Raw genomic sequence first — 144,179 nt, 5'->3', positions numbered from 1 at the left:
AAGCAGAGGAGCAATCTCCATCCAAGTCACCTGGGTGCTTGTTATAATGCAGATTCCTGGGCTCCAGTCCAGACCTAATGAATCAAATGGGGCCTAGGAGTCAGTTTTAACTGCCGCTCCTGGGTGATTTTCATGCACAGTAAATTTGGGATCAGTTTTCTCAATATAGTCATTTTGTGGTCTGGTGCTTTAAATGCATTCTGATATTCAGCTGAGATTTGCTGGAGTGTGTGTGGGGGGGGGATGTGCTGTGGGGTCTGACTGAATAATACATATGGTTAATGTAAGCTTAAAATATGGGCTTTCACCTTATTCACTTCATTGGCCACAGATGGCTAGCTTAAAACTGTCTCTTTCAGGGAGTTCCTCAATTTTTCCTCTTTCCAGTTCATAGACCTCTTCCTTCAGGCTGTGGGTGTATGAATCAGTTTTTCTTAATTGTCTGAATTATTGCCACTCCAACCCTATGCTGACTGCTTTCTGCTTATCCCTTCATCCACAATGAGACAGGGAAGTGACCCTCTCTGGGCCTTACGAGGAAGTTAGGACATCTGGCTCCAGATTTGTAGCCAGCTGAATCTGAGTGTGGCTCTCATGCTTACTAGTTTTGTGACCTTGTGCTAGTAAATTTTGAGCCTTGGTTTCCTCCTGTATGAAACGAAAAGGAAAAAACATCTTTAAGAAGATAAACATGAGACTACTCTGTTTAAGAGCCTGGCACAATATCTGCTTAAGAAATTCTAGCTCCCATTTTTCATGTTTTCTTTGGCTTCAGAGCAAAATCTCTGTCCTGGCAGTCATCCTTATTAACAAGACAAAGAGTCCACCTGCCATCTTGGGTGGGGGGGATTTATTTAGTCCACTGAGCTCAGGCAGCCATTTCCTCAGCATTCCCTCCATCACCCCTGGTGCCCCAGAGAAGGCTCTCATTAGCTTCTCCTCCATTTCTTCAAAAGGCCTCTCAGTCTTTCATCAGTTCTCCTTCCTCCTTTCCAGTGCTGGCACCAGCAACATGTCTGACTTGATCCGGATGTCTTTTGCCTCTAGAAAAAGTGTTCGTGTTCTGCCAGCCACCATGTGGATTCAGAGATGCTTTAACACCAACATCTCTCACAACTAGGGAAACATCTCACACCTTACATTCCATTTTCACTCCTGCTTGAGGCCATAGGCACTTTCCAGGGCAGCTATTTTGTTTTATTTTTTTCTCCATAGGAGTCTTCCTGATAGCATTCCCCATCTCCCCATCGTCTCTATGCTGTTTCTCACCCCACTGCAATGATTCACAAGGGTTTTCATCCGAGACAGTGACCCACATCCTCCATTTCTCTGATTAGAAGAAATTAGCGTCTCAAGGCTATGATTTTGGTTCTATTCTTGTCTCTCAGGTGTGAACATTCGTATCAGTTTCACAGCATCCTCCATCTAGATTGCTCATACTACTCTTGGAAATACCTGGAAGAAGTCAGTGGAAGAACATGGTACATTTTCTGGAATACTGATTTTATTGAAAGATTCAGGAAATAGGGGAATATATGAGAAAGAAGTAACACAATGTAATAAGAAAATAAATTACATTTTAATTTAAGTAGACCCAATTATATGTTGATTTAGATATCATTCAAGGTCCAAGCAGAAAGTAAATGGCATGGCCAAATGGTGAAGATGAGCAGAGTCTAATAAAGGACTTTTTGCAGATGAATGGGTGGAATGAAGGGAAACCAACAAGGGGCAGTGACTCACCAGAGGAGCGGGGTCCATTCCCACCCCTGGACCTGAGGGAGCCGAGGATAATATGCAGCTGTAAGAAAGAACTGCCAACTGGAGCTGTGACATTTGGCTGCAAAAATGCACTGAAAGTGTCGCCCAGCAGGCAGAGAACCAAGTAAATAAGTAACCTGACCTCTCTATCCCTCTGCACTCTGACGTGTCGTTACCCATTGGCCAAATCCAACCATAAGCCAGAGGGCAAGAGCAGCCTATTAGTGCCATCCATAGAGGCTGGGGGCCCAGAGCAAGGAGGAGGAGGGTAGCATGTGAATCTCGAGGAAGAAACAGACTATAGAGCCCAAGGCAGAAAGCAAAAGTTATGCCACTTTTGAAGCTTAAAGAATGAAACTTGAAATAAAATTTGAGCTTGAGAAAAGCCCACTGTGGCTCATCACTGTGTTCAGAAAGAAAAATCTATGGTCTGCTGCTAACTGGAGACCTAACAGAGAACTTACCATAAAATGTTTTCCAGGGCTGAAACAAAATGAATGTAGTAGCAAGAGCTTCATACTGATCACAGACCTGTCAGAGACTTTTGGGCCTTTCAGTGCCTCAAAGTTACATGCAAAGTGCCCACTTACCTGCCCCACCATGTTCCCTATGTCCGTCATCATCTGGGAAGCTATGACAAGAGGAGACAGCTCCCAGAGGTTCTGTAGAATCTATTCTAGAGAGTTGTTCCATCACTCCAAAAAGGAGTTCTGTGTCAGATTCATTGGTGAAAACTTAACTGTTATATTTCTGGTTTGAAGATTCATAAATCAGATCAGAATTCTAAAAGTTCATGGTCAAAATACTGTTTTAGGTTTTGGAGCCAGATCACCTGGGCTTCAACCTAATCTCTAATTCACCGGCTGTGTGGCCTTAATATCTTGAAGCTTGGTTTCTCCACACACACAGCAGAGACACGGATTGTACTTACCTCATAGAAGCATGGTGAAAAAAGAGAAAACTTTTCCAGTGTATCGATATAATAAGCACTCAAACATGGCAGCTGGTAGCAGTAGTAGTAATGTTAGTATTTTCATGATTATCACTGCCTATTCAACTTAACCCTAAACCTGAGCAAATCAACCTCGCACTGCAGTAAGTATTAAGATCATCTGGTATTAGTATACTGTGCTGAGACATGATACTTAGGAAATCCCAACCTGGATTTTCTCTCCCATGGAAACCAGCGGGTTTCCAGGGCAGACCGTCCTCAACCTTTATCACCTGAGAATCTTGTTAAAAGGCAGATTCTGATTCATTCAGTTGGAGGTGGAGCCCAGACTTCTGCATTTTTCACAAATTCCCAGGTGGTGCTTATGCTGTTGGTCCCAGGACCCTGCTTTAAGTAGCAGAACCTGAGATCTGGGGCACCTGGGTAGTTCAGTTGGTTGAGCGTCTGACTCTTGGTTGCAGTTCAGGTCATGACTTCATGGCTTTGTTGGTTTGAGCCCCACATCAGGCTCTCTGCAGGGAGTGCTGTGCCTGCTTGGGATTCTCTCTCTCCCTGCCTCACTCTGCCCCTGCCCCACTCATGCTATCTCTGTTCTCTCAAAATAGATAAACTTAAAAAAACAAAGTCTGATCTGCTTGCTCCACTTGAGATGAGAGAAATGGAGATTTTTTTCACTACTCTTTTTTCTACAAAATTGAACCCCTAGCCCTGCGTATTGGTGTCGGAGGACAGTGTTTGACGTGTGAATTAAATCCAAGACAGGAAGCTGCTTGAGCAATTTCATAAAGGAATGGGATTCCAGGAGGTAGGAGAGAGAGGCTCACAAAAAGGAGAGAAAGAGATGCCCCAAAGACAAACTTGTATGTATCCAAAGTATTCCTTTGTCTAGATCAGCTTTCAACTGAAGAAAAGAACCCCACAAACCCCCAACATTCAACACACAGAATCCAAACACCACTCTTCCCTATGTGCACTTTTATCACAGTATTTTTTTAATTTTTTAACATTTATTCATTTTTTGAGAGACAGAGAGAGAGAGAGTGTGAACAGGGGAAGGGCAGAGAGAGAGGGAGTCACAGAATCTGAATCAGGCTCCAGGCTCTGAGCTGTCAGCATAGAGTCCTACACGGGGCTTGAACTCACAAACCGTGAGATCATGACCTGAGCTGAAGTTGGATGCTTAACTGACTGAACTACCCAGGCGCCCCTATCACAGTATTTTTTAAACAGTATCCATCTTGCAAAAGTTTAAAAAGCAGTAAAAACCATACATGCTCAGCATTATGCTGAAAATCACACTCAAGATGTAATGGATGGTTTCTCAGAAAAGATCACTCTTCAAAAGATAGAGACTATTAACATTTTCCCTACTTCACATCATGATGGCCTTTTCCGCAAACAAATGGAAAGAGTTGGTCTCCATGTGCATGTGGGCAGGAATATTAACCCAGAGGGCTGTAATTGCAGAGTTTTTAATAAGAGTTAGAAAAAGGAAGCTGATGGCAGGGTCACTTTTGTCTGCTCAAACCGAAAAACAAAAGAAAGTTAATTATTTCAGAACCAAGCACCCAGGCTTTGCTCTTTGAACACGTGCTTTGCTCTTTTAAACCTGGAATCAGTACCACCCCCAAAGTGTGCTCCAGTAGCAACCTTAGCTAGCCCATGCCTCTGATCTATGTGCATGATGTCTGTTCCTTCAGAACTTACTAAGGCTTTTATCCTGTCATTTCTGAAAAACGGCAGAATGCCTTTCACACATGCCATCTGCCAGACAACCTACCTGGGGAGGCTGTGACACACGGTGACAAGGAGTAGTCTCTAGGATTGCATAGAGCAGATTCTGGGGGCTCCCTCCCTAGTTATATGACTCTGGGTGGGTTACTCTACCTCAGTGAGGCTTCATTCCCTCACTATAAAGTGACAATAACAATACAGCCCCATCTTGCTGTTTCTCTAAGTATGACAAGTTTGCTGGTGAAACAGTATTCACTGCCTTAGGAACAAAGCCACTCATGCATCAAGTCAAAAATATATTGACTGAAATGTCACTGTAATGAGGTGATATAGGAGAAAGAAGATCCTCTCAGTAGAAGCTTCCCAGTGATATTTATAAGGATTTTTATTAGCTTTTACATACAGTTCCTGACCACTGCTCCACAATGCAATTTATGTTAAACACGTTTTTGTCTAATCTAAGCGGTAGTTGTTTTCAATGATAAGAACTATGCCCTTATGGCTTTTGTAATCTCTACCCATCATATCTAAGTAGATTAGTTACTTAACAAGTGCTTTTAACCTCCAAACTTGAGTCAAAAGAAGAGGAGGGAAGAATAGAAGGCACAAAAATACAAAGTGACTACTCTAATTCTCTCCCAAATTACCTCATTTTTATTTATTCTCACATTTTGGTGGAAAAGACATTATCCACACACTCACACACACACAAAAAGATATTAATCTTCTTCCTTCCTTCCTTTCCTTCATTCACTCTTTCATTCCTTCTTCCCTCCCTCCCTTTCTTTCTTCCTCTCTTTCCTTCCTTCCTTTCTTCCTCCCTCTCTCCCTTTCTTTTATCTTCTTTTTTCATCAAAAAGAATTCTGAGACTAAGAGAAGCAAATGATTGTACTGGTCCTAAAGCCAGTAAAACTTAGAGCAGGTACATGCAAGTATGTAAAACTGCAAAGCCCATTCTCTATCTCCTCATAGTGCATATTGAGTAAAGACCCAATTATGTAATTTATGTGAAAGATACAATGGTACTTAGGAGGAAGTCATTTCTGCTCCATCTATAAGTGTTCTAAACTACCAGGTTCTTGGTGATCAGCTTCCTCTAGTAGGAAGTATCTGGCTTCCCTGGATGATCTTCTAGCCATTATGCAGAGAAGATGGAGTCACCACGCATACACACACACACACACACACACACACACACACACATTCTGCATAACAACCAAAGAGTCTAGAATTGTAATCAGAATGGCAGAGTTAAACAGAGAAATCTTTTGAAAGGAAGTGAATTTTGTCCAGAGAATGTGCTAATTGTTCCTGGAGTGTGACTGACCAATAACTGCACTTGACTTGGAAAGACCAGAGGGGATCACCCTTCAACCCTTACAAGAGTCTTAACATGTATCTTCTTGACAGAATGACACAGCCAATCAACTTTCCACTCTGTCCCATGGAATGTGATTGTATAGCCTACAATGAAAGTAAGGAAACCAGTCTTTAATTATGTACTCTATGTAAGATGAGATATGTCACTTACATGGTTTTTCAGTTAATCCTCACAACCATGCTATTAAAATAAGTCCTAGTATTTCCATTTCCCACGTAAGACATGGAGTCAGAGATATGGTGATGTGTTCAAAGCTTAACAATTCACACAGCAAATATTCAAATCCAAGTTCTTTGAACTAACAGCCCTTATTTTTTTTCACTGTATCACTGAATCAAATATGAGATACAGTCTTTCACATAGAAGTGAGCTACTTTTGGGGCGCCTGGGTGGCGCAGTTGGTTAAGCGTCTGACTTCAGCCAGGTCACGATCTCGCAGTCCGTGAGTTCGAGCCCCGCGTCAGGCTCTGGGCTGATGGTTCGGAGCCTGGAGCCTGTTTCCGATTCTGTGTCTCCCTCTCTCTCTGCCCCTCCCCCGTTCATGCTCTGTCTCTCTCTGTCCCAAAAATAAAAAAAAAAAATTAAAAAAAAAAAGTTGAAAAAAAAGAAGTGAGCTACTTTTGATTTGCCATTTTAAGCCATGTGCCCCCTGGTTTCAGAACAGGTGACCTCGAGCCATATACCCCCACACACCTAATCCTCCCTTTAGGTAACCAAAAATTCACTAACCTTGAAGAAGTTTGGAGAATAATCTGAGTATTGGGAGAAGTTTACTCGAGACTAGAGTTTCCCAAAAGTGAATTGTTCATGAACCATCTTCATAATTTTTTACCATATCCTCTTTCCAGCTATATAATTATTTGTATATTTTTGTTGCTTTAGATTAATTTATTTTAATTAAGATTAATAAATTTCAAAGAAAATTTTATATTACCACCACAAATGGAATATCCACATCAATTAATTAATTTCATAGTAATTAAAATCTGAGTACTCTTTAATATCATCATGTGTGCCATCAAGACAATGCTTACCACACTTTAGAAAATACTGCTTTTGACAGATCTGACCTATGTCAGGAATAAATCACAATCTTAACTAACTCATTTGTGTCTCACTTTAGTGGAGTTATCCAGCTGTCATATTTCAGTATTGTAGAATGTGCCATTTTTAAATTCAATCCTGGCTTCCTTGATCATGATGAAGAGCTGTCTTCTTTTCCCTTTGTCTGTCTATCTGTCTGTCTGTCTGTCTGTCTCTCTCTCTCTCTCTCTCTCTGACTCTCTCATAATGGCTTTATTGAGGTATTCCCATACCATAAAGTTGACCCATTTGAGGAAAATAATTTAATCGTATATGTTGCTTTGCAACCCTCTCAGAAGCTTCCAAGGTATAATCTGAAACTAGTCCCCAAAAACAGAAGGCAGGAAGAAACTAAAGAAAGAGGTAGGCCACTCCCAGATTAATAGGTAGCAGTTGTAATAATCAAAGGGAACCTGCATATGAAACTTGTCTTGGGCTGTTGCAAGACGAATGGATCCCTGCATCAGCCCTCCAAATCTTAAAAGTTTATAAAGAGGCCCTAACTAGGCTCAGTCACATATACCATGTAAGTGTTTCCAACATGACATCACCATCCCAAGGATTTGTCTTTGAAGCAGCCTCTGGGAATGGGAAAGGCAAGCAGAACCCACATTCCAAGGAGAGGGGAGTAGGTAAGGTGCCTCCAAGTGCCCAGGTCTGGCTCATGGGTTAATCAGCAGTCATGTCTTTTTGATGACATTTTCCAACAGTATACTCACATAGTTGTGCAGTCACTACCACAATCAATTTTAGAACACTTTCATCACTGCAAAAGGAAACCACGTGTCCTTTATTAGTCACCCTGTTCTCCCACTACCCCCAGCCCCAGGCAACCACTAATCCAATTTCTGACTCTATGGATTTGCCTATTTTAGATATTCCATATAAATGGAATCATGCAATATGTGACCTTTAACATCTGGTTTCTTATACTTAATGTTTTCAAAACTAACCCATGTTGTAGAATATATCACTATTTCATTACTTCTTATTGCTGAATAATATTCCGTTGCATGGAAATACCATAATTTGTGTATCCACCCATCAGCTGGTGGACGTTTGGGTTGTTTTCACTTTTTGTCTATCATGAATGGGGTCAGCATTTATGTACAAATTTTTTTTGATAGATCCATTATTTAATTAGGTTCTTTTTAACAAATTTAGAACACCAATTTGTGAAGGTAAACGCCATTCATGAGAGCAGACATAGAGCAGAGGTAGCCCTGAAGCTGAGGAACAGCTTTGATTTTTGGCAGAATTTGCGAGTCCACAGCTTTCTGATCAACCTTGCACTGCTCTGTAATCTCGTACTTCTCTTTCTCCATGTTGAAGATCTCACCTTCCTTGTGTCTGGGTTTATGCAGCTTCTTCTTCTTAAAGTAAGCATCAGTGAGGTGTTTGGGGATTTTCACACTGCTGATATCAATTTTGGTGGAGGTGATGACAAATTTCTGGTGTGCTCTACGCAGAGGAACTCGAGTAAGGGGCAGAGGTCCAGTCACAAGTAGCAAGCCACTGCTCAGTTGCTTCAGGAAAACCACCCTCTTGCCTCTGTGGCGCTCAGTGAGGATGACCAACATGGTCCCAGCAGTGATGCTAGCTCGCAGTTTCCTCACAAGCTGACTGAAAGGTTTTTTGCCATGGCTCAACAGCTTCTGTGGCACATCTTCAGTAGAATAATACCTAGGCATTTTGTGAAGTTTAACCACTCAGGTGCCACCATTCTTGTCACCACCAACTGGTTTTGTGACAGTAGCAAGAACCTTCTCCTTCTTTTTCTTTTCAATCCTGGATTTAGCTGCTGAATACTTCCTCTTTTACGTAGCCTTTCTCCAGTACATAGCCGATCTGGAGTATCTGCCAATTCCTCTGACTAGGACAGGGTTTTGGCTGCAGTGGGGCTTCCCCTTATTTGATGTTTTAGCTTTAAGGTTATCCTTCTTAACCTTGCCACCAGCATCAGCCTTCTTGGCTTCAGGTTTCTTCTCCTTAGTATCCAGCTTCTCAGCTTTTTCGCCCTCCATCTTGCAAGATGGGAAAGCTATGCACAAGTTTTTATGCGGATGTTTGTTTGTTTTGTTTTGTTTTGTTTTGTTTTTGCCTTATATGCCTAGGAATGGAATTGCTGAGATGATAAAGGGTCTTAGCAGTGTTTGGGGTTATGGTTTAAATTACCTGTTTGACCTGAATTAAATCACTCAAACATAATGATATCCTTCCTTAATTCACTCATTATAAAACTAGACAACCAAATGCTGCTGTATTTACCAGAGGGGTCTTCCAAGACAGAAATGATAAGTGGACAGAAACTGAAGAATCTGGATTCTGCCACCGACTAGCTAAATGTCCGTGAGCAAATCACTTTACCTACTACCCTCCATTGTCCTTATTTGGAAAATGAAGAAATTAGACTTGCTTTTGTCTGACATTCTTACTCACTTTAATACTCTAATTTTATTAATATATGTGAAAGCATTTTGACAAGTTAAGGGCAGATATATATAGATATATAGATATATAGATATAGATATAGATATAGATATAGATATAGACCCATCTATCACATACCTCCTTGCTGAGAAACCATGTCTCATGGTGAAATAACATCAGCACTCAATCTTAGGAAAATAATGCCCAAATTGGGCCATTTCCTCAAAGTAAAACATATTCTCATGCAATTCTCAGGTGCTTATGTCCCCTCTCAAAGGATGAGAACATATATTTCTTTTTCTTTACATAATTCTATTTTCTTAAGCAAAGAAAATACTATAAGGGGAACCCAGGTGTTCTCCCTATGCAATATATTTTCAGCACATCCCTGGTAACCATAAATTGCTTTGGAAAGGAACACTGAATTATGTCCTCTCAGGTAGCCGGAGTCACAGTGAAGTTATTCCACAGAGAACTGTGTTGGAAGCTTGGGAAAAATGAGCACATAAAGTTTAAAAAACAAGTAACTCTGAGATAAGAAAAAAGGATATACTTTTAGCAAAACATAGCCAGATGATTGGGTTTGGGAATCTTCAGGTAGTGTAGTTTCTTATATATTCCCAGTTCACACAGGAAATACACTAAGATTCATATTTATCTATATATCTCTATATATATTCATGTAGCTCTACTCCTCAATTTAAAACAACAATTTATTATTGTTTCTCATGGTTCTGTGTGTTGACTGGACTCAGTTGGGTGGTCCCCACTGTTGTCTTCCATGAGGAGATACCTGGGGTTGGAGTCATCAGAATGTCAGACATCCAAGATGGCTTGAGAACTGGCCACCTTGTCTCTGCTTTAATACTTTAATTCAGGATACTTTATTTCAGATTCATTTGGCATTTATAAACTTATAAATTTTTGTATGTCAATACTTTTACATGATTGATCTTCAGGACAGGACTGTTAAATGGATTAAGGATGAGAAAACAGAGATTCAAATATGATAATGTGCCCCAAAAACCATGGCTATGAGTATTAAAAAAAAAAAATCCCAGGAAGTATCCTATTCCTCATCTACTGTTCTTTTCATTACAACATATTACTTCTTAAATTCTTGGAGACTATTCTTCTTAAATTCTTGGAGCCAAAAACCATGGCTATGAGTATTAAAAAAAAAAAAATCCCAGGAAGTGTCCTATTCCTCATCTACTGTTCTTTTCATTACAACATATTACTTCTTAAATTCTTGGAGACTATGGTCCATTACTGAAAACTTTGATAAAAATGCTTTCCCTTTTTGTACCAGAACTTGCTTCCCAATAATGTGAAACAACTGACCTTTATACAGCTCTTTATGATCTAGATTAAAATTAGATTAAATCTGTCTTCTACTTGAGAGTTCAAATACTTGAAAACTCAGTTACCTTCTAAGATACCATCTTTTCCCATTCTCAATCATCTGCATGTTTTTTTCCTCTCAATGGCCTTATAAATATTGGTCAATGTTTTTAAAGTATTTATTTTGTCCTGAAATCAAACATTAGGTTTTTCTATCAAAGGTATAGTATTATTATGTTACAGCAACAAATGTGTTCGTTCCCCATGACCCAGTACCTCCCTTCAAGGTGCTAATGGGGGCCAGATATAACCCTGCATGCATAGATAATTTTTTCTTTGGTACCACAGAGAAGAATCCTGAAATTATGAATCTGGAAGCTCCTATAGGAACTATCACTAAGCTACCACTCTCCCTCCAGAAAGACTGAGATAAATCTTTGCTCCCTACTGGTTTACAGTCTTTTTAATTATAAACAGATGGCCCCAGGGATTTTATCCCCTTTTAAAATATAAAAACAATACTCCCGGAGATAAATCTCTATCTATGGAAGTCTCTATTCAATCACTCTGTAACATCCAATGTTTGTTCTTTTATTTAGTGTTCTTTGCTTAGAAAGCCATAATTATGTAAAAATATTTTAAGTTCCATATTAGTGTGTCAAGAATTCAGTCTTCAGTACACTGATCATTTCATACTACAAAATCTGCCTACTGTTTTTCCTACACCAGATACTACATAGATGCTATTGAATTTTCAGTCTCTCCTTCAGCACAAAAGTATCCCTTTAGCTTCAGCTTTTCAATCTAAATTTGCAGTTGACATCTCCATGAAGATGTCTTTTGGGCACCTGAAACCCAATATGCTCTATAATAAACCATCTACCTTCCCTTCCTAAACCACTCATCCTCAACTTTAGATACTTATATATTGGAAATATAGAGTCAAGGAAGTAAAGAGACTGATAATCACCTTTGTCTTCTCCAATTTATGGTTATGTCCTTGTTTTTAACAAACGTCTACTGAATACCTACTGTGTGCAAGGCACTAAGAATCTAGCAGTAAACAAAGCAATCAAATTCCCTGCTCACAGGGAGCTTATATTCAAGTAGAGAGAGACAATAGGCAGAGAAACAAGTGATAAACTAGTATTACAGGTGGAAATAAGTGCTTTGAAGAAAAGTAAAGTGATCCAAGTATTTCTATTAACTACATCACCAGAAAGGGTTGTATTGGAAAACATCATCTTTGACTTCTAACACAGGCTTCGATGCCTGAAATTGAACAGCTGACTTGTACAGGAAAAAGACCATTTCAGCCTAACAGCATTCCTTAAAAATATGGTTCTTGCTCCAAATGTAAACAAGACCAAAATGCCTATGTTTTGAGGCAGCCAGAGATTGACGCTGCCCTCTTCCATCCCCTTCTACTGTACATCTCAAGAGGAGGGTGGTCCCCTGCATGCTTGAGTGTCAAGGTGACATAGGAAGCTGAAGGCACAGGGAAAGACAGTGAAAACAGGGCAGTTTGGGACTTACAGTTTTTCATTCAGTTCCTTTGGAGAAATAAGAATTACCACCTGCCTCATAACATGCAGAAAGAAATCCACCACATGCATGTCAGAGAAGCTGTCTTCTCATTTAAGCTAGATTTGACCACAGGTTTCCACTACATAAGAATTTGGCTGGGGCTATGCATAGTGTGACCCCTTTCCATGCTCACTCATCCTAATATGTAACAGAGAACTTATGGAACTCTCTGAGAATCAAGTGAAAACCATGAAAACAGTGAGATAGATAATAAACATGATAGAGAGACAAAGGAGAGAGATGAAGCCTATGGATGACTGGCAGTACTAGAGGGAAATCTGAGTAAATGGGACAGAAGCAATAATCCGTGGTAAAATGGAAACAGAAATTCTAGAAATGAAGAATGAGCTAAAACCACATTCAGTATCAGGTAAAATTCATGAAAGACACCAACATCGAAATTTACTCTTAAAATAGTTAGATTTCAAGCATGAAGAAAAAAGTGAACATATTTAGCTCCTTACACACATAGACCCTGAATATTAAAATTCTTCACCTGCGTTTTGATCCTAAGTATGTGCTGTTCATGTAGAGCCCCAGGAAGACCATTTCATCTTGAAGTGATCCAGGCAGGGGTATATATGCAGGATATTTGGAAATGGGAAAGCAGGAGACAGTTGACACAGTGTATTAATACAGCGTAAGAGGTAGGTTTAAGGGAGAAATTGCCTCCAGAGGAACATGGCATGAACCAAAGGTGGAAGGCTGAGAATCCTCAGTAATGGGTCTCTCCCCCGCCTCTTTTCCACACAACCAACAATCTCTCTGAAATAGAAAGAAAAGGGAAAACAAGATGGCTGGAGAAATAAAGGAGTGTACTAAGAAAATATTTGTAAAAAAACAAAGTGCAATTTTAACAGGAAAGTGTAGAGCTTTTTTCTAAATTTCTCTTCCTTTGTTGTTGACAGTTCTTTAGAAATTATAGAACTGCCACTGTTTTCCATTTCTCTACCATTGCTTTTCACAAACTAAATCCTAAACAGATCCCTCTAGATGATATGGCAGAAATGGATATTATCTGTAATACTACTTCTAGAATAATGAAATGTAATAATGATCACAATGAAGTCTTACCAAGATTTGGAAATAGAATTAGTGTCTCACATGGACAACAGTCTCACACTTTGTCATATTTCCTCAGCAAAAATAACATTTTTGTCCATGTACTTGCTTTTGTAGCCTTTTTCAAATCCTTCATGCTTGGATCTATTTTCTGGATTGATATTTTTTTTTTGTCCTAGAATATGAACGTCGATAGTTTCTGACATCTCCCTTAAAACACTGTTGCATCTTAGAGTCTAATCTCCTTTGCTGCCTCCTGAATTTGATTCTGCCCTGTGAGAACTGCACATGAGATAAGGGGAAGCTTTGGTCGAAAGTTCTCTCCATCCGTAACCCAAATACGTAATTTCCATAAACAGTATCAGTCTATGCACTTAATTGACATTAAGCAGAAGGAAAATTAACTTCATAATTTAAAAAAAAATTAGAACTGTTGAAAATATGTGGTCAAGACCTGAACTTTATTATAAAACTTATTCTTTTCTTCAAGAGCAATGTACCATGAGCTTTCTGCAACTGAGCCATCTGGGCTAGGGAAATTGGTAGAAGAGAATTTTTCCAGAGATGTACTCACCCATATGAAGTTGTGTCTTAACTGCAATGCAAGGAGAGAACAGCATGCAGATATAGCATTGCAAAAGCAATTTCTTTCAGAGAGATCAAAATGTTTCTGAGAGGCTACTATAACTTCCCAAGAATACAATTGCTTAGTCTTCAATGCAGAAGAACACACATACACAAAGCACAGAATAGAGGAAATGGGGAATGCAAAATAAACAAACATGTTAAGTAAGGATTAACAGGAAAGGCAGAGTTTCCAGAACAAAATCATAAGGAATATTTCCCCTTCCATTTTCTACTAGATCTGATTTCTCAAAGATTTCAGATGTGTCCTCTCGTTTGGAGAATTCGACTTTCTTATTTAGAATCAGTTTTATTATAGTGAACTTGTTAGAAGTCTGGAGTCAACAATCTCTGCTGTTTATCCACACTGTAGACGAAGTGGGAAACCTGTGCCTCCACCCCCTAACCCCCTCCCAAACACAATAATGAGATGCCCCAGCCCTCTCTTTGCTCAGGTAGAGTCAGAAGAGACCAGTGGAGAGACAAGACTTTCATAGTCACCGACAGTAATGAGACTACCACCAGTGCACTGTTGATAAAACCACACAGGGTGTTGGAACTCCCAGCCTGCCAACCAGTAATAAGACTCATGTGTCAATGAAGACTAAGGAACCTGGGTTCCTATAGCCACCTGATAATAATGAGGCAACACCCTTCCTTCTACTGAAATGGTGTCATAGATCTTCAGCTAAAAAGGTTTAAAAAGATCTAGAGTTATAATACAAAAAGTTACAGGTTTAGGGAAAAAAAAAAGTTTCATCATACTGAGAACCAGGAGGATTTCCAACAAAATGAAGAGACAATAGGTGCCAATATCAAGATGGCAGGGTTGTTAGGATTATAAGTGTGCTCACCACCAGGTAGCATGTTATAATGTAAGAAGTCTCAGACATACCAATTTATAAACACTGTTGTGGGAGGTCATTGAGAGCACAGACCACCAGCTGACCCTTAAGTGGGCCCAGGCAATCAGAGGCTCCTCACTCCCTCCCCTGTCCTTGGAAAGTACATTCTGCTTGGTTTCTCACTCTCAGAAGCTGCCCCAAGGACACAGTCTTGAGATGGTGATGTGGTATTAAGACCGTCTGGGGGTGACTAGACACAATGTAGGCCTCTATATAAAGCTTTAAGATTTGGCCTGTGAGTGCACAGATCTACTTGTCTTGGGGCTAAAACAATCCTCATAATTCCCTTGATTTTTAAACCTGCCACCTACCTATCTGGAGCAGGCTGCCTCTTTCTTTGTCTCTCCCTGCCTTCTGCATAGAAGAGCCAGTTTCAGATTATATCCAGCAAACTGCCAGGCGGTTTCCAAACCAAGAAACACATACAAACAAGCAAGTACAGAAGGAATCATATGACGTCCTCATTCCCTATTCTTGTAGACAATGCCAAGCACCTTGCATAAAAGTTTCATTCCAAGGTAAATGTGACAATACTTTGACAGCAGGGCCAGCTAACCTTGCAGTCAGAGCAGATGCAAGAATCTAATGTTAAGTCGGGGGAACAAGACCCAGTGAGTCCTAGATTCATCTCGGAGTGCCACCCAAAAAGCTACCGGGCTCCCCAAATTCCATCAAGAGCAGAGGTACCCATACAATATTTCTAACAAACCACATGTTTGGTAATTACTCATTTCACCAATGCAAAAATTATTTCTAACATCTCATATGCTAATTAACAAATTGCCTAGTGCAGTGATACTCAAATTAAATGCTTACAGAATCCACTGGGAGTTGTGTTAAAATGCAGACTGATCCATTATATCAGGGTTGAGGGCCTGAGATTCTACATTCTAACAAGTGTATAGGTAATGCCTGTTACTGGTCTCTGAACTACACTGATTAGGAGGAGGCTAGTGCAGATTTGGATGGTGATACTGAAGTGACAGTTTGCGCCTCCTTTAAAATGGTCACGAACCACCATTAGAATGTGGATTTGAGTAAGATATATCAAGTGTTAAACAATTACTTTGGTGCCAAGTTGATTCTCTCACCCAAGTATGTATTACACAACTTACACTGATGTACTTTAAAGTACAGACAATCTAATAGCCCATTCAAATACAAAGGGCACAAACAAAATGCCTATTTGAGAGAGAGACAGAGAGAAAGACAGAGACAGAATAGAGTAATGCCACTACTCAGTATAAACTTTTGTGTAAGCAGTGTCCTTCTGGCTCCACTTTCTCATGGCAACCTGAGAATTTCTAATACAGAGCACAGTAATTATTCATGTGTCTCCTAGCTCAGTTCCCTCAAACATGTCACATATAAGCATTAGCTGTATTTTTCCCCAATGGGGAAAGATAGGCCCACTGGATGACATTTTATAATGAGTTTTATTTATTAATAGGTTTGCACCTAAAAGCAATGTTCCTACTCACTGCAATTGGAACCATGTATGAATTGATGTTGTTAGCATCCATCAACATTAAATACAATAGGCTCCCTTGATATCACTATGTATTGTTTATACCACTGCCATCTAATCAAATTAGATGAGTTCTTATCCCAGCCAACTGAAAATTAATATGTACCCTTGTACAGTATAATCTCATAAAATATTATTGCTTTGGTTAGTAACAAAACATATTAAGATATATTTTATGCCATTAGGTGTATAAAGATATATCCACACGTATTGGTTGATAGTTATGTTGTGCAGTGATATTATCCTGAATCCAGCTCAAAGTCTCTATTGTACTAATGGCCTCATTAGTAATTTCCAATGTAATTCAAGGCTTTGGCTCTGATTCCAAATAATTAGAAGTTTGCATTTGGAATTTTTGGTTACTTCATTCTGGTCGCTGCTTTAACCAGGTCACTTATGATTGAGACAAGTACTTAGATTAAATTCTAAATTAAAGAAAAAATTAAACTCATGTTAGGAAAACTCATATTTGCCAAGCACTTATACTAAAAACTGTGATATAAAGATTAATAAGACAAGGACATGAACTCTTAAGAATACATAATAATTTGTTAAGAATCAACAAATAATAGTTGATCATTGTAATGGGATGACATATGTGTTGTTATGAGGTAGTACCAAGTGATGTGTAAAGAATAATGAAAGGTAAGGTATAAACAGCTGTCTGCATAAATCAGGAAAAACTTCAGAGATAGTTCTATTTGCTGAGCTTTGACAGAAGAGCAAGGGGAACATAGAAAGTTGAGGGGAAGAGGAACATTCTTACAGAAGGAAAACCCATAAAGAAAGGTCCAAATTACAAATGGCACTGTGTATTCAAAAGTTGTCAAGATTTGCTGAGTGACAGGAACTGAAGCTGGAAAGTCAAACGCTGCCATAACAAAAGGAGCCTAGTGCTCCATGTTAAGGCATCTGGACTTCATTCAGAAGGCAGCATTTATCCAAAGAAAGTTTTCAAGAAAGAAGGTGATAGGAAATGTGATTTTCTTTGAGGAAGGGAAGTCTGTGGTAATATGGAGACTTACTTAGAGGGAAGAATAGATGAAGATAAGGAGATCAAGGGCAAGGCAAATGCGATGGCTTGAGCAAGACATATGAGGCCAAATCTGTTCAGTGACAATGGACACAGATTCTAGATTCCAGACAATAGTCTTGACAGGTGTGTGAGCTCTTAGATATGGGGCTGAGGGACAGCCACCCTTGAACCTGTTTAAGATACCACCCCTTGAATTTATACAATATAAGACAGAATTCTGAATGTGCCCTAATGTTTGACTTAAAGTCTAATATTTCAACCTCATCCTTTCTTTAATTCTCCTCTCTGAATAAATTGGGTTCCTAGAAGATATTGGGTTGGCAAGAAAATTAACTTGACAGATGAATCATACTAAAAGAGTGACTATTACAGTTCACTTTGTGTAACTGTCATATAAGATACTTGAATTGTCCTCAGACTCAATTTGAGCATGTGCCTCTGTATCCTGAAAGAAAAGTTCAGAAGAAGAAATGCAGCTATTGTTAACCCTAAAGTTGTGTTTGGCTGCATGTAATAATACAACTGTGAATAAACCAAAGGATTATGTAAATACACACACACACACACACACACACACACACACACACACACACAAAACAGTGCTGCAGTGTTACACAATTCCAGAGAATCTCATATATATTGCAGCCTTTAGAATTGTGGTCCATTGTGCCCCACATGCAGAGGCTACACTGTAGGTAGAGTCCCCCAGGGAGGTCATGCATTGTATTGGTGCTGAGAGAACCTGGTAGTCAGGGCTGATGGGTTGTCAGGGCTGATATCGCTGCTTGAGTTCCATTTTCCTGCTCTGCCATCTCTTGCATGACCTTGCCTCATGATTGCAAGGTGACTGCTGCAACTCCAGAGATTGTGTCCATATTCTGGGCAAAAGGGAAATAGAGAGTCTTCTCTAAAGTCTCTGAGACAACCAGATCAGGAACATTTGCTTGTATCTCGTGACTAGAACTGAGTTGTATTGCATTGTTAGTAAAGAACAAGGGAGTAAGGATATTAGATAGGCGGCAGAAGACAGTGTCCGTTATACCCAGTAATCTGAGTTCAGACACTGTCTGAAGAAACTAAGGATGAGGAGGGGCTGAAGAACATGGTCCCCACTCACAATTTCCCTGATTTATAATTTATTATTGTACATATTTTACATATTTATTTTATTGTCTCTCTTTCCTACTTGAAAACAAGTTTGATGTAGGCAGGAATTTTTCTCTTTGGTTATATCCTGCATTTCCCAATTATTGGAAACTGTAAGTAAATGAATATTCATTCCATCCAAGGAATCAATGGAGCTGAGCCCTCCCTTACAACATGGTGGAAAGGGCACAAGGGAAGAACTTAATACGTGCTACTGAGATATCCCTGCTTACTTTCTTGTGAAACTCTTTGCAACTTTAAAAAGAAACTTTCAAAAACCTGACCAATAAATTAGTTGCACGGTCTCACAGTTATCATTAAAGAGCTCTATAGTTAAAAAAAAATCAGAAGGTAGAACTAAAAATAATATAACTTTTCCTATGACCAAGGGAGCTTGGATCAATTCCTTAAGGCAGAAGGGCTCCAGCAAAAGCTGCAGGGCTAGAAATTGCCACTAGGCAGAGCAGCTGAGAGATCCTACTTTTCCAAAGATGCCATTAGAAAAAACAGATGCCCTCCAGCAAGAAAGACATCTTAATTTGGAGATTTCTGGGGTTCTCTGCCATCCCAAGTGATTACTTTCACAGGAGGAGAACTTTGGCTCTGATTCTCTACTTGCATGAATGAGGAGACTCTAGGAATTGATATCCATTATGTACTTTACTGAAAAGAGACAATGTCACTTTTCCCCTGGCAAAAGTAGTCTGTGGGTCAGTGAGGCCAGGGAGGGGAGCCCTCAGGGTAGGAAAAAGTTAGAAATACAGGATGAGAATTCCTTGAATCGAAAGATGCAAAATAGAAACTTGACAGTCTCATAGCACAGAAAGTCCAGACTGGGAATTGTAGGAAAAGTAAACAACCAGTGTGTTAAAGTGTTTACATACAGAGTCTGAGATCTGGCATCCTAAAGACCTACCAGGTGAGAATGTTGGAAATCAAAATCTTCAGTAATTTGAAGGAATGATCTATTAATTACGTCTCATAATGAGAGAGTAAGTGCCTTGATTTTGGTCTGAGACTTGCCTTGAATTAAACTAACCAACTGCAGAGACATGGGTTACAAGGGTAAAACAATAAAAATCAAAATACTTACCTTCTGGGGCGCCAGGGTGGCTCAGTTGGTTAAGCCTCTGTCTTAAGCTCAGGTCATAATCTCGCGGTTCATGAGTTTGAGACCCGCATTGGGCTCTGTGCTGACAGTTCAGAGCCTGTGCTGACAGTTCAGAGCCTGGAGCCTGCCTCAGATTCTGTGTCTCCCTCTCTCTCTGCCCCTTCCCTGCTTGCTCTCTCTCTCTTTCTCAGTCTTGAAAATAAATAAACATTAAAAATTTTTTAAAAATGCCTACGTGCTTATCATAGATGACTCAACTGAAAATGTTATACAGTTACTCTGGGATTTCACCCCATGTTGATATTTTAGGAATTAAGAAGAATGTAGGGGCACCCGGGTGGCTCAGTTGGTTTCAGCTCAGGTCAAGATCTCACAGTTCCCGGGTTCGAGCTCCACATCAGGCTTGCTGCTGTCAGTGCAGAGCCTGCTTTGGATCCTCTGTCCTCCTCTCTCTGCCCATGCCCAGCTTGCACTCTCTCTCTCTAAAAAAATAAATAAACATTAAAAGAAACAGAATGTATGGGAATAAACTCTATGCTTGTTAATTCCACTTAAAATGTGTAATTTTGTTGATCTAATATTTATCAGATAATATTTTATCAAATCAAGATCTGCCCCTAAAATGCACTTAACTTTTTTTTCAATAAGATGCATGTTTTCTGCTTCTAGGTTCTCAAAAGTTGAAAATGAAAAGCAAAATTTTGTGAATACAAAAATAAAGACATCAACATTGTAGATATAAAAATGTGTTTATAATGTAGCTATAAAATTAAAGAGATGGCATTTTGCCATCTGAAGAATCCTAGGCTCAGAGAAAACCACATTCAAATCCCTGAGATACCATTTCCTCACTGTGTGACCTTGTGATGCACTATGTATTCCTGAAATCCAGTTTCCCAATATTTGAAATGAAGGTCTGAATATCTTTTTCCAAGTATTAAGTGATTTAGTGGGAACACGAGGCAAATATGCTTAGCACACTGCCAGGCAAACAGCCGTTTCTTGATAATTGTTTGTCAAATATGAAACCAAGTAAGTATAAAAAAAAGTTGAGGCAAGAGAGTAAAACACAGCCTTCCTGACCAGCTTTTTCTATTTTAGAATAAGAAACCTATGTAGGAGATTTGATGGGCTATGAAAAACCTCCCACCTGGAATTATTTCCCCTCCTGGTTTCCAAGTAGAAGCTAAGAAATCTCTCCAGGGTGCAATTACTGGTGAATAAGCCTCAATCCCAATATAGCAAAAGTACAGAATGACCTCTTTCTAGGGATTCATTTTTAAAAAAGAGATTTGGTGGTAGATAAGGGGTTTGCTTTTTGATATTTGACCTCTCCTATTATCCTCAGCTCAATTTATTATGCAGCCATCATAGGCCCCACGATGCTTATCTTTGGGACCTGTGACAGCCTTGGATAAATTCCAGTATAAATCATGCAAAATGGCTTCTCTGAGTTGCTGTGGATTTAGACCCCCTAAAGAGTTACATGTCCATCTTATTGATCCATGTGAAAATATTTTAAACAATCACACATGAAAATGATTCTTCCAAATTCCTCATTGGCTAAGTTGAATATTCACACAGTGAGTGCAAAGAGCAAAAGGTAAGCCTCATACGTATTGGGAACAAGTTTTTTTTCCAGTAAACTCAGTCAAGGAGGAAACATTTCTGGGTTCACTGAGGAGTGGCCCACTACTAACCAGGTCTAGCACTCTAGATATGACAACCTTGCTTCATTGGCCTCTACTACCGTCTCTTACCCATGCCACATCCTGATGAATTCAACCCAGAGAATCTTGATTCCAGCCCTTGAGCGAAAGATTCTGCCATGTCACTGCCAAGTTTTGCTTATGCCCCTACCTCTAAAGTGATTGACATCTGCTCATAAGATAAGGCATCAGTTGTGAAAATCAGGATAAACACAATGCTGGCCATTACCTGATTCATACTAGACAAATGTAGAGATAAAAATTAATACAACCACACTTCAGCAACCCCTGAAGAAGAAAAAGGAGATCTATTAGGATTGGTGAAGGTAAATTAAATAACACTTTGAGTTTTAGGTAGGCACATCAGCCTCTTTTATGAAGTTTCATTGGTAGGAACCAATGGAGGCCGTACGTTGTATATTATTTAACACTTTGACTTTCATCTGAATAAAAGGAGTGATAGTTGGGCAAGCAGCAGACTCCAAGAATATCGATTGACGTGTGACAAAATGACATGAAAGAAGCAGCATTTGGTATTCCAATTTGCAGTCATGAATAGGGCAGTGGATTGGATGCCTAGGTCATTCAACCTCAGACTGAATCCAGGCATGCTTTGGGAACAACTCTATGACTTTGGAACTGCCATCCATTATCACATGGCTATGCCAGAAGGACACATGTTCTGAAATTGTGGTCAAGGAAGGAAAGATAGGTTTAAGTCATCCAGTTCTGTCTCATTCTCTCACTCTCCTGGGACCAAGGGAAGGGAAATACTAGAAAGAAGAACTTTAAAGGAAGTGGCAGTCCCCATGTATCCATCACAGCAGGTCCTACTCTTCTGTTTGAAGGGAGGAGGTAAAATAATTTGCCCAAACGAGGTCCAACCTATCTGCTAGTCTCCTAAGACCACCAATTAAACAAAATAATCTCCATACTTTTTTTTAATTTAAGTTTATTTATTTATTTTGACAGAGAAAGAGAGAGTGCGGATGGGGCAGAGAGAGGGAGAGAGAGAATCCCAGGCAGGCTCCACACTGTCAGTGCAGAGCCCGGTGCAGGGCTCAAACTCAAAAACCACGAGATCGTGACCTGAGCCAAAGTCAGATGCTTAACTGACTGAGCCATCCACATACCCCTCTCCATACCTTTTTTAAGGTTATTGACATTTCCTTTAAAAGGTTCTCACAGAAAAAAGCTAGATTCCCAAAGTCCCCCAGAAATATTCAAGGGATGTTGTCCCTACAGATGTTGACCTAATTCAACTCCAAGGATCCTACAAAAACTGGACCTGGGTTGGGATGACTTACATGTGGTGCATTTCCATGATTCCCCTTCCTGTACCCACAACCAGCATTGCTACTCAGTATGTCATACCTGCTCTCCAAGCCCTTCTCAAAAGAGTACTTCATTTTCTCCCTTTCCTCAGATCCCAGAACAAAATAAAGATCTAAGCGAGCAATTAACTCAGCATATCATTGTCTGAGCTGTGGCTCTCCAGGCTACTTTGGGAGTTCCCCTGACTCTTTTTAAGAACTGTGGTGATAAGGGGTGCCTGGGTGGCTCAGTCGGCTCAGCATCCGACTCTTGATTTCGGCCCAGGTCATGATCTCACGGTGCCTGAGTTCCAGCCCCGATAGTTCCTGAGATCTGCACTGACAGCAGGGAGCCTGCTTGGGATTCTCTCTCTACCCCTGCCCTGCTTGCGCACGCGTGCTCTCTCTCTCTTGCTCTCTTTATCTCTCTCTCAAAAATAAATAAATAAATGAACATGTTTTTTAAAGTCAAACTTACTTAAAAAAAAAAAAAAGAAAGAAAACTGTGGCAATAAGAATTAATGTAATTTCTAAATGGAGCCTCACAAATTTTCCAAAAGTGTTCTACATACTAATCAGTATCAATTTCATATGTACCAAGCAGAGTTTGATCACAGTGGATCACAGAGCCATCTCAGTCAGGCTATCCCTTCTGTTGAGGGTCACAGAAGAGGGAGTAGCGGAGGTGGAGGTCCTGCACTTCATGTTTGTTGGGTAAGATGTGCTGAGAAACCAGGTGGAGGGAAAAGATACTTACCAACAGGGAAGGGCCAGGGAACTCTCTCTCACGAGCTCCGACAACTCACTCTTCCTCACTTCTCATATCCAACTCAGTAGGACTTTTGTCCCTGTTTCTCAGATGGCTCTCAAGCTCACCTCCCCCATCTTACCCATGGCCTAATGACCCTCTACGAGGCTGTTTTAACTCTTGTTCAGTTGCTCCTAGCTGCAATTTATATCAGAGTCTACTGCTCAGTCAATCCTCCTGAAGCTTGCTCAAGACCCCTAACATACACCGCCTTTCAATCTTTATGCAAACTCTTTAACCAGGCATATGAGATCTTCTAAATTCTGGCCTTACCCTCTCATCTCTATGTTCTGCTCCTGTTCGAGTTCTTGTGCAGAGTTATGTGCTACTGCCCTTGTACACACTGTGCCCTTGAGATTCTCCCTGTGTTAGTCCCTTTCCTGGAACTGCTGCCTTCTTTCTTCCCTTCTAATGCCCAAATAGAATGCTTGGATCCAGAGCAAATTCTGCCTCAACAGTAAAGCATTCCCTGATCGTGTGTCCTGGGACCTGCTCACTCTCCCCACTGTGCTCTCTTAGTAAATAGACTGCATTTCCATCTAGTTGCAATCACAGTGTCCTTTATTTTATTGTTCACTAGATTGGAAGCTCAGAGAATGTAAAATTGTTATCTGGTATAACTTAGGGTCTGTCATTGCAGGCATAAGAGCCTGGCACAGATTACAAATACAATAAATATTGAATGATTCCACCTGCTGCTCTGGCTTGCACATTTTACCACCTGGGTGTTTATTTACAGAGGCCTTATGTTGTGATGGTTAAGAGTTCAGCCTTTGGGAGCCAAACTATCTGGATTTGAATCTTGGCTCTGACCCCTAATATCCGTATTATCTTGGGCAAATTACTGCATGGGGATAATAATATGGACCTCACATGGTCAACACAAGAATCAAATGAGTTGATATGAGTAAAGCATTTAGAACAGTGCCTGGTATACAGAAAACATCCAATAAAGGTTAGCAAGTTCATTTAGCTAAACTCTCCCTCATGCCTGTGATCACTGAAGAAAAAGAACAGGGTGGTAAGTAGCACTGAGCTTTTGTTCAGAATGAGCCAGGGAGAGAAAGGGTCTGGAGCAGAAAAAGCCTGGCAGATTCTGCAGTCCAGGAAGAGAGTGGGTCCAGGATGAGGAAGTTCACTGAGACAGGAGCAGGCAGGTCCAGAGTCCCAGATGGGCAGAAAGGTCAGAGTCTGTGACAGCAGCACCGTGAACAGCATATAAAATGCCTGGTCCCAGGGCAGATGTGGCTTGCTGTCTGCTCCACGTTCGCTTTCCCTTTCAGGAATAGGCAGTCCCGGATACCCAAGCAATAACAGAAGAAACCAAAGGCCTCATGTGGGCCCAGCACCATGGAGGGAAAAACAGATCTATCTCATCTCATGCTGACATAACCAGAGTATATGTAGCTGACGCATCCCCTGGGCTAATACCCTTTATATCTCAATTTTCTACATCATGCCGTGCCTTTTTTTTTTTTTACAACCTTCACAGTTATAGGTCACCAGTCTAGGCAACGTAGGAGCTGTGAGGAATGCAGTGCAAAGTGGCAACTCTTGAACTCTTCCTTCAGTACCTAACTCATTTTCTCCTCATAAAACATTCAAAGCATTTAAAATTATTACTTTATTCCTGAGTCATAATGTTGTTGACGCTTATAAAAATCATTTCAGTGTTAATTCCCCTGGCTCAACTCTCTCAAATTCTGCCTTAGAAGTTGTATATAATTTAACCAGAAACAAGCTTTTTTTTTTTTATGCTCAAAACCAACTGGAGTAATCAGAACATAGATGAAGAGGGGAAAATAACTGCTAAATGAATACAGAGTTTCAGTTGGAGTTGGGAGTTAGAAATTAGGTCAGTCAACTAGTCAGCCTGGTTTACTGACTTCTTTGTTATAAAATGACCACTTGACCTTGCTCTTTGCCTCCCCCCCCCCCCCAGGCATTCGCACCAACCCCCCACAGGCTGACAGGTACCAGTTGCAGCCAAACAGAACTGTCAGGCTTTTTTTCTTTTTTAATTCTTTCTTTGTGGCCAGCACATAGACTCCAGTGTTGATAATCAGTTCTGGTGGGGGAGATGGCTAAGAGGAGTGGAGTGCTTGGAACATCCCCCAAATATGCGTTCCACATTTGCACCTCATGAGTGGAAAGCTGGCCTTGAGAGATACTGCCTGAGCAATGGAAGAAATAGAACATGCCAGAATGATTCTAAATCCAGCTCCCGCATTCCAATTTATTTCTGTGGGCAGACATTAGCATTCATAGTTGAAAGTGAGATGTAACTAGACAAAAGAGACAAATAGGAGTGTGTGCAGAGCATAGTCACAGAATGTGACTCTGTAGAAGGATCAAGCACTCTGCGTTAGTACAAATGTTGCCATTTTTTAAGTGGAAAAAATATAATCTGCTGCCCAAAAAAACTGCTGGGCAAGGGGGGCAACGGGACTCTCCCATTTGACATTGAAACTGTGACTGCAGGAACCATCAGTAAATAATAAAGGCAGAAACTTCAAAGAACTATTAGTTTGAATAACAGAGAAGTGAATGTTGATTGGTTACTTGATTAATTGTGGGGTTTTCTTTGGATGTTTGTTTTTCTATCTTGGATGGAAAGTGTTCGCATTTTAGATTTTTGGATGACTGGCTCTGGTTTGAGGGGTTTCAACACAGCTGTTCTGAGCCTAGTTTAGTTGCAATTGGTAAAAAAAGGTTGGATCATCTCTCAGGCAATTGGAAATAGAAAATGTTTACTGGATTCACTTTAGAATATTTTAGCAATAAAATACTTGAACACTGTGGGCAAAACCATAATGCAGTCAATTTTATTTTTAGCATAATGTTAATTACAATATCACATTATAATAAAAATCAAATTGCCATAAAAGTACGAGTACAGAAAGGTCTATACCCTTCCATTGTACTTCTTCTTAAAGTTGCGTATTAGAACTGAAAAACTTAATATAACATTATTTGATTAAATCTCCATCTAAGTCTAGATAAAACAGAATAAAACAATAGGAATATACCTAAAGAAATCAGAGTTCTGTAATATACCTTCACCTTGTACTCTCCAGATGAGTATTTGCATATACTCCCCATATCCAGATATTTTGTAAGGAATCTTGACTTGTATCTCATGTTCAATAATCTTAAATCCCAAAACCATTACAACTTTTGCATTCTTAGATTCTTTGACCAAATGTCAAAGCATTTTCCGTCACTGTTTCTTGTAATTTGATTCAAGATAGTCTAAAGGACTTTTATAGGATAAAACTATTTATAGAAATACTATGCACAGCAGTGTTAGCCATTTCACATGTATGTAATATGCACCTGTGCATATCCAGCGTCAGTGACACACGTGTACAATTTGCAGGATATCAGTTGCAGCCCATTTTAACGTCACTTTGACAAAGTATTTTAGCTGTCCAAACAAGGGTAAATATTTGATATATTTTTTGAAAATTTAAATTTCTGTAAAGTATTTGAAGGATGTATTTTATAAATATAATGGTCTTCACTTGCTGTATAAGCCTACATTTTTCTTTGCAATGTGATTTTATTTTTCATTTTAGTAAGTACAAAAATGTTTCTAAAGGCAAGTTTGATTTTCTGTAAGATAATTTATTTGGGAATTCAGATTCTCTGTTAAATAATCATGACCTTTCCCCTTGCCTTTTATTTTCCCCAGTATGTTCCAGAATTTTATTTTTATTTATTTTTTATTTTTTTAATTTTAATTTTATTTTTTTAATTTACATCCAAATTAGTTAGCATATAATGTAACAATGATTTCAGGAATACATTCCTTAATGCCCCTTACCCATTTAGCCCATCCCCTCTCCCACAACCCCACCAGTAACCCTCTGTTTGTTCTCCATATTTAAGAGTCTCTTGTTTTGTGCCCCTCCCTATTTTTATACTATTTTTGCTTCCCTTTCCTTGTGTTCATCTGTTCTGTGTCTTAAAGTCCTCATATGAGTGAAGTCATATGATATTTGTCTTTCTCTGAGTAATTTCGCTTAGCATAATAGCCTCTAGTTCCATCCACGTAGTTGCAAATGGCGAAATTTCATTCTTTTTGATTGCCGAGTAATACTCCCATTGTATATATGTACCACATCTTCTTTATCCATTCATCCATCGATGGACATTTGGGCTCTTTCCATACTTTGGCAATTGTTGATAGTCTGCTATAAACATTGGGATGCATATGCCCCTTCAAAACAGTATACCTGTATCCCTTGGATAAATACCTAGTAGTGCAATTGCTGGGTAGTAGGGTAGTTCTATTTTTAATTTTTTGAGGAACCTCCATACAGTTTTCCAGAGTGGCTGCACCAGTTTGCATCCCCACCAGCAGTGCAAAAGAGATCCTCTTTCTCTGCATCCTCACCAACATCTGTTGTTGCCTAAGTTGTTAATGTTAGTCATCCTGACAGGCGTGAGGTAGTATCTTATTGTGGTTTTGATTTGTATTTCCCTGATGATGAGTGATGTTGACCATTTTTTCATGTGTCGGTTTGCCATCTGAATGTCTTCTTTGGGGAAGTGTCTATTCATGTCTTTTGCCCATTTCTTCACTGGATTATTTGTTTTTCTGGGTGTTGAGTTTGATAAGCTCTTTATAGATTTTGGATACTAACCCTTAATCTGATATGTCATTTACAAATATCTTCTCCCATTCCATTGGTTGCCTTTTACTTTTGCTGATTGTTTCCTTCGTTGTGCAGAAGCTTTCTATTTTGATGAGGTCCCAATAGTACAGTTTGTTTCCCTTGACTCTGGAGACATGTTGAGTAAGAAGTTGCTGAGGCCAAGATCAAAGAGGTTTTTGCCTGCTTTCTCCTCAAGGATTTTGATGGCTTCCTTTCTCACATTTAGGTCTTTCATCCATTGTGAGTTTACTTTTGTGTATGGTGTAAGACAGCTGTCCAGGTTCATTTTTCTGCATGTTGCTGTCCAGTTTTCTCAGCACCATTTGCTGAAGAGGCTGTCTTTATTCCATTCGATATTCTTTCCTGCTTTGTCAAAGATTATTTGACCATACAACTGTGGGTCCATTTCTGGGTTCTCTATTCTGTTTCATTGATTTGAATGTCTGTTTTTGTGCCAGTACCATACTGTCTTGATGATTATAGCTTTGTAATACAGCTTGAAGTCTGGGATTGTGATACCTCCTGCTTTGGTTTTCTTTTTCAAGATTGCTTTGGCTATTTGGGGTCTTTTCTGGTTCCATACAAATTTTAGGATTATTTGTTCTAACTCTGTGAAGAATGCTGGTGTTATTTTGATAGGGATTGCATTGAATATGTAGATAGCTTTGGGTAGTATTGACATTTTAACAATATTTGTTCTTCTTATCCAGGAGCATGGAATCTTTTTCCATTTTTTTTGTGTCTTCTTCAATTTCTTTCATCAGCTTTCTATAGTTTTCAGTGTATAGACTTTTGCCCTCTTTGGTTAGATTTATTCCTAGGTATTTTATGGTTTTTGGTGCAGTTGTAAATGGGATCGATTCCTTGATTTCTCTTTCTGTTGCTTCATTGTTGGTGTATAGGAATGCAACTGATTTCTGTGCATTGATTTTATATCCTGAAACTTTGCTGAATTCATGAATCAGTTCTAGCAGTTCTTTGGTGGAATCTTTTGGGTTTTACATATAGAGTATCATGTCATCTGTGAAGAGTGAAAGTTTGACTTCCTCCTGACCAATTTGGATGCCTTTTATTTCTTTGTGTTGTCTGATTGCAGAGGCTAAGACTTCAATACTATGTTGAATAACAGTGGTGAGAGTGGACATCCCTGTCTTCTTCCTGACCTTAGGGGGAAAGCTCTCAGTTTTTCCCCATTGAGGATGATATTAGCATTGGGTCTTTCATATATGGCTTTTATGATCTTGAGGTATGATCCTTATATCCCACTTTCTTGAGGGTTTTTATCAAGAAAGGATGTTGTATTTTGTCAAATGCTTCCTCTGCATCTATTGAGAGGATCATATGGTTCTTGTCCTTTCTTTTATTAATGTGATGGAATCACATTGATTGTTTCGCAGATATTGAACCAGCCCTGCATGCCAGGTATAAATTCCACTTGGTCGTGGTGAATAATTTTTTTAATGTATTGTTGGATCTGGTTGGCTAATATCTTGTTGAGGATTTTGCATCCATGTTCAACAAGGAAATTGGTCTATAGTTTTCCTTTTTAGTGGGGTCTCTGTCTGGTTTTGGAATCAAGGTAATTCTGGCTTCATAGAGTTTGGAAGTTTTCCTTCCATTTCTATTTTTTGGAACAGCTTCAAGGGAATAGGTGTTAACTCTTCCTTAAATGTTTGGTAGAATTCCCCTGGAAAGCCATCTGGCTCTGGACTCTTGTTTTTTGGCAGATTTTTGATTACTAATTTTATTTCTTTACTGGTTTTGGGTCTGTTCAAATTTTCTATTTCTTTCTGTTTCAGTTTTGGTAGTGTATATGTTTCTAGGAATTTGTCCATTTCTTCCAGATTGCCCATTTTATTGACATATAATTGTTCATAATATTGTCTTATTATTGTTTTTATTTCTGCTGTGTTGGTTGTGATCTCTCCTCTTTTTTTCTTGATTTTATTTATTTGGGTCCTTTCCTTTTTCTTTTTAATCAAACTGTCTAGTGGTTTATCAATTTTGTTAATTATTTCAAAGAACCAGCTTCTGGTTTCATTGATCTGTTCTACTGGTTTGTTTTGTTTTGTTGTTGTTTTTTTTGTTTTTGGTTTCGATAGCATTAATTTCTGTTCTAATCTTTATTCTTTCCTGTCTTCTGTTGGTTTGGGGTTTATTTGCTATTCTTTTTCCAGTTATTTAAGGTGTAAGGTTAGGTTGTGTATCTGAGACCTTCCTTCCTTCTTTAGGAAGGCCTGGATTGCTGTATAACTTTCCTCTTATGACACCTTTGCTGCATCACAAAGGTTTTTGGGTTGTGGTATTATCATTTTTATTGGCTTCTGTGTACTTTTTAATTTCCTCTTTTTTTAAAAAAAAAATTTTTTTTCAACGTTTTTTATTTTTGGGACAGAGAGAGACAGAGCATGAACGGGGGAGGGGCAGAGAGAGAGAGGGAGACACAGAATCAGAAGCAGGCTCCAGGCTCTGAGCCATCGGCCCAGAGCCTGACACGGGGCTCGAACTCACGGACCGCGAGATCGTGACCTGGCTGAAGTCGGACGCTTAACCGACTGCGCCACCCAGGCGCCCCTTTAATTTCCTCTTTAACATGTAGGTTAGCCCATTCATTCTTTGGTACGATATTCTTTAGCTCCAAGTATTTGTTACCATTCCAATTTTTTTTCTTTTGGTTGATTTCGAGTTCCATAGTGTTGTGGTCTGAAAATATACATGATATGATCTCAATCTTTTTGTACTTGTTGAGGGCTGATTTGTGTCCCAGTATGTGGTCTATTCTGGAGAACATTCCATGTGCACTGGAGAAGAATGTATATTCTGCTGCTTTAGGATGAAATGTTCTGAATATATCTGTTAAGTACATCTGGTCATTCAAATGTCATTTGAAGCACTGTTTCTTGTTAATTTTCTGATTAGATGATCTGTCCATTGTTGTAAGTGGGGTGTTGAAGTCCTCTACTATTATGGTATTATTATCAATGAATTTCTTTATGTTTGTGATTAATTGATTTATATATTTGAGTGTTCCACGTTTGGACCATAAATTTTTACAATTGTTAGGCCCTCTTGGTGGATAGACCCCTTAATTATGATATAATGCCTTTCTTCATCTCTTGATACAGTCTTTATCTTAAAACCTAGATTATCTGATATAAGTATGGCTACTCTGGGTTTCTTTTGTTGACCACTAGCATGATAGATGGTTCTCCATCCCCTTACTTTGAATCTGAAGGTGTCTAGTTCTAAAGTGGGTCTCTTGTAAACAGCATGTAGATGGGACTTGTTTTCTTATCCATTCTGTTACCCTATGTCTTTTGATTGGAGCATTTAGTCTATTGACGTTTAGAGTGAGTACTGAAAGACACGAATTTATTGCCATTATGTTGCTTGTAGAGTTGAAGTTTCTGGTGGTGTTCTCTGGTTCTTTCTAGTCTTTGTTTCTTTCGGTATGTATGTATGTATGTATGTATTTATTTATTTTCATCTTTTCTCCCCTCAGAGAATCCCTCTTAAGATTTCTTGCAGGGCTGGTTTAGTGGTCACAAACTACTTTAATTTTTGTTTTTCTGGCAAACTTTTAATCTCTCCTTCTATTTTGAATGACAGCCTTGCTGGATAAAGAATTCTTGGCTGCGCATTTTTCTGATTCAGCACATAGAATATATTCTGCCACTCCTTTCTTGCCTGCCAAGTTTCTGTGGATAGATCTGCTGCAAACTTGATCTGTCTTCCCTTATAGGTTAAAGACTTTTTTTTCCTTGTTGCTTTCATGATTCTTTCCTTGCCTGAGTTATTTTGTGAATTTGACTATGATATACCTTGTTGATGGTCAGTTTTTGTTGAATCTACTGGGAGTGCTCTGTGCTTCCTGGATTTAGATGTCTGTGTCTTTCCCCAGGTTAGAAAAGTTTTCCACTATGATTTGCTCACATAACCCTTCTACCCCTTTTTCTCTCTCTTCATCTTCTGGGACCCCTATGATTCTGATCTTGTTCCTTTTTAATGAGTCACTGATTTCTCCTATTCTTAAATCGTGCTCTTTTGCCTTAGTCTCCCTCTTTTTTTCTGTTTCATTATTCTCAAGAAGTTTGTCCTCTATATCACTGATTCTCCGCTCTGCCTCATCCATCCCTTGCCACTGTGGCATCCATTCGAGATTTCAGCTCAGTTATATAGAATTTTTTATTTCATCCTAACTTTTACTTCTTTTATCTCTGCAGAAAGGGATCCTAATCTATTCTTGACCCCAGCTAGTATTCTTATTATTGTGATTCTAAATTCTGGTTCAGACATCTTGCTTGTATCTGTGTTGGCTAAGTCCCTGGCTTAGGGACTTCCTGATGTTTCTTTTGGGGTGAATTCCTTCATTTCGTAATTTTGAAGCGAGATAAGCAATTAATGAGGTAAAAAAATTTAAAATTAAAAAATATTAAAATTAAAAATTAAAAGCAAAACACACACACAGACACAAATCAAATTATGATAGATCCTAGGTGTGTTTTGGTCTGGCTATTGAAAGGGGCTTGATACATTAGAGAAAAGGGGGGAAAGAAAAAAAAAGGAAATCCTTTGAAAATTTGAAAAAAATGAGTACACTGAAGTAGAATAAAATGAAATTGATGGAAGTAAAATAGAATTTGAAAAAATTTACACAAAAGTAAAAAATATAGTAGAACAAAATTAAATAAAATATTTTTAATAAAAATTGAAAATAAAAATAATTTTTTTCTTTCTGTATTCAAGAAAAAGAAAAGAAACTAAAAAGAGAAAAAAGAAAAGTTAATAGATGGACCGGTGAACAGACTGAAATATGATTGAAATTACTTCATTTTCCCCTAGAAGTCAAACTGTGAAGCACTTTATAGGCCATAAACTAAGGAGGCAGAGGCTGGTGTTCCTGAAGAGCAAGGTTAGCCCAGTTGGGCAGGGTTTAGTGTAATGACTTTGTTTTCCACTAGATGGCGCTGATTACCCTTATTGGGGTGGATTGTGCCGCTTGTAGGTGTGTATGCACATGCGCGGGAGCAGTGAAAATGGCGTCACCCAGCTACCCAGTCTCCAGTATCGAAACTCTGCTCTTCCCAATCAGCAAACACCATCATTTGCCTTTGGCTTCCCTACACTCCCCACCTTTACACTGTCTGTGACCAAGCCCCAAGCAGCACCTCCCTCCTAAGTTTTATCTCAAATGTGGCTGTTTTCCCGGCTCCTTTCTTCTGAGGAACTGCGGCTTTGACCCGTTCTGCCCCTCTGTGGGAAGGTATCACTGAGCAGTGGCCGGGTGCTGGCCGCACCCTGGAACATTCGCTGGACCATGCTGCTGCCGTTGCGCAGAGACTGCGGCCAGATGCCAGCCCATCCCAGAAAAAGTTCGTGAGATAGCGTAGCAGCAGCGTTTCAGAGATTATGGAAAAATCACAACACACATCTGGTACCAGGCTCCACCCCCCAGAGACTTTGTTCCAGCACCAGCGAATATGGTTGTTCTCCCAGGTCCACTAGTGCCTTTGCCTTTTGGGAGACACACACAGCCTCTACCACGTGTCCTTCCAGCAGGGGAACCGCCTCTCCTGTGTGGCCTGAAGACCAGCGGACTTCACTCTGCTCCTAGGAATTCACCCTTCTCACCAGAGCACCACCAGGTATTGAGCTGTGGCATTTCACACTCTGCATTCCCCCTGTTTATAGAGTCTTAATGGAATTTAAACCTTCTCCTTTCTCCCTTTTTAGTTCAGTCCCTGTGGCTGTTTCCACTTTTCCACTTTCTCTCCAGCTGCTTTTCAGGGTGGAGGGGGTGCTTTTCCCATATTTCCCACCCCCATCTCAGTCCTCTCTCTGCATGTAAAAACAGCTCCCTGCCATCTTCTCCCCGCCACAGCTTCTCCCTGCCACTTGGATAGAGTATTATTGGCTACAGGTTCTTTCCTTTCAGCATTTTGAATATACCATTCCACTCCCTTCTGGCCCGCAAAGTTCTGGTGAAATACCCAGTAATAGCCTTATGGGATTTACCTTGTCTGCAACTGTATTCTTTTCTGTTGTTGCTCTTAAAATTCTCTGTTCATAACTACATCTTGCCATTTTAATGATTGTGTGTCTTTGTATGGACCTTCTTGGGTTGATTTTGTTGGGGGTCTCTGTACCTTCTTGATCTGGATTTCTGTTTCCTTCCCCAGATTCAAGAAGTGTTCAGCTATATTTCTTCAAATAAATTTTCTTCCCCCTTCTCCCTGCCACAGCTTCTCTCTCCCCCAGTTCACCTCTCCACACAGTGTACCTGCTGAGTTCTGTGGTTCAGGTTGTGCAGATTGTTGTATTAATCCTCAAATCCGTTTTCTAGGTGTGCAGGATGGTTTAGTGTTGATCTGGTTGTATTTCATGGATGTGAGACACACAAAAACTTCCATGCTGTTCTCCTATCTTGGCTCCTCCCCCCCTTGCCTTTTTTATATATTAAGTAAGTAGTTATTGTTAAGATGTGCTAGGTGTACCTCTGGCATCTACCCAATTGTTGACATCTACTGTTTTTCTCCATACTGCACTCCCAACCTTCTATCAGACACAGGCTGCTTTCAAGTTATGATAGCCTCACCTACCCATGCTAAAGAGTGTTACCAGCTACATTTGTGGTAGAGTATTAGAGTTATTGTTCTATGTACTAGCAGCCTGAGAGAGACAGGAAAATTTGTTACCTAATGCTGAAGAATAGTGCTGAGCACTTTGAGAAATATAAAAATGGCATGAGTCAAGAACTGTCCCAGCCCTCGTTCTGGTTTAAAAGCTAGTGCTAATGTACTTGATAGTACGACTAATTCATGATAATGTATTTAAAGGCAACTTATATGCTCTCAGCTATAAATGCATCAAGGATTTGAAATAAAGGTGGTCTAATGATGACTGTTCTGATCAAGGAAGTTTGCTTTGAATGAGTTGAGTGACCCTTAAGGATTGGTATGATTTGGCTAAGCAGTGGGGACATAGATGATCGCATGGTGGCAGGCACAGTAGAAGAGGTATACAAACAAATAAATGAACACAACATATTTTTTTGAAGACCTTAGAGTGGGTGCCACAAGGTTAAAAGGCCAGGCAGCTCTCTGGAATTTTTGTTGATTTGTTTTAATTTTTGTTTTCAAAGCAGGGTTATGATATAATGAAATAGATACTTCCATAATATTATTCTGGACCAATGTGTGAACACCTGCCCAATGAATACAGTGCTGTTTACTGAGAAAGACTTAAAGATCATTCAGTTCCAGATTGCAAACAAGTGTCTCATGAGCAGAATATAGCCCACAGACATTTTGTGTGGCCCAAATAGTGATGAACAAAATTGAACCAATATTTAAAAATTGAAAATTTTTTAATGAAAATGTAGATTTCTGGATTCACCTAAGAAATCAGATGAGTCAGAGTTCCTCACATTTTCTATTTCTTCTTGATTCAGTTTTGGGAGGTTAAATGCTTCTAGGAATTTATCCATTTCTTCTAGGTTGTACAATTTGTTGGCACATAATTTTTCATAATATATTCTTATAATCTTCTGTATATCTGTTGTGTTGATTGATATTTCTCTGTCATTTGTGATTTTGTTTGAGTCCTGTCTCTCTTTTTTTAAATGAGTCTGGCTAAAGTTTTATCAATTTTTTGGATCTTTTCTAAGAACCAACTCCTGGTACCATTGATCTGTTCTATTTTTTCAGTTTCTATTTTGTTTATTTCTGCTGTGGTCTTTATTATTTCCTTCCTTCTACTGGTTTTGGGTTTTGTTTTTATTTTTTTTTCCAGCTCCTTTAGGTATAAGATTAGAGTATTTGAGATTTTTCTTGCTTCCTGAAGTAGGCCTATATAGGTAAAAACTAACTTCTTAGAATACCTTGTGCTGCATCACAAAGATTTGGTATCATTGTGTTTTCATTTTCATTTATCTCCATGCATTTATTCATTTCCTCTTTGATTTCTTAGTTGATCCATTTATTACTTAGTAGCATGTTATTTAACTTCTAGAGCTGTCCCAGCCCTCGTTCTGGTTTAAAAGCTAGTGCTAATGTACTTGATAGTACGACTAATTCATGATAATGTATTTAAAGGCAACTTATATGCTCTCAGCTATAAATGCATCAAGGATTTGAAATAAAGGTGGTCTAATGATGACTGTTCTGATCAAGGAAGTTTGCTTTGAATGAGTTGAGTGACCCTTAAGGATTGGTATGATTTGGCTAAGCAGTGGGGACATAGAGACATAGCACAAGAGTACTTGTGCTCTTTCCAGATTTTTTCTTGTGGTTGACTTCTAGTTTCATAGTGTTGTGGTCAGAAAAGATGCATGGAGTCACTTTGATCTTTTGGAATTTGTTGAGATGTGTTTTGTGATCTAATATGTGGTCTATTCTGGAGAAGGTTCCATGTGCACTTGAAAAGAAAATTGTATTCCACTGTTTTAGGAGGAAAATTCTGAATATATTTCTTAGGTCCATCTGGTCCAGTATGTCATTAGAAGCCACTGTTTCCTTATTGATTTTCTGTTTAAGTGATCTATCCATTAATGTAAGTGGGGGTGGGGAGGGGGTTAAAGTCCCCTACTATTATTGTATTACTATCAATTGCTTCCTTTATATTTGTTATTAGCTACTTTATGTATTGGCCGCTACCATGGTTAGTGCATAAGTATTTGCAATTGTTGTATCTGCTTGTTGGATTGTTCCCTTTATGGTTATATAGTGTCCATCTTTGTCTCTTGTTACAATCTTTGTTTTAAAGTCTATTTTGTCTAATATAAGTGTTGCTACCTTGGATTTCTTTTCATTTCCATTTGCCTGATAAATTTTTTCCCTTCACTTCCCTTCACTTTCAACTTGATGTGTCTTTAAGTCTAAAATGAGTCTCTTGTAGGCAGCATATAGATGGATCTTTCTTTTTTATCCATTTCATCACCCTATGTATTTTGATTGGAGCATTTAGCCCATTTACATTCCAACTTATTATTCATAAGTTTATACTTATTGCCATTTTGTTACTTGTTTTTACCGTTGTTTTGGTAGTTCTTCTGTTCCTTTTTCTTCTCTTGCTGTCTTCTCTCACTTTGCTGGCTTTCTATAGTGATATCCCTGTATTCCTTTCTCTTTATTCTTTGCATATCTATTAATGGTTTTTAATTTGTGGTTATCAGTAAGCGTATATATAACACGCATATAGTAGTCTATATTAAGTTGACGGTCGCTTAGGTTTAAACCCATTCTAAAAGCACTAAATATTCACTCCTTTTCCCCCATGTTTTAGGTATATGGTATCATAATTTACATCCTTTTATTTTGTAAATCCCATGACTGATTTTTATATACATACTTAGTTTTAATGCTTTTGTGTTTCCTATTTTTCTTTTCTCTGCCTATCTTCTTTCCTTTCCACTCAAAGAATCCCCTTTAATATTTCTTGTAAGGATCGTTTGGTGGATTTGAATTCCTTTAACTTTTGTTTGTCTGGGAAACTCTTTGTGTCTCCTTCTATTCTGAATGATAGCCTTCTTGGATAGAGTATTATTGGCTGCAGGTTCTTTCCTTTCAGCATTTTGAATATACCATTCCACTCCTTTCTGGCCTGCAAAGTTCTGGTGAAAAACCCAGTAATAGCCTTATGGGATTTTCCTTGTCTGCAACTGTATTCTTTTCTGTTGTTGCTCTTAAAATTCTCTGTTCATAACTACATCTTGCCATTTTAATGATTGTGTGTCTTTGTATGGACCTTCTTGGGTTGATTTTGTTGGGGGTCTCTGTACCTTCTTGATCTGGATTTCTGTTTCCTTCCCCAGATTCAAGAAGTGTTCAGCTATATTTCTTCAAATAAATTTTCTTCCCCCTTCTCTCTGTCTTCTCCTTCTGGGATCCCCATAATGTGCATGTTACTGTGCTTGATGGTATCACTGATTTCCCTGAAACTATTTTCATTTGTTAATATTCATTTTTCTCTCTCCTGTTAAGCTTGATTGCTTTTTATGACACTGTCCTGTAGGTTGCTGATCTGTTCTTCTGCTTCCTCTTGGTCTACTCTTTATTCCATCTAGTGTATTTTTAAATTCAGTTATTGCGTTCTTTATCTCTGATTGGTTCTTTTTTTTTTAAGTTTCTTATCTGTTTGTCGGTGCGCTCATTGAAGTCCTCCACTCTTTTCTCAAGTCCATTGAGTATCTCTATAAACATTACTTTAAATTCTTTATCAGGCATGTTACTTATCTCCAGTTCTTTCAGCTCTCTTGCTGCGATTTTGTCCTGTTGTTTCATTTAGTACATATTGCGTCTGTCTCCTCATTTTGTCCAACTCTCTGTGTCTGTTTCTGTGTTTTAGGAAAGTCAGCTATATCTCCTGGTCTTGAAAGTAGTGACTTTATAAAGATGAAGTTCTGTAGTACCCTGCAGTGTACTATCTTCCGTTCACCAGAACCTGGCACTAGAGGGGTATCTCCTATGTGTGTTTGCTTGTCCCCTACTATTGTGGCTGAGCCACTTTTGCCTTCAGTCCAGTTGTCTGCAATGATCCTCTTTGCCTACTTGGGGTAAGGTTTGGTCCCTGTGTTGTTAGTGGGCTGGTATGGGGTCACCTTGGATTTGAGAAGAGTCAGACCATCCTTTTTCCAGAGCTGCAATAGCACTGAACTGCAGGGCACTCTCCCTGTATTGTCTCCTGAGAATCTTTCTTTGGTGGGCAGAGCCTGCAGCCAGTCTCAATGTCTGCCTCGAGCCCACCACTGGAGCTGACTGAGACTGGTTTGAGTGTGTTTATATTCCTCTCCCCATTGGGCATGAGGCACTTTGGTCTGGTGCCGGCCCCTCAGGGCTGCTTGGACACTGCCAGGCTTGTGGCACATCTTTGGATGGACTCCTGCCAAAAGCATGTTGGAGGGCATGTCCACAGGAGAAAGCAGGGGTCAGGCATGTGAGGCAGCAAAATCTGTACTAGTCTCCTGCAGGAGGTGACCTGTAGCTGCCTGAGAAAACTCCTGCTGAGGCCATCAGGGTTGGAGGAGGTGGATCTGCAGAAGCATGAAAGGGCTGGGGCACTGTTAGCAAGCAAGGGGGAGAGTATTCAAATGCTGTGCTGGTTCCCACAGGTGTCAGTTTAGATGGGGGTAGGGAGAGGCAAATGGTGCCTGCCAGCTCCTTTGCTCTTGTCAAGTCTCCCAAAGATCCCTTCCCCTCCAGTACATGCTCTGAGATTATTAAATAAATATCCTTCACGTATACCCCAAGTGTCTCAAATTGCTGATTCTGTGCTGTATCTCAGCAAAGCTTTTTGTTGTGCTATCTCTTTAAGCATGAAGGCTCAGTGTCCCATCATCCTCCAGCTCTCCCAGAGCCCAGACCTCTGGTTTTTAAAGTTCTAGGTATTCAGCCTCACTGATAGTAAAAACTCACAAAGGACGACCCCTCTGGGTTTTAAAGCCAAATGTTAGATATTTGTCTTCCCATTGTGGGTTCTCTGTACCTGGGGTGCCTGGTGTGGAGCTCTGCTTCTCTTTCCTCTCTTGTTCCCAAGGTTCCCTCCCTCCTGTGGATGGCCTGTGGGTCTATTTGGCTCCTGACAGAGAACTGCCCTTCCTACCCTCTTCAATGTGGCCTCCTCTCTACATTTAACAGTGGAGATTCTGTTCTGACAGTCTTTGGGTCATTTTCTGGGTTATTTGGACTGATGTGGGTGTTACCTAGTTGTATCCATGGGACTAGGTAAGCCCAGGAACCTCCTACTCCACCACCTTCCCTGGAAGTTGTACCTGCCAGCTTCAGGCATTCAAAACTCCTAATATGTGGGCATGGACAATAATATCCAGGGACATGGTAGAGAGGGAATTTAGGGGACTGGGTAACAAAAGAATTGCAGAAGTAACCAAGGGAATAATAGTTGAAATAAGATGCCAGTGGTTGGTGCCTGTGTGATTGCAGATACTGACATGTTTGCCTCAACCCTGCAAGGTTCGTCTAGCTGTCCTAAGAATTAAATTCACATGAGACAGATTAACAGGAGAAAGGAACAAAATTTAATTATATGTTCACAGAGGACCAATAATGAAATTGAAACCCAAAGCAATGACAGTAGGCAGTTTTTACTTTTTAGACAAAAAGACAATAAATCTGTGAGGAATTGACAGGACAATGAAAACCTATGTTTAGGAGTTTTAATTAATAAAGAATTCTAAACAGGATTTGGGTTGGGGGTAGTAAATTAGTAAAAATCAGCAAGGGTTCTTTATACAGCCTTCTCTTCTCTGAGTTCCTTATCTCTGGTGATAAGAATGTGTCTTACCTCCTGGTACAGGGAGGGTATCTTTTACTTGGGGGATTCACTTCCTGCTTTCTGGAGACAAAGGGAGGTCAGGGTGTTCTTTCTGCACTGGCTGTTTTTTTAAGTAACTTTTAATTTAAAATAATCAATATGCCAAAGTGGTACATTTTGGGGCCGCCTGCCCTTATCCGCTACACATCCTGAAACTGACCGGAGCCTTGTTTACAATTCTTATCTCACAGGTAAAAGTTTATAACAGTAAAGTTAGCCATTGACAAGGGCCCTTTCCTTTCAGTGAAGTGTGTTAATTACCTCTTCTGCACCTGTTGATGAGGAATGGATCCTTGCCTTGGGGCTGTGGAAATGGACAAACCCACAACAGACACTGGGCAGATGAGATTGACAGCAATTTATCTATCACGTATACTTACAGCCTGGGAGGGAAGGACACCGCACTCCATGCAACCACCAGGCAGTTGCAATGAGGCACGGAATGAACAGTCAGTGGTAGTGGGAGCCAGGCTTTGCAGTATGTTTCACTAGGAAGTCTTATTCCCAGGAGCAGAGTGAGGAGGTGAACTTGTGATTAGGGCATTTGAAGTACTCCTGTCTTGTCCTAGATGCCAAGGAACACACAATATTTGGACTTAATGTTAAGCTTTCTTTCACAAAGAAACCAAAATTTTAAACAGGAAAATAAAAAGTAAAAAATAAATTAAGAAATAAAAATATAAAATACATAAAAATATAAAAATTAAAAATTAAAAAGCTTATAGTGAGCTAAGAATAATGCCTGGAAAGGAGAGATTATGGCAGCTACAAACCAGCCTTTTGCAAAGCTTAGTGGAGAAAGAAGGAAAAAGGAGGGTGTAGCAGTAAGAGAAACCTGGGAGGAGAACAGAGCCTTCCCCCCAGTTTGTTACAGCAACAACAATAGCATGTTCTTTCTTCTTTTGCTTATTGTGTCAGGAAGTGTATGACATGCTTTGTGTGAACTATTCTATTTATCCACAAAATTGTGAGGTGGGCAATACTGTTGAAAGGAAACAGATACTCAAAGAGGAGTTGCAATATGTATTGGGAGAAATGCACTCAGGGACAGATATTTACAGTCAGTGATTTGAGTGGGGAAAGCCACGTGCAGAGAGTGGACAGAGGAAGGTGAACTGCAATTAGTGTCAACAAAGACCTCAGCTGATCCCATAGGAAACCCTGAGAGCCAATCACAGAGGGGAACTTAAAGCCACCAGCCGCTAATGGTCTCATCACCTTGGGGAACCGGTGCTGCAATTCTGAAGGGAGGGATCTGAATGTTGCTTGCAGACTTCCACTTTGAAAGATTAAATGATTTATCCAGGGTCACAGAGTTATTACTTTTGGTGGTATGTTCAAGTTCAGGTCTGATTCTGAATCCATGTCCTTTACCTTAATACTCTGCAAGTAACCATCCGGTGATATTGTGATTTATAATAAAAAAAAATAGATAGATTTGGTCTTCATCCATGCTTCCTAGGTCACAGCTCCTGAAACCCTTGGAATTTCCTAAGAGATAAAGAGCAATGGGAGAATCTTTTGTTATAATGTTTGCTCACTTGTCCTCAGTTCTTGAAATCCCTTCAGAGCCATAAAGGTGAGATGGGTGTCTTATTATTCATAACAAGTCCCTTAACTCCACAACTGAGTTTATATTAATGAGATGACTTTTGGAAAGTACCTAAGCATGGGGTCTGGTTGCCAGGAGAGCGATAATGAATAAGAGGCTGGAACTTTCAGTCCCAGCCCATGATTTCTGGGGAAGTAAGAGGGGCTGGAAGTTGAATCAGTCACCAATAACCTGTGATTTAATCAACCATGCTTATGTAATGAAGCCACTATTTAAAAAAAAAAAAAAAAAAAAATCGAGAGTTTAGAGAGCTTCCAGACTGGTGAACTAGAACACTTTCATGTGCCATTGTGCCAGGCCCCAAACTCCACGAGGACAGAAGCCCTTTTGTTCTGGACCTCGCTTACATATCTCTTCACCTGGCTGTTGATTCATATATTTTAATATCCTTTGTAATAAACCAGTAATCTAGCGAGTAAATGGGTTTCCTGGATTCCATGAGAATTAATCAAACCCAAGGAAGAAGTCATGGGAACCACCAATCAGTAATTGGCAGGTCAGAAGCACAGGTGACAACCTGTACTTTCCATTGGTATCTGAAGTGGAGAACAGTGTTTGTGGGACTGAGCCCTTAACTTGTGGGATCTGATGCTATCTCCAGGTAGATAGTGTCAGAATTGAATTGAATTGAATTGAATTGAATTGAATTGAATTGAAGAACACCCAGCTGCTGTCCAAGAATTACTTGGTGGTGGGGAAATCTCTCACTCTCACATTGGAATTATAGTCAGAACCCATATTTCCTCTAATGCAGCAATGGGACAAGAATATTCTGGAAGTGCAATTGCTAAGTGAATCTATGTTAGAAGGCCAAAGCACTGGCCCCATGGAAATACATTCTGGGCAGCAGACACTTAGAATCACTTGGAATCATGTGATGTCTATGGCTATTCTCTCTTCTGTTTTCTGCTTATTTTATTGTTGGTCACTCCCTCTGATTAGATACTCTGTATTCAAAAAATTTTCCCCAATCTCTATTTGAATGCTTATTTTGACCATCTGCTTCCTAAAATGGTTCCTTGATTGTGCTTTTTTGCTTTGAACCACTGTAAACAAATACTTATATATATACACATACATGCCACACACATACATATATAGATGCAAAATTACTTTTAATGTCATTTGCCTTGGCACTTTGCAAAACTTCCAGTGTGACCACATGCATATCCTTGAGTCATAAGTGTTCATTGGAACAAAAATGACAGAAAACAAGACCACAGAAAAGTAAACATAGAGATGATGTCATTCAAAATGAAGAAAGAAAATTCAGTATGTGCCCTGAGATCTTTAGGCAACAAATGGAGCCAGTAGGCCATAAAAGTGTGATGGGGTCAGTGCACTGATCATGTTCAATTTATCATTCACAGTGATAAGAAAAAATTAAGTGTGCCAGTCAGTAATGTCATGGATATGTAGGCAAGTGTGTCAGTCTGCCTGCTTGTCTGAGATCAATAGTGTTATAATTAACATTCTGTGAATCACCTCTCAGTAAAATAGCGTGCAGGAAACAAAAACCCACTGCATTTGAATAATACACCTACATTTGGCACATAGGTTTGTCCAGTCTGCTCTAAAGCAGAAGCAATTCAACTCTGCTGCTCCTTGTCCTAATTTAGTGTCAACCTAGAAGAGGCAGAAATAAAATACTATCACACCCCTAGCTGGGTAAAAATAAGAAAGTTTTTTTCATCTTGAAAGTTCAAATGCCAACTTGAAAAGCATGAAAACAGTCTCACCAACTAGAGTTTCAGGAAACTTGAACTTCTTGGAACAAAACAATCTCCGGTGGCTAATTATCTTAGTGTGTCGTACTTACAGACAACTTCACCTTTGCTGCTTCACCGACAGCCCACTTTTGCAGATTATGTAACAAAAGGACTGAAAAGTCAGCTGGATTTTCAAGATCAGGAAAACAGATCAAGGGGTTAGAGCCACAACTGCCTTATTTCTAGGAATTGAGCTTCTACTTCTGGGCTGGATCTGTTCTGGATACTCTGGTTTACATTCACAGGCTATTATAATTCTGCCTTTGTATACAACATCTTTTAGCACACTGTCACAATCATTTTTTGTTTGCTCGTTTATCAGCTTTCTCTGTAAATTTACTATAGTAGCAGCTTAATTTACATTAGTCTCTTAATTCTAGTTATTGAGTTCATTCATCCCTAGTGTTAAGTGTGCTGATAAAGTCCATCTTCTAAAACTGCAGAACTGGGGTGCCTGGGTGGCTCAGTCGGTTAAGCGGCCGACTTCGGCTCAGGTCATGATTTCATGGTCCATGAGTTTGAGCCCCGAGTCGGGCTCTGTGCTGACAGCTCAGAGCCTGGAGCCTGTTTCAGATTCTGTGTCTCCCTCTCTCTGACCCTCCCCCATTCATGCTCTGTCTCTCTCCATCTCAAAAATAAATAAACGTTAAAAAAATTTTTTTAAACTGCAGAACTGAAGGCCAGATGCTGGTCCTTGATGAATTGTCCAAGGTAAATGCACCTTGGAAAGTCTCTTGTTGCCTAATCACCTGGCATAGCACATGAAATTGTCTAAAGCTACTAGTCTCTAAGACATTAAATCGCCAGGCTTGGATAAGTGTGCTATATGGCAACACTATGTTGGATAAGATTTCCTTAAACGAGTTTGAGAAGCAACCAGGTACCTGTAAAGCCAAAAACCAATACAGTTCTAATGTATCTAAAATTATCAGACTGATTATCAGCTAACTCAGTTTATATTAATTGAAATCATGATTTGCCTTAAGATTCATTATGCATAAATGCCATCTTTTTTTGTAACAAGCTGGTAATAAATCTGTCATGGAAGTTATTTTGGTAGTAGGCAGTCTTCAGTCTTCATAAAACACCCAGAAACATAGTCAGTTGAACTCTAAGAGTGATCTTCACACTTTATGCAGCATTTTAGTTTTTTATATGCTTTCTCTACTTCCCAATGCAGAAAGAAAGAAAGAAAGAAAGAAAGAAAGAAAGAAAGAAAGAAAGAAAGAAAGAAAGAAAGAAAAAAGAAGGAAAAGAGAAAAGAAAATAAATGTTTATTTGTCATTTATGGAATTATTTAATTTCAAATTACATTGTCTTTTCCTTTCTGCTTCTGTTTGTGACCCCGCTTTCAGGTACAAATCTTCTTCCCCTCCCCATGTGTCAAAAGCAAGTTGTTCTCAGAGAATTGATATCTCACAGAAAACTTCTTAAGATTTAGCCTTGAGTTGCTGAAGAATTGCTCTGGAGTGTTCTGTGAAATCTTGAACTAGTTAGTGGGAGGATTTGGGCTGGGCACTGTACATTTGCCTGTATTGCTGCTTGATCTTGGTTAAGTGATAGGTCCTGAATCATTCTGCTGACATTCCTAAAGTAGCAATACCAAATGCTGGCTTCAGGATGCTCAACTCTGCAGTACGCCTGCCTCTTGCTAACTGAGGCTACATCTTACCTTCTTGGAAGTGTAGCTTCTGTTTTAGAACAGATCCAGGAAAGCCATTCATTTTTTCTTGGCTAATGTTGGGATTTCTATCTAAGACCCAGAATGGAATTCTCTTGCTAGAGGTAAACACAATAGCAGGTGTCTCACATTTGGGGAGAGTTGTGACCGCCCCCCCTGCCATTCTGTATCCCCTGCTGGGAGGAAGGAGGGGGAAGAGAGGAGCTAGAACTTCAGTCATAGGTTGAAAACACAAGTAAAAGCCCACTGAGAGGATGAAAGCCATGGCTTTGCAAGGAGTAGCAAAGGGCTCAGGAACTTTGGAGTCCCTGGTAGTACAGCTGAGCGATACCAGTCTTGTGCAAGTCCTTCTACAGAGTGACCTCAGGAAGCAGATAATGGTTTATATAAATTTCAGTGGCTTCTTTCTTTGTTCAAAATAGTAGTCAGAAAATTTCCAGTAGTCTCTGTGATAAATCCATAGCCTCTAACCTGATCATAGTTATGCAGGCTGTCAGCAGGATGGGAGCCCCAGTATTAGGCATTTATCTGTCTTTAGCATTTGTGTTAATCAAACTCGACTTCAAAAACCCAGACCCAGGTATGGCTTTGCCGGGAGCAGAGGAAGGTGCAGACAGGTCTGGGCAGGAGCAGCAGTCAATGGGCACTGTGGCCCATCCTGCTGCCCCTCCCTCTCACACCCACTTCCTCTTTTTTTTTTCTTACCTTAGTCAATCTACAAGATAAATACAGCAGGAAAAATGTTCCCAGTTTGAGAGTAGAGAAAGCAGAACCTCAAGCAGGTCAACGCTCTCCTAGTTGAGTCAGGAGTTGGTTACCTTCTCCTTCCATCACCGGTGTCTCTCCACATTCCATGTAAATTTCCCTTTTCTTTTCTTCTCCTGCTTGAAACTTACCTACACAAGGTGCCAAGTAAACCTATTTACCGGGAAAGCGATACATGTGAATATTCAATAATAATAATAACAATCATTAATTAATAATAAGTAATCATTTTTAAAACCTTACCTAAAGGTCAAAACCTATGCAAATACATTTGAAAATTTTGCTTTATTTTTTTCCTATTGTGGATTGACTCTGGGACTCCCCATTATTGTTTACGAAATGAAGATTTCAAAGAATAAATTGAAATGTTTTTAACTCCTTTGTATTTCAGATTAAATCTGTTTCATATAAAAAGGCAATTGATTTGTATCTCCTTTAGAAAATGTCCATAGATGGAAAGAGGTAACATGTAGCAGTGTCCCACTTTAATAAATTATCCAGATTAGCAATTCAGAAATATTTTTCGTATCTTATCTGCGTTAAATAATATTCTAAATCATTTCTATGAGTCATTGAGAGACTTAAAAATGAGGAATAATTTTAATTTACTTTTTTTGGTGGTTGGGTATATTGTTCACCTCAACTGCTGAGAAAACAAAAGAACAATAGATGAATATCTCCATCTAGAGCCTGTTTAGGAAAAATGTAATTGCTCAACAGAAGTCAGCCTGTATTCTGATGTTGGGCTGCCATACAGCTCATCAGTATGTCGGGAGAGAACATCAAGGACGTGACTAACCTCAGTTTGAGATGGACACTGTGTAACCAGGTTTATATCCCCCAGGATGCTGGTTTCGTTTCTATTCATGTGTCCTGAGATTGCTGGGCACAAAGTAATTCAATGCTTTATAGCTCAAATGAACCAAATGGAGCTCTAACTTCTCTCTGTGCCTGATACCATCCCTGCACGAGCAGCAAATAAATAACCTGGAGTCTGTGTGGTAAATCCCATCATAAAAATGAGCAAAGGGTGCCCTGGAAAGGAAGAAAAAGTGACACTTAAGCCAGACTTGGCAGTTCAAGGAGTCTCCTGAATAAGCTGATATATGAATCACATCTTTAAAAGGTGGTTTTATTTTTAATTATAATTTTATGTTGTTTTTGTATATATTTTGAATTTTTATTAAAAACACACACCCCTCATTCTGTCTCGTCTTGCATCTTACTCTATCAAATATTCATTTTCTATCACTTGTTTTTTAATCTCTACTTTTTCTGTTTCTGTCAGTGCCTTACTCTTGGCTTATCACTCATTCTCTGCTCTTTTACTTATGTGACTTGTCAGTCTTTCTGACATTATTTACTACTTTCTCCTCCCAGGAATTCTCTCTTTGGAACTCTCACAGAACTAAACTGTAGCAAGTGCTGTTAACGTGCCACCCCGTAGCTCTTAAGCACTTAACATTTCTGTGCATGACAGCCTAGACTCACATCCACCATCAGCAGACATTCTTTGGCCTAAGGGTTCTCTTTGACCACGGGAACTCACTTTTTTTTTAATGTTTCAATTTATTTTTGAGGGGTTGGGGTAAGGTCAGAGAGAGAGACACACACAGAATGTGAAGCATGCTCCAGGCTCTGAGCTGTCAGCACAGAGCCCGATGTGAGACTCAAACTCATGTACGGCGAGAACATGACCTAAGCTATAGTAGACGCTTAACTGACTAAGCCACCCAGGCGCCCCTGGAACCCACTCTTAATGTACATGTGATAGTCCGGCGATGCCAGGGAATTAAGAACTCCCAAGAACCACCCATAACCAATGACTAACAGCAATTAGTAAACAAATACTTCAGCTCCTTCACCCTTCAGCCAAGACAATTCTGGGAGATATATTTACACTGACTCTCAGCATAGACAGAGTTCCACAATGAAGTGGGGATTCAGTTACTCACAGCTGTAACTCGCAATGTTTACTGGCTTTCTTTTCTTCCCTGCCTCACCTCCTCACTCATCTACTGGGACTTCCTATGATCATTCACCAGATAAATTCTGTACACTCAAACCTTGTCATGAGGTCTGCTTCTTATGGAATCCAAATGAAGACAAAATTTTAATTCTATAGTTACTTCCTTTCATTTTCTCTTCAGTAGTGGTTTCTTGTCACTGAAACATGAAATATTGGGGATTCTCAAGGTTCTATCCTCTGACTGAGCTCATCCACATTCTTGTTTTCATTTACCATCTATAGGCTGATGATTCTCAAATAAGTTCCTCTAACTCTGGTATAACTTTTGAAATCCATCTTCACCGGGCTGTTCCTGCCCCATACAGAGCTGTGAACTCTTTGAAGATTGGCCTATCTCTCTTTCTTGCTTTATTTCTAGACTTTAAATAGTATCTGACATGCCATACATATTGAGTAAATTATATTTGAGTTGATTAGAAGATGAAAGTACAAGGCAAATGTAAATTTGTTACATGCAGGGAAGTACTGGAATTATTCTGTGCCAAAATGGTAACAAAAGAAAGTCTATTTGGTCAGTTCACACAAAAATGTATTCAAATCTGTAAAGAAGAAAAAGAAGAAGAAAAAAAATCCATGTTTGGGGAGCATGATGGCCTAAAGAGCCCACTGACTGACTGAACTTTTCATGTTCCAGCTGAATCTGTTGGCAAATTCAATAATTTGAGTATCCACTGCTGAAAGTCAGAATTTAATATCTGTAACTTTTGTTCCCCTTTTAGTTAATCAGCTATTCAAAAACCATCTTGCTCAAGTGAAGCCAATTTGTCTAGTTTTCAGGAGATCTGTTCACCACCAGGAACTATATATCTCATGTTTAAGATAAGTGGGAGCACCAGAAAGACCTCTCCTTTCCATTTAGAAAATGGAAGGCTGCCAGATAAAGTACCCAGATCAACTGCTGACATTTAAAGAGCTATTTGCTCAATGCCAATAAAGTATTTCATGTATGAGAACCAAAGTTGTGAGCAATAAATTAGGCACATTTTTGCTATGAACCCTTTAAAGAATCATCCTGTAGAATAGCAGAATGTTAACATTAATTGCAATGTAAGCCAACTGCCATATTCCATAAATGAAGAAGCTGAAATCCAGAGACATGAAGCAGCTTTTTCTAGACCCAACACAAGTGGTGAGGTAAAACTAAGACATTACCTTCATGATTTGTATCTAGACTTTCCCCTACCCCATTTGGAATTGCTGCAAAACTGTAATATTAAAGACAATTATAATGGTTTTTCACCCCATTTTACGGGGCACAATTTACCAGGCAAACTTGTTAGAATTAGAAAAAAATTCAGACCTGGAAGAGAATTTGGAGACTGTTAAGTATAACTCTTTTTCCTGATAAATATGCTCACTCCGTAATATCTAAAAAAGTGGGTCTCAAGACACAGTTTCCAGTCTGACATGCAAAAAGTTTGGGATCATCACTTCTGTTTTTAAAACAACAAAAAAGCTGAACAAACTGAAAATCAACAACTCTTCTTAGATCCATCAGAGAACTGAGGTCACAGAGCAAACCACTACCCTGAAAACTGGAGAAGGCAGTGAGCACAGATAATCACAGCTTACCTGCAGCAAAAGCTTCTGCTGGAGTCTGCTAGGTAATTGAATAATCACTGGAGATGAAACATTTGAGAGATAAAAACTCCTGGGGTCCAGCCTTAGGAGATTCTCATGCTTTCTTGAGTTTTATCTTGGAGAGCTCCACCAAGTTTTCACGGTGAAGATCAAAGAAAAATCCCCTCATGTTCCTACCAGAAAAGGGGGGAAAGTAACAATTTTTAAATAAGCTTTGAGTGCTCATTCTTCTTAACTGCCTGTTCTCAAGGGAAACTATTTTACCAGAGCCTAACTGACCTAGGGAAGGGAACTACCCAACTCCAACTCTCTCTAGTCTTCCTGTCTCACCTAAAGGGAGAGGGTTCACTGAAACACTTGTAAAAGTCACAGCATAGGGAAAAAAAAAAAAAAAAAGTCACAGCATAGGGACACAGGCTACTAAAACACTGAGACCTAATTATAGGACTGTAAAATACTGCCCCTCCCCCACAGCTTACCACTATACTGGTCTCCTGCATAACAGGTGATTACATCTGAAAGGACAGCAAGGCTCATACTTTATTTAAAAAGGAGTCTCTAGGGAAACACAGGACAACAAGAAAAATAAAAACAAGGGCATCAAAGGAAATTTTAGCCTCTTATACCACAGCTACAGCAAATAGTAATTATAGCTTTATTCCTTACCAGCTAAGCATAAACTCTCACACTAAAGGCCTATTTACCTCAGTTCCTTTTACACAGTACATCATGTGTGACATTCAACAAAAGCTTAAGACATGTGAAGAAAGAAAAACATAGTCCTGGGGCACCTGGGTGGCTCAGTCTGTTAAGCTTCCGACTTCGTCACAGGTCACAATCTTATGGTTTGTTAGTTTGAGCCCTGCGTGGGACTCTGTGCCCACAGCTCAGAGCCTGGAGCCTGCTTTGGATTCTGTGTCTCCTTCTTCTCTCTGCCCCTCCCCTACTCATGCTCTGTCTCTCAAAACTAAACATTTTTAAAATTTTTTTAAAAAGAAAGAAAAACGTAATCTAATTGACATTTATACAATACTTCATCCAACATATTCTTCTGAATCTCCCAGAGAGCATTCATCAAAATAAAACACATTCTGGGCTATAAAACACACCTAAACAACTCTGAAAGACCAAAAATCATAAGACCATGAAGGTATTAAACTAGAAAACAATAACAAAGATAGCTGGAAAAATTCTAAAATATTTGGAGATTAAACAACATACTTCTAAATAATACATGGATGAAAGAAGATATCTTGAGAAATTTTTAAATATTTCAAACTAAATGACAATGAAAATACTACTCATCAAAATGTGTCAGATGCAGTGGCATTGAATGCATATATTAGAACTGAAGAAATATCTAAAATCAATAATCTAAGCTTCCACCTCAGTAAATTTAACAAAAAAGAAAAACAAATTAATCCATAGTAAGCAAAAGAAAGTAATAAAAATTAGAGTAGAAATCAACGAAATTGAAAACCTCATCACAAGTATCCTTATGAAAGGAGAAAATGGGAGTTTTGAGAGATAACCAAAGACAAGAATAGACGACATGGAAGGGAGACATGTGTCCACGAGTCAAATGTCAGCAGCCACCAAAAGTTGAAAGATGCAAGGAGCAGATTCTCCCTTAGAGCCTCCAGGGGACAGCATTCCTGTGGACACGTTGATTTTTGACTTTGGCCTCCAGAACTGTAGATGAATACATTTCTGTTGCTTTAAGCCACGAATTTTGTGGTAATTTAACAGCAGCCACAGGAAACCAATACAGTATTCAGTAGCTAGTTTCTTGGGTGAAATTCTCAAAGAAAATACTATACAGCTAGCCAAATACTGGCTAATGGCATCAAGATACAGGAAATCATTTAAGCTGAATTGTTAGCCTCAATCATAAGTACTGGCCCTGTCAGGATATTCCAGAAATTCTAAGTACTTTTTTCATAATGAGTTTTTTTATCAAGAAGTTTTGGTAAATGTCTGTGCTTTTTAAAAAGTCATACTGATTATGCTAAATTGACTCTTAGAAATTCCATCTGCTTGTTTAAGTCAAGTCAAACTGTACATACTGTTTATAGTAGACTTGGTATGAACAAATGGAGGACAAATTTATGGTACGACTGCCTCAGTTATGAAGGTATTATCAGCCAATGCAGATTAATTGACTTAGTCCTTTGTATACAACTCTGCAAAATATATTTGTTCCTGATTCCTGTACTAAGTTTACCCTATCTAAACACTCTGCAACAGGAGAAAATCCAAAAACTCTGTTTCCCTTCATTTCTCCATCATCAAAACTTCCATGCTCAGCATTTTCATTTCTTATTATTCTGCTTTTATTGGAATTTTCTCATACTTCAAGTTCCAGCTCAAAGCTATAGATATTCTGAAATTTGCATAGGGTTCTTTGCTTCCTAGTTAATGAGATCTCTTTTTAGAAGGCAGTTCATCCTATCTTGAAGTAAATTTAATGTTTATCTATTTATCTTTCCCACCAAGCCAGTGATTTTCAACCTGGATAGGGAATGAGATCCTACAGGATCCCCTGGAAAGCCTTGTTTGTAGTTCATCCATCTGTACCTATCCCTGCTCTGAAGTTCTGATTTAGTAGGTGGTAGATGGGAATAAGTTCCCCAGATAGCTCTAAAACTCCCCTGCTTTCCCATTCTCTCACCCTCAACTTTATCCACCTAGCATATAAACATTGTACCTGAATTATAATGAGCATTTAGTAAAAGCCTGTTGTATTCAGTTAATCTACACCGATGGGTTTTGTTCTGTCTACTGATTTTTATACTAGTAGACACCAAGAAAATAAAATATAAGGCCTGTGACCTTATAGAATTTAGATTTTAAAGTAGTTGTTCTTACATGTTTGAGGTTACAGTTCTCTTTGGAATCAAACCTATGGGTTCATATTTTTAGATAAACACACAAAGTTTGTATATAAATTCAAGGGACTTGTAGCATTCTGAAAACGCTCTAAGGTTAAAGCATAATGTAGAAGACAGCATTACATGGAGGAAACTCAAAAAATACTCATTTAATTAATTAACCCATTAGCTAATGAGTTGTCTTATGAATGTTTTATAAACATGTACACGAATCTCCTGAGTTGCCTGCAGCTATCCCTAGACTTTGAGTTGAAAACAAGAAGGATACATGTATTTTCCTATAACCAGTGCCTTTGTGCATCTGCTTGTGATAAAGCAGAGTGAATATACGTATAAAAACGACATAAAAGAAAAAAAGAAATAGACACAAGAAACAAGTCAGAGCTGAACCAGTCTCATTACTTTTAGAATGAACAAAACCAGGGACACCTGGGTGGCTTAATTGGTTAAGTGTCCAACTTTGGCTCATGTCATGATCTCACAGTTTGTGAGTTCGAGCTCTACATCTTTCTCGCTCTCTCCTCTTTCTTGCCCTCTCCTCTTTCTTGCTCTCTCCTCTTTCTCTGCCCCTCCCCTGCTCATGCTTTCTCTAAATAAATAAATAAATAAATAAATAAATAAATAACTTTAAAAAAGAGAGAGAAAACAAAAACAAAAATGGCCGGTCTTATCATACTAAAAACATAAATCCTCAATCATCCTCCTGTCACTGCCCCCAAGTTCTCAAGGAAAATAAAAAGATAATCAACAAGGCAAAATTACTTTATTTATTCAAATGAGATATTTGCCTGATACAATATTACACTTTCCTAATTGGTTAGACTAGAGCTATAAAGAAGCCTTTGACCCAACATGAATGAGCCAAAAAGTGAAATCAACAGTCAGCTCATTGGCTTTGTCCAGTCTTTCCCTCCCAGTCCACACGCCATTCTCAGTCCTCTGATCTACACTTAGTATCTCAATGCTGAATAAAATTCTGGGGTAAAGATGGAGGAAAGAGGAGGCTTCACTTAAAGACCTAAACCTATAGGACTAAGCTACTCTTCATGCCTCGTTCCTTGGGAAGGGCTGTGATTCTTATTGGCTCTCTTAAGCCCTTCCTTCTAAAATAAAAGAGACCCTGAAGCCTTTTATGACATACCAGTTGGGAAGAAAGAAATCACCATAGAGATGAATTACAAAAGGTTCCAAAGAGAAACACTCAACCCAAAGTGATGTAAGGCTCATCACATTAATCCTTCCCTTGATCACATAACTAACTTCAGCACAGCTCAATGATGTAGTAATGATCCTTAGACTTATATTCACCCATATCAGTGCCCCATCCTGAGACTAGAGTGGAACCTTGAGCCTAATGATTAACAAGCATCTACCCAATACAGTTGGCCTATAGAAGAGCTGAAACTGAACTTCAGATATCTGGATAGCCAGCCCAGTGCTGGCTTTATCTTTAAGACTGTAAACTTTAGTCTTAACTATTTTATTATTATAAGCAATGAGGTTATCATTGTGAGAATAATATCCATTCCAGGAAAACATAAAAACAACTTTATCTTCAGTTGGATATTCTTCAGGACTATGATTTATTCCTTTGCACCCCACAGATCTTTGTTTTTCACCTCTAAGTAGCACTCAATTTAATCTTGTATTTTCCACCAATTAGAAGTAAACTTATATAGGCCAGCATTTATAACTGATTCATCTTAAAATATCTCATGCAGTTTTTTGCACATACAAGGAATTGAGAAGACTGTTGAGTTGGAGTGAGTACACAAGACTGGGAATCCACAGCAAAAAGGCATTTTTCCCATTATTTCACAAACCAAATTAATGGGTTTAACTGATTTACTTTCAAATGATTAATATAGCCATGTATGTATGTATCTTAAGCCATCTATAGATTGAAAAGCTACTAACCAAAGCATTTAAAACATTATAGGTTGTATGTTGCTCAAATATTAAATATTTGACATTCAGATTTTAGACTAAATTTTTCTGTTTCCCTTAAGAGCAATTGGTGTCATAAATATTTTCAAAGTCAGTTGGAAAAAGAGAATGAAAACTAATAACAATAACAACAAAAACTAGCCTCTGATCCTGCAAAGAACATCGCAGCAAGAACAGAGATCTTTCACAGACTTTGGATGCTAATTCATTTTTTAACACATGAATACCCTTGCCCCCCCCAAAAAAAAATCAAGACAAAAGTGCACAAAGTAAAAGTGAGATGCCTCCCTCATTTTCTGACACCGTTTCCCAGAGGAGAACACACATAAACCTGTTTACTTGTAACCCCTTCTGGTTCTTCTATAGGAATTATTCATACCCAGCACACTGAAAAAGAGGGAAGTAATCCCGACATTTCTACCCAATCCTCATTCAGAAGCAAGATTTACCTGACAGTTTCTAATCTTCTTTTGCCAAAGGTCAGCATGGCCAGCCATTCAACAATGAACGAATCACTATTATAGATATTATAAATTAATCACCATGCTGAGGAAAATTCTCTCAATCATTGTATAAATACCCATCAAATTTCCTCTATATTCACTGAATGAGACTAGACTTTATATGTGAAAGGAAGGAAGGAAGGAAGACAGGAAGGAAAGAAATGAAACAGAGGATAAACTGACTCAAGAAAGGTCTCTGTGGGGCGCCTGGGTGGCGCAGTCGGTTAAGCGTCCGACTTCAGCCAGGTCACGATCTCGCGGTCCGTGAGTTCGAGCCCCGCGTCAGGCTCTGGGCTGATGGCTCGGAGCCTGGAGCCTGTTTCCGATTCTGTGTCTCCCTCTCTCTCTGCCCCTCCCCCGTTCATGCTCTGTCTCTCTCTGTCCCAAAAATAAATTAAAAATGTTGAAAAAAAAAAAAAAAAAAAAGAAAGGTCTCTGTTTCTGATGGATCCATCTCCCAGACACTGACTATGTCTGCCTGTTTGGAACCTCCTCAACCCCCACCCTTGCTAACTAACCTTCATAAACCTTATTCCTTGCCAGCCTTGATAGCTGATACCTGCCAAATGCCTCTGCTTGCCCAAACAACTCTTATAATACTACATGATTGTAGCTATTGTTGAAAAACACAATGGTTTGTTGAAAACGTGCATCATGGCTAGAAGGTTGTCAGTTGAGGTAGTCTTCTGAGTCTACTCTCAGGGACCGTGACCCCTAGTGGCAGTCTTCTCTGTCTCAGAAGTAAGTCAGCCTCACACAGGCGTTCACCCTGTGCCAGGATTTCTACTTGGGAAATGCAAGGGGTTGGCAGAAATGAAGTGCGGCTTCCCTCCAGCTGGCCACAAGGGACAAACTGTCACAATCAGTGCAAATGGCCCATGGGATATTTTCTTTGACAGTTGATTTTATTCTTTTACTCCAACATGTATCTGAATGAGCTTAGTTCCCCCCACTCAGACCTTTTAGCCAACTCCAGCTTTGACAGTTATATAATATAGCTTTAGCAGTGGCTGTAAATGAGTCCTATGTTTTCCTTCATGGACATCTAAACAAGATGATGTGACATATTTGCTGAGCTACTTAAACATTTCCTTACACAGTGACTAAATGCTACTACCTATTTGAAAACCACTTCAGTGCCCATAATAGCTGCCCTAGAAATCACCATAGCTAATCTCACACAATTGCTGACCATGTTGTGGCATCACTGAGGCAAGCATCTGTTGAATGGAGGGAAAAACAACAATGTTCCCTGGAACCAGGCACTCTTTTGCATCTTTTTACTTTTCTCTGCCCCAATTTAAAACTGAAATGACTAGAAGTCAGAGAAAGGAGAGACTTGTCACCAGATGCTACTTGCCACATTCCAAGAGTCCATCTGCTCCATTGAATACCCTGCTCGGCTACTTCATGCAAATGCTCCAGGATAGGTTTTAAATTGATCTGAATCTTCTCCAATTTGTTAAGTCAGTTTTTATAGATAGCCATCCTTATGAATGTATCAGCAATTGATATGTCATACGCATTTCTCTCCCCTTCCAGGACATCTGTACATTTAACATCGGCCAGGCAAAATGGTTCTTCAGCAAGCTTGTCAGCCCAAGGAAAGGTAGACACTATCAACAGAATGAGAGATGCCAGGAAAAAAAGAACCTTCATTCATTTACCCAATTTTAGAGAGTGGATTTGAGAATTCACTGCTACCTTATTCTGTTACTAAGAGATATGCTTTCCATCTATTTCTCCAGTTATTATACTCAAACCTCACACACCATTTCCTAGTTCTGCTAACATACTAATATTGTGTGCTGTGCGCAGAGTGCTGTTGGGTAAGAGAAGACTGGGGCTTAGGGCCATGGGGATTCCAATTAATATTAACACCTGTCTCAGTCGAGGGCCCTCCAGACATTGCCAGTGCCCTTTTGGATTTCAGGCCTATGTGAGGCTTTCTTCTTCCTCTCAGGCACATAGGAAAAATCTGGGAGAAAGCTGCACTATTTAATAGTAAATTCCAATGCTTTTACCACAATTGTATCATAGGATCATTTTTATATGTAAAGTCGCTTTATAAAATTGAGAGGAGTGTCTTCTTTGAGGAGCTCTCAATTTCTCTTTCATCTGTTTTTCAGAGCCTCTGGTCCTATCTAATTCAATCATTTGATACCAACACAGAACCTTATCTCTGACAGGTCATCCTCTATCGCTTATTCATCACAGAATAACCTTTACTTGAGAAAGAGAAAACTATGAACACCAGCATTAACATCACGATCCATCATTAAGTTGATATCAAACCTTCCCTTTAGATCTTCAGATCACTTCAACTTGGTTTATATAAATACAACCCTGACATTTTAGTTTTCATCTTTACTTTGCCCTTAGACTTTGACAAGATGTTACCATGTTTTAAACAGCCAGTCAAAGCTTTCCCCTCTTACCCATCTGTAAACTAGGGCAAAGAAAACTCTGACAAAGCTAGATGTCTTAGGCACAAGTTAAAGAGAGCGTTTACTCTTCTTTCCAGTCACTAAGCTTCTTTGTGGACTCATTCTCCCCCAGTCATAGCTAGGAGTATTAGCTACATCTCTGAGCTTTGGTTTCTTTCTTTCCTTCCTTCTTTATTTTTTTCTTTCTTTCTTTCTTTCTTTCTTTCTTTCTTTCTTTCTTTCTTTCTTTCTTTCTTTCTTTCTTCCCCCTCCCTCTGTCTGTCTCATTTTTTTGGCAAATCACATATATACAAAACTAGACTAATTGTAATTCCTAGGTCATGACCTGTTGTTGCTTCATGCAATGTGTCTTTTTATTGTATTGTATTGCATGTATTCATTTAAATTATTAAGATAATAAGCCTCTACAATGCAGCCAACTCCAAAATTAGAACATTGCCAATAACTTACTTCTACCCCCAACCCATACCTTTGCCTTACTTCTCACTCCCAGAGGTCAATGTAACGCTAAATTGTATGCCTCGTATTCCTCATCTTGTATGCCTCATATTCCTTTGCCTTCTTTTTCTAGTGTATCACTCAATGTACACACAGATATTGAAATATGTTGTTTCGTTTTATTTTCTTTAACCTTATAAGAAAGAGTAGTATACTATATGTCATATTCTGGGACTTACTTAACAGGCACCCATTTGCAATGTGGAGCCACGTTGGAAGGTCATGTAGCTGTTTGAGTTATGTAGAGTACCATTTGGAGGCAGCTTTATGAAGGTAGATGAATGAGCAGAGAGCTTCTCTGTGGAGAAAATAGAGACAGAAGCAAATTAGAGGCAAGAGACTATTGGTAAGAAAGAATGCAAAGATGAAGGCTTGAGGACTGTCCATTTTACAGAAGGACTAGTTGTGTTTCCTACAATATAGGTCCTTGAGTCATGGGATGCTCATATCCTGAAAATACAATGATGCTCCTCTGCCCCTTTATTTTTGCTGTCTTGAATGGTTTTTGTTCTATATAACTGAACCACACCTGCTTCATACCAGCATTCAGAGAAGGCTTGTATTAACTCAACAGAATGTTTCAGTTTTCCCAAGCCCTGCATCACCTAATAATAATAATGTCATCTGTGGCACCTAACCCTTAAATCTCTACCCTCATTTTTTTCTCCTGAAAATGTGCCCTTTCTTACAGAACGGGGGTCAGCAAACTTTGTCTGTAAAGGACCAGAGAGTAAAATTTTAATTAAGGCTTTGTGGGCCATTCAGTCAGTTTCAACTCCACTCTGCTATTGTAGCATGAAAGCATCCGTAGGTAATATGCTAACAAATGGGACTGGTTGTGTTCCAGTAAAACTTTACTGAACTTAAACTTTATTTCATATAATGTGTCATGAAACATTATTCTTCATTTATTTTCAACCACTTAAAAATTAAAAAAATTAAACATTAAACATTTTTTAGCTCACAGGTCTTACAAAAACAAGTGACAGGTGCGACTTGGATCATAGGCCATAGTTTGCCAATCCCTTGTAAGAGAACATGTCTGATTATTGTGGTCAGTTTTTATCTCCTTCTAATTTCAACTTTATAGGTCATCCTTTTGTATGCTTCTTAACATTTTGGAATAACTTTCAGGAATATTTGGGAGTTAATATAGCATTGTGCATCAGAGTGTTGCTCAGAGTCAGACTGCCTGAGTTCAAAAGACGATTCTGTTGCACCAAGAAGCATAAAATACCTAGGAATAAATCTAACCAAAGATGTAAAAGATCTGTATGCTGAAAACTATAGAAACCTTATGAAGGTAATTGAAGAAGATATAAAGAAATGGAAAGACATTCCCTGCTCATGGATTGGAAGAATAAATATTGTCAAAATGTCAATACTACCCAAAGCTATCTACACATTCAATGCAATCCCAATCAAAATTGCACCAGCATTCTTCTCGAAATTAGAACAAGCAATTCTAAAATTCATATGGAAACACAAAAGGCCCCAAATAGCGAAAGTAATTTTGAAGAAGAAGACCAAAGCAGGAGGCATCACAATCCCAGACTTTAGCCTCTACTACAAAGCTGTAATCATCAAGACAGCATGGTATTGGCACAAAAACAGACACATAGACCAATGGAATAGAATAGAAACTCCAGAACTAGACCCACAAACGTATGGCCAACTCATCTTTGACAAAGCAGGAAAGAACATCCAATGGAAAAAAAGACAGTCTCTTTAACAAATGGTGCTGGGAGAACTGGACAGCAACATGCAGAAGGTTGAAACTAGACCACTTTCTCACACCATTCACAAAAATAAACTCAAAATGGATAAAGGACCTGAATGTGAGACAGGAAGCCATCAAAACCCTAGAGGAGAAAGCAGGAAAAGACCTCTCTGACCTCAGCCGTAGCAATCTCTTACTCGACACATCCCCAAAGGCAAGGGAATTAAAAGTAAAAATGAATTACTGGGACCTTATGAAGATAAAAAGCTTCTGCACAGCAAAGGAAACAACCAACAAAACTAAAAGGCAACCAACGGAATGGGAGAAGATATTTGCAAATGACATATCGGACAAAGGGCTAGTATCCAAAATCTCTAAAGAGCTCACCAAACTCCACACCCAAAAAACAAATAACCCAGTGAAGAAATGGGCAGAAAACATGAATAGACACTTCTCTAAAGAAGACATCCGGACGGCCAACAGGCACATGAAAAGATCCTCAACGTCGCTCCTTATCAGGGAAATACAAATCAAAACCACACTCAGATACCACCTCACGCCAGTCAGAGTGGCCAAAATGAAGAAATCAGGAGACTATAGATGCTGGAGAGGATGTGGAGAAATGGGAACCCTCTTGCACTGTTGGTGGGAATGCAAACTGGTGCAGCCACTCTGGAAAACAGTGTGGAGGTTCCTCAGAAAATTAAAAATAGACCTACGCTATGACCCAGCAATAGCACTGCTAGGAATTTACCCAAGGGATACAGGAGTACTGATGCATAGGGGCACTTGTACCCCAATGTTTATAGCAGCACTCTCAACAATAGCCAAATTATGGAAAGAGCCTAAATGTCCATCAACTGATGAATGGATAAAGAAATTGTGGTTTATATACACAATGGAGTACTACATGGCAATGAGAAAGAATGAAATATGGCCCTTTGTAGCAACGTGGATGGAACTGGAGAGTGTGATGCTAAGTGAAATAAGCCATACAGAGAAAGACAGAGAAACTTAACAGAAACCCATGGGGGAGGGGAAGGAAAAAAAAAAAAAAAGAGGTTAGAGTGGGAGAGAGCCAAAGCATAAGAGACTGTTAAAAACTGAGAACAAACTGAGGGTTGATGGGGGGTGGGAGGGAGGGGAGGGTGGGTGATGGGTATTGAGGAGGGCACCTTTTTGGATGAGCACTGGGTGTTGTATGGAAACCAATTTGACAATAAATTTCATATATTGAAAAAAAAATAATAATAAATAAATAAATAAATAATAAAACATCAAAAAAAAGAAATCAGATGAGTATTTTTTTACTAAAAATGAGAATAAGCATGATTAAATTTTATCATATTGTGCAAAAAAAAAAGGCGATTCTGCCATTAATTATCTGTATGATCTAGGGCAAGTTAGTTAACTTATTTATATATCTTCAATTTCTTCATCAGTAATATGGGGATAATAACAGTACCCATCTTACAGGATCATTGTGGAATTTAAATGTAATAATCTATGTAGAGGCCTTGGCATATTGACCAAGCACCAATAATTATAACTTATTATTATAACTAGTACTGATATTAAATGTTTTATAATGCTTTACCTACTGCCTTTTTTTCTAGTATTCTTATTTCTTCACTAATTTTAATGCATCCTTCTCAGAAGCATGTTCCATAGTATATGAACAGGTAGCAAGTACAGAAAATGCTTCATGGTCAAGTCAGATTGGGAACTTCTGAACTAAATAATGTTAAATCATAATCCTTGTCTGTGCTTTGGGGTTTTTTTTTTGGGGGGGGGGGGCGGGGGTGAGGGAATATGGCAGAATTTTTCAGTTATCTAAATGATGTTTATTTTAACTCAACAAGAGAGGAATATGATATTCAAGTGATCCCAAGCTTATTTGACCATGGTACCCTGAACTTGAGTATCTCAGAACATACTCTGGGAAATGCTGTCCCAGTAGCTAATCAACAGTCATCACTTTAGTAGTCATGTACTATTCCTACTGGTACACCTCCCCTTGACATTTGACATAGTTTCTTGCTCCCTATTTCCTGAAGCTCTCTTCTCTTTTCCTGGGCTCTGTTAGAGCACACCCTGCTGGTTCTAATGTCCAGCATTGCTTCTCAACTTCTTTTGATGAGTATTCTACTTCTGCCCACCCTTCACCGTCTTATCCTTGCCCATCTTCTCCTCAATGATTCCATTCACCTCTCAGAGGTTTAACCTGTACTTAAAACTCTTACATTGATGTCTCACCTATAACTTTCTCCTGATCCTAAGCCATATATCTAACTGCCTATTGGAAAATATTCATACAAAGCTGAACTCAGTATCTGTGATCAAAGACTTGATAGTCTATCTCTGTTAATTTAACAGCACTCCAATCCTTGAAGCAGATCTCTGATAGTAATTCCTACACTGTTCCTTGTAATTCAAATGCCACATCTCATCAGATACCATTCTTGCCCTTTCCATCTCCTTAACTGTTCTCTTTGTTCTTCTCCCCTCTCTCCTCTCCCTTTGTACCTACTGCCTTTTCTCACCTCCAGTTTTATAGCCCTGATATTTATCCTTATTCTACTGATTGGTTGATTTTTTTGAAATACGAATCAGATCTTGTTGCCTCTTCAGATAGCTTGTAGCTCCAGCTCTGCTACATGGCAACCTACTCAGCATGGTACCCAAGGTCCTTAATTCTCTCACTGCAAACCCATCACTATAATCTTACTGCTAGACACAACTTTCCATATACCCCATACGATTTGTATAGCAAACCAGCATTGCATCCCACTTCTAGGATGACTATCTCACCTCTCTCTAAAAGAGTTTCTTAGTTTGTGTTCTCTCAGAGGCAGACTCTCAGAAAACAATACCTATTGTCAGAAAAGATTATAAGTCTTTGAAATGTCTAGCACACTGTCCCAGGTCATCTCCACTTTTCTTAGTCTTTAAGTTATCTTACGACTCTGTAAGTTGTAGAAAACTGTTAGTAATGCAAATTATTCTTGTCCATCCACATGTATATTGTGTGCAGTGAAATTAAACTAATTGTCCTATAGATATTGACCAGTTCTACTAGTTTTGTATCTATTGGTAAATTTATTTCACAGCATGCCTTATCTGGCATCTACATGTAGTAGTTTGAATTCTCTTTGAATAAGGTTGTCATATTTAGCAAATCAAAATAATAGGATACCCAGTTATATTTGAATTTCAAATAAATAATTCTTTCTTAACCAAAGTATGGTCCCATGCAATATTTGGGATACACTTATGCTGAAAAATTATAAATTGTCTGCAATTCAAATTTAACTAAGCATCCTATATTTTATCTGGCAATCCTACCTTTGATCCAGTGTGGCATTACTAGTTCCCTCATTTCCCTCATTCCTCAATAAGATAGTATTGATATGTGTTTGTTTTATAGTGGTATGAGAGTCTTGAGTTTGCTTTTAAAAAAATCATCCCATAACAGAATACAAGTAGTTCATTTGGGATATAGGTAAATAGGGAAGTGAGACAGGAAAGAGAAGTCACCTAATAACTGTACATTATAAAGATAGTTACACTATAGGTAACTGTACTTTATGCTCCCTGGGTGACTCCCAATCAGTGTGGTACACATTCTTCAGAGTTATTTCAGCCATGGGTAAGGGAGGTGTGGTATTTATCCACAAACTCCTGTACTTAACACTCTATCCCAGACCTTTCTCCTGACCATAAACCTTGTATCTATGATTGAGGGCTGTTTGAAGAGAATGGTTCATTCCCAGCATTTCCAGCCTGTCATGGGTGTGGCCAAAGAGCCAGGACCAATGACATTTCAGCCAATAGGCACCGATGTTGTAAAGACAAAGAAACATAGTCAGGCTACCAACAGCTTTAACTGCCCTGGCCAAATGCACACATTCCTCAAGATAGTCGCAAATACTTCCGTCTCTATGACACTTTTGTTGTTCCCAAGGTGGTTAATAGTCCTTTATTTTGCAGCCCCCTTCTCCTCCATAAAGACTTCTTTAATAGAAGGTTTGGCAAACATTGCACTTATTTTTCTCAGTATATGTATGTTCTGAATGCGTTATAAACTTCTGGAGGGTAGATATTAAATCTTATTGGAATTTATAGCCCCAATTCCTGGTAAACGATCTAGAAATTTATGGAATGAATAAGTGGGTGAATGAATGAATGAATGAATGAGTGAATGGACATACAGAAATTTGAGTGAGGAGGACATTTGGAGATGTCTTCAGCAAAGAGTTATGTCTAAGCAGGGTCTTGAAGGATAATAAAGAGTCTACATAGATAGAGAAGTCATTTCAATAAGGAAATCATTATAAGCAAATGAATGAAGATGATTTATATTCAGAGAAGTGTTGCTTGCTCTTTTCAATAGCAACCATTTAACTTTCCCTATATATGTGGATGCTTTCCCACTCTTGCACTTGAAGCATTTTAAAAGCCCAACCTCAAGGAAGGTCTTTAAAAAGAATGACAGAACTGTGTTGCAATAGTCTTTACCACAGCTTCTCCCAGAGTATATATAACCCTGAAGCATCAGTATATATTTCATCTGAAGCTATTCAGCATTGGGAGGCACTAACACTACTGTCATTTGCCTCCAAAGAGGTCATAACTGCACAGTGTCTTCTATGCAATTAAAATTTTCACATCATCTTCAAGATTGCTGTATATACAAATTGATCATTAAAGTGATTCTCTTTTGAGCCCTTTACCAGGAAATCCTCAAAAAATTCTTCCTTTTATTCTGATACAGTATCAGAGTTTCCCACATATACAATGTCTTGCTTTGTAAACGTAATAATGAAATCTTGAGTACCTCTGTCACTCAGTCTTGGGACTCACCAATTATTATTTTAAAAGTTGGGAGATGAAAAATTTTTAAAGCTGTAGAAGCTAGCCAAATAAGAAACATGGGAATCTTTGAGTAATGAATAAGCATGAGTAAGGTGACTAATAAAGTAACTGAGATCACTGTAAACGAATACTTTGGCATAAATCAAGAAATGTTAATGGGATTTAAGATTTATGAAATATCTCTAATTATGTAGAATAAAGGAAAGCCCATGCCTGCTCTATGAGGCATGGGGAATGTCGAAGTCATTCTGGGCTTTACCAAGAACCATACCAGTTGCCTTGATAATCCAAATTGACCAGTGGGACAAGATAGGAAGCCAAGACTATGTGGCTGAATCTTAGGGACAAAACATAATAATAATAATAATAATAATAATAATAATAATAACAACAATAATAATAATGGTCTTTGATGAGTTAATCACCAATTTAATAAACAATATAGGAATGATGCAAACCCAGTTTTGATTGGAAGGAATTCATGTCTAATGGAGAGGAATTGTGTATTTACATGTGAGCATTCATGTGTTTGCTGATTGTGATCAAATCCTGATGAGGAACCATGTTATGAATCTGGTAGATTCATTTATTTGGAAATGGTCTTCAGCCAGTAGAGATGGTCCAGCCCACATCTCCATGAGAGAGCAATTACAAGTGTTCACAGTGGAATTATTTTAGGACTTTGGACAGATCTTTTTTTTTGGTGTCAAAGAGCTATAAGATACCAATCCATTTTCTCCCCTTCTTACTCTCTACCAATCTCAATTTGTGTATCTATAAGATGGAGATTCTAGGGGCACCTGGGTGTCTCAGTCGGTTGAGCGTCAGATTTCAGCTCAAGTCATGATCTCATGGTTCATGAATTCAAGCCCCACATTCTGCTCACTACTGTCAGCACAAAGCCAGCCTCAGATCCTCTGTCACCTTTCCTCTCTGCCCCTCCCCTGCTTGTGCTCTCTCTCTCTCTCTCAAAAATAATTTTTTTTAAGATGGAAATTCTAAAAGATTATATAATCCCTTAAATGATCATTATAAATCAATAACTGTATGAAAATTACTTATAGCAATGTAATGAGGAAGTGGTGGGAGGGGGATTGTGAATTCTCTACTAGAGAGCACCTGCACTATTCATGAAGTGGTGTAGTGTTATTTGAAAATGGACTTAGATTAGTTGTAAACTCTAGGGGAACCACCAAATTGTTTTTAAAAGAAGTATAACTGATATGCTAAGAGAGAAGATAAAATAGAATCATATAAAATGCTCAATTAAAAACAGAGAAGACAGCATAAGTGGTAGAGAGAAACACAGAAAAACTGCAGCATTTAAGAAAGTTATAAGCATACTAAATGTTAATGCAACTACATCAATAATCAATTTAAATATGGATGATTCAAGTGCACTAAATAAAAGACAGAAATTGTCAGAGTGAATAAAAAAATGATTCAGTCACTTCAGGTAGATCCAACCTTCTTATTCAAAATGAGTAAATTGACATGGAATATCAATTTTAATGGATGTGTGTTTTCATTTTAAAAATGAAATACATTTTAAGTAGAGACATTATTTTCACAAACTTGGAGTATATTTATTTTGTTCATAACATGTGAAACTAAAGGGAGTGGAATCATTTAAGGCATACAGAATAGAATATGCCAAGACTGGGAGTTAAAGGTGAGCTTGACTTGCTGGAAAATCTAAAAAAAGTGCAGCAGGTTAGAGAATTGAGTTTCTGGGTTGGTGTCTTTTAAATAGAGAGAGAGCTAAAGAACCAAGCAAAGATTAGAGATATCACAGATAGGGCCTCATCTTGTGAAAAACCAATTGATCTTCATACCAAGGTCTGTAGAAAGTCATTGCCAGATTAGAAGGAGGGTAGGGAGTTGAACAGATTTGCATTTTAACAAATTCACTGCAGCTCTTCAGTAGGATGGATAAAATGGGACAGAAGTGAGGACATTCACAGGGAGACTCACTTGGGACAAGACATGATAGTGGCTGGGACCAGGGTGTAGTTACCAAAAGATCTGACCTCATGATTCATCTGATGGGAGATGAATCAAGACCAATAAAGCATAAATGACCCTAGGTATATAGGAGTCCCATTTACTGGTAAAGGAGCAGGTTCAGGCAGTGTTAAGGAGCGTAAGCCAGTAAACAAGAAAGAATAAGAGAAAGGACACAAAAGATACAATTCTTCAAGGTAGAAATGACATCACAAGTTCTATTTATTTTTAAAACTACAGGGTATATATGTAAATTGGCTTAAATTCATTAAAGTAATACATAAATTAGATAGTTATATATAGTTGGAAAACCAAATAGATGATAAACCTAGGCATATTTATAACAGAGTCTCAAAATAGCAGATGCAACTTATGTGCAGTAGAAAAAGCCATTTTTTTAGAATAAAATTATTTTAATAACCTCAGGTCTTCATGCATAAATGGTAATATTGGTTTTTTATAAACTACTATTTTAAAAGTGAAATGTTTCCATTACAATTGCAATACGAACAATCAATAAACCCTTTTCACAGGTATAATGGTACCTCATCATGTACTTATCTTTCATCCCACTTCACTTTACAAAAATACGTACTGTCAAGTTTTAAGCACAATGTGCAGCTTTAACAACCCACATGGACTTTAATCAGATTTGTTATGGAACAACAGCCACAGAATATTTAATATCTAGAAATTCTAGCATCCTAAGATTAGAGAGAATTGATTTAATTGGGAAATAATTGAATTTCATGGAAATAGTTATATTAATCACTGAAAATAGAAAATATTTTAAGCCCTGTCCCAAATACATGGAACATGGGAACCTTTAAAAAATTTAAATCAATGAATAAAATTAAACCAAACAAGACATGTTTCCGTATGTTCAAATCTACTTCAAAAGACAAAATAAGGCAGATGAGGAGATACTGGCAATTCTGTCTCATTGACCATAGTTAATTAAAAATTAAACCCACTTATTATGAATTATGTAAGATGCCTAAAGGAAAGTGACACAGGACATATAGAAACTCTGTTATCACTGTAAAAGTAACTGGGATTAATTAAAATATAATTAATCTGCCAAAGTTTATCTTAGAGTATTTTAAAATTATCATTAGCCCTCATATCCTAGAATAGGTGCAGCCGGGCAAAATTGACTCTCGAATGAATTCTACTGCCCCACTTCCTTCCATAATTGGAGCTATATTCCTTTAAGAGAAGAAACGGGAGAAGGAGGAAAGATGAGAAGGAAAAAGACAAAGAGCGGTGCCTGACATTTGATTTGGGCTCAGGGTCCTGGGATAGAGCCCCGTGTCAGCATAAAGGTTGCTTAAGATTCTCTCTCTCCCTCTTCCCTTCCCCATCCCTCTCTCTCTCTCTCTCAAATTAAAAAAAAAAAAAAATTCCTTAAAAAGGATGATGAAGAAGAGGACAAGAAAGAAAGAAGAACGTGAGGAGGAAGTGGTGGAATAAAAAAAAAAAAGGGAAAGAAGAGAAGAAATAATGGAAAGGAGGGATGAAGGGAAGAAGGGAGGAAGGAAGGAAGGAAGGAAGGAAGGAAGGAAGGAAGGAAGGAGAAAGGGAGGCAGGCAAGAAGGCAGGAAAGAAAGGAAAGAAGGAAGGAGAGAGGAAGGAAATGAAACAAAGAGGAGAGCATGAGGATTCGGGACCGGATAGCTCCACTAGGAGCTAACGCTGATGGTGTTATTGGACAAGCTTTATGTGATTGGTGAATCAGTGTTCTGTGTTCATTCAGAGCATTTGCTGGGTACCACCCTCTTGCCTCCACAAGATACCCTCTCTGACTCCCCTTACCATTTAAAAACTTCTTTCTGGGGCACCTTGGTGGCTCAGTTGGTTAAGTGTCCGACTTCTGCTTAGCTCATCATCTCACAGTTTGTGGGTTCAAGCCCCATGTTGGCCTCTGAGCTGACAGCTGAGAGCCTGGAGCCTGCTTCGGATTCTGTGTCTCCCTCTCTCTCTCTCTCTGCCCCTCCCCTAGTTGTGCTCTCTCTCAAAAGTAAACAAACATTTAATCGGCTCAGGTCATGATCTCGAGGTTTGTGAGTTCGAGCCCCGCGTCTAGCTCTGTGCTGACAGCTTGGAGCCTGGAGCCTGCTTCTGATTCTGTGTCTCCCTCTCTCTCTCTGCCCCTCCCCCACTCATGCTCTGTCTCTCTCTCTGTCTCAGAAATAAGTAAACATTAAAAATGAAATAAAATTAAAATAAAATAAAATAAAATAAAAACTTCTTTCTTAGCATGGAAACCATGACTCTCCACTAGCATGGCCCCTTGCCCCTTTCCCTTTTTCCTCCAGATTTACTTCTACTAGAATAGAGCCTTAACATGCCCCTCTAAGAGTTACAGCTGTCTGACACATACCCATGTCCATTTTTGTGTGTGAAGGGGGAGATTTTTTCTGCATTTTTAAAATGTTATTGGTAGCATTTACTTAGAGAAAAAAAAATGTGCAGACATATCTGACACTGGAGAATTGGGAATTTTTTAAATGATTTTGTAAAAAATATTTTCAAAATGTGATTTTCATGCTAAACTGAGCTCAATTTTTGTTTAAATCTGAAAAGAAACTAAATTCCTCTCAATGTTTCCTCTGCAGCAGAGATGGATAGCAAACTAATCATCCTCTGCTACTCGGGAATCAAGTCCAATACAGATAGGCAACACATGCTCATTGAATACTTTTCTGTGTCAGACGCTGTCCTGGGCATTGTAACAAAGGTAAGGCAGTTCCTGCCCTCAGGGAAGCCTGGGCACACAATTCCAAGGAGCTCGTCTCCCCTAGGAGTCTGTGTGTGACAGCCCCCGGTGCTGTGCTGCTCACAGGCTGCTGGGTCTCCTGGCTTCAAGGTTGTAATCCGATGCGGGAAGTGCTGGAACAGCAGTAGGATAAAGTCCCTCAGGATAAGGAGGTGGTTCAACAAAGCAAATAACTTCTGAGAGGAGCCTTGGGGGATGTATTGAATTTAGCCAAAGAGGAAGGAGGGGCAGGTTATTGTAGCAAAAGAAAAGGCAAGCCTAAAGATATGAAGGAGTAAAAGAGCATGAAAGGTTCTGGAAGTCCACGTAAAGTTCCACCATTGCTGGCTCTTTCTAAAAAATCATATCAGGACGCCTGGGTGGTTCAGTCGGTTAAGCATCTGACTTCGGCTCAGGTCATGATCTCATGGTTCATGAGTTCGAGCCCCATGTCGGGCTCTGTGCTGACAGCTCAGAGCCTGGAGCTTGCTTCAGATTCTGTGTCTCCCTCTCTCTCTCTGCCCCTCCCCTGCTCACACTCTGTCTGTCTCTCTCTCACAAATAAATAAACATTAAAAAAATTGTTTTTAAAAATCAGAAGATCATGGGCACCTGGGTGGTTCAGTCAGTTCAGTGTCTGACTCTTGATTTAGGCTCAGATCCTGATCTCACCGTTCATGGGTTCGAGCCCAGCACTGGGCTCTGTGCTGACAGCGAGGATCCTGCTTGGGATTCTCTCTCCCTCTCTCAAGCAAGCTTCCTTGCTCTCTCTCTTTCTCTCTCAAAATAAATAAACTTTTTAAAAATACAAATTAATTAATTAAAAAAAAATTTTAATCTGGCCACACTGAGGCAGCATATAAATACAGAGCTGAGTAGTGATTGCACCCTGAGGTGAGTCAGTCTCTAGTTTGTTCCAGTGGCCAATACCATCCATTCTCTTGCCTGTCCCAAGACACCTCCCTCATTTATAATATCTGGGTGGCCCACAGGCATTTGACCTTCTCATTCCCGGCTTAACATGGCAAGTGTACACTCTTTGGTGTGGTGCTTTTGCCCTCACCCCACAATGACCATGCTCTCTTCGTTTAGGCATAGCCTGGCTCTCAGCACTTCCCATGAGTCCCAGGCTCACTGCTCTAAGAGCATCCCCCACAGGCGTGCACATGATGGATGCTTTCTCCTTCCCATCTCTTTATCCATTTGGGATGCTGCCTGCTCTTCTCAAATATCTCATATCTATACTTCTTTAAAGATTCATATCAAAGATTTACATCTTCCATGAAGACAGGTTAATTTCAACATCAATTTTATGAGGTTTTATCTGAATTATTTTACAGAAAAGAAGAGGCCCAGGGAGTTTATGAAATTTTACCAAAGTCATAGAGTTAGCAAGAGATGAAATCAAGATTTGAATCCATGACATCTGATTACAAAAGGCAAACTCAAGCACCCTGTGACAAACTATCATGTGCAAAAGGGCACCCCCATACTTTTGAATGCAGTCTGGATTCTTCTCTGTTTTTGTTTATTTTCCTTATTTGATTTTGCCTTTATATTATTCCTTCTCAGGTTGCCTTTAAATTTCTTAAATCTCAAAGACTGAATCCACCACTCTGTATATCTTATATTACTTAGATTTGGATTAAACAGCTAGCATGGTTCGAGCATCTACTTGGATCTAAGCATCTCGTGAAGTCTTTTCATGTAAATTAATCATTTCAAATCTGTAAGACACCTAGATACATGTATTATTATTTTTACTTTTTATATTTGGTCATTGACATCTAAATCACTAGAGAATAGAAGACTGAATTTGAATGCAGGGAACCTGGCATCAAGCTCCAAGCTTTTTTCTCTATAAAACTCAGTCCTTAGCTTCATATTAGATACAGAGAGGACATTTGGTTAATGCTTGTTAAATGAATGAATAGTTAAAAGAAGAATTCAATGACAATGTAATAAAAGTCACCCAAGTAGAGATATGTATTATGATAATACAAACTTCTTACAAATCAATCAGTTACATGGATATCATCCTGAAGAGAATGAAAACCACCGAAGATTTTGAAAAGGAAATTAAGCTATGGCCTTCAAAAGATTAAATAGTGGAGGCAGCATAATATGAAGGAGGTGAAGGACAAAATAGTCAGGAGACAGTTGTAACTCAGAGATGATGTGTTAAAGGATTGCCCTTGCTACTGCGTTAGGATTTAAAAATGTCTGCTCCTTCCCCTACAACACTAATGCTCTGAACTGGGGTTTGGGTACTGGCCATGTGCACATTCAGCCCCCTCCTCCTCAGTTCCTCTTACCCCCACTCATATGTTCCATGTGAAACTTGTGTTCCATGTGAAATTTGTTCTATGTGAAATTTGTGTACATTTTTTTCTATCCCCTACTACCTATGGTGGAAAGTGGGAGGGAGTTGAAATAGAGAATGTCTTATTCATCTTTGAATACCTCAAGACCATGTTTCCCATACTGTGTCCAAAAAAGGTTCATAAATACTGGAATAAACCAAGTAAAACAGGTATCTGGTGTAGGAATTCTCAAGGCTTTACTTTCCTATGTGTTTTATGAATTCTCAAAAGAGAGATACAGTCTGTAGCTTTTCCCAAACGTTTGGGAAAAGATTCTCCCCTTCCTCTGACCTCCAAGTAGTATTTATTTCTAGGGATCAATTTCTCTGAGCACAGCTGAGATAACATTATTCAAAAGATTTAACACAGTGCCACAATTGAAGAAGGTGTCCCCTAAATGTTCATTAAATGAAGGCGCGTCTCTGTAAAAGCCAATCATATTTTACATTTTAATTATGTTGTTTTACAGTTTCCCTGGCATTTAAGTACTGCTACTTACGTTGTGATTTTTTTTTCTGTTTACCCACTTGTATTTACAGTGCTTCATCTTGGACTCTTAGCTTTCATATTCTGCATCATAAATCCTCCTTGTTTGTATAATTTAATTATCTCTACCTTTGTTGACCTATATCAATATGGAACACATAGGACATTTTCTTATATTGGCTGGTATGACTCAGGGTTTTGATATACCAGAGCTCAGTGGCTTGCATTACAAAGACTTGTTTCTTTCTCATGTTACCTTCCCTGTGAAGCTTGTGTGACTTTACTCCATGTTATCTTTATTTTGGCACCCAGGCTAAGAAGCATGTATGGAACATGCCAGCCTTCAGACAAAAGGAAAGGAGAACATAGTGAACCTCACAGTGCTCTTAAAGCTTGCTCCAATGTGGCAGACATCATTTCCTTCATACTTCTCTGGATTAAGCAAGTCACATGGCTGAACCCCTTGTTAGTGGGCGAAGAAAGTATATTCCTCTCATAAGGAAGGAGCAGCAAATACTTTTAACATTATACGATCTGTCCACTACACTGTGTTTCTCCTTTCTGGTCCAGCATATATATTATAAGCAGGTAGCAAATTATCAGATCATTCTGGCTTACATTTTTAACAGGTGCAGAAAAGAGTGCGATTATTAAGTTTGTTTTTTTTTTTTTTAATTTTAATTCTACATTCTGAGCTCTATCTTAAGGTCCACTCTCCTGTGAATTTCCTATTAACTAAAATTCTGGACAACTTGCTTCTATTTCTGGAACATGAAAAGGCTATCATTTATTCCTCTAGCTAAAGATATAGTGAACTTAGAGAATCAAACATTCTTCTTTTAAGTAGCAGTAGATACCCCATTCTGAATCATTTTCTCATTGCCAGACTCCATTGATGTTGATTCTAGATACAAGAAAACTAAATAAAACAAGAAAACTGAAAACATTATTTGTCTTTGTAAGAGTAATTTTAATCATAAGCCTTAAAGTAAACAGTTTACAATTTATGCCTGTTTACTGTGCAACACAATAAGGATTATGTGTTCCATAAAAAGTCAGATAAACTGTGCTGTAAGTTTTATTTTATCACAACAGTAAACTCTGTTCATATATTTACTTACTGCTCAGGAATCATCAATCATCTGCTCACAACCTAGAATAATAACAATAATGTTGATACACAGCACATGGTTAATAAAGTTGTTCATCTTTACTTTGAACAAACCACAACCCCACTGACAATCATAAACATCCACCATTTTGTCCAATTGAATAAAAGTTATAGTATTTTCTTGGCAAACACAGATCATATCTTGCATAGTAAATGGTTTAATTCATAAAGTCAACAGGAAAATATATAGAAGCAAAATAAATACAATCAAAACACAAGTTGGTGATTTTAATACAGATTTTTAAAGCACTTGGTCTGATCAAAGTAGGACATTCTCCAGTTACATATTAGGTAATATCTAGGACTATGTTGCCCACTTCCATAGATACCACTTGCCTTTCATTTTTTTTAGACCAGCACATCTGGGTGATACATAGAATATGATGCAAATGGTGCCCAATGGAGTCTGATTGGTAATATTGAGTCCAATTCTCATTTAACAGATGTGGAAACTCAGACCCATGGAGAAGAGGTCCTCTGCCCTGACAGCTTCATAAACCTGGCTTTGACACAGAAAAGGTAAGTCCCATGAGTAATTGGTGTCGGTAAGTCCTTCATGCCACTGTTCCTGGAATTCTACACATGTTGTCTCAGACTTGTGTTCAAGGCCTGATCCATCTAGAATCCAACTGCTTTAAGTTGTACCCCATCATTTTTTATTAAGTTCTCAAAATAAAGAAGAGAACAGTTTTTGGTAGGGGAACAAATGAGATCTCTCAAGTTTTGATAGAAGGTATAAGAGGTAATGCATAGCTATGTGAAAACATAGAGGGAGGGGTTATGGGATGAGTTTGAACAGGAATCTAATGGTACCAACAACATTTTAAGCATATGCAATACAGTCTAAAATCAGTCTACTCCTATTCTCATTTCCTATACTTCTCATTAGAGTTTTTATACCGATTCTATATTTGAATGTTGGTTTCTTCTTACTGTTTGTGATGTCTGAAATACCTATTCTTAGCCAAATTTTAGTCTATTCAAATAATTATTTAACTGATTAGTTGAATTTTATAAACATAAATTAGCATAATACCAGTCTGACAAAGAATGTATATATCCAGGTTCATGACAAATTTAATTCAAAATAATACTGAAAATATGATTTAGGAAAAGTAAGACTGGATGAGAAAGACAAAAATTAAACACTAATTTAACTAATTTAACTAGATACTATGAACCAGACACTTTATTAACATTTGAGGGTTTTTTCCTCTTGTTATGTTCTTAATAACAAAACTCCCCAATTTGTAGCTATGCACATGGCACAAAACTAAAGAACACATTTCCCAGCTTCCTTTGCAACTAGGTGTTGTCATGTTACTAAATTCTGGGCAATGAAATAAAGTGGAAGTGTTGTGTTACAGTTTCTTAAAAATGTCCTCAATAGATAGCTGGTGTGTGTTCTTTGTACCTTTTTCATTATCCTTTCTTCCATCTGCTGGCTGGAATACAGAGGTGGTAGTTGGAGCCTAACAATGTGTATCACATACCATGTCACAGGTGAGTTGAAACTGACCTGAATCTCTGACATCTTTGTGGAGCCATATAACATCCCTAGATCTCCTATCTCAAAACATGTTTCCATGTGATAAAAATATCTAAGGTACATAATTTGAGGTTTCTGTTCTCTCAAACTAAACATAATCACAACTGATATTCCTTCAATTTAGAAATGCAAAACCCAGGAATGAAACAAGAAAGGAAAATGTCAATTTGATTGCAAAATCAGTGGTAGACACAGTATTTACACTAAGATCATTTATGATGGCAAAATCTGTATTATTTTCTCTAGAACACACAATCTCCTGGTTAGTACCAAATATAGTTAAAAAAGAGAAGATAGTCCAAAGAGGAAACACTAACTAGATTCCTTGAGGTCTGAAGCAATCATTCAGTACCTTATTCAATACCAATCACAGCAAAATTTCTGCTGTGGGTAATAAATAAATAAGGGGAGGAGTCAGTATTAATTCCTAGGTTTTATCCTTGGTTGACTAGTGAATGGTGGTGGTGCTATTTGTGCAAGTGGTAATGAGATAGGAAACCAACCCACTATTCAAGGTTCAGTGCATGATGAAAGGACCTGGATAGACATTTTTCCAAAGAAGACATACAAATGTCCAGTAACTACAGGAAAAGTTTCTCAACATCACTAACTAATCATCAGGGAAATCCAAATCAAAACCGCCATGAAATGTCACCTCACACCTGGTAGAATAGAGAAACACAAGAGAAAACAAGTGATGGAAAGGATGTGGAGAAAAGGGGACCCATGTACACTCTTGATGGGACTATAAACTGGTACTGTGGAAAGCAATATGGAGGTTCCTCAAGAAATTAAAAGTAGGACCATTATATAATCTAGCAATCTCACTTCTGGGTATATATCCAAAGAAATAAAATCACTATCTCAAAGAGCTAACTGCACTCCCATGTTTGTTATGGCATTGTTCACAAGAGCCAACACATGGGAATGACCTAAATGTCTACCAATTTATGAATGGATAAAGAAAATATGGCATATATATGTGTACCGTATGTACATATATGTATATGTATGCACACACACAGTAGAATATTATGCAGCCATAAAGAAGGCAATCCTGCCATTTGCAACAATGTGGATGTAACTTGAGGGCATTGTGCTGAGTGAAATAAGTTAAACGAAGAAAGACAAATACTACATGATGTCACTTATATGTGGAATCTAAAAAAGCCTGGGAGTTCCTGGGTGGCTCAGTCAGTTAGGCCTCCAACTTGGCTCAGGTCATGATCTTGCAGTTTGTGAGTCTGAGCCCCACGTTGGGCTCTGTGCCGAGAGCTCAGAGCCTAGAGCCTGCTTCTGATTCTGTGTCTCCCTCTCTCTCTGCCCCTCCCCACTCATTGTCTCATCTGTCTCTCTCTCAAAAATAAATAAACATTAAAAAATTCGGGGCGCCTGGGTGGCGCAGTCGGTTAAGCGTCCGACTTCAGCCAGGTCACGATCTCACGGTCCGTGAGTTCGAGCCCCGCGTCAGGCTCTGGGCTGATGGCTCAGAGCCTGGAGCCTGTTTCAGATTCTGTGTCTCCCTCTCTCTCTGTCCCTCCCCCGTTCATGCTCTGTCTCTCTCTGTCCCAAAAATAAATAAACGTTGAAAAAAAAAAAATTTAAAAAAATAAAAAATAAAAAAAAAAAATAAAAAAAATAAAAAAATTAAAGCAATAAATAAATAAATAAATAAATAAGCAAGCCTAACTCACAGAAATAGAAAATAGAATGTTGGTTGCCATGGCCTAAGGGCTGAGGGAAACAAGGAGATGTGGTCAAAGGGAAGAAACTTTCTGTTATAAGATGAATAAGCTCTGGGGTCTAACACATACATGATTACTGTAGTCAGCAATACTGTATTATACACTTGAAAGTTGCTATGAGAGTAGATCTTAAACGTTCTCACCACACATACACAAACATACATACACACACACAGACACACACACCCCAGGTTTAAAAAATGCTTACATGTATTCAGTGTTTCTGCAGCTTCCAATCTAGTTTCAATGTAGAGCTAGAGTGGTAATTAAAAATATAATCCTGCAATGTTTTCCCCCATATTAATCCTCTCTTTAGCTTCCCTTTACACTTAGAACATATTCCAAAATCCTTAGCTGGCCTATGGTGCTGCATGATCTGGAGCTTTGCTTCTTCACCACTTTCTCTTTCCTACTTGGTCACGGTGTTCCAGCCACAGATATCTCCTTGGCATTCTTCAAAGATACTGAGTCTTTTCTTGCCTAAAGGCAATTCCAGCTGCTATTTCCTCTGCCTAGAATGCTGTTCCCTCCTTGATGGCAACTTCTCTGCTCACAAATCCACCTCCCCAGTGAAGCATTCCCCAACCACTACCTCAGAATCAGCCCTCCTTTACTCCCCATCCAGTTCCTACCTCTGGCATGACTGCTTTCCTTTGCAACGTTGTTCACGATATGTATCTACTTAACTTGTTTATGGTTTCCTTCTCTATCGTGGCAGAAAAATTTGTTTTTTACACCATCACGTCCCCAGCACTTACAAAATGATGGCACATCACAAGTACTTAATAAACACTGGAGAGATGAAAAATAAAGCACTAGACTTCGGGTTTCTAGTCTCACGAGTAAGGAGTTAGAAACTGTCTCTCCATCCTAACAATGAAAAGGCTGAGCAGATTGAAAAATCAACAACTGTTCTGGGATCCATAAGGATCCCAAGATCTGTGGAGGACACAGAGCCAATTGCTGTTCCCAAGATTGGATACAAGTACATTCAGGGAGTCACAACTTACCTGAGACCCATGAGCAGAATCTGCTGGGGAAACCAATGCTTGAGGTGGGAAAACCTGAACTATCATTCCTAAATTGCTGGAGGCGCATTCTGGACAAGTCTGTGAGCTAAAAACCCCAGGGGGAACCCAGTCACAAGGGGCTTCCACAACACCGTAAAATTTACCTCCAGGAACATACCCAGATTCCCACAATAAATAGCAAAGAAAAATCCTCTCCTGTTACTGGCATGGAGAGGGAAAAGGGAACCATTTTGAAATACCACAGAGCCCCCTTGTCCTGAGCAAGGCCTGCCCTCAGGAAAAGCTAATCAACCAGAGCCCAAACTGCTGGGGTGTTATCAGAGCCCAACTGATCTGGGAGAAGGGAAATAACACCAGTCAGCTCTAGCCTTCCATGTGGCAAAAGGGAAATACACAATTCCAGCCCATGGTAGCCATCCTGTCTCACCTAAAAGAGGAGAAGAAAAAAAAAAACAAAACTGAGAAACACTTGTGAAGTTCACAGTCAAGAGGCTCAGGCTTAATACAAAACTGAGACCTAATCATAAGATAGAAAGCTTTCCCTCCTTCCACACCTCACCACCACCTTACTAAAGGCCTATTTACAGCAGTTCCTTTTAGCTGGTATGTTATGTTCAGCTATGAAGACAACATTCCAAGGCATACTAAAAAGCAAAAAACACAATTTGAAGAGACAGAGCAAGCCTTAGAACCAAACATGGCAGGGATATTAGAATTATAAGAGCTGGAAATTAAAACAATTATGATTAATATGCTAAGAGCTCTACTGGATAAAGTAGACAGCACATAACAGACGAGCAATGTAAGCAGAGAGATGGAAATCACAAGAGGACTAAAGGACATGCAAGGGATCAAAACACTGTTAACAGAAAAGAAGAATGCCCTCCATAGGACACAGCCGAAGACAGAATCTCCGAGCTTGAGGATATATCAATAGAAACTTCAAAAACTGAAAAGCACAGAGAACAAAGACTGAAAAAACAGAACAGAATATCCAAGGACTGTGGGACAACTATAAAAGGTGTAACATACACAGAGTGGGAATACCAGAAGGAGAAGAGAGAAAGGAGCAGAAGAAATAGTTGAAACAATAAGGACTGAGAATTTCAGTCACTGGAGGGGTGGTCAGGGGGCTCCCACAATATTGTCAAATTAATGTCAGACCTGAGACTGCCTGCTTAGCTTAGGTCATTGTGTCCACACCCTAGGACCGCTTTTCTAAGGGCTTTTGTTTTGTTTTGTTTTATATGCTATATTGCCTGTGGCTATGGGTGTTAGATGGTCAAACTAGCAATATGAGATCAGCCCTCTGGACTCAAGCTCCTCCTAGTCTAGTATATTCGGTCAGAAAAAAAGTCATTTCAGGAAGCAATTAGTTCAACTAACCGCTTGACTGCTCTGGTAAAATTGGCCAGTTGTCTGACCTTCTTTAGAAGCTGGGAAGAAATTTTCTACCCCACCCCCCAACCATGACTCTGGCAGAGATATTGCTTTTCCTTTTTCCCCCTGAATCAAAGGGAGCTTTAAACCCTTGGTGCTTAAGTGACTCGACATTTTGTTGCATTAACAGATGCAAGGAAAAGTAATAGATATATATTTGTAGACTGCATAAGAAGAATCTCTTATTTATTGGATTTAGTAAAGCTCCCATTGTTGAACCTAGAGGGTACCTTTTGGATTTTAATAAAGCACACTTTGAAGTTGGTCTCCTAGTCATATATATATAAAAAAAAATCAGTAAGTATATTTCACCTGTCAATGAACCATTACCTTTTTTTGAAAGTTTGCCATTTTAGCTGCTAGCGGTTTCCAAACTCTGGATCCCTAGAATTTTTAAGCAGACTTTCAGGGTGCCACAGGGGAGAAAAGGATGCTAATGAGGCAAGACTTACATTTGCATAGCACTTTGCTTTTTATAAAACACTTTTCGTTATTTCATTGGGTTCTTAAAATAATCCTGTAATGAGGGCAAGAGTTAATATTCCCACTTTTAAAAATGAAGAAATAAAGATTCAGAGATGTTAAGCAACTTTTCTACTGTTACAGCTAATTAGGGATGGATCCAGGCCTATCATGCAAGTCCTAGTTCATTGCCTCTAAAGCCAGGGCTCCACTGACTGTTTGACACTGTTCCCGCTCAGAGATAACCTCCTGAAATCAGAAGTCACATATACACTTTTGTCTCCCTATGCCCTCTGCTGCTGTGTGTGTGAGAGAGAGAATATTTAAAAGAGTCTATGTAATATTTAAAATGTATTTCCAAATGATTTAAAACACACACATACTGGAATATACAAATTAATTAAGCCAGCCTGATACCTGTGTTTTCATACATTCTAAAAACCGGTAAATACCTGCATCATTAGACCAGGGGATACGACCAAATGTGTTTGGAAAATGCGTATCAGGCAAATTTCAAATAATATGTCCAAGGTCCTTTAGCCAGCACGTGGTGGAGCTTGAATTTATCCAGGCTTGACATTGTCTCCAGTGATGCACATTTTCAGGTGTTTTATGCAAATTAGGGAGAGAAGCATAGGTTTTCAGAATGGAATTAATTAATAGAGGACATTTCAGAACACTCAGTATGTGCATGTAGCAGAGTCTGCTCTGTCACAATCACTTTGGGTGAGATCGTCTTGTCAGGAGCTCCTTTAGTTCTTTGCTAAGTAAACTTCCTTGTATGAAATCCAAGGGTGCACCCACCTTACACAAAATCCCCTTGTACAGCAAATTGGGTTTTAGCAAAAGCTCAGGGCATTTGTTCAGAAGGGCAGCTGGAATACAGTAGAAAGTTTTTTAAAAGGACACATGTCAACACCAGCAGAAGAAGGAGATCTGGTAGCTTTGAAAGAAAATATTTTAGAAATAATAGGAAAAAGTAGGTCAGGACCTGCCAGAGCCAGAACCTGTCTATCAGCAGTCCTTATTTTCTTTTGGGTCCCTCTACAAATCCTGATGGCCTCAGGCCACACTTAAAGATTAGTCGGGGCCCTCAAGTAAAATGCAGCCACTTTTTCTGTCAGAGGCAAGAACCTGCCAAGTTGATACCCAAGGAACCTGGGCTTGTCCAACAGTTGTATTTTTTCACTATGTATTTTGCACTTTGGATGTTGTATCTTGCTCAGGTTTCTGTAGTTTGCAATTTCAAATTCTGTAGACCGAAGGTCAGCAAACTACCACCCACTCTTGTGTTTTCGTACTGCAAGCGAGCTAGGAATGATTTTTACATTTTTCAGTACAAAACAATGACAACAAAAGGATAAATAAAATTCAGAATTTCAGTGTCCATGAATAAAATTTAATTGGAACGCAGCCATGCCCATTCATCACAGTATTCTGTACCTGCTTTTGTTCCACAATGGCAGCACCCAGTAGGTGAAACAGACACATAATGCCTGACAATCTAAAATATTTACCAGCCAATCCATTACAAAATTTGCCAGCTTCCGCTCTTAGACTGACTGTTGTCCTTGGATGTCTCACTTCCTAAGTCCCCTACCTGGCCTACCTGCTCTGACCTTGCTGGAACCTCCAATTCCTACCTCATCTCTTAGGCTTTCTGGAGATCTCTTGGTCTGAGTATCCCATCTTTTATCCCAGACACCCTGCATCACAGCACAGTACCGTTAAAAATAGATCTGCAAATTTTATTCAATTAGCATCTGATTTGCTAAGGGAAAAAAATTATCACTTTCTGCCTCATGGCTCCTTATGTGCTTAATTAACACATTAGTGGCTAATGAAGACACCAAGGTACCATCACATGATATAGTGCTGGTGTTTATCCATGTTTGTCACAACTGTTCTCCACGATGCTCCAGGAGATGGAGCATTCCTTCAGAGGGTAGTTCAACGGCAAAGCAACCAGTTATGAGAGCTGAAATAGAGGGAAAAAGAAACATCTTCCAAATCTGTCTTCTTGGTGCTAAGAAAAAACTTAATGTTCTATGGAGAACCAAAGAGTAAGAGTAATAATTATTATTAATTATTTTTGAACACTATTTTTGAACCAGTTAATATGCTTAAAACTTTATTGCTATTGTCACACTTAATCATCAAAATTTTCCCATGAAGTAGGCATTGTACTTATTTTACTAATGTGAAACCAAGACAAGGTAGTACCACACGGACACTAAATACAAACCGATAAGTAGGACTTATGTCTCCCTGACATCACAGTCTATAGCAGTGACCACCACACTGCACTGTCTCTTCAACTCAACTTAAAGATCTGGTTGACAAGTGGAAATGTGTTCTCCAGCTCCTAAAAAGACAGGGCTAAATGTGCATGGGTTATGGGGGATCATAAGGAAAAAGAGAAACAATGGGTAGCACGAGTTCCTGTAAAAGGAAATTTTTACTGATATTGTTCACTACACAATGAAATTCAGTACAAGTTAGTCTGTCTGGGGCCTCATCCAGAGGAGGATTATCCTCAAGGATCTGAAGGACTTCATGCCTATCAGCTGATCTGCAAAGGCAATAAGGTTCCAGTGTATGCAGTTTATAGGATAGGAGCAATGGGATGGCATGTCAGAATCCTCTTGATCATCTAGACCAGCTCATTCTTTTATAGATGTGGAAATTGAGGCCCAAAATGGGAAGGTGACCAGCCTGATGTCATACAACTGTTAGTGATGGGTGCCAGATTGAGTGGTGATTTCCATTATGCTATGGACCATCAATGATACAGTGACAGGAGTGTGAACTTTGGATGCATACAGACCAGGCTGAGCACCCCCTGGGGAGTTGGCCTGACAGCTAGTAGTCAGCAGATCTTCTCCTATTGATACCCTTGGCATCTCCAAGAATGCAGAGAGCATGTCCCCTTCTGACACACCTTAACTCAAGTTAGTTCACTATATTCCACCAAGGATAATTACCACTAGTACAGGGTTTTATATTTTTTCTTTTGAGAGAGAGAGAGCACATGCACACAGAGCAGGGGAGAGGGACAGAGGGAGTGAGAAGAGAGAGAATCTTAAGCAGGTTCCACACTCAGCATGGAGCCCGATGTGGGGCTTGATCTCATGACTGTGAGGCCAAAGTCAAGAGTCAGACGCTTAACCAACTGTGCCATCCAGGTGCCCCAGGGCTTTGTATTCTAATGCCTCACAACAGTTATTACTTACATCTAACAAGGAGGAAATTTCAGTGAAAAGAAATAAAGAGACTGGATCTAGGTCACCCAACATGGCAGTGTTCTCCTTCCCACATGGAAATGACTCCCAGTAAAGAAAAGGAACATTATCATGGGTTCTCCTGGTTCCTCCAGGGGAGCCATGCTCCGTTCTTCCCCAGGGATTTCACCTCCGTAAATAAAATTTTGGGGCCATGAAGGTAGAGTCAAGTGGGTGTGTGACAGAGATACATAGTATCTAGCAACCTAAGATATTTATCATCCAGCCCATTTTAGACTACGTCTCTCATGGGATTAACAACTATTCATGGGTCAGATACCATTTTAAATCCCTTATAAACAAACCTCCCAATTTCCCCAATCAACTTAAAATGGATTTTATTGTACTTTCATTAGCAAAGTTTATGTGAGTTCTTAAAAACAAGAACTGTATTTATTCATTCGACAAACATGATTACACTCCTAGAATGTCCATAAAGTTTTACCAGGATTTTGAGAAATCCTCACAAGAACCTTGTGAGGATTTATACCTCCATGTTGCACATAAGTAAACTGAAACTTTTTAATGGTGAGATAACTTAAAAAGTCTCAATAACTAAGTGGCAAAATCAGAATTCAAATACTTTGCCCAAGAAAATTATTGGTCAGGTAAAATGATTGCCATTTTACCAAAGAGGAGACTAAAGCACAGAGAGCCAAAACCACTTACTCAAGCTGCACGCTTAATAAACCGGAGAGTCAGGATTCATATATGGGTTTTCTGATTAAATTCTGGAGCTCCTTCTAGTGTTTTATCAAATGCTCCACAGACATCTTCATATCTACTAATTTTAGCAAATAATATTTCTTTAGGAAATGATTGCTAGGGATACAGAGGTATGTTTTTGAAATCCCATTATCCTTGGCATCTAAATTATATACATATTGTTCATGATTAGGGTGGAGATAAGCAGGAAGATTTCTGCCATGGGCAAGATAACAACTATCCCAATTGGGGTTCTTCAATTTTGTAGTTTCTCTGGAGATTTAATCTGCATTCTGGGCCTATAAAACCCATTCTGGCTCCTCATATAATAATTCCAATACCTTTGTAATAATATTTCTCTTTCATTTCCCTGCAAATAGAAATGCATTGCTTAAACAGACCATTTTTATTTACCCTGTGAATCATATATGAGAAAAACATAGCTAATTTGAGAGTAGCACAGTATTTCCTTGGGGCCTCTCACTGGGGGGATTACATGATGCATCAGACTTGATGGCAAATGAAACACACAGGGGCCCACTGATGCACCAAATCCCATTTTAGGAAGTCTGTTTCAGTGGAAGATTGCAAACAAGCCATTATTTTGTCAGTTGGAACAAAAGCCCTGATTAAAAATTAAAATACATTCTGTACTGATAAATATACAGCTGCCTAATTACTTGCAAGATTTATATTTCGTGGTGTTAATTCCCTCATAATGGTTATTTCTTACTCCCTATAAACCAGAACACAACAAGCCTGACAGTGACAAGGTTCAATAAACATTTGGTTGTCCCTTTTATTAGATAGATCAGTTCCTGATTATTAATGTTTTCAAAATCCCATTTTAAAATATTTCACCAGTACAGAACTGTGTCCTTTCCATCAAATGGCCTTTAATGTAAGTAGAAGTTTATTTTTAGATACTTAATTATGACTAATTTAAAATTTCCTTTCTGCCAACCGGACCTTCTAATTTGCCATCACACAGCGTTTCCTCAACATTCACTCGTGTACACACACGACTGAAACATAAAGCAACAAAATCACTAAAATAAATAAGACAAAACAGAATAAAATAATAACTTTCAGTAGCTTCAAGGAGATTTTGAAGACCGGGGTGAAAGTTAAATGGGCGCCATGATTAAAAGGAGATCAAAAAAATGATTTTGTAGGTTCATCAATTGTAACAAATGTGTCAGATCTGATGCAGAATGCTGATGGAGAAGGAGGGTTTTGAGAGCAGGGTGAGGGACTATGTGGGAGATCTTTACCTTTTGCCCAATTTTTCTGTGAACCTGAAAGTCTCCAAAAAGTAAAAAGGAAAGTAGAAAAAGAAAAAGAAAAGAGTTCAAAGAAGGGCTCTAGGTTTTATTGATTTAGTGGTTCAGTGGCATCATCAAGGACCCAGTTTCTTTCTATCCCTTCTCTGTAACATCTTCAGTGGCTCAGTTTTGCCTCTGGGCTGGCTCCTCCCACAGAGCAAGATGGCTGCTGGAATTCAAAACACTACACCCACACAAGACAGTACCCTAAGGCAGAAAAAGTACATGTTCTCTGGAATCTCCTGCTTAAGAGGAGAAATCCTTGGGACACCTGGATGGTTCAGTTCATTAAGTGGCTAAGCATCTGACTCTTGATTTCTGCTCAGGTCATAATCTCAGTTTGTGAGATCAAGCTCTGCATCAGGTTCTGTGCTGACAGCACAGAGCCTGCTTGGGATTCTCTTTCTGCCCCTCCCAGGCTCATTCTCTCTCAAAATAAATAAATAAACATTTAAAATAAATATTTAAAAAAGGAAGAGAGAAGAAACCCTTAAAGAGAACTGTCCTTTTGGCTTCTGGCCAAATTGGGTCACAAGCACATCCTAAATAAATCATTGAATAAAAAAGATTGAAACCACCAAGTTATGATCAGAATTTACCCAGAGTCATGTGGGGAACAGGTGGGCATCTAAACTTAAATCAGATGTTTGTGGAGGAGAGAAAAAATGTTGGGGAATGAATATTCAAAGAGAAACCAACAATTTCTGCTACTGAGGACACTATTAGAAAAAGTTACTTTCTAGTAGGCATTTCTGCTCTTTTCTTCCCTTTCTCTCTCCTGATGACCGCAGGCAAGAGCCAGCATGACATGCATCCCACAGCTGACTGAGGTAGTGAACTATACCAATACTGCTCAGGGGGGAATGGGGAGCCAAAGAGGGCTTTTCTTGCTGTTTTCATCTCTGAATGAGCAATAGACCAAGCTACTATCACTGTATCTTTTGAAGAAGGCAATTTTGTAAAGTGACCCTTTTTCTTTAAAATTTATTGGCCTACCATTGACAAAACTACAACTTGCATTGTCACAGACTTTTCCAGGGTTTTTGCTGTCTCCTTAAAGCAGTCATATCCAACATTGTTCAGCTGGAGAGTATCATCAGAAATCTTCACAATTCTGTTCTGATTTGTCCTTGTAGCCTCGAATCTTTAATGACTCCTTATATTTAGAGGATAGAATCCAGTCTTCAGAGTTCCTCACTTCTTAAGCAGAACTGCTCATTCCTGTGCCAAGGAATATACACAGCCACATGGCAACGGAGACATCTTCCTGCAGTGGCTTTCAATTTGGCCACATGTCAGAACACAAAAATATGCAGAAGTCTGTATCTCTGTGATTCTAATTTGGTAGAACTGAGGTATGTCCCAAACCACAAGATTTAGGCAAGGGGTGATATTTTTATTTATTAAAGCAAACATGGCTGTCTTATGGAATAGAGTACAAAACTGCATACATTTTTAAAGTAAAACTATGATAATTAAAAGAAATGTTTTTGAAATTTCTGTAAGAATTTTCTGTAGCTACTTCAGACTATCACCCTAAAGATATTCACTAACTCTTATTGGCCATTAGAGGATATTTAGGGGAAAGTTTGAAATACTTCCCAGGTAAGGAATAAACTAAATGCTCCTGTGTAGGAGCCATGGCAGGTGGAGGAGAGTTTTATGATGACTGTATGAAAAATTCATTATGCAGTCAGTGCCTAATAAGCCTGAACTTTCCGTCATAAGAAGGTACAGATGTTTTTTATGGTTTAATAAAAATTCCTTCTTGAAGTTTACATTATCAAGTTGCAGTATTACACTCTTCTGTCTTCTCGACCTTTCTGCAGCTGGTTCACTGTTTGTCCTTAAAACTCCTCACTCCACTTACCCTGAATAAGTAAGGATGCTGTGTCATAATCCACAATCAATCAACATAAATAAAACAATTCAGCACAGATGTGACCTGAATATACATTTAGAGTCTGCTAATTGCACAAAGCAGTATCACAAGGTTTCAAGGTCAGACAAACCAGCAATGAATTTACTCTGTGGAAAACACAGAGGGGGCCATGCTGCTGTTTATTATTGTAATTGCTCATGTGCAGAGTTTCAGAGAGCTTGCCACTCTGCAGACATTCCATAACCAATTGCTTTTTCCTCAGGTAACAATGAGAGTAGTGTAAAAAAACAAACAACAGACCCAAAATGGGGTTACTTGCCACCACAGCAAACCAAGACTTAATTGCAGGAATATGATGTTTAACCAGTCAACCTGTAATTTCCTGATCAGCACTAGTAAGGCAATCTGATAGACCTCTGCCATTTCCCCAGAGGAAGGTGACCTTGCCTGAAACAATCTTTTCTTTTCTTTTACTAGTAAGTTTCTTGTCCTACCCCATCTCTGCTTACAAAAGTCTTCCATTTTGTATGGCTCCTTGGAGCCCCTTTCTACCTGCTAGATGGGATTCAGCCCAATTCATCAATCAGTGACTAAAGCCAATTAGATCTTCACATTTTCTCAGTTGAATTTTTGTTATTTAACAGTAGGTAAGGAAAAGACTTGATTACTACAAAGCTACAGAAAGGTAAATTCAGTCTAGTCTAAACCCTCCTCGAGACAGAAAAATGGAGAAGAAAGAACATAGACTTTGGATTCAGTCAGACAAGGTTTGAAAACTGGTTTTAACTCCTTCTAGTGATGGATTCTTGAACACTTATTTAACTTAGCCTATGATGCCTCATCTTTGTGATGTGGATCAAAAATTACCACTTGGTTCTGATTTCCAACAAGAAGCAGAATTAGCACAGGCTGTTGACTTCTCCTGAGATCAGTGGTAGGTCAGGGAACTACTGAAACTTTTAGAAACCTGAGAAATAACAGACACAACTATGGGAAACACTTGGAGGCATGGGGAGCTGTATGAAGTACCATGTGAGTGGGAGGTGGAGAGGGACACAAGGAAACTTTTGGAGGAGTGTCTTTGTTATTTCTGATGGACCCCCGAAACTGAAAGTTTATGCTAATAAGATGACTCAGGGTGGGGGCAGTCCATGCCAGAAAGACCAATAATGTGATTAGAGGACTGGAGTTTGAGCCACATGAAATCAGCCCAATTTCTGAGGAGTACAGGAATGGAGGCTGAGTTCAACCATATGAGCAATAACTCAGTCAGTAATACCTGTGTAATAGAACCTCAATAATTACTCTGGATACTGATGCTAGAGTGAGCTTCCTAGCTTGGCAATACTCTGAATATTATCACATATCAAAGTTGGAAGGGTAACCCATCCCTAAGGACACAGAAGCTTTGCATTTGGGAGCCTACTAGTCCCAGATTCCACCCTCTGCATCTCTTCATTTACCTGGTTGTTATTTTTTATCCTTTTTCTACAATAAAACAAATCATAAGTACAATACTTTCCTGGCTTCCGTAAGTCATTCTAGCAAATTATCAAATCTGAAGGGGTCCATGGTGACCCTTAAATTTGTAACTAGCATATCTGAAGTGAGAATAGCCCTGGGAAACTGTAAACTTGCAGCCAGTGTCAGAAGTCTTGGGCAGACTTCGCAGTCTGGATGACTGTGCCCTTAATCTTGCAGTTTGGCTAACTATAAGTAAGTACATTGGTAAGAGTTGTGGAGTAAATATAGCAAAAGAACAGATTAGTAGGTGGGAACATTTATTTTGAGGACCTGGTCCAGAAAAAGGAGGAAACATTAAACAAACAAAAACTTTTAAGTAATGACATCTGAATAATAACAGAAGGAAAAAAAATATCAAACAGAAGGAAATATTTCAAGAGATAATTGAGCTAAACTTCCCAGAATAATAGGAAGGAAGGAAGGAAGGAAGGAAGGAAGGAAGGAAGGAAGGAAAGAAGGAAGGAAGAAGGAAGGAAGGAAGGAAGGAAGGAAGGAAGGAAGGAAGGAAGGTTGGAAGGTTGGTTCTGAACATCTGACTGGAACACTCTACAGAATGTCAAACAAAAGTGAGAAAGAAAACCATATTACAGGATATTTTAAGAAAATCAAAGATAAGTAGACTAAAATATCTGGAGAAAAAAGAGGACATCACTTTCAGAGGGAAAGATCATATTGACCTCAGCAACACTAGAGGTGAGAAATCAATAAAAAAATATTTTTAAATAATTAAAAGCAAATTCTTCTGAACCTAGAATTTTACATTCTGCCAAATTGCTGTTCAGATTTGAGAGAAATAGAGAGTGTCTATGAGTATGTGTATGTGTTTTAAGAGGGTAGATAAACCTCTCTAGTAGATGAAGGCTTCAGAAGATTTGATACATAACTTCATTAAAGACATTTTGGAGGAAATATTAAAATACGACAAATCAAGATGTTGTAAGACAGCTCTCTATATATTAAATTATTATTAATATAGAGACATAAATAATTCAGTTTGTAATTGTCAAAAAAGACCAAAGGACAATTATCATTTCCATAATAATGTAGAATTAAAATTCTATATAATATTAATAGTCTAGAATTTGAGAAAAGGGGAAATAAATATCATACAAAAATTTGTGTCTGTTACGTAAAGATATATACATCAATTCTTATAATAAAATAAAAATAAGAAACAAAGAAGAGGTAGGATAATTGAGCAATAAACAAAGGTAATATAAATAATTCCAACATATTAGTAATTATAATAAGTATAAGAAGAATAAGCTCAACAGTTAGACAGAGATTATCAGGTTGGGTTCTAAAAATACATGTGGAAGAGACTGACACACTTGAACCATAAGGATTTGGAAAGTTTGAAATTAAAAGGATGGAAAAAGAGGTGAAACATCCTAAAGAAAAAAAATTCTAGCATATGTCCATTAATATTAGACAAAATGGGCTTTAAATTTTAAACATCTTCATTAGGGATAGAGAAGCTACCTACACACTGATAGAAGTTTCCATTCACCATGATGGAAATTATAATAATTTTATTTACTATTTATAATATTATAAATATTATTTATATACAACTAATGATGGTTTTCTATATGTAAAACAATAAAATTATAGAGCTACCATTATAAATAGATAAATTGATCATCAGAGTGGGGCATTTCAGTGTGACTTTCTCACTTATTAATCAGTTGGATCTAATAAAGTATATAAAATATTTAAATACAATTACAAAGTTGACCTATACATGGACTAAGTACCATGCTTCATTCAACTATTTCAGAATAAACCTGATTTTCAAGAATATAAGTAACTGTATATAAATTCATTATGTGCTATATAATATAAAGCAAGCCCCCTTAAATTTCAAAGAATAGCTATAAAACAGACTATTTCTTGATTACAATGCAAATCAGTTAAATATTAATTATAAAAAGTAAAAACTTCCCACACATTTGAAATTCAAACAAAAATGTACCTAAATAACTCATGAGGATATATCACAATTACCTAGAAGTGCTTAATAATGAAAACACTATGTATCAAAACTTACAGACTACACCTAAAGTGGACTTTTAAGGAACATTTACAGCATTATGTACTTGTATTAGAAAATAATAAAATCTAAACATTAATAAGGTATGGAACCAACTTCAGAAATTAGAATAAACAACAAAATAACCCTAGTGAAATTAGAAGAAAAGTTATAAAATAAAACCAGAAATTGGTGAAATAGTGAAGGTATTTTGTATGATGGTAATGATGGATACATGACATCTTACATTTGTCAAATCCAAAAAACTGCCCAAGACAAAAAAGTGACCTCTAATGTATATTATGGACTTTAAGAAAGTGTGGGATATATGGAAAGAAAACACACAGGACTTTAATTAATAATAATACATCCACATTGATCCATCAGTTGTGACAAATGAACCACACTAATATGAGATGTTAATAATAGGAGAAATAGAATTAAGAAATAATATCAAATAGGTGAATAAGATTCTTAGATACTCAAAAGAAAAGTCACAAATGTACATCAGGAGACATGTGTAAGAATGTTCATGACAGTGTTTTTCATGGTAGCAAAAACCATTAATAGTAATATAATTAAGTAAATTGTGGGTTTTTTTCATAGGATGTATTATTAAACAATAGTGAAATTGTATCCATTACAATTACACAGCCACACAAAGAATGAATCTTAATAATATAAAATATTGAGAAAACAAAAGTAAATGCCAACAGATTACATTCAGCATTATAAGTGTTTTATAAAATTAAAAATAACAAAACTATGCTAGAGATGCATACATCTATGACAAAACTGTATTTGTATATGAAATCCAACAAAATAATAAAATGGGCATAATGATGCCCAATTGGTAGAGTTGCTTTAAGGATGAGAAAAATACATACATATAAAGTGGCTGGCACGTGATAGCTGCTCAGCCCACAGAAGCCCTCTTGATTATTATGAGACTATTATTATGAGTGTTGAAGAGAAAATAGACTCATTTCAGAATAAAGGGACACATAATAATTTGCTGGATTTAGGTCAGCCCCAGAAAGAGGGCTTATTAAAGGTCCTTCATCAATAAAACAGCCTCTTTCTATTTATCCCCAAGAATCCCTTCTATGCTGGTATATCTAATTGACCCGACTCTATCCAAAATCCTAAAAGAAAATGCCATGCTTTTCTTCTCTTCTAGTGGTTTTAAAAAAAATAACAAAAGCCTGGTCAAAGTGATTTAGGAAAATTTGTCATTATAGTCAAACGGCCTCTCTCCCTCAGATGGCCAAACTCTCTAAAGCAACCTCCATAGAGCACATGTATTCTGTTTCCGGATACTGCCACAGCAGTTCCCAGTGATTCCAAACATCAAAAGGGACATGAAAACCTGCCTGTCTTTCAATACCCCTCCAGGAAAATAAAAATCATATTCATATATGCAAACATAGGTAGCTGTACAGTAGAGTGGAGCATAATATTACTGTAGGATATATCAAAAGAAAACACACAGAACTAATGAGATTCCAAATCCCCTTCCATTTTGAACCTAGCAACTGAAAAGAAAATTGAAACAGGCCAGGCATTTTGCTGTGGCAAGCCAAAACTGCACTGGCAAAGCTGAGAGCCACAGGGATGATTTAGGTTCTGATGTGAGCAAAAACTAAAATTACCTGCCATTAATAATAATGAGACACACTGAGAAACCCATAGAAACTCGAATTCCTTGTTCATTAATAAAAGTCAGAGTGTAAGCTAACTTATTAGAGAAACTGGGGGAATAAAAATATGCTTTGATCCCTAATGCCAGGAAGGATAGCAACTTAGAAGAATAACAACCCCAAGAGAAAAATAAATAAATAATAGACATCAAGGACAACTCCACTGATGCTACAAGTCATTTTGACTATCCTCCAAAAAGGCTGTACCAGTCCCCACTCCCTACCCCTAGTCATGCTTTTGTTTTTGTTTTTTGTTTGTTTGCTTGTTTCCCTCTCCCACCACATGGTAATTTTGTCAGCCTCTAACCCACATGCCTCCTCTTATGTGTATTTCCTGTATCACTGAACACAGGAGCCCAGGTACCCAAAGCCAGAAACCTGCAAGTCATACTACCTTCTCCCTCAGCTCTGCCCAACCATTTAATCAATCACAAAATTCTGCTGACTCTGTCACCTTCCTGCTTCTTGAATCTGCTCATTCATAATCCCCACTGCTACTTGTTCATGCCACCTCTTGCCTGAATTACTGTAACTGTCTCCCGGGCTCCTTGCCGATTGTTTTGCCCTTGGATACATTCTCCAAAAGCAGCTGGTAAACTTGCTGGGATGCACATCAAACCTTCAGTGACTCCCCAACAATAAAATGATAACATTTAAACTCTAGGGCAGAGCATTCGAGACCCCAGGTGAGCCAGCCCCTGCTTAACGCCCCAAACACCCCTCTTTCCACATCCCTCCCTGTACTTTCATTTCTGTCTAAGCCAACACTGTCCAAGAGAAATATGATGGGAGCCATACTTAAAAGGGGGGAAAAAGTTAAAAAGAAACAAATGAAGTCAATTTTAATAAAATATTGTATTTAACCCAATATACCCAAAATATTATTATTCCAGCATGTGGCATTAGCCACATTTCACATGCTTACTAGCCACAGATGGCCACTAGCTATGTATCAGATAGTGCGAATCTAAGACACCTGCATTTTCTTCAGCCTTTCCCATGCCACCTCTGGCTTGAATTCCCTCCCTCTCCATTCATATCCCACCCCACTGTGGCTACTGTTCCTCCTCTACTGAGCCCTTCCTGATTCACCTCCTCCAGATTGTGTGTCTCTTTCATGCATTCCAAGAACACCCTGAGCTTTCCTCGACAAGAAATATATAGAAGTTTCTAGGTTTCCTTTTTCTTTTTTAACTTGTGTCACACATATCTTAAAATGTCCAGCAATCAACACAATATTTAACACAGAGTAAGTAAAATGGACATGTATGATTTTTTAGCAACAACTCATCCCAATCATACAGCCCATGTGACTCAGAGAATGTGAAGCCCAGTTCAGCTTCTGAGGTGGATTCTAAGGTCAAACCAATCAGCACATATTAGCCTGAGGAATGTTATGGGTCCAGGATAAGCATGCGATCTAAGTTGGTCCAATCAGACCGATGGTAAAGAATGGACTCACTCCAGAGTTAAGGCAGAGGCTTTTGCTTTTTTTTTTTTTTTTTTTTTTTTTTTTTTTTTTTTTTACCACAGTATGTGATCAAAAAAAGTGTGCTGCCCTATTGAAGTTGGCAGCTTCCTTATGAGGAGCCCTCCAACAGAGCAAAGAAAAAGAAAGAACATTATGTAATCCAGCTTTGAAGCCTGTACTGTGTCTGGATTTCAGGGTTTATGAGATAATAAATTTCCTAATTTTTAAGGCCAGTTTGAATTAGTCTTTTATTACCTGCAGCCAAAAGTATATAACTGATCTTCTTAACTCGTGTTAAATGCATGCTTATTATGTAACAGACTTTGTTCTATACTTTTATAGATGATATCCATTTCCAACAACCCATATAGGCTTGATATTTTTGGTGGCTTTTAAACTGTACTTCTATGCCTTGTTGAAAATCATTTGCAGTGATAAGTTCTTCCTAGACTAATTAGGGCATTTTTTCCTTCTACCATCCCCAAGATGAGAAGTGTTCTCAATAACCATTTGCTGAGATTTTAGATTGCTACAGAGCAAGGGCTGTAGTGTATCCCATTCATCACCTATCTGCCTGTGAGTGTTTGTTGCTGTTAAACAGTCCCTGTTCCACAATTTTATATAGGTATGGGGGCTGTAGACCATTTGTCTCTTTACTCTTTACACCATAAGCCAACATGAGGGCCAAGCAAATGTGACAGAAAGAATAGCACATTACAGAGATCTTGAACCTTGACTCGATGGGATTTAGGGTCATCTTCCTTAGGGAGAAAATGGGAGTAGGGAATATTGTCTGTGTGGAAAATACTGAGATAGACATTGGTGAGCTGTGGCAGAGACAAACCTAAGTATTCAGAGTCCCTTTTCACTCTCCTCTCCCTGAGTCCCTCCTGTGCAGCTGAGTTGGGAGCCATAAGACTGACCAAAGGAGTGTAACCATATGTAATATAAGACACTCCAGGTCTGGCCCTTGTAACAATCCCATGTGATAATCTACATTTTTCCTGGAAGGTCTGTGCTAAAAATGGTGCCAGTGCAAAGTAGATGTCAGAATCCCCAGGAAAATGTTTGGAGTCCTCTCCAACCTCCATCAGATTGAAACATGAACCAGAAAAACAAAGTGCTTACTAGTTTAAACCACTAAGATTTTTAAGGTTTTTTTTAAGCAGTTAGTGTTACTTATGCTGATTAAAATAGCATTCGATAAATATTTGTTGAGTAAGTGAATTGGGTTCATATAAGATATCATTTCACTTAATGAAAAGTCCACAGCAACTTCTGCCAAAACAAAAGAATATAAAATAGAATAGAATAGAATAATAAAATAAAAAAATAAAATTCAGGACTGTACATGCCATGAGAGTCTATAGCATCTGTATCTAAATTATTCACCACTAAATGCTCAGAGATCAGCACATGCCCAGCACAAAGTATGTGCTTAGTAAACATTTATTGCCACGTTTCCTAAAAGGGATTTGTGTGAGCTTCGTAAATGCTTTAGAGTTTTATAAGTCCTCTTTAAGCCTGATTTTATGTAGAGATACATATTTCATGGAATTATAGTTGATTTTCCTTTTACCTTTATACTTTGTGTTTCAACTTATACTGATTATTCATTATTACATTACAATCAGAAAAAAGAAAAAGTTAATTATAAGAAATTAAATATCAATGTTGGATATTTATAAGAAAACCAAAAAAAAGGGCCTTAAATTAAGATTTTAAGTGAGAAGGCAAATACTAGAGAAACCAAGAAATACGTTCAGAAGCATTAGCTATAACAATGGTCATTATTAAAGGATTCTATCAGGCAGCCATTCAAACAAATGGTAACATGAGACACGATTACAAGAAAAAAATCAGCCTCAAGTTTTTATTCTCTGTCTTTTATTTCTTTTATTTCTCTTATTTATTTATGTCCCTTATTTATTTTATTCTTACTTTGTAGCAAAATTTAAAAAAAAACTGTTCTGGGTTATTTAAGCTTCTGGAAAATTAGTTTCTATCACCTGGAAGCAAAATAAATGATTTAACATTGTGATCCTTAATGTACTAAAGTAAAATACACCATGCCTTTTGACCAAAAACAGGAATTAAGGAAGGTTACAGTGTCTATGTGAGATTTTGGAGAGATAATCAGGAAATAATAAGCAAGGGGAGTTAAACCCAGAAAGGATGAGGGAATCTGGTAGATTAGACCTTGAGTGCTTTGATTTAGCATCTTGTTCAACCACTCAGCATCTTATCCCCTAAGGAGTATTTATCTTTAAGTTTTGTGGGAAGAGTGTAAATTTCACATAGGAATTAATTAATTTAATGCTTCAGCGTCCTACCTAATCAGATTATAAATCACTGTCTCAGACAGTATCTCTTATAATCATGACATCTCTAAGAGGTAAATTTGTAGATTAGGTTATTGATTAAAAGTGGGAAGGGTGAGAGACATAAAATCTTAGGGATGACTGCCAGAGTTTGGCATGAGCAATTGGATGGCTAATGGTGCCATTTATTGTGGCAATCCGCACAGTCTAATGTGCATAGGAATCACCTGGAGAGCTTTTAACTATTTCAATTCTCTGGCCCACTCCCTACGATTCTGGCTCAGTAGATTTATAGGGAAGAACCCAAGATTTTGAATTAAAAAAAAAATTTTTTTAAGCCTCCCTGGATGATTCTGGTGCAGATAGGTAGAGAACTACCTTTTTAGGTATTTATCAACAGAAGATAATCTGAATTGAGAAATATATTTGGGGGAAAGGTCTTGAATTTTAGGGCCAAAGAAGAATGTTCTGCTGATGTGAATCTGAATAAATGTTTCCCATCTGCACTCTAATCTAGCCCAGAGAAGCATAAACATTGAGAAGCACATGGCCTGGACATTGAAGGATCCCCAAACCATTACAATGGGGGTAGCTCTAGGAATCCAGGAACTATGTGGGCTTAGCAAAGGTCAACCCCAAAAGGCTTAATTTCTAAGCCCTGCAAAGGGAAGAAGATAGATTACATATAAGAAAATAAGGCAAATGGCCTGAGGTAATGTGAGCACAGTCAATATTCCTTTGCAATCCAGTCACTTTAATATCTGTTCTATGTGCTTTATAGTATTTTCCATTCATTAAACTCCTATCATGATTTCATGCTTACAAAGAATGGCAAATGGTATCGTGGGAGAGAGGAAAAGAGGAAAATACAGAGGTAAAAATGCAGTGGCAAATAGCCCTATAAAGATTCCTAGCGAGTAAGGTAAGCTGCTTATAAGAAGCATGATTTGAACTTGAAGCATAGTGAATAGAACTGAGGCTCAAATTTAAATGAACCTAGACCCCAGACAGGAAATATTTCCTCCAGTAGAAATTAGCCATGGCCAAAGAAAGAGCCATGTTGTTTATGCTATTATCACTGGTTTTAAAAGTTCTGGGAAATAATGGTTTATTCATTTGTTTCAACATTCAAAGTTGATAGCCTTAAAAGAAATGTAAAATATAATTTTTGAATAGTCCTATGGGTGCAAAGCACTCCTTAATTTCCAGGTAAGTATAACTTTGGCAATTTTCTCAATTTAAGGGAGTGCTAGAAAATGTATAGAAGCCATACAGGAGATGATGATCTGCCTCTCTCTCTGGGAATTTTTCTCTTTGAGGAAAAATGGACCAAATTATGAGGTGCTATTAATAGCCACCAAGGAGAATAACTTTGAATAAAATTCACAGAATGTACCTATAATGTCTTCATACTCAGTAATTTCTTACCAATTTCTCTTTTAATGGCTCAATACAATTCTATTGCTTTTGGCATTAAGAGGCTTCATTAACATATTTCTACTTTCATTGAATTCTGAAACTAAAAAGATAAGGTTGACTGGTATACAAGAAAAAAATATTTAGTGTATTTCAGCTCACCAGCCACTCAGTGCATAATTTGGTCCATGTTTAATACATCCTCACACCAAAATCCTATTTTCAAAATCATGCATTTCAGTTGTTCATTCCCATATTAAGTAGGCTAGGCTAAGTAATGGATTATTCCCCCTTTTTAAAGTGGCCAAAAAAAATACATGGTTTTTTTTTAAAGTAGATGTCAAGTGGCAGATTTAAATAATAATAAAAATAAATGGTTGGAATTTTCACTTACCCTTAAAGGATCAGGAAATTGGTGTTTTAATTCATTTAAATGGAATAAAAAATACTCTAATCCATTAGGGAGTAGGTTGCTATGTAATTTGCTTACAGTGTTTGTCATTCACACACTCATTATTTAGTACCTGATACTTTTTATAAAGATGTGTAAACTCTCTGGGCACAGGTCCAGTTTTTAAATCTAGTTTCTCTGAAACAAAGAAGTGCTTCAGGGCAGAAAGCTGTAAAAAATACAAGAAATGACTGAAGAGGCAGCCACCTATGGAGTGCGTGTGTGTTCTGGAGGATTTTCAAGGCAGAAGGCAATAGAACATCCAACTGTGCTGAGGAGCTTCAGAGTTTAAACCATGAAAGGAGGAGGCTTCAAATAGAAAGCAAATGGATTTAAAGTGGGAAGGCCACTGGAGACACCAGTTAGGAAAACAAGGGTTGGCCAAGGAAGGCCAATTATAGGTGTATTGGGCCTGTGTGGTTGCTGTGAAGATTATACAGATGACCACCCTTTACTACGCACCCTCTATTCCTTAGGAGAAGCTACGTACCATGTGAAGCACTGCTGTAATCTCGTTGAATTCGTACATTCACTTCAGATGCTATAGATAAGACTGAGAATATCTGTTTCTTTGGCTCAAACCACCTACCAGGGAAAGGGAGGAGATGAGATTTGAACTCTCATCTAATTCTTAGCAGGGATGAGATCTTCCTTCTAATTTTCTGGCATCAGTTACTCCTACTCATCAAAAGAGTAAACCCAGAGCAAAATTATTTACAAAATTGTCTAACGGCACTTTTTCTTGCACCTCGGGTTGGCCACAACACAATTGTTCTTGTTGATTTTTGCTTCTTTATCAACCTTATTAATTCTAATCCATTCTTCTGAGATTCGGGTTAGGTAATCTATAAAGTTATTTCTGGGACCTGCAGGAACATGAAAATCTGGGTCCCCCATCCTTTGTGATCTTTAAAAATGCCACAAAAAAGCAATCTGCCCAAAAAAGTCAGACTACACTCTCTGACCCTTTGTCTATCCCATCTATTTATGCTCTTGCTTTGCTCGACTTCCTCTTTCAAAATGGTCATAGCAATGCCACTAAGGACCATACAAATTGTCATGCATACTTATGTTGAGCATATGATATGTGCCAGAATACCAGTCATTTACCACCACAATAGCACCACGTAACAATGTTCTCAAATCTTGGTTTTTTCCTCTCACAAGTGGATGTGGATCAGCAGATTTAAACTCAGAGTAACTGAGCATCTCTGATTCAGGCTATCAGTCTATGTTTGACTCTTCACTGTGGGTTAGGCCCCAGGTCCCTCTCATGTGTCTTCATTGTGGGTCCCACCCTGAAGAGTAGGCAGTTGCTCAAAGGCAGCTCTTCTTCGTTTTTTTTTAAACATTTATTTATTTATTTTTGAGAGACTGAGAGAGAGCATGAGCGGGGAAGGGGCAGAGAGAGAGGGAGATACAGAATCTGAAGCAAGCTTCAGGCTCAGAGCTGTCAGCACAGAGCCCGTCATGGGGCTCAAACCCACCAACCATGAGATCATGACCTTAACCGATTGAACCATCTAGATGCCCCGAAAGGCAGCTCTTCTGACAGAAGCACAAGAGGGCAAGTAGAATTATGTAGGTGAATCTGCAGTCTCTGCTTGTGCCCTGTCTTCTGCCAAAACAAGATAGAAGCCTACACTCAAGTCCACATTCAAGTCTAGAGGAGAACACCCTCCTCTAGAGGAAAGAACTACAGATTCATACAGAAATACAGACATAGGAAAGGAATTGGGACCCATGAGTCAATCTCACAGAGAGCAACAATGTGAATTTATTTCACATCAAACTAGTTTAACAGCCCAGCAAAGTTAGAATTAATTTTCCAATACTCCCTAAAAGGAAACTGAGATAAAGTTTTTTTAAAAATGCATGCAATCTGACAGCTATTAAAATGGCAAATGTGAGACATAAATTTAAGTCTGCCTAATTCCAAAGCTCTGTTGCTCTTCTCTAATCATGACATCTCTCAAAACAGAAGAGTTAATGCAAATATTTCTATTGAACTTCATATTTTATGAAACACTTCCACATCCATTGTCATGTTGATGTAGCTGCCAAACAAATTTGGACTTTTTCAGGGTCTGTTATTCACCCTTCTTTCTGTCATTATCCAGCTACTGCTGATTACCTTAGTAGGTCAGTCCTTAGCTCTCTCCAAAATTAACTATATACACCAACCACTTTTTGCTACTTTTCACTGAGCTAATCCTTAAGTTTAACACAAAAATTAAAGAAATGAAATTTGTAGAAAAATTACATTACTATCTAGTATAAACACAGAGCATGGTGTCTTACTACTCAGACTTACTTAAGTTGTTTTTTGTTTTAATATATATTGAAGACCTACTATGTGTCAGCCATATCATATTATCTTAGTTTGGCTGATAATAGCACAATAAAGCATGTGGTCTTAATTCCATGTTACAAATAAGGAAATGGAGTCTACACAATTAAGTAACACAATCAAGGTCACATTGGATCAACTATCTAGTGTGATTAACCTTCAAGTAACCTACATTCTCTTTACCTGTAATTCTCATAAATTGCCCCAACTCCACCCACACCCCAGGCTGTATGATGTTCAGATACTGTCACAGAACTTCTACAGACACATAATTATGTCCTTCCAGAAAGACATTTCCTGAACAGATGTATTTTCACGCAATGAATGAAGAGGGAAAAGAACAGAGATTACATTAATTCAAAAGATGATAACATTTACAAAAGATAAAAATTATCCAAATAAGAATAGTTGAGATTTTAAGATTGAAATGCCATCAAATACAATAAGAAGTATTCAGAAATAGGATTTTAAAATATTTTTTTCTTTGAAGTAAAGAAGGAACTGAACCTCCAGTTTAAAAATATGTGTGTAATTTTTTTAAAAAACTGACACCAGGATATTTCTTGGTTAAGTTAATTTCAAAAGTATAGAAATATTGCAGTGCCTGACCAAATGAACATTAAAATGTGACCAACATGTTGTACGGAAGTGTTGAATCACTCACTATATTGTAGACCTGAAACTGATATTACACTATATGTTAACTAACTGGGATTTAAAACTTAAGACATTAAAACACTATATATCTTCGAGGTGCCTGGGTGGCTTAGTCCATTAAGCGTCTGACTCTTGATTTCAGCTCGGGTCAGGATCTCGTATTTCATGAGTTCGAGCCCTGTATTGGACTCTGTGCTGACAGTGTGGAGCCTGCTTGGGATTCTGTGTCTCCCTCTCTTTCTGACCCTCCCCCACTCACACATGCCCATGTGCCTGATCTCTTTCTCTCAAACTAAATAAACTTAAAAAATGAGAGAGAGAGAGAGAGAGAGATTTAAAAACACTAATGTCTAAAAAAATAAAATAAAATATGACCAACAGCAATGTGGAGGTAGTGAGAGAAAAGGTAGGGAGACAAGTCAGAGAAGCATTTTTCTTTTCTGTCATAGCAGGAAGCTTATACTATATAAAATTGAAATCCATAATAAGAAAAGGCACAATGTTTCTAAACTTTTAATAGTCCTCCTAATATTTTTGCCTTCAACTGAGAGAGAACTTCTAGAGATGACGATTTGTGATGAAGAACTATTTATCCAAAATTCAGTAATTCTTTCTGCTTCATTTTACTTTCTTTTAATAAATTCAAATAAAGTCCAAATTTAAAATTATACTTAAAATAATACATCACATACAGTTTCATAAAATTATTTTCATCTGTCAGGATATAGGCATAGAGAGATGTCAATATAACATTTCCCTAACAGCAGCCTTAGTTTTTCTGGATAATGGAATTTTTACTAATTTTTTTCATTTTTCTGTTTAATACTTTAATGAGCATGATCATTTTTATAAAAACCAAAAGAATAACTATTTTTAAAGAATTGTGTGTACAGATATTCAAAAGGTCACTTTCCAACTTCCTAGCAAAACACTTCTTTATAACCATGTAGTTTATTTGATTCAGCAAATATTGACTGAACACTTAATGTATGCAATGAACTATGCTACAGACTGAGGGCACCAAAATGAACAAATTCCTATACTGGAGAAAACAAGAATTCAGTAATAAGAATAATTTTAGTATTATGTGTTAAGGGCTAAGAAAGAGGTATAAATATGGTGTTCTCAGATACAAAAGAGGATTAGTTCCCCAAGTCTGAGAGAGAGGCTTTGATCAGGCTTCTAGCAATGAGTAAAAATTGAGCTGAGCTTTGGAGAATAGTTAGGAGTTTTGGGAGTAGAAGAAGAAGAAGAAGAAGAGAAAAGAAAGAAAAAGGAGTAGGAGGACCTGAAGGAAGAGGAGGAGAAAACAGAGGAGGAGGAAAATCATTCCAGGAAGATCGAATAGCATGAGTCAGATCATAGAGATTTGAAAAAAGGTATGCAAATTATGAACCAGCTAAAGAACCAACAGAACAGGTTAATTGGATACAAATATAACTGGGGTGAGCTTCTAGAGCCAAGATGAGAGGATGCATGATTAATGCAATCTTCTTGCTAAGAGGAAGCTAGAGAGACACAGAACTCCAGGTCAGTGAAAAAATGGAGAAGACAGCCAACCAATGACTGTTTCTTGAAAAATCTCAGGGCCCTATCACTTCTTGCCTTCCCCAGCTCTGTTTCCTGTAGTCCCTGAGCCTGTAAGCCCCATCCTGTGTCATTGCCAAGTCAGCCCCATCAGCCCAGCTCCTGAACAGGACGTGTTAGCCTCTCAGTCCCACCACTGCGGACTGGGCAGGTGATGAGCCCTGCGCCATGTGCACAGGAACTAGACTCAGTAGCTTTTGAATCATAGCCTTCACTTAGCATCCACCCTGCTGGGCTCCTGCGTCCCCTTTTCTGCTTTTGATTCTCCAACTCATAGTGTGGAAACCTTTCCCTAAACCTAGCACACATAGTTGAGGTACTCACACCCTATCCAACTGTTTCCAGGCTTCTATCTCAGAAGGACAAGGGAAAGTAGGGCCCCGCTTTCCATTGCAATTTGCTAATTTTCTCCTATTCTGAACAGATCCATATTGCCATCTGCCTGGGGCTGAGTACTGTTGTTTATCTAGTACTGCTGTGGCCAAGCCCTAGTCCCCACATTGGAACTTCCTGGATATTCAAACCTGCCAAGTTCAAGAAGGCTACTACACTTTCCAATGAATTCTGTAACTGGGTCGGGTCCTTTAAGGTTCAAGGTTCTCACTGCAAGTGTGCAACTGGGTCAGGTCCTTTGAGGTTCAAGCTTCTCACTGCAAGTGTGCTTTGCAGCTACCCTGGAACTTAGGACATACGATGAGAGGGAAAGCTCTAACCAGAAAAGCACAGTATCAAGGAAAGTCATCAAAGTCAGCTTTCAGATCTGGCTTTGTGTATAAGATTAGGGGTGAGAAAACACCTCTGTGGAACCATCAGGTGTTAGATAAATTATATGTATCTTAAGGTTTATATCAATTCCTTAAAATTACTAACAGTATCATTTACTAAGAGAGTGAAGTTAATGTCTGTAATGTTATGTTTTGATTTGTTTCTTTTTTTATCATTTCATTCTTACTTCTGCATTATACAAAGATGTTCCCATGCAACCTGAACAGTGACCAGCATGTCTTCCTGAGATTCAGGTTGACAAAGCATGCTCCCAGTTTTCTTCACAATTTTACATTTCATAATTCTGTAGAGGGCTATGTATATATTCATGCATTCTTAATAGCTACTCTCAGCTATGAAAAAAGGAATTGTATCTTTTTAGAAAAATACCTTGATTACCCTCTTGAGAATAGAAAATGATATCCTGGGGATTTTGCCTTTAGGGTCTAAGACCACAAATGTTAATAGGTAAAATGTTCTGTGTAGAAAAGAACGTGAACTTGAGGAAGGGTGAGGAAAAGAGGATAAAGGAAGGAAGGGAGGGAGGGTGGGGCAACATGGGGGAAGTGAAAGCTTGGGCTATGGAACAAATGAACACTTGTAAGAATAAGAGAACTGGCCTCAAACTTCTAGCTTTTTGCCCTTCGGTCCTGTCAATCTCTGCATTTCCTCCAAATCTTCAGTCAAGTTTTCCACACATACCAATGTGTTCTGTTAGTGCTTTTATGATTTTGTTTTGTTTCATTTTGTGAAAATTAAGAGGAAAAGGTGAATTCCATACCCAGAGCAATGTGAAATAGAACAGGGGCAATGTGAGTGTGATAAACAACTCAACAGAGCTGGTTTCTTTCACCAGCTATATGTGAGCCTGGAAAAAAATCACCTCCCTTCCCTCTTCATTCTCCAAACTTGGAAATATACACAGCTTCATAGCATTTTAATAAGACGTCATAGGCTTTTAATAATAAGATTACTTTTTTTAAGGTTGATAATTCCCAAAGAAAAGGGAAGACATAAGGATCCCTAAGTCCAAACTACATTCATCATTGATCATCATTTAATTCTGTTTTTTAATTTGTGAATAACTAAGACTGAAGATCTTTTAGAAAGAAAGGACAATGTTTTCGAGAATAATGGCGAACCAACTTCATGCTTCAGGGCACAGGGAAGGCCACGGTATGGAATCCTGACACCAGGGGCCTTTAGCTAGAAATCAAAGAATCAGGAAATTGCAAAGATGTTTGGATGTGAAAAAAGAAGGTGGAAGAGCCTGGTATCTGTGTATAAGGTGACCTGGAATTAGAACTGGGAACTTCCTAGGGGCTACCTCATGTCTCCAAGGTGCATGTTGAATGGACAGCAGCATGTCACCCAGACATGTGTGTGAGTCCTTCCAGAACAATTCTGCCTCCCCAAGTGGTCTTACCAGTTTCAGGCCTGGTTTTTCTTAAGTGCTAAAAAAATACAAATAAATAAAATAGATTCCTCTTCCCTCCAAAAAATAAATCACTGGTTGTTTGATTCAAACTCCTGCTTAATATGCATAGGCTTTGTCTGTATGTTTCTGACAGTGGGAAGATAAAAGGCTCCACAAGGAATCCAACCATCTTTATGCAGTGAGCCCCTCTAGGATGCAGCAGATGAGTGGAGGAGACAGTACTATCTGCTCTTTATTTCCTGCCCAGTGCCCTCAGGCTTGTCTCCCTGGGACCCCAAGAAATTCATGTTTTGAAAACTTTGAGGCATAACGCTGTTCCAGCCAACTGGCCCTCATCCAAGGGGCTCCAAGTGTGTGTTTGCAGGGAGCGTTCTGAAGGGAAGGATATTTTAAAACAGCCAAACTCAACTGTGGTCAGCACTATCCAAAGAGGATTTCTGGAGTTGAGATTTTTGGCTTTCATTCTTTTAAAATACAATTTACCTGGGCTCCTGCCAAACACTGTGACAGAAAATCTAGGGGTGGGGTCTAGGAATCTGGAGCTATAAAAGCTCCCCCTATATATGCCAAATATGTCTAGATTTAGAAATCATATCTTAGAACATTCTTAGCTATTGGCATTTAACAAGAGTCCCAGGAAATAACCTAAGTCCCAATGGTGATTCTGTAGTTTCAAAGCTCACATAGAATTATCTCACTTCTGCATCGATCCAATCAAAGAGACATTTCTGTAATTAGCACTGGGTTTCTCGATGGGGACTTAAAATAAATACACACTTAATGGATAAAGGACCTGAATGTGAGACAGGAAACCATCAAAACCTTAGAGGAGAAAGCAGGAAAAGACCTCTCTGACCTCAGCTGTAGCAATCTCTTACTCGACACATCCCCAAAGGCGAGGGAATTAAAAGCAAAAGTGAATTACTGGGACCTTATGAAGATAAAAAGCTTCTGCACAGCAAAGGAAACAACCAACAAAACTAAAAGGCAACCAACGGAATGGGAAAAGATATTTGCAAATGACATATCGGACAAAGGGCTAGTATCCAAAATCTATAAAGAGCTCACCAAACTCCACACCCGAAAAACAAATAACCCAGTGAAGAAATGGGCAGAAAACATGAATAGACACTTCTCTAAAGAAGACATCCGGATGGCCAACAGGCACATGAAAAGATGCTCAACGTCGCTCCTTATCAGGGAAATACAAATCAAAACCACACTCAGATATCACCTCACGCCAGTCAGAGTGGCCAAAATGAAGAAATCAGGAGACTATAGATGCTGGAGAGGATGTGGAGAAACGGGAACCCTCTTGCACTGTTGGTGGGAATGCAAACTGGTACAGCCACTCTGGAAAACAGTGTGGAGGTTCCTCAGAAAATTAAAAATAGACCTACCCTATGACCCAGCAATAGCACTGCTAGGAATTTATCCAAGGGATACAGGAGTACTGATGCATAGGGGCACTTGTACCCCAATGTTTATAGCAGCACTCTCAACAATAGCCAAATTATGGAAAGAGCCTAAATGTCCATCAACTGATGAATGGATAAAGAAATTGTGGTTTATATACACAATGGAGTACTACGTGACAATGAGAAAGAACGAAATATGGCCCTTTGTAGCAACATGGATGGAACTGGAGAGTGTGATGCTAAGTGAAATAAGCCATACAGAGAAAGACAGATACCATATGTTTTCACTCTTATGTGGATCCTGAGAAACTTAACAGAAACCCATGGGGGAGGGGAAGGAAAAAAAAAAAGAGGTTAGAGTGGGAGAGAGCCAAAGCATGAGACTGTTAAAAACTGAGAACAAACTGAGGGTTGATGGGGGGTGGGAGGGAGGGGAAGGTGGGTGATGGGTATTGAGGAGGGCACCTTTTGGGATGAGCACTGGGTGTTGTATGGAAACCAATTTGACAATAAATTTCATATATTAAAAAAAAATAAAATAAAAAATAAAATAAAATAAATACACACTTAACTGTTCAATAAATGTATAAAGTTCATTTCATGATGTAGGTACAGTCATTTTCAAATTATCTATTTATGGTCTTAATAAAAGCTCAGAAGAGCAAATCCTCAGTCACTCTTTCAGTCATGATCTTAGTGCCTAGAGGAAGCACGAGAGAGAGAAACACACACAGAGGATCTTCTTGTTTGAAAGTGCGAGAGATTAGAGTTTGTGCTGGTCAAAATACACTTATTTATGCTACTGCAACCACTCCTAGAATCACAACGGATTAAGACTGAAAGCATTTGTTTCTCCCTTTTGACCACCATGGATCAGTGGGGTCTCTGGTTTTCACAGTGACTCAGAGACAAAGATTAAGTGAGTGGCCACCATCTTGAACATCGCCAGCTTTTATCTGAGAGGGGGAAATTCTGGAGAATCTCATGCCAGCAACAACCTTACACTGTCATCTCATTGGCTAAACTAGTTGTGTGACCCAACTGTACCACAAGGGAGCCAGGAAATACAATCCTAACAGTTTTTTGGAAGGGTAAAGAACCAGAAATATTTGGCAAATGGTAGCAACACTAACCAGTTATTCTTCATGCCCTTCAAATAATCTGTGCTTTAAACCATGACTGTTGAGTCAGAGCAGCCTGAACCAAGTATGTCCCTTATCACTTAGTGTTTTTTTTCACAAGTTTCTTAATTCTCTGAGTCTGAATGGCCTCATCTATTAAATGAGGATAATAAAATACCGACCTCCCAGGCTTGTTCTAAGAATTAAATAAGGTAAAAAAAAAAAAAAATGCAAAGCATTCTTCACACAAAGCACACTAAATGTTTGCAGATCCTGTTTGCGGATGCTGTTGTTCTCAAACAGGAGGAAATGGTTTTGCACAGCATGAAGTGGGTCTTAGCAGACACTGTTCTGGTCTTACATAGCAGAAGTTGGATTGAACATGTAGAAGAATGTTTTGTCAGAGAGGGCAAATGAGACCCCTAAATGGCTTGTTATAAGGATGTTTCAAGACACTTTCTAGAGGGATCTCCAGGAAGTGAAAAATAAACTATCTTTTGGATGACCTAAAAGCAAGGGAATGATCACCTGATTTCCCTTTCAGGTGATAAAACTGTCATAACTCATATAGTTTTCTATTTTAGGATTTCATTGTTGTCTTCTAAATTCCTCATCTTTCTCTTCTCATTTACTCTCCTTCCTTCTGTAACAAATCTTTCAGTGCTTTTCTTTCCAGGGACTCTTCACAGACATTGCCTCAATGAGATGGTGGCTAAACCTCCTCATAGTGTTTAACCCAGTCAAGAAACAAATTCATAGTGGTCTATATTTACTCCTTCATGGAAGGGATGCCCCTTACCCATCTCTATACCTCTGATCCTATGCTGAGCCAACCTCAAAGCAGGTGCCCAGGGTGTTTGAACAAATGAATAAATGAAAGTGGTTGAATATTTTTACTTAAAATTTCTTTTTTATTCTTTAAGGCTCTGAAAAAGGCAAAAACCACCAATTAAATAAAACATTAGATTGAGAGCAATTAAGACACTAAAAGTATAGTCGCTGATTTGACAGAAAAAATAGCCACCACTTAGCTGTCACTTGAAGTCTATGTACCATCTAAACCATGTCTCTATCCTTCTGTCTATATTCAAGCCAAATGTATCCCCTCTAGCATCTTCAAGTTACTTAACTAGGTCATCAGAACAAAGGGATCACAAAAACTTGATTAACTTCTTGAATTGAATTTTCAATGCCTCACATGGATTGCTGATATATTACTTGGATTTCTTTTTCTGAAACTGAAGCCCTCCAGGTAAAATAGAATTGAAATCATGCGGTTATGACCATCAATCCCCCGGTCTCAGAGAAGTCACTTAAAAATGAGCACTGGACAGCCGCCTACAAAAAAGGCACAGGGGAAATGACAAACAATATGAATCAAAAGCAGAACAGATGGCCGGAGCAGCTGAGGCCTGACAGCCACACTCAGAATATAGTGTCCCTCTTCCCCATGTAGGCTGATGTCAGCTCATGTGACTCTGGCAAAAGAAGCAAGTCAGAGTCCACTGTAGTTCGTGGAAGGTGGTACATACTAACTGCCCTTACAGAGATTTCTCCTTGAAGTATCTCATTTCCCTAACTACATTAGGTACACTGGGGGGTTGTGGATGCAAACTCCAGCCCCACTGCTTGTCCTTCCTTCTGCAATAAAACAGAGTTAAAATTGGATACTACTAATTAGATATTTCTAAACATCAGGACACCTGGCTTTACATAGGATTTCATAACTGGTTTCTCCAATGAGAATTTGAAAATTAGATTTGTGGTTGGATTTTTCTTCTTATACAGGTAATACCCTGTCCTATAAAAATTTGGAATATTTCAATATGTGTAAAAAATTTAGGGGCGCCTGGGTGGCGCAGTCGGTTAAGCGTCCGACTTCAGCCAGGTCACGATCTCGCGGTCCGTGAGTTCGAGCCCCGCGTCAGGCTCTGGGCCGATGGCTCGGAGCCTGGAGCCTGTTTCCGATTCTGTGTCTCCCTCTCTCTCTGCCCCTCCCCCGTTCATGCTCTGTCTCTCTCTGTCCCAAAAATAAATTAAAAAAAAAATGTTAAAAAAAAAAAAAAAAAATTTAAATTCAGTGATAAACAATATGAATAACTTGATTTATGTATCCTTTTTTTTCTGTGATTGCACATATAAAGTTAAACATTTTAGCCTTAAACAGTCTCATAAATACTCTTTGCTTATGTCCAATAATTTTTTCATGTTAGAGTTATAGAGGTAGAATTATTGGGTCCCAGGATATGAACATATTTAAGATTTCTAATATATATTAATAAATTGTCCTCGAGAATATTTGTAAAAAAATATATAATTCAAAAGCATATTAAGGTACATTCAGATCACTGCCCCCTTAACAGTTTTGAATATGATGTATATATTATATTTATCAATTTGATAGGCAACTAATAAGATGACATAACTCTAATTTTTCTTTAATTGCTAATTTTGGACTTTATTATGCTATTTGTTTCATTTTTTCTTAAAATCACATGTTCCTATGTTTCTCTCAACTGAGTTTCAATGTCTTCAGATCAGGGCCTACTGTGTTCTTTCTGTATTTACCATCATCTCTGGTACAATGTCATTCATGGTGCATGCATTAACAAACATTATTAAATGAATTTTTTAGACAAAATTGATCTTAAATGATCAACAGCAGAGCCAGAGCAGGATTTCTGAATGTGTCCAATACACTGGAATGTTTTATGAATATATAATTGTGCACATTATAACATCTTTTGGCAAAAGTCTTTTGTTTTTTCATCTTTAAAATGAAAAATATTATAATGCCAGTTATAACACAGAAAATTTGCGAAAGCAAACCAGATAATGCAAGTGAAAAATGGTCAGGAAAAAAGTCACAGTATTCATATAAATATAATCATTGTATTTAAAAGATAGGGTTAATAATTAATAATATATATCTATTAAGGAAAGATATTTTGATTTATATATATAATATATGTATTATATATATTATAATAAATATCTATTAAGGAAAGATATTTGTTTGAAAATATTATTTCTAATTTCTTTAATTTTTAAAAACATTTTTAATGTTTATTTTTGAGAGAGAGAGAGAGACAAAGCGTGAGCAGGGGAGGGGCAGAGAGAGGGGGAGACACAGAATCTGAAACAGGCTCCAGGCTCTGAGCTGTCAGCACAGAGCCCAACGCGGGGCTCAAATTCACGAACCGCAAGATCATGACCTGAGCCGAAGTTGGACGCTTAACCAACTGAGCCACCCAGGTGCCCTCTAATTTCTTTTTTTAAAGTTTATTTATTTTGAAAGAGAGAGAGCACAAGGGGGGAGGGGCAGAGAGAGAGGAAGAGAGAGAATCCCAAGCAGTCTCCATGCTGGCAGCCCAGAGCCCAATGTGGGGCTCAAAGCCACAAGCGGTGAGATCATGACCTAACCCAAAATCAAGAGTCGGATGCTTAAATGACTGAGCCACCCAGGTGCCCCCATATTATTTCTAATTTCAAGTTTTGTCTTCTGTCATCTATTATACTTTTTTAAACTCTAGAGTCTATATTTGTCCCCAAGTCTAATAACAAACTTTATAAAAGGAAAAAATATATAATCACTGTTAGGTGTATGTTTGTGTTTTCTTATTAGTCTTTTACTAAAAAAGTAATGCAATTTCCAATAATAAATTCAAAATAATGGAAGGAGAATAAGAAATGAAACCCAAGATATAATTTGAAAAATAATATGATGCCAAGGATATACAGAGGTATGTACACCAAAAAGATGTACACAATTGTTAAAAGTGCATTATTGGGGCACCTGCATGGCTCAGTCTGTTAAGTGACTGACTTCAGCTCAGGTCCTGATCTCGCAATTTGTGAGTTCAAGCCCCGCTTTGGGCTCTGTGCTGACAGCTCCGAGCCTGAAGCCTGCTTTAGATTCTGTATCTCCCTCTCTCTCTGCTCCTCCCCTGCTCGCTCTCTCTCTCTCTCTCTGTCTCTGTCTCTCTCTCAAAAATATATAAACATTAAAAAAAAAACTTAAAAAACAAAGTAGGTTACTTTGAGCTTGAACTTGACTTGAGGGCTTTGTAGTAGACTACAAAGAAAAGGGGGAAACCTGCTTAGTTACAAAATTTTGAATCTGAATACGAAGGACACAAGTTTCTCATGAAAAATAGTTGTTTTCTACTTTTCTACCTCCTTTACCAACCTGCACCTCAATTGCAGCACTTAAGTCTAAAAGAAATTTTTACCCAGGAGTCTAATGCAAGTGTGAAGTTGTATATGAAGTTGTAGACAATATCCTTAATAACAATTTACTTTAAATGAGCAATTTTCATAAGGCTGTTCAATTCAACCTGAGCAGATAAGGCCAAAGAACAATTTCATAAATGCAATTCTATTAGGCACTAAAGAACGTAGTCCAAGTAATCAGTTTTCCAACAAATTGGTTTGGTCTTGGAGTAAAATTCAGATGATCTAAACTAATTCCAGGCATTTTTCAAAATCCACTGGGCTTTTATTCCTCAAAGTCCAATTTAGAAGACTTGGATAGACACCAGGAATTTGGGTTTTTTAAAAGCTCTCCAGAGAAGCCTAATATGCACCTCTATCTAAAAACCACAGCCTTAGAGAAATGAAAGGGTGGCCTAGGCTTCAAGAATCCTTGGTGAATACTGTCTTTCAAAATTAAAATTCCTGTTATCTGTATGAGCCCCACATCTTCAATTAATTCTTTTGTTAATGTTAATTTTGAGACAGAGAGTAAGTAGGGGAGGTGCAGAGAGCAAATCCCAAGCAGGCTCTGCGCACTGTCAGAACAGAACCCAACATGGGGCTCAGTCCCATGAACCATAAGATCATGACCTGAGCCAAAATCAGGAGTTGGAAGCTCAACTGACTGAGCCACCCACGCACCCCTTTGATTAATTCTTAAAAGAAGGTTCTGTGGGAACACAAGGAATGTATAAGGTAGATCTATAGAGACAAGAAGTTAAAGAGTCAAATAGAAAAGGCAATAGAATAGACAGAAAAATACTGTGACAGAAGAAATTTACCCACTGGAACTTGTCTTATGGTACCCAACTCTTTGTGAAATGAAAGGAGGTCAAGGGATCTGGGTACTCCAATGAAAGTGGAGTTCATGAAAAGCAACCAAGACTGAGTGCTGGAGGAAGGCACCTCAGGAGATGAGGTAAACTGGCACCAATAATATGACTCACTTTAAGCAGAAGCTTTATCCTTGGGGCAACAGACTTGTCCAAAAAAAAGTGTGCAAAATACTGCTTCCTTGGTCCTCAGTGTCTTTCCTATAAGACAGATCACGGACATCAAATGACTCTGTGTCTAGGACTGTTTTTAATCCTCTGTCTAGACTAACCTTATCTACCTCCAACCCCCAATCCTGCTCATAGAGGCACTAAGCCCCATTCTATGTCAGGGGTCTTTTAACTGGAAGATCCCAGGGGAAGTGAGTTGGGGCTGAGACAGGATGTAGAGGCTTCACATCCTGGCTTCACATCCTTTACTCCAGGACCTCTCGCACCATCTTTTCCTCTCTCTTTCCTTGACCCACTTTTTCTTCAGTCATGGCAAGGCCAAAGGAGGAGCAGAACCAAAGTGGCAGGAGAAATGGAAAGATTAGAGATCAAGGTAGATGCTGTGTGACCTTGGAAAAGTCCTTTTATATCCTGTATATCCTTATTCAGTGACCTGTAAATCCCTAATTCTGGTAGTCTGTATTGAGAGAAAGTATGTGTGTGTGTGTGTGTGTGTGTGTGTGTGTGTGTGTGTATGTGTGTGTGTGCACGCACACATAATTATACCTTTTACTTGCTAATAGGTTAACTTTTAAGTTTCTGTGAGTTCAAACTGTTGTAAAATTCCTAGTTTGGCATATGTTTCCTAACAACAATTTAAAAGGCCAAGCCTCAAATAAAGTTTGCAGCTATCTTCATTTCTAATCCTATTTTATTTTCCAAACCATTAACAAACATCATCTCATCAATTCCAAAAAGAATTCCTCTCATTCTATCTTTTCCATATATGAGGAACAACAACCTATCATCTTTTTTCATCTCTTTAATTACATATGCAGAAGTTGGGGATAACAACACTGTGGCAAATATATGGTGAATTCTATCCACTGGCAAGTAACAATATTTCTTTTCAAGTTATGATAAATAAAGAGGAAGCTAAATGTGTACAGATAGTGTATTAAAATAATGGAGTGCTAGTCTAATACTCATTTCTTATTTGTATGTGGTGATTTAACAAATATAAAATTCTGGCTCCAGATGCCAAGATATTCATAAAAGATACTTGTTTACAAATGCAACAGTAACAGTTCATCAAAAGACTAAAATAGGTGTCTGGTTGAAACTGCATTTCCACATGTCATAAGATCTCCTATTTCTAAGTTCAAGCTGGAGCGAGAACCATGAATGGTGGTTTCTTATTTCCTTGCAAATTTTCACTGGGTCCCAGGGACAGGTTTACATCCTGTCCCTAGGGAAACCACAGTCCTCTCAACTGTGTTAATGAGGTATTTGGACCTTCACACTCTCCTGTCTTGCTGCTCTCTCTCTTCTAAACTCTGGCTTGAGGTACTTTCATTCTATCTCAGAGCCCCCTTCCAAAACCTGTTCTTGACAAAAAAAAAAAAAAAAAAAAAAAAAAAAACAACAATGAAAATCCTTTAAAGGAGACTTCAAATATATGAATTAATTCCTTCAAATTATGCGAACATGTATCAGTCAAGGCCTCCTGCAGGGACATTCTACATTTAAATTATGGCCAGCTCCCCTGTTTGGCTACAGACCACAGCAAAACACTCAAAGCAATGTGCTCAGTATCTGTTTGTTAGCAAGAAGGGGCATTTTGGAAAACAGAGAGCTCGTTTCAAAACTTCAAAAACAGCACCCCAGCAGCAGGTGTATTTCCACTGCATCAGGAGGAGAGTCTTGGCCATAAGGAATGTTTTGTGCAGCAGACGTAAGATAAAATGTTTTCAAAAAGTTTTATACAACTGCAAGTTAAGGCTTTTATATCTTTGTTGAACATAGTGGAGTGTGTTCTCTCTCTCCGCAAATGCCTCTTAATAAGCCATTACAGGTCTATTTTTGGTCTCAGTTGTCCTTTCCAATAGACCATCTGTTAGGAAGGCACTGTAGGAAGCATGTACTGTAGACTATGTTTGAGTGCTAGCTTCACCTCAGAGAAGCCAAGTGACCCTGGACCACTTAGTTTTCTGGTGGCTTTTCTACTTTGTAGAATAGCCAAACAAGTGGCTATGAGGATTGGCATTAGAGGGAGAAATACTGGTAATGAAACATCTTTGGGAGGAGGCAGTAAATCAAAAGTAGACAGAAGAGAAAGTCCCATCAGAAAAGAGATGGCTCAAAAAGGAACACATCTCCTAAGTACATCTCTGTATCCATGGAGAGAGGATGGCAAAAGGGATGTGAGGGATGCAACTTTTTCCATTAAACAAAATGATAAAATGATTCAACTCATTAAAATGTATTATGCTCCAAATGTTTCAGATATTATGCTGGGTATTTCATTCAAATGAGGAAGAAAAATATGTATCTAACTAATTAATTCTGATGAACACAAAATGATAAATGATGTAGTCAGAGTATAAAATGGAAGGCCATAAGAGGACAAGAAAGAGCCATGTATTTTGCTGGGAGATAGGTTTGTATGTTGGGAAATCCATGAAGGAGCTGACGTGTGATAGACCTTGAGCAGAATTTTGATAATGAAAACAGGTGTCAGAGACAATGATGAGGCATTTCATGAAGAAAAAAATCAGAAGCTGCAGAGGAGACAGGGCTACCTTATTCAGAGCATTATAGGAGGCACAGATCAGTGGTTCTCAACCAGGATGATTGTATCCCCCAAGGAACATTTGTCAATGTCTAGAGACATTTTTGATGTCACCACTGGGTGGAGGAGTGGAGAGAGACCAAGGATGTTTCTGGAATATAGTAGGTGGAAGCCAGGGATATGTTAAACTTCTTACAACGCATAGGACAGTGCCCCACAACAAAGAATTACTCAGAACAAGATGTCAATAGTGCTGAGGCTGAAAAAACTCTGCTGTAGATTATGGTTTCTAACCCAAGGGCAGGAGGCATCCTTAATGTGTTTTGAACAAATGATTTTAAAAAGTTATTCTGGCTATTGCATGGGAAACTGACTGGATGGGCAACATGACATGATGAGAGAAGTCAGTTGGAGGCTATAGTAGTGGCCCTTGTGATGGACAGTGGTGACTGGAAGTATGAGTGTGACAGTGGAGAATAGAGAAAAGTGGACTGACCCAGGACATGACCGTAAGTCAACAGGATGTGGCAGTGGATTTGAAGAGACGGATGAGGAAAGACGGATGTGTATTTGCAGATTATGAAACAAAGTGGATGGAATGAATGGGAGACCTTCAGAGACATATACTAAAAACAAAAATTAGTTCATTTGAGGTATTTGAAGTTTGAAATTCATTTTAGACAGAATAGATTTCAAGCATCCGGTATATGGACCTGGTTTGGAAAGAAATGTGGGGTGGAGGTAGAAATTGGAGGGTTATAGACAAAGATATAATATTTAAAGGTGTCGAAATGAATATTACCTAAAAAAAGCATAAAGCAAGAGATGATGCCCCAAATCTGAGCCCTACAGAATAACATTAGGCATTGGGACAGAAAACAAAAGAGACAGAAGTCACTGCTAGAAGAGCAGCAACAAGCACAGAAGAGAATGGTTTCCTGGAGGCCAAGAGTAGTTAACATTCCAAAAAGAAAGGAAGAAGTGGCCACACGTCCCAGATGCTACTAAGAGCTAGTGAATATTAGGACTGAGAAAAGTCCATCAAATTTCACAATGCGGAGATCATTGGTGGTATAAACGGGGGAGCTTTAGTACAGAAGACAGATGGAGCGGGTTGAAGAGTGTGTCAACGTGGGAAGGGGTTCCTCCCCTTTCCCCCAGTCAAGACCACACCCCTGCCACCCTGCTGACTTTCTGCTCGCTTTAGCACCTTTTAAACCCAGACCCTCTCGGGACTGCATCTCCAATAAAATGCTGCTTCACAACAAAGAGTTTTGAGTTATCTATACACCATTTTTTCTCACCTTATCAAATAAAGAAAACAATTCTGGGCTTAGTAAGGAGACACTTTATTTAGAATTACTGCAATAGGAAGAACCTGTGGCCACAAGATCTGCCAGCATCTCAAAGGCTGGTCAAAAGGGTTTTTTTGTGGGGGGTGCCTGGGGCTCAGTTGGTTAAGCGTCCAACCTCAGCTCAGGTTATGATCTCATGGTTTGTGAGTTCGAGCTCCATGTCAGGCTCTGCACTGACAGCTTGGAGCCTGGAGCCTGCTTCAGATTCTGTGTCTCCCTTTCTCTCTGCCCCTCCCTGACTCATGCTCACTGTCTCTCTCTCTCTCTCTCTCTCAAAAATAAACATTTTTTTTTTAAATAAAGGGTTTTTCTTTTATGGAGAAGAGCAAATAAGGCGCCAAAGAACTGGATGTGGGGAAGTGAGATGAAAAGGTGGCATGATGGAATATTTTACCCTGAGGCTAGCCGATTTTTCTGGAAGGGCCCTTAATGAAGAGCTACATGCTGCCTCAGCCAGAGGGTAGATAAAAGGTTTGAGAGCTAAGAGAAGGAAAGACTCTTAACTAAAGTGTGGTTAACAAGCATTTTGTTCTGATTAATCAGTGAAGACAAGCAGTTTAGAGAATCATTTATGAGGCCAAGAATGGGAATTTGGAGAAGCTGTGCTTGGCCTTAGCATAGATAATAAACAAGGGGGCACTGTGAATCTTATATAGGGAGGGGTGGTTCCTTGAAGCAAGCTGCTTTCTGGAGCATAACAGGTGGGGAGATTTTTGTTAACCTGTGCTGTTTTTCCCAGGACCACAAGGCTCAGGCAACATTCAGCCATGACACCTTCCATATATAGTGTATAGGTAACTCTCTCGAATACTCTTTGTTGTAAAGCAGCATTTTAATAGAGGTGCAATCCTGAGAGAGTCTGGGTTGACAAGGTGCTAAATTGAGCAGAAAGTCAGCAGAGTGGGAGGGCATGGCCTTGATTGAAACAAAGGGGAGGAATACTTCCCCATGATTACATTCCTACTACATTCCAACATTGGGGTTGATGAGCAGAGGTGAGAATGGGCTGCAGAACAGATGAAGGTTAGGCTCTTTGGTGTCTGTTTGCTACTGTAGTTCAGCATCACTGGGAAAGAATGATAGTATCTTGAGGAAAGCCAACCAGGGGTCTGTCCAATTATGGCAGCCAGGATTAGCAGGTAGGAGGGCACTAGGCCAGGTGCCACTGATACTTGGCTTAGTGATATCTGGAAATCTAGCCGGACAGAAGGTCCATAGAGGGTTAGACCACAGAGAGGCTACTTCACCAAACACAGACAAGATACAGTGTGGACACCGAAACCCCTTCTGGAATGGCCATATTCACCAGCCTTCTGTTTATGATGTAGGAAGAATCCAAGCCATAGTCATTGAGAAAAACAAAGGAAAATCTATTTACATTGTTTCTGAGCAAGTTCAAGGTCTTCATAGGCCTAAAAAATAATCAAAGGTACATAAAAGGAAACACACACACACATACACACACACACACACACACACACATCTTGAGGCCTTGCTACACTCCTCCCCTGCAACCTTGTAAACCTCCTCTTTTTTGGTCTGCTGCTACAAACTCATGTAGAATTCTATTGGTTACAACCAATAGAGTCCTAAATCACACAAAATTACAACGGTCAAAAAAACACTTATGCTCTGAACAACATTGCCTTAGCATACATAAAGTGAAATATGCCAGAAATATGAGAAGAAATTGACAGAAACACTATTGTAACAGGAACTTTAATACTTACTGCTCTGTACTTGACTGATGAAGAAGAACAAATAAATAAGGATATATGTTCTGAATACTAAAAATAATAAGACTAAATTTGGGGAAACATATCATACTCTATATTCTGTACAAATCGTTCTTCCATTCAGCATATTTTTGAGAAGCTATTATACATTGGAATTGTGCTAAGCAATAGGTTTTCTATGGGTCATAAATAAAGCTCCTGCACTCATGGAGTTTTCAGCCTGGTGGAAGAGATAGTCTTTGAACAAGTAACCATTAAATATTCAATTACAAATTGCAATAAATTCCATAAGGGAAGAGTATGGGGTACAAGGAAAGAGAATATGGAGTGAGAGGGGTAGATTTCCTTTAGATAAGGTGGCTTGGGAAGGCCTCTCAGAAGGATGAGGTCAGGGCCAGGAGACAGAGCCAAACACACGGAGACCATTCCTGGTGGAAGGACATAATGTGGCATGAGTCTGGGGATAAAGCTTGGTGTGTTTAAGGATGAAAAGAAGGCAGGTGCTTGTAGATAGGCCAGAGGAAAGGGGCCAGCTTTGCAGTGTGTTCAGGTGATGATTCTGTCCTAAGAGCAAATGCAAAGAGGGAACATTCAGCATGTTAGGGGAGGGCTGCAAACTGATAAGTTCTTTAAGTCACATGGCAGACAGGTGCAAAGTGGATTGGAAAGGAGAAAGAATCAAAGCAGGAGTGAAGGTGGTGATTCTGGTGGACCAAAAGAGAGACAGTAGCTGCTTTGAGGGAGGTAGAAGGAGTGAAAGTTTTCCCAAAGAGGCTGACATACAATAACTTTTTGGTACATCAGACAGAGTTTGGTAATAAATTTGGATTTAAGTGGCGCTGAGAAGGGAAGAATTACAAATGCCTCCCGGAAAAATAAACATTTTTATTGAAGAATTTGTGGAACGTTTACAAAATGTGTGTCATATGTTCAGTCACTAAGGAAATCTCAATAAGATCTCCTGATCAGAAATGCACAAGACATGATCGCCAACAATTCAATAACATAGAAACAAAATCTTAAACAAAAATAAATGACCACATGGATATTAAAGGAAAAAATTAGTAATAAAACAAACGAAAACATTTACTGTCCTAAAAATTTTCAAGTCAATGAAGAAATAAACACTGAAATTACAGGTTATTAAACACAAATAACTCCATGTTTCAATTCTAATGGGACAGACAGTAAAAGCCATGTTCAGAGGCAACGTCATAAACTTTATTAGTAAGCCAACAACAAGGAAAATAAATTATGCCTTGAACTCAAATTAGAAAAAGAACAAAGACAAAATCCTAAAGAAAGCAAGAGAAAGGAATTATGAAGAATACAAGCAGAAATACAAATATAGGGGTGCCTGGGTGGCTCAGTCAGTTAAGCGTCTGACTTCAACTCAGGTCATGATCTCGCGGTTTGTGGGTTTGAACCCCATGTTGGGCTCTGTGCTGACAGCTCAGAGCCTGGAGCCTGCTTTGGATTCTGTGTCTCCCTCTCTCCCTGCCCCTCGCCCGCTCATGCTCTTGCTCTCTCTCACTCTCAAAAATAAATAAACATTTAAAAAAAAAGAAATATAAATCCCAGAAAAATAAATAGTAGGATAAGTAAATGAAGTGACTGCTTCTTTGAAAACAAAATCCCTCCAAAAATAGATAAAGCTCTAGAATGTCAAATCAATGATAAGAAATGCTAGATCTACAACTGGGTAGAACCCATTGCTTGAACACAGAAAGTCCATTACAGGATGACCTTGATCATATGGAAATTTTTTTCATTCTTGTCATCTGGTACACAGTAGGGATTCCTGGCATTCATTTCAAGCAAGGTGGTCTCAGATTTGCAGGGATAACTTATACAGGGAATCTAGCATATTCATCACCATGTCCTCTCTTTGGATGAAAATAGAGAAGGAAGGATGAGGGGATACTAAGATTATGGGAGTTCTGAGTCATTCATCATTATGGGAAAATACCTAAGGATCTTCTATGAGGCTAGACGCATTATCCTATTTTTATTTAATGTTTAATAAATTGTAATATAGTTATTGCTGTATTCAGGCCTTGCTCCTTAACTCATTTGACCCTCACTGCTAATCTATGAAGTAGGTAAAATTATTGTCCTCATTCTACAGATGAGGAAGGTGTAAGAAGTCAAGTACCTTGCTCAAGGTCACACAACTGACAAGAGATGGCCTAGGACTCAGGCCCAGGTAGTGTGACTCCAAACATACTTTTGACCATTTCACCTTGCAAGCTTTCATTAGATCTCAGCCATTCATTAAATTTCCACATCCACATCTTCTTTTCAACATTAGAAGTTAAGGCTCTTCATAGGAATTGTGAAGCTTATCCATCTCGGTGGAACTCTCAACAATGAGTCAATCATCAGACCAATAATTTTCAAACTGGTGTACAACAAGACACTGCTTTGAGAGATACTGATAGATGCGCACTGAAACAAAAATAAAAGGTCATATAGGTGTCGAATGCATTCAAGAAATTCTGCAGACTATGGTTTTACCCTTAGGTACCCCATGACTACTGTCTCCAGAAATCTTGTAGTAAATAAAAATACTTAAATTTAGTTTATTATCCTAATTTATCTGAACATGGGACACTCTCCTCTCCCCAAATCAGAGCTCCTAATATTCCACTCACAAGCTGCACGATGAGCACCAGTTTGTGAATCAAATAGTACATTCTCGGCAGGGTAAGGTAAGATTCCCTACCCTCATTACCACTCTCATTTAACATTGATCTGTAAGTTCTAGTCAATGAAATAAAATGTAAAAAAAAAAAAATGGGTCAAGAAATAGAACTATTAGAAATACAAATTTCATTTCATTTTATTTCGCTGGTATTGCAGTTTTTGCCTAGAAAATCCATGTGCATCCACTGAAAACTAATGGAACCCATAAGAGTTTAATAAGTTGTCCAGTTAAAAGTAAGTGCATAATAAAGTAAAATGTTTCCCTATATGCCAGTAATAACCAGCTGTAAATCATCATGTGAAAAATAAATGGTCTGCTCACAATTAGGACATAAAACATTTAGGGCAAATGAGAAATATACAGGTACTATAAAAGCAAATGACCACTCTTTACTAAGAGACATCATTCTCACTCTGATAAACATCATGAAAGTTCATAGTTACTGAATACTTACTATGTGCAGAGCATGTTGGTGCTCTACAGGTGTTATCTCAATTAATCTTCACAACACCCTAGGAGGTAGACTCGATTGCCTCCATTTTAAAAATGAGGAAACTAACATTTTGTGCCCGAAAGTATAAAAGAAATCTTGAATAGACTCTGAAGCACACCGCATTCTTGAATGAAGTTATTGTAAGTAGTGATAATGTTAATTCTCCCTTGAATTAGTGTACAATTTTAATAAAATTCCAATAAAAACCCTAATAGAAACTTTTAACTTGTCATAGTAAATTTAAATTTTTGTCTGGAAAATTTATAGGCAAAAACAGCTGAGAATATCCCTAGGAATAAGAAAACTAAAGGGTTTTTTTTTTCTCTAATAGGTATTGAACCAAGTCAAAAAGCTACTGGAGAGCTAACCCAGAAAGATAATAACTCAGGCAAATTAGATGTTAGTGGATGATAAAGGGGTTATTTCAAATCAGTGTGGAAATGATGTACTATTTAAGAAATTCTGGGTCAAATGGCCTCGTGTTCTGGAAGACAGAGGAGCACGGATCACTGACCAAATGAATAAACAGATCAACATATTCTGTCATCTGTCTTTAGGCCGATTAGCTGTCCTTGAAGGGGAGCATTTTCTGAAACACTGATGGGCAGAATAAAATTATTCAGATGTAATTATCCTTGTTGTGGTGGTGGTTGTTGTTTTTCTTCCTGAGTTGAAGGAGGGGAAATATATGGAAATTTCAGGGGTTTAAAATACATATTCCCTCACCTTCTCCCCTTTTCCCAATGAGCACTGGATGTTTATTGACTAAGTGATCAGTCAGCACCACGGAAAACATACCAAGAACACAAATGAGAACAATGGAGAACAATGGAAGACAGAATATTTAGAAACAAATTCGAAGAGAAGGTATAGTTCAGTGAGGGATGGATCAGCAAAGGAACCCTGTGTAACAGGAATTTGGAAATGTGTAGGACTTATGTGCAGGGAAGAAAGAGATGAGAGGAAGTATCTAGAAATAAAGGTAGAAGATGGATGGAATAAATGAGGGCAGGAAAACAGTGTGAATCCAAGAGACTGAAACAGAAGGCACACCTGGGAGGTAGGTACTGTGTACAGAGAAGAAAACAAACCTGAAAGTGAGTTAGAGCAGTGAAATGTGACAGGAGCCAGTGCAGATTTGGAAGCAGGCGAGGGACCTAGACAGAGAGTGGCATTAAAGAGAGAGGACTCTGGCCTGAGGATGGAGAAGAGGAGGGATAAAATGAAATCAAGGAACCTGACATGAAGGCTGACGCTGTAATCAAGGTGTGAAGTGACAGGGATAAAGCAAAAGCCCAATGATGGTGACAGAATGCAGCAGGCACTTTGAAGCAGCCTTGGCCAAGACAGACTGGAGCCGTGTTGCAGGAACTGTAAACACCAGGGGTAGAATCAAATGCAGTACCGGGTTAGTATCCTGTAGAAATGAGATCTCCTTCCATCAGTGCTTCAGTCCCCAAAGAGGAAAAAAAAAAAAAAAAAAGCATGGATCACAAAAGCCCTTCCTTCACCTGTACCCCAGGGTTGTGCTTAAAGGTTTCCAAGGATCTTAATCCAATCTCTACCTTTGTGTAGCTTAAAAGAACAAAATTTACATGTGTACTGTATTCCTAAGAAAGCCTTGGGCTTTCTTTTTTTCCACCACAAAAAAGAGGGAACTTGGAAAATGGAAGTAAATTAGCTAAATTCTTTTGTCTCTTCTCACACTGAACACCTGTGCAACTGTGAGCAAGTAATTTCTGAGTCTCAGTTTATTTGTACAGTTCCCTGACTTTCAGGATTACTGCAAAAATTCAAGGAAAAAAATATATGTATCTTAAACCTACCAACCTAGTGTCAAGTACATATAATATAATCAGTTGTTTCTAACAATTATACGCACAATGCTTTCGAAGGTCAGGTCAGTGGTTCTCCAAACAGTTATATTTTCCTTCTCCTGCAGGCTCATTTATAACAGCCCCTCTGACCACTACACACATATGACTAGTTTCTGTTACCTTAATATAATGGAATTGAGATGCTATCCTTTTATCAAGTAAACTCCCTCTCTCCAAGAGTGGCAGTACCAACTACAACATTCTTCGGAACAGTTTGATAAAATAGTTTGCTGTAATTAGTTTTCCCAGGGGAAAAATGAATAAAAGAATCTCATCAGGTGTTAGGGCTCAGCAGCTTATCCAGCTGATTCAAATTCCATTATTTATTTTGTACATCTGGATGGTAAATGCAAGTATCTATAGCATCAGTTTCTCCAGGCTGTCTTCAAACAGGTTTAATAGAGGATTAGGAGTTTAAATAGGTTTCCAACTGTTAAAAGTAGTTTTCTCATTTTTCATGTTGACATTCTCAAAACCAGTTTATCTTCTTGACCTTCTGGCTTGCTGCTCCCTCTGGAATGGAAGGCTGTCTCCAACCAGAAGGAAGAAAAGACTATATGCCACTCTGTGATCTCCAGAATATTGACCCACTAGATAATTATTAAATACCTACTACATACACACAGCTGGGATAGGAACTAAAGAAAATTCAGACATGAGTGTTGTCATTTTCTTGGAAAAAGTACAAAGTTTCATATGAAATATTGAGGTGCATTTATAAGAAACAAAGCAAGAGAAATCAAAATGTTTTGTAAGATACGGTGGGAGAGCTAAGAATGTGGAAGCAAACCAAAGGAGGAAAATCATGAAAATCTAAAAGTGGTTCTCAACCCTGGCTCTCCATTTGAATCACGCAGGAAGTTCTTAATACTCCCAATAACCAGGCCATACCCCAAACCAATTAAATCAGAATTTCCAGCAATGGGAATTTTCCGTAAATATATATTTTTTAAATCTCCCAAGATGGTTCCAGTGTGCAGCCAAGATTGAGAACTACTAATATAGAGCAAAGATAAAAGGTTCCCTGAAGGTCTGGAGTTATGACCACTAAGTGAGGTGGGACAGGGGTGGAGGGAGTGGGGAACAACCCTGATTCTGAATATTAAATGCATTTTATTATTCTGACAGTGAAAAATCATTCTCTATAGAACAATAAGTACAGGTAGTTTCTTTGGTTAAAGAACCCTGCCAAAAACACCTGGATTCCCACGGTTGCAGAGAAGGCTGATACCATATTAACAAACAGGTTTCTAATGCAACATCCACAATTGGTTATGTGGCTATGGAACTTAACCATTCCCATTATTCCAAACTTGTCTTCAGGGAGAGTTGCTGCTGGGGATTCAGTACACCTGTAACTATCTGAACAGAAGCAAAGAAGAAACATCATGTTAGTTTGAATAAATGCAGGAAAGGGAAGGTGTAAGTGATAATACTCATGGTAGAAGATGCTTCGTTATGAGACCAAGGAGAATCAGAGGAATGTTCTAGTCAAAGGAATTCATCTGCCCATCAGTGACTTGCACCTTCCCTTCCCCACTAACTAAAATTCCTCCACTAGGAGTATTCCTCTTCTTTTTACGTACTTGTAGGAAAAGGCATAGATTGTTGTAATTGGAAAACAATTTGGCAATATCTGATGAAGTTAAAGGTAATATCCTATGATTTAGCAATTCTGCTAAAATACACACACTAGAAATAAACACAGCAGTGATATTCTGAGTATACACTCTGTATTGTCTATTTAAATGAAGAATGGAGGTGAGGGGGTTCCACTATCTGAGAGTAGATAAGTAACACAGTATATTTGCACGTGGAGTAATATATAGCACTTATAATAAATGACAGATTGATACATCGATAATACAGATAAATTTCAAAAATAAAATTTTGGATGAAAAAGTTAAGTACCAAAATAATATATACAATAGATACTATTTATTTAAGTTTTAAAAACACACAAAGCAATACAATATAAATATCTATGACTTAATATGTACATAGAAAATGTATATAATTTTTTTCTAGCGAGAGAGAGAAAGAGAAATGTAATTAGGCTGAATACAAAGGGAGCTGTAGTTATGATTTTAAGATTTTGGCTCTTAAAAAAAGTACTCTGCAGCAAATATGATAAAATGTTAACCACTATCACATCTGGAAGATGGGTATGTACTTTACTGTACACATTTAATATTTCTTAGTAAATTCTTAGTAATTTCTTAGTATTTCTAAGTATTTCTTAGTATTTCTTAGTAAATTCTTAATATTTCTTAGTAAATAAATAAATAATTAGAGAAAGTTTCTAATTTCCAGACAGTCACTCAAACCAGCAATCCAAAACTAACAAATAATATTTCTTATGGCTTCCTGCTGCCAACTCATTCAACACATTTTGAACAGCACTTTAGATACACTCACTAATTTGGCACTGTGAACACAATTGGGTGGGTACTGTTGCATATTTCACAATTAAAGAAAATTAAGCTCAGGGAAGGCAAAGTACTTGCTCTAGGTCTGGGAGCTAGGATACAAAAGATACCTTCTTGACTATTCCTCTTTCTAGAAAGTTCCTTAGGAGACTGTTGTTGAGATATGTGGAATGCATTTTTACATAGAAACAATATCACCAGGGGTGAGGTTTCCAAGTAAGCCCAATAACTCGTGGCTTAGAGAAAAGGACAGTGACCATCCAGAAGCAGCATTCTCCAGAGCGTGGGTGCACACAGGTTGATTTTTATGGCATGTGGACAGGGAACTAGACACAACTAGACTCCCACTATGAGAGTCATTCTTTCTGAATTTACCTTTAACTCTTCTGATCATTTATAAGAGAAAGTATTAATTTAATATATATATGTTCTTAATACCTTGTAAGACTTGCCAAATTATCTTTTTAATTAAGAGAACTTGGGTCTCAGACTCTGAATTTCAGCAGGCAGCAGTGTCTAGCTTGAAATTAGCAATGAGGTTCTGTTTCTCTATGTTTATTTTTATCATTACTTTCAGATTTTGGCAAGACATACTGGTTTTCTGTTATGGTAGCAAGTTGTTTCCTTTTTTTTGTCTCATTCACTGTGTGTGTGTGTGTGTGTGTGTGTAGAATTGATCTTTATTTTTTTTTAATTTATTCAAATTTTAGTTAGTGAATATACAGTGCATTATTGGTTTCAGGAGTAGAATTCAGTGATTCATTTTAGTTTTAAAAGTATGTCAATTTAAAGAAAAGTATTAATAGCACACAAGTAGAACATAGCTGTGGCAAAAATATTTAGGAACTACTTGGAGTTTATATATCGCTGCCCTAAGCAACATAGAGCCTCCTTCTTTGGCCTCTTCTTGGTTTCCTCTCTGTACTTCATTCCCATCCCTGAATTGTCCCTTCCTCAATCCCTAGGGCCTTCCAACACATGGATGTTGAGGGATGTGAGTCTATCAATATTTAATTACTTGTCTCTTTTCCCTCCTTCTTGACCTCCAAATCCCCAGCTAAATCTCTAATATCTTCAGTGGAGCTGTACTATTTCATAAGTAGATGTGAATTTAATCACTTATTAATTCACTTGTCTATTCAAATAAATAACTCTTCAGCACTGGTGGTATCATGAAACAAGCTTAAACTTCCTGACAAATGACAAATGAAAAACTGATTAGTTAAATAATAGTAGGTTGTTGGGGCGCCTGGGTGGCTCTGTCGGTTAAGCATCCAACTTCGGCTCAGGTCATAATCTCACGGCTTATGAGTTTGAGCCCCGTGTAGGGCTCTGTGCTGATAGCTTAGAGCCTGGAGCCTCTTCAGATTCTGTGTCTTTCTCTCTCTCTCTCTGCCCCTCCCCCACTCACACTCTGTCTCTCAAAAATAAATAAACATTAAAAAAATTTTTTTTAAATAATAATAATAATACTAGGTTGTGTGTGCTATTGATAGATGTTTGAGCAAAGTACTATGGGGTTGGGGGGGGTGGGAGAGGGGAGTAACTATTATGTGAAGGAAGAGAGTAGAGATGTTACAAGGAAGGCAGTATTTGAGATGAGTCAGGAAAGGAGTTTGTCTGGAAAAGATTGAAAAAGATAAGTTGAACAGAAGGCATAGCATATGCAAATGTTCAGAATTCTTCACTTTGAAAGGGTTCAACATACTTAAAAGGTAAGGAGGAGTTCAATGTGCAAGGACACACAAAATGAATGGAAGGGGACAGAAAGGCTAAACATGAGACTTGAGTGTAGGACCACACCCGGTGGAGAACCTCAGCACTCTTGCTTCTCAAGGCAATGGGCAGCCCTTGCAAGTTTTTGAAGAAGTAAGTCGATCATCTGATGTGTGCTCTGGAAAGGTAACAATGTGGATCAGAAACATGAGTAATTGGAAATGGAAATACTGGTGAAATAGTTGGACTGTCCATGACTTTTTCAGAACATAGCTAGCTCTTTAATGGAGATCTAGGGAACATTAGGGCTCATCCAGATTGATAAAGAGTTTTTTTCTTCTCACTGCATTTCCATGTGCCAAATCTATGCTATGGTCAAAATCCTTTTGGTACTACTATATAGCAGGAACAGGCTTCATAGCTGAAATTCATGAGATGGCTGCTGACAGGTTCTTCACCCATATGCTTTCCTAATCCATTATCCATTGTTCTCTGTCCAGCTCTGTGCCATGGAGACAGACCACTACAAGTCTATGTCATCTGGATTTCATTGGGTCCTGGCTTTCATTTGACTTTTGTCTGTAAGAGGCCCAGCCAGGAGATCAGAGAGTAGGAAAAAAGAGGTTGGGTATTTATTCTCCTGACTTTCAAGACTGTCTGTGGTTGGGCAGCAGCTGCATTCCCCTCTATAAATCCATGGCTCTTGTTGAACGACCCCTCTTCAGTGACTATAACTCTCCATGGATTCCAAGAACAGTTCCTTACCAGTCATGCTAAAAATGTGCTTGGAAAATTGGTGCAGCCACTCTGGAAAACAGTGTGGAGGTTCCTCAAAAAATTAAAAATAGACCTACCCTATGACCCAGCAATAGCACTGCTAGGAATTTATCCAAGGGATACAGGAGTACTGATGCATAGGGGCACTTGTACCCCAATGTTTATAGCAGCACTCTCAACAATAGCCAGATTATGGAAAGAGCCTAAATGTCCATCAACTGATGAATGGATAAAGAAATTGTGGTTTATATACACAATGGAGTACTACATGGCAATGAGAAAGAATGAAATATGGCCCTTTGTAGCAACATAGATGGAACTGGAGAGTGTAATGCTAAGTGAAATAAGCCATACAGAGAAAGACAGATACCATATGTTTTCACTCTTATGTGGATCCTGAGAAACGTAACAGAAACACATGGGTGAGGGGAAGGAAAAAAAAAGAGGTTAGAGTGGGAGAGAGCCAAAGCATACGAGACTCTTAAAAACTGAGAACAAACTGAGGGTTGATGGGGGGTGGGAGGGAGGGGAGGGTGGGTGATGGGTATTGAGGAGGGCACCTTTTGGGATGAGCACTGGGTGTTGTATGGAAACCAATTTGACAATAAACTTCATATATTGAAAAAAAATGTGCTTGGAACTTGTTGTAATCAGGTATTGTGAAACATGTGAACATGGCATAATTGTCATGCAAGAAGTTTACACTCACAGATCCTAGAAACAGAAGGCAATGCACACCACACAGGGCCACATGGGAAAAGAGCCAGGATAGATGAGGAGCAGAGGAGGGTGACAGCAGAACATGGCCCAGAATCTTTACTGAGGTTTTCACAGGAAGTTGGGGTGAGGCAAGGTAGTGATGCTGAGTAAATTTAGAATTGGAGAGTTTGAATAATTTCAACATGCTCTGGGCTATAGGGATGGTCCTTAGTTGTTTACTACCTGGCCGTGGTGGGGGATAGATTTAGGGGAGAGGATTGGCTTAGTAAGTAAGAATTTGAGTTGATCGTTGTATACAAGCCCTGGATTGGTTTGTTTGTATATTCAAAGGCAGGAGACTCTTTTACTATCTCTAAAAATTAGCCCTTGGAGGTGCAGTCTCTCCAGGATCAAGGCCCCACATGCCAGAACATCAAGAATACAGAAAATAAGAAAATATAATCAACATATAAGTGTCTCTTCAGGTCTACAGGTGACAACAAGTTCCCATGAGTACTTAGATGTGTCACCATCTCCCCATCTCTTGTGGGTTCCCTTAAACCTGTGCACACCTCTATAAATAGTCCTTTCTTTAAACTCCTAGTTAGCCTTTCAAGTGGGCAATCTGTTTCCCCCCAGAACCCTGACTGCTACAACTGCTAATCTCCATTGCCACATGTGTGCCACTTTGGGCCACATAGAAACTATTATGTCACATATATTTCTTAGATCATCAAATTCTTCTCATTACAATACTACTGTTTTTTGACATGATACAGTAATATTTTCATTTAAGATGCCAGTTCCATCTATGTTTATTAAAATTAGTTATGAAACACATGATCAGCCATAACAAATTTTCTAGTATTTTCAGTGTAGTCCCTTGGTCTTATTTTTAAACACCCCGAGAGTCAACAATACAATAAAAACTAATGTTCTGTAGTTGAAAATTTGAAGCCTTTTTTTTTTTCCTTACTGGAAATTCTGTCAAATTTTTTATTGACAGTTCATTGCATGGATTCCATTCAGAAAGGAGAATAATCATTTCCACTCCACCTCATGCTAGCAGGGTGGGAGCCTCCAGGTAGAATGGAGCTTGTGAGAATCCCAAGGTCATGCCTTTCCCCTGCCCTCACCAAACTTCAGCCTCACTAAGCTTGTTTTGACTCCTCAGATAGGCTAATCTCCCTTTCAGCTTTGGAATGAGGTATTTCCTCACCTAGAATACTCTTCATCCAAGTTCTTAATCCCCTCACTCAGTAACTCCTACTTATTCTTCAACTTAAACTCAACTTAACATCATTTTCTCAGATAGGATTCCTGATTGAATCACAGGTCCTGCTCAGAATGGTCTGTTCTTTTCCTTCCTCACACTTCTCAGTGTAACTGCAGTCTACTCGTGTGGTTATTTGAGTGATCACTGTTTCTCCCACAAGAGCATTAACTCCACAGGGCAGAAACCATCATCTAGTGTCCTACCACTGCTTCCATGGGCTCAACACAGGGGGCAAAAGCTGAGTTCCCAGTGAATAGAAAATGAATGAATGCTGGAGCATTAACACCTCCCTTCAAAGATGGCTCTCTGTTTTACCAGCTACAGGACAATGTTTGTTTCAGAATAAAATGCTTTTGTTTATAGATCTCTCCTTACACTGACAATGTCTAAAGTGTGTTAATCAAAGAGTATGACCTTGAGTGAGTTATTTAAAATCTCTCAACCCGTTTTGAGGAGAGGGATAATATCTGACTTTTTTCTATTTCTCCTAAGACCGTGGTAAAGGTCAAATGTCATGATATACACATAAGCACTCTGTAAATGTAATGGGATGCAGTAATTATTTTTAATTATCTAGATAATGAACTCTACTATTTATCTTCAAAACACTGCCTGCCATTCCTAGGAGCCCATGAGATGAATTTCCAAATCAAATACCTTCAGAATGTGAAAGGGCCTCCATCCTCATGGATTTGTTTATTGATTCACTTACTAAGCACCTACTATGGAACAGTCTCTGTGAGAAATGTGGAAACTATAAGTTAAAGGTTCACAGTCTTTGAGACTTTGAGAGGGAGCAGAGGTTAGTGCTCTAAAGTCCTCCAGGCACTAGACAGAGGGCAAAGTGGGGTCCTATGTCAGCACACTCCTGTGAAATATATGTGACTAGAACTTCTAATGATGAAACTATTTGCAGAGTTATGGACAGGGTTAAGAACATCTACAAGGAATGTTGAAGGACCCAGGACTAGCAACAGTTACCACTATAGTTGAGAGAGTCAAGGGGAAGTAACAATATTACTGGAACCCAACTGAGAGCTAGATCCATGGACGAAGGGCCAACTGACAAAAGTTACGGTTGTAAAGAAAGAAACTATAGTCAAAACTTCATTGCAGCAAGAAGGGAGCCAGAGGAATAAATACCCCAATGCCTTTCTCTTCTCCTTCTTGGATCTCCTCTCAGGCCTCCCACTGACCAGCCCAAGCGAAGCCAGAGAACAAGGGAGTTGGGAGATGATACCCTTCGTAGATGTTGGCATCTCAAGGGATAGAACAGAGTATAGAAGAGTGGGGAATAATGGGGATGGGTGTAAAATAACCAGCCCAGTAATTTCAGAAGAAAATTCTCACCTCTACTTGGAGTGGTCAAAAAGGCCTCTGAGGAATAAAAGACCATATTAGTTTCCTAGGGCTGCTATAACAAAGTACCAACTGCATGGTTTAAAACAACAGAAATGTATTCTCTCATAGGTCAGGAGTTTAAAAGTCTAAAATCAAGGTGCTGTCAGAGCCATACTTCCTCCAAAGGTTCTTAGGCCTCTTCATAGCTTCATAGCTTCTGATCGTTGCCAGAAATCTTTGGCATTCCTAGGTCTGCAACATTCCAATCTCTGCCTCAGTTGTCACATGGTCGCCGTTTCTATATATGTGTCTTTATGTCTTCACATGGCCTTCTTATAAAACACAAGTCACTGAATTTAAGGTTCACCCTAATCTGGTATGGTCTTATCTAAACAATCATTTCAAGGGTCTATTTCCAAATAAGGTCACATTCTGAGATTCCAGAGGGACATGAACTTTGGGAGGGACACTATTCAATCCAGTACAGAGAACTTTTGGGCTAATTCTCAAACATTTATAGATACCCAGCAGACATACTGGGATGGAGGACATGTCCACAGCATGTGGGCAACCAGCAACCTTGTCCCCACTATAAAATCCCCTCTACAAATTGTGAGTTTTATGCTTGTTCCAAAGATGCCATAAATATCCATGGCCATAAGAGGATAGGAGGCTAGCAGTGGGCTCAGGAGCTGCTGGCTGGTGGGAGTTCTCAGTGTAGAAAGATAGAAAAGCTAGATATCTTTGGGAATAGTTCATCTAAAGTGGTCTGAGTGTGGCATTGAACCTAAATGGAAATGATGTCATGAAATCACTTTTACAAAAGACAGAAAGAGACAATGTTCATAGGAATCAAACAAGGAGAGGGTCAGAGGAGGGGAAGCCAGTCTGAAAAGGGCTAAAAAAGATTGCTTTTCCCTCATCAAATTAAGTGTAGCCAGAACAGTCCCATCTGTCTGTGGGAATGTAAGGAATAGTGTGGGGGACCCTCTGCCAGAATCTTCAGTGGGAGACTCAGTTCTTAGAGGAGGTGCAGAGTATAAATGGAAGAAATACTTTTTGATTTTAAAATGTTGAACTATAGGCCAACATGCAGCAACCAGAGAAAAGAGGTGCTACTGAGCACAGTGAGAAAGCTGCCGCATTTACTCAGCTTGGTCGAGGATAATATCACTGGATCAGGGTGAGATCTCACCAAGCACAGAGAAAGTATTGACGGTTCTCCTCAGATTCCTTCTTTCTCATAATCATCCTAACAGCACAATACAATAGGGACCAAACAATATTAAATTTTTTAGACTATATTTTTCTAGCAATGGTTTGTTGGAAACTAGGAGGTTGAACACAGGCCAGAGTATTTAGTGTATTTGTTAGAATTACATGACAAATCCATTTCTTAGTATCTAGTATAGCAGAACATGACATTTAGCAAGAGTTTCCAAACTGTGTCGGCCATGCCTTGGGAGGCAGAAGAGAGTAGAAGGAAGTGTGCATGTAGGATCAGGGTGAGGAGTAGGCTTCCGTGTAAGATTTTGTGTTAACAAATGGCACTACAATGACACTTGTTTAGAGAGTGAATCACCAGAGGTGTTCTACCATCACCTCTGCCACTAGAAATTTTGGAACAGTAGATGACTCACTGTAGTGCGCACATTTCCCTTAGAAAAGAGCAAGAATTAGACAGGTATAAAAAAAAGAAAAAACCACTTTGTAAGTGTAACATCATTACCTGAAGATAAAGCATTACTATTAACATTAGCATCCACATCACGATCATGATCATCATCATCCTCATTACCATCACCATTGACTCAATTTGGCATTTAAGGTTTATCTTTCTTTGGCTGCCCTTCCTAATTTCACTAATTTCATTTTCTATTACTCCCTTATCCAGACCTTTGGTTTCCATCCACATAACTAAAGTTCATTCACATATCCACTTTAATATTTATTTGCTGGCTTATCTAAAATTTGTCACTAGACTGTAGTATCCAGAACTTGCCTGTTTTGTTCACTGCTGCATACCCAGTTTCATGCTGCCAAGAACAGAGTAGATGCTACGCAAATATTTGCTCAATAAATGAATAAACAAGTGAATCTCGTATGGTCTGGGAGTGAGTGGGTGATTTATGGCCAATTTCTAGGTTAGTGATCTTAGAAATCAAACCACAAGAAACTTAATTGAATTTCTGATGCTTTGAATGGCACTTTGAGATCTTGAAAGGCCTTTGATCATCAAAATAAATAATCACAACTGCTGGCACTAATATTAAGGGGCTCCTAACTGGTTTCCCAATATCCAATCCTCCCCTCAGCCACTAGAGATGATCTCCTAAATGAAAAAGTTGGATTTGCCAGTCCCCTTTTTAAACTCCTTTGTGCCTGGCACTTACTTACTTATTTATTAATTTATTCATTCCTCAAATATTCATTATAAAAATCAAAGAAAAAGATAAAAAAAAAAAGGAAGGGAGGGAGGGAGGGAGGGAGGAAGGAAGGAAGGAAGGAAGGGACAAAGGAAGGAAGGAAGGGAGGGAGGAAGAAAGATTGTTTTTTAGAGTGTTAGAGATATGTGGATGACAGACTATGAAACTCACCAGCTTAGACAGTGTCATTGACATAAAACTTCAGGAAAGAAACTGTGAAATGAAATGAGTACATCCAGACAAAGCCACATGAGGTTAGCTCTCCTGACAAATAGGTTAGCTGACAGAACTATAGCCCTGATTCCACAAGGAATGAGAGCACAGAAGGTATTTTTCATGAAGAACCATCACTTCTGAAATTTTCAAAACTCTTGAATGTGAAGTAATTCATATGTCTGGCAGTCAGCTTACAGAGAAGTCTCCATGTTTTGCGATGGATGAATAAATGAATTAATAAAATGCTGGCTGTGGTGAGGAAAATGCAAACAGAGAATGAAGGGCTCATCAGAAGTAAATCAAAAGCCAGATCTAAAAATAGAAATCAAAAGGGCAAAGAAGTAAGAAATCATGCGGGGAAGGGGATAAAATAAAATGTGAAGCCAGAAATTCTCATTTTGGATGATTCATTCACCAGTGGAGTGACCTTGGATACATAGCTAAACTTGAAACTTAGGTTTCTCTTCTGCATAATGGAGGTGATCCCATGTTCCTACCATGCACTCTCCTGGTCAGCTGAGAAAATGATGAAATAATGTATATTAAAGCCCTATGTAAACACTTGTCATTTTACCTTTTTCAACAGCTTTATTAAAATATCATTTACATATACAATTTAAAGTACACAGTTTAGTAATTTTTAGTATAGTCACAAGGGTTATAATATGACCATCATCATGATTAATTTTAGAAGATTTTTCATCATCCCCAAAAAAGCCCTAGAACTATTAGCAGTCATTCTCCCATTCTCCTCCTCCACTACCACCACCACCCCCAACACACATACAGCTCTGGGCAATCACTAATCTACCTTCTATCTCTGGAGATTTTTTTTCATTCTGAACATTTCATATAAATATATTTATACAATATGTGGTCTTTTGTGACTGTCTCCTTTCACTTAGGATAGTTTTCAAGGTTCATCCATGTTCTAACATGTATTAGTATTTCATTCATATCGAATTTATTATCTAACCGTATTCCTTCCAGGGATATACACATTTTCTTTAGCCATTCATGAGTTGTTTGTGCTTTTTGCTGTTATGACCAGTGCTGCTATGAATATCTGTGTACAAGTTTTTGTGTAGACTTGTGTTTTAATTTCTCTTGGATGCAAAGCTAGGAGTATGTTGGCTCACATGGTAACTCTGTTTGACATTGTGAAGAACTGTCAATTTCTTTTCCAAGCAGCCTCACCATTTTACATTTTACACTCAGGGTAACTTTAAGGAATACCCAGGAGGCCAGAGTGGGCAGTGGAGGAGTAGAACTTAAGAAAGTCCCATAACAAGGGTCAGATAATATAGGCCATTGAAGGCCATTGGGATAATTTTATTTAAATAGTAAGTTTCAGGCTTTGAGGAGCAGCATGAGGGTATCAGGTACTCAGGATATGTGTGTGGATGCTGGGGAGGGGGAATGGAGCAGAAGGAAGTATAACAGAATGAGCATTGAGAAAGATATTTAAAGCAAACTTGGGTTCACTTGGGGAACTTGGAAGTTACCAGACTGACAGCTTCATTATATCTATAAAGAGAATGAGGTCCAAAGAGAAGAGAAGTTTCCAAGGTTGCAAGGTTAGTAGCTAAACCAGGGCCAGAACATGATCCAGTCTGTCCACTCTCACTGCACTGAACTGGAGGTCAACCTCTCAGGCCAGGAACAAGCCAACAGGAAGTCAAGAAGCAACAGAGGATCTTTGTCCCCATTCCATTGTTTTCAGTTGGAGAGAGGGTAGAATGCCTCATGTTCCCCACATCTCCACAAGGTGTTGGATTTTGTACTGGATTGGAGAGAGAGAGAGAGAGAGAGGATTAGAGAAAGGGAGAATAGGCAGTACACTAAGCCAATTATTTCCCCTTCTACAATTACTGGATCTTAAGGAATCCACCTACTTCCTTGGGCTTCAGCTATTATCACCTTTAAAATACAGGCTCCACTTAAAATGGAGACTACATCCATAGATATACTTTGATTTTGCTATGTTTTCTTCATATAAGATTTGAATTTCTGGATTTTCTTGAAAAATGTGAAGGTCTTACAGCACTAGGCCAACTTGCTGCATGATACCAATTATCTGTGTGGAGGGGTCACCAGTCACCATATGCCATTCTCCTTACTTATTCAGGTCTTTACATTGCCCACCTTACCCCCAAGGACTTCTCTAACATAATCTCACAATTTTTCCAGCTCTAAAGTTCTGTGAGTTCGTGATGCTCTGATTCTCAACATGGTCTTGGCAAATACTTCTCAAGTAAGGTTAACCCACATGTCTGTCCCTCAGAATATCTCCTCCTCTATATTGATTCAGGCTCAGCTGTTTTCTCCATTTTCTTGTTGTCTTTGCACACTTCCTCTTCCTGAAGCCCTAGCTACTAGATCTCAGCAGTGCAATTCCAGAGCCTTTGTCCACCATTTGGACATGCTCTCTTTCTCCTAAGCTAAGTGGCTTGGCTTCTGGCTTCTGCCTAGCATGGTTTGGGAGAGAGGAATTGACAGACCCAGCTTCCCTGCCTCCTTCTGAGAACAAATCCCTCTCTGCTCCTTATTATACCTTCATTCCACACACTCCAGGGTAGTAAATGAGTCAGAAACAAATGGTGGCCACTGTAGCCAGTGTTGACACTAACCGCTCAGCCTGCTAAAGGGTCCTGCAATAGTGAAGAGCAAGTAAACAGGGAATATGTCCTAGTGCAAATAGAGGCTGGTGTCATCTGACAGAGCCCCAGGAACAGTCCTGTCAAGGGTGTGGTTGAAGGAAAGTGAGACAATTTAAGAGTAGGAAGACAGGAGACAATGATGCTGAAGTCAAGAATAAAGTCACAAAAGCATTATCAACTTTTATAAGCCTAGGAAATTGTGAGAGTCTTAAGAACATTCAAGCAAAGACAGGAAAACAAAAACACATCAAGAGTGCCAGGCTGAAGTAGTTATCACAATAAGAGAAAATAAGGTCAGTGGGTTGAGTCTAGGATGATTAATAGATTATGAGAAACAAATCTTAGCCATGAGGCCAAGGTATAAGAAGTAGGTATATTTAGGGACCACCTAGAAAACAAGTTGAGCTTAAAATTAAAGCCCTAGAATTACAGCCCCCTCTATGGTAAATTGAAAGACAGAGCTGGCTAATGGTCTAATCTTCAAAAAGCTCAAACCCAACTAGAAGAAGAGGGTTAGGCAAACTCAGTGCCTTTGTGGGACTGGTATATGGGCAGGTTTGGAGCCTACTTGCACTTATATGTCTTTGATCATTAGGCACAGAATATCCAAGACTAGACTTTGTGTAGACACAACTTGTTATGGCTGCTAACATTAGGGTCAGGTTGGGTTTGTTTTGCTTTGGGGGCTTAGTGGGATCCTCTTCAGGTGATCTTTATGGCAGCCAGGTGGAGCTAGGGAAGACTGGGACTCCCATCTAATAGTTCACTGAAGTTCTAGTCAAAATTCTGTAAGGGGAAGGCTACCACTAAGCTATAACCATGTAGTCATAGATATTGAGAGTCTGAGTCTCCCTAGGCCAGGTACAGAGAGGGGCCTTGAATGACAACCATGAACTCTCCAGCTCCCTCTGCTTCTGAGGGCTCTGTCACTATGTGTGCCTGACAAGCACCTGCACCAGGGAATTGGAAGCGGAGGAGTGAATTCCAGTGAACTGGAAGAATGTTTTTTTCTATCCTAAAACTCCTCTTAGGATTCTTCCTACCCTCTATGAGAAACAGGTGTGAGCTCTGTGCCACCACGCCTCACCACTTCTCAGGGATAAAGCCATCAATAGATGATCAGAATCAAGGCGTAATTCCCTCTTGACTCACTTGGAAAGCTATGACTGCATCTTATGTGACAATAGAATGCCAATTAAGAAAAAGATTCAAGGAAAGAGGAAAGTTGAGTGAGAGAGAATTTAATCTAACAGACACTTATTGGGTGCCCTTTAGGTATCAGGCCCTGTTAGGAACTGAGGTTACAAAGGTGAATGGGATATGGATCCCTGCTCTCAAGGATCTTGCAAAATGTCAAGACAGACCAATGCGTGTGCATATAATGACAATTCACTATGATAAGGACAAAAAGAGAGATAGGACTTAGCTCTTTCAGGGCAGCGAGGATTGGGGTGGAGTGAACCATGGTGGAGAGAAGGTGAATGGACAGAAGCCTTCACAGAGAAAGCACCATTTGAGTTGACCCTTAAAACAGAAGTATAAGCTTGTCTGGGGAGGAGGGGAAAAGAGGAAGATGAAGCATTCCAAACAGAGAGAACAGAGGTGTGAAAACAAAAAAACAGGGTGTATTCTATATCACTTGGATACCATGGCTAAGTCCCAGCTCACCATGAATTCTGTGACTTCTTAAACTTAACATGTTTCCAAATTAATTTGATACACATTCTTCCTCAAAACTGTTCTTTCCATTGTGTTCTCCTCGTGAATGGTAATCCTCCAATTGCCTAACAGGAACATGGTTTACCTTTATATCCCTTTTTCTATATATATCCCTGAGTTCTATGAAATTTACCTTATTTATATCTATCAAGTCTTCTCCTCCTTTCTATAGTCTCTATTGTTGTGAATTAAGCTCTGAATTTCATCATTCCTTGTGTGAATTCCTCCATTAGCTTTCTAACTCACCTGTGCCCAGAGTCTGTGCCATGTCTAGTCTGCCCTCCACACAGAATCCTGAGTGAACTTTCTGAGGTATAAACCTAGTATATTACCCCTTGTCTTCAAATCCTTCTAGGCCCCACCCTAGTTTTTAGCACAAGTAGCCGTTTGACTCCTCCCTCCAAGTGGAGCCTCTTTTTTCCCCATTTCCTTCTAAATGGAACAAAATTGCTGGAACTTTAAGGTCCAGAGCCCTTCTCACTGCTATGCCTCCAACTGGAATGCCTTCCATGCTTCATCATCCAGATGGCTCTTAGTTCTTTTTCAAAAAGCAGCTCAGATTTCTCCATCTTTAGGAACTCATTCCTAAAACTCCAGCCCAGCCTATGTTGGATGCCTTTAGCACTTAGCACTTGGCCACATTGTGCTATAATCAGTGCCTTCATTACTTGACCATCTTCCCCACAAAAATAATAGACATTACAGATCCAGTAATTTATCAAACGAGGTGTCCTCTGTACCTGGCACAGTACCTGGGTATAGTAGGGCATAATTGTTGAATGAATGAATAAATAAATAGTTTGAATAAATGAATGTCTCAATCACCCCATCATCAGTCAGTGTACTACTCTCAGGGTCTCAAGCCTCAACTGAATTCTCTATTAGTGGAAACTTATTCTGGGACCTTTATAAGGCACTTAAGAGAGCCAGCTGAATCAAATACAATCAAATTACTAATCAATTTATTCACTTCTCTGTTCTCCAAAATTAGGAGCATGGGAATGAATATGTATGAACATGTGTAATTATAGACACTTACTCACATAATTTATCTGGCAGGGCTCCTGGTATTATGCTCATAGGAGCAAGATGTTTATTTTCACCTATCTTCACTGTAGAGCTTCCTCTGAAGCACCATACTCTAAAAGCAAAGTGGCTAAAGACTCTCCCCACTTTTTTGACTTATTCATTGCCTGTTCTTTGATATTCTGCTCTCAAAAGCATCAGAATTCTCCAGTGGCATTTCTGGGTGGGCTAGACCTATGGGATTAGGGGAGATGAAATGTGATACTGCTGGCTTTGAACTTTTATCACATCCCCAGGAAACTAAATGTTCCTCTCCTTGGGCTTTTTTTCAAAGAATTAGTTGATGATACTTAGCAAGTTCTCTATTCCTTTGATTCTTAAAAAGAAGACGGAGGGGAAAAATGGTTTGTTTGGGGTTTTTCCCCCTTCTGTTACATGGAGAGGCTGGGATTGTATATTTTGTTTCCAAAAACATTCTGAAGAAACTCGCATCATGTGCTAAACTTGAATGCTGGCCTTTCATTGTTGTTCAACAGTTCATGGTGGGCTCCGGACTATGGGCAACATTATGGACTAATCTATCATACTGATGGCAGAGAGTTTGAAAAGCATGTGTCCTAATGTCGGGGAAGTATATCTGTCACCTTTGTGGTGCAATAATGTGAAAAGAACAGGCTTTGAAATGAAAAGATATTTTGTTCAAATCCCAGCTCCACAACTTACTGGCTGTATAGACTTGAGCAACTTAATTAAATTTATGAGTCTCTGCTTCCTAATCCACAAATCAGGAAAAATAATAAATATCACAGAAAATTGTTTAAAACATAAACCACAATAGCATGTGTAAAACATCTATTAAATTCCCAACATTTAGAGCATAATTATTAATAGTCCCTTCCCCCCTCTATCTCAGGTAATTACTAAATTGAAAACATAATCTTTGGTAAGTACTTAGTTGAGTCCCCAGTTCCTAGAATTAGGTGATTCAGTGAGAGACTATGATCCATTTTATACTAAAATTTAGTCCTATACAGAATACCAAAGTGTCCATATAAAAAACATATCAGTAGTATTAAGTATAGTTATTAATCAAGTACTGTAGCCTACTACAGCACCCATGATATTTTCCTCCTGGGTCTATAAATTTTATTTAGTTCCAAGGTGAATGATGGGCAATCTTGTAGTAGACTTAAGTTTGCAGTGGTGAGGGACACTTATGACTACTGACCTCTTAAGTAGTTACTAAGGGTTAGTAGAACTTGATATTCAAATAACAACTAGGGTATTACAAGAGTTTATAAGCAACTGTAATTCAGTATTCTGCTAAGTCTGTCTGTTCAACAATCCTTGGCAATCCCATGGAGATCCTAATGTCAATGTATACATGAATATCTTCAGTAATACTAGAAGACAATTGTCAATGCATCATCAGTGCTGTCTTCAGTAGGTCATAGTTTTCATTTGCTGACATTCTTGCTTTCCAATTTTGATATACTATGAGTTTTATTTTATAATTATCAATACTGTCATCATTGGGTATTTTTTAATGTCATGCAAATTGATAAACATGTTTATCAGGATTCTTGACTGAAATTTTCCAAATAACTAGACTTTCTGTTACATACATTACCCCCCTCCCTTATCTGCGTGGCATATGTTCCAAGGCCTCCAGTGGATGCCTGAAACCACAGATAGTACCCACACACAATATATACTGTTTTTTCCTATATGTGCATACCTATGATAAATTTTAATTTATAAAGCAGTCACAGTAAAAGATTTAACTAATAACTGGTAACAAAATGAAACAATAAGGGGAGTGCCTGGGTGGCTTGGTCAGTTAAGTGTCTAGACTCTTGATTTTGGTCCAGATCATGATGTCACTGTTCATGAGATCGAGCCCCGCGTGGGGCTCCATGCTGACAGCACAGAGCCTGTTTGGGATTCTCCTGTTTGGGATTCTCTCTCTCTCTCTCAAAATAAATAAACTTTTTTAAAAAATAAAACAATTAGAACAACATACTGTAAAAATTATGTGCAGGTGGTCTCTCTCTCTCTCTCTCTCTCTTTCTTCTCTCTCTCTCTCTCTTTCCTCTCTCTCAAAATATCTTACTGAACTATACTCACCCTTCTTGTGATGACGTGAGATGATAAAATGCCATGTGATCAGATGAAGTGAGATGAATGATGTAGGCATTGTGACATAGCATTAGGCTACTGTTAACCTTCTGACAATATAATATGTCAGAAAAAGGATCATCTGTTTCCAGATCATGATTGACAGTGGGTAACTGAAACCATGGAGAGTGAAACCACAGATAAGAAGGGACTACTGCATCACCTTTCCTCCCATTGCTAAGAGATAGATACATAATTTCCCCCCAATTTTACTTGCATGGTAACACTCCTTTATAGGTGATTTTTTCCTTCTTTTGAAACGGAGCAAATGAAAAAAAAAAGGTCTTTATTGTATTTTGTTTCTTATAAGTGAACATCTGACAAAAAGTTTAAGAGCTGCTGGCTGACAGGGTGCCCATGATGTTTGGAAATATCTAGAAATTGGCCAATTCATCTCCCCCTTCAGAATGACTTAATTTCTCATGGGCTCCTAATGAGTTTGCTATTCACAGAGCAATTATTCTATTCAGTGATTTACAGAATCCTGCCCTGAGAACCCAACTGAAATAGGTTATCTATGACCAGGAACTCAGAAAGGATTCTACTCCTGCAGTATAAATCCAGTCCAATTTATGGTTCATCAGCTGGTCATTTTAAAACCTTGCAAGAGGCATCATGGAATTATCTGACTAGCTGTGTGTGTGAACTTGTGGCAACTTCTCACAAACTTTAGAAATCGTGGTTCCATGTCAGTCAGCTCCAGAAAAGGATACTATGAAGTCTCACACCCTTTCTAGCTTCAATTCAAATATGCCTTATGATATAGTATATGTATGAACTAAGGCAACTTTCCAGTGATGAAATCCTCCCTCTGATGCCACAGGATACATTGGGTTGCCAGTGGCAAACTCCATAGTAAAGATGAAAGATCTGGAGGATGCTTTTTCGAGGATGTAAGGCTACTATTTTGTCATAAAAATTAAAGGCTGTTAGATCTGGAAGAGCCTGAGCATTTATTTGATCTAATTCCCTCTTTTTTAAAAGACTGGACTACTGCGGCCCAAAGAAGTGAAGCAATCCAGCTAATAAATCATTTGTTAGTATATAATCCAGTCACCTTTTACATTTATTGTTTAATACACAATATACCACCCCCACATCTCTTAACTCTTGATAATCACATGAGGTAAGCAGGACAAATGACATTGTCATTTTCTAAGCTAGGGAATAAAAGATTTGAAGTTGACCATAGGGAATGAATGCAGGACTTCTGACCATGATTCCAGAAGTTTGGCATTTTTCTGCTGGTACGTAAGAGGCCCCTAGTTAGTCACACATCGGGTCCAGGATTCTCATCTGTTGGAATAAACGAGTGGGAATTAGGCTGTACCATGTAACTAATTAGCCCAACCTCTTTTGTTGTTGTTGTTGTTTTGTTGTGTTTTGTTTTGTTTTAGGGCTCTCAATTGGTGTGTCAATGTTGTAATAATTCTGCTCTATTCAAATGGAACCTGAATGTGGAAAAGTAGTGAAATTTAGTAATAGCAGGTAACTTTACTCTCCAGCCAGCTATTGCAATATTAGAGCCTCCTTTCCTTCCCCCACCTCAAATCTAAGTCCCATCGGACACTTGATTCATGATTTACTTAAGTTAGTGATTCTTAAGAACCAGACATGACTTGCAGAGTAGACCCTTGTGACTTTAGGCAAATCACTCTATCTCTCTGAACTTCAGTTTCCTGATCGGAGAATACAGAGGCTGGGCCAGAAACTCTCTAATGCTCCTGTTATATTTTATTTTTTTATTTTTTTATTTTTTTTTCCCTGTTATATTTTAAAGTGATTATGCTGCACCCTAGTGGTAGAATTTATACTCACTTCCATTCTGTGTGTCAAGCCCTACTTTGTAATCTGACCTCCTGTGCTGCTGGTCTGCAGTGCCCAATGCCTCCTGCCTGGGTACAAGTTGTTTGGTCTTTTTAGCAGTCAGCTTAGAACTAACCAGTCACTTCAGTAATAGAAGCTATTTGACAATTTAGTGATGACTTTACACCGCCACCATCTGGTCCCACCATCCCCTATATTTACAGCAGAAGTTCCTGAAAGTTGTCCCTTAGGATAAATATACTGACAAATATCTGATATCTGATATACTGATAAATATCCTGATAAGGCTGGCCACTTTTTTTCATTTTTTTCTTCTCAAATGAAATGTCACCTCCTTGAGGAGACCATATTTTACCATCCCCTCAATGTAAAACAGTAACCATATCACAGTCATTTTAATTTTTTGCACAATACTTACAGCATCAGACAGTGTCCTCACTTATCAATTTATTTGTTTATTGACTGTATTTTCCCTGCAAAAGGAGATCAAGATCCAGGACATTTTTAGGCATGTAGTTGAGACTCAAGAAATATTTGTTGGATGGATATATGCATGGATATCAATACTGGATGAGATGTTAAAGATTATCCAAAGCAATAAAAGAACTTATCCAAGGACTCAAAAGAAATCATTCGTT

At 38.7% G+C, this 144,179-nt stretch overlaps 1 pseudogene; it reads right to left on the bottom strand.

The window, feature by feature from the left end:
• Positions 1–8,072: 8,072 nt before the first annotated feature.
• Positions 8,073–8,936, bottom strand: LOC131486187 (large ribosomal subunit protein eL6-like; annotated as a pseudogene).
• Positions 8,937–144,179: the final 135,243 nt, after the last annotated feature.

Source organism: Neofelis nebulosa, chromosome 9 (assembly GCF_028018385.1).
Source record: "Neofelis nebulosa isolate mNeoNeb1 chromosome 9, mNeoNeb1.pri, whole genome shotgun sequence".
In the NCBI taxonomy this organism is placed as follows: domain Eukaryota; kingdom Metazoa; phylum Chordata; class Mammalia; order Carnivora; family Felidae; genus Neofelis; species Neofelis nebulosa.
This window is presented reverse-complemented; position numbering and strand designations above follow the sequence as displayed.